The sequence below is a fragment of the Pan paniscus genome, chromosome 23, assembly GCF_029289425.2.
Source record: "Pan paniscus chromosome 23, NHGRI_mPanPan1-v2.0_pri, whole genome shotgun sequence".
Lineage (NCBI taxonomy): Eukaryota > Metazoa > Chordata > Mammalia > Primates > Hominidae > Pan > Pan paniscus.
The window spans coordinates 60,540,308-60,669,221 of record NC_085927.1 but is presented as its reverse complement, the minus strand read 5'-3'; the positions used below and the strand labels follow the sequence as shown (position 1 = coordinate 60,669,221).

General features: G+C 53.2%; 5 protein-coding genes and 1 non-coding gene across 15 annotated transcripts; 4 read left to right on the top strand and 2 right to left on the bottom strand.

The window, feature by feature from the left end:
* Nucleotides 1-7,493: 7,493 nt before the first annotated feature.
* ACR (acrosin) lies at nt 7,494-15,011 on the bottom strand. The gene is made up of 5 exons (XM_003804592.5): nt 14,853-15,011; nt 13,640-13,843; nt 13,137-13,420; nt 8,917-9,062; nt 7,494-8,470 (listed from the first exon to the last, which is right to left on the bottom strand). The coding sequence occupies exons 1-5, from the start codon at nt 14,927-14,929 to the stop codon at nt 7,922-7,924; spliced, it is 1,260 nt and encodes a 419-aa protein (XP_003804640.5). The 5' UTR covers nt 14,930-15,011; the 3' UTR covers nt 7,494-7,921.
* A 4,947-nt stretch (nt 15,012-19,958) lies between these two features.
* SHANK3 (SH3 and multiple ankyrin repeat domains 3) lies at nt 19,959-78,858 on the bottom strand. Of its 5 annotated transcripts, XM_055105968.2 has the most exons (23): nt 78,556-78,858; nt 78,009-78,212; nt 76,505-76,576; nt 74,538-74,646; nt 74,311-74,462; nt 74,045-74,212; nt 73,803-73,919; nt 71,381-71,458; nt 68,895-68,961; nt 59,907-60,180; nt 56,935-57,128; nt 55,856-55,969; nt 50,784-50,859; nt 50,471-50,553; nt 49,857-49,981; nt 49,623-49,755; nt 48,562-48,642; nt 41,565-41,588; nt 38,120-38,250; nt 37,432-37,516; nt 30,649-32,902; nt 22,374-22,455; nt 19,959-22,229 (listed from the first exon to the last, which is right to left on the bottom strand). In XM_055105968.2, the coding sequence occupies exons 1-23, from the start codon at nt 78,841-78,843 to the stop codon at nt 21,864-21,866; spliced, it is 5,277 nt and encodes a 1,758-aa protein (XP_054961943.1). In that variant the 5' UTR covers nt 78,844-78,858; the 3' UTR covers nt 19,959-21,863. The 5 variants fall into 5 exon arrangements, with proteins under 5 accessions (XP_054961943.1, XP_054961942.1, XP_054961944.2 ...); XM_055105967.3 differs by having other exon boundaries at nt 19,959-22,455; nt 78,556-78,849; XM_055105971.2 differs by lacking the exon at nt 22,374-22,455 and having other exon boundaries at nt 22,034-22,229.
* On the top strand, nt 42,740-48,455 carry LOC134730077 (histidine-rich protein PFHRP-II-like). Its single transcript, XM_063603065.1, has 2 exons — nt 42,740-43,482; nt 43,539-48,455. Exons 1-2 carry the CDS (start codon nt 42,769-42,771, stop codon nt 44,211-44,213), a joined length of 1,389 nt encoding a protein of 462 aa, XP_063459135.1. The 5' UTR covers nt 42,740-42,768; the 3' UTR covers nt 44,214-48,455.
* On the top strand, nt 63,598-63,701 carry LOC129395193 (U6 spliceosomal RNA). The gene has a single exon (XR_008622699.1). It is a non-coding gene; the product is annotated as a U6 spliceosomal RNA (small nuclear RNA).
* Nucleotides 78,859-79,202: 344 nt separating the features above from the next.
* On the top strand, nt 79,203-99,566 carry LOC117977409 (uncharacterized). 2 transcript variants are annotated; one of them, XM_055105972.3, is made up of 3 exons: nt 79,203-81,130; nt 82,494-82,657; nt 88,254-99,566. In XM_055105972.3, the coding sequence occupies exons 1-3, from the start codon at nt 80,321-80,323 to the stop codon at nt 88,354-88,356; spliced, it is 1,077 nt and encodes a 358-aa protein (XP_054961947.2). In that variant the 5' UTR covers nt 79,203-80,320; the 3' UTR covers nt 88,357-99,566. The 2 variants fall into 2 exon arrangements, with proteins under 2 accessions (XP_054961947.2, XP_034804505.2); XM_034948614.4 differs by lacking the exon at nt 88,254-99,566 and having other exon boundaries at nt 82,494-88,240.
* Nucleotides 99,567-123,437: 23,871 nt separating this feature from the next.
* ARSA (arylsulfatase A) lies at nt 123,438-126,609 on the top strand. Of its 5 annotated transcripts, none has more exons than XM_008961542.4 (9): nt 123,438-123,690; nt 123,844-124,080; nt 124,230-124,470; nt 124,584-124,802; nt 124,876-125,045; nt 125,359-125,483; nt 125,574-125,701; nt 125,956-126,058; nt 126,173-126,609. In XM_008961542.4, the coding sequence occupies exons 2-9, from the start codon at nt 123,857-123,859 to the stop codon at nt 126,490-126,492; spliced, it is 1,530 nt and encodes a 509-aa protein (XP_008959790.2). In that variant the 5' UTR covers nt 123,438-123,690; nt 123,844-123,856; the 3' UTR covers nt 126,493-126,609. The 5 variants fall into 5 exon arrangements, with proteins under 5 accessions (XP_008959790.2, XP_063459444.1, XP_034804454.2 ...); XM_034948563.3 differs by having other exon boundaries at nt 123,458-123,738; XM_063603374.1 differs by lacking the exon at nt 124,584-124,802 and having other exon boundaries at nt 123,457-123,738.
* Nucleotides 126,610-128,914: the final 2,305 nt, after the last annotated feature.

Sequence of the window (128,914 nt, the reverse complement as noted above, 5' to 3'; positions counted from 1 at the left end):
TTTTTGAAAAGATCAACAAAATTGATAGACTGCTAGCAAGACTAATAAAGAAGAAAAGAGAGAAGAATCAGACCCAATAAAAAATGATAAAGGGGATATCACCACCGATCCCACAGAAATTCAAACTACCATCAGAGAATACTACAAACACCTCTATGCAAATAAACTAGAAAATCTAGAAGAAATGGATAAATTCCTCTACACATACACCCTCCCAAGACTAAACCAGGAAGAAGTTGAATCTCTGAATAGACCAATAACAGGCTCTGAAATTGTGGCAATAATCAATAGCTTACCAACCAAAAAAAGTCCAGGACCAGATGGATTCACAGCTGAATTCTGCCAGAGGTACAAGGAGGAGCTGGTACCCTTCCTTCTGAAACTATTCCAATAAATAGAAAAAGAGAGAATCCTCCCTAACTCATTTTATGAGGCCAGCATCATCCTGATACCAAAGCCTGGCAGAGACACAACCAAAAAAGAGAATTTTAGACCAATATCCTTGATGAATATTGATGCAAAAATCCTCAATAAAATACTGGCAAACCAAATCCAGCAGCACAACAAAAAGCTTATCCACCATGATCAAGTGGGCTTCATCCCTGGGATGCAAGGCTAGTTCAACATACGCAAATCAATAAATGTAATCCAGTATATAAACAGAACCAAAGACAAAAACCACATGATTATCTCAATAGATGCAGAAAAGGCCTTTGACAAAATTCAACAATGCTTTATACTAAAAACTCTCAATAAATTAGGTATTGATGGGACGTATCTCAAAATAATAAGAGCTATCTATGAAAAACCCACAGCCAATATCATACTGAATGTGCAAAAACTGGAAGCATTCCCTTTGAAAACGGGCACAAGACAGGGATGCCCACTCTCACCACTCCTATTCAACATAGTGTTGGAAGTTCTGGCCAGGGCAATTAGCAGGAGAAGGAAATAAAGGGTATTCAATTAGGAAAAGAGGAAGTCAAATTGTCCCTGTTTGCAGATGACATGATTGTATATCTAGAAAACCCCATTGTCTTAGCCCAAAATCTCCTTAAGCTGATAAGCAACTTCAGCAGTCTCAGGATACAAAATCAATGTACAAAAATCACAAGCATTCTTATACACCAATAACAGACAAACAGAGAGCCAAATCATAAGTGAACTCCCATTCACAATTGCTTCAAAGAGAATAAAATACCTAGGAATCCAACTTACAAGGGATGTGAAGGACCTCTTCAAGGAGAACTACAAACCACTGCTCAATGAAATAAAAGAGGATGCAAACAAATGGAAGAACATTCCATGCTTATGGGTAGGAAGAATCAATATCATGAAAATGGCCATACTGCCCAAGGTAATTTATAGATTCAATGCCATCCCCATCAAGCTACCAATGACTTTCTTCACAAGATTGGAAAAAACTACTTTAAAGTTCATATGGAACCAAAAAAGAGTCCGCATTGCCAAGTCAATCCTAAGCCAAAAGAACAAAGCTGGAGACATCATGCTACCTGACTTCAAACTATACTACAAGGCTACAGTAACCAAAACAGCATGGTACTGGTACCAAAACAGAAATATAGATCAATGGAACAGAACAGAGCCCTCAGAAATAATGCCACATATCTACAACCATCTGATCTTTGACAAACCTGACAAAAACAAGAAAGGGGGAAAGGATTCCCTATTTAATAAATGGTGCTGGGAAAACTGGCTAGCCATATATAGAAAGCTGAAACTGGATCGCTTCCTTACACCTTATATAAAAATTAATTCAAGATGGATTAAAAACTTAAATGTTAGACCTAAAACCATAAAAACCCTAGAAGAAAACCTAGGCATTACCATTCAGTACATAGGCATGGGCAAGGACTTCATGTCTAAAACACCAAAAGCAATGGCAACAAAAGCCAAAATTGACAAATGGGATCTAATTAAACAAAAGAGCTTCTGCACAGCAAAAGAAACTACCATCAGAGTGAACAGGCAACCTACAAAATGGGAGAACATTTTCGCAACCTACTCGTCTGACGAAGGGCTAATATCCAGAATCTACAATGAACTCAAACAAATTTACAAGAAAAAACAACCCCATCAAAAAGTGGGCAAAGGATATGAACAGACACTTCTCAAAAGAAGACATTTATGCAGCCAAAAAACACATGAAAAAATGCTCATCATCACTGGCCATCAGAGAAATGCAAATAAAAACCACAGTGAGATACCATCTCACACCAGTTAGAATGGTGATCATTAAAAAGTCAGGAAACAACAGGTGCTGGAGAGGTTGTGGAGAAATAGGAACACTTTTACACTGTTGGTGGGACTGTAAACTAGTTCAACCATTGTGGAAGTCAGTGTGGCGATTCCTCAGGGATCTAAAACTAGAAATATCATTTGACCCAGACACCCCATTACTGGGTATATACCCAAATGACTATAAATCATGCTGCTATAAAGACACATGCACACATATGTTTATTGTGGCACTATTCACAATAGCAAAGACTTGGAACCAACCCAAATGTACAACAACGATAGACTGGAGTAAGAAAATGTGGCACATATACACCATGGAATACTATGCAGCCATAAAAAATGAAGAGTTCATGTCTTTGTAGGGACATGGATGAAACTGGAAACCATCATTCTCAGTGAACTATCGCAAGGACAGAAAACCAAACACCACATGTTCTCACTCATAGGTGGGAACTGAACAATGAGAACACATGGACACAGGAAGGGGAACATCACACTCCGGAGACTGTTGTGGGATACGGGGAGTGGGGAGGGATAGCATTAGGAGATATACCTAATGCTAAATGACGAGTTAACGGGTGCAGCACACCAGCATGGCACATGTATACATATGTAACAAACCTGCACATTGTGCACATGTACCCTAAAACTTAAAGTATAGGCCGGGCGCAGTGGCTCACGCCTGTAATCCCAGCACTCTGGGAGGCCGAGGCGGGCAGATCACGAGGTCAGGAGATCGAGACCATCCTGGCTAACACGGTGAAACCCCGTCTCTACTAAAAATACAAAAAATTAGCCGGGCGTGGTAGCGGGCGCCTGTAGTCCCAGCTACTCGGGAGGCTGAGGCAGGAGAATGGCGTGAACCCGGGAGGCGGAGCTTGCAGTGAGCCGAGATCGCGCCACTGCACTCCAGCCTGGGCGACAGAGCGAGACTCCGTCTCAAAAAAAAAAAAAAAAAAAAAAAAACTTAAAGTATAATAATAATAAAAGAAAATAAAAAAGGCTGACCATACCAAATCTTGTCAAGGATGTGGAAGAGTTGGGACTCTCATATACTGCTGATGGGACTGTGAAATGTTGCAATCACTTTGAAAAAACACTCAATGTTTTTCAAAAAGTGCTTTTTAACATATACCTACCAGCCATTCCTCACACACATGGTTAGCCAAGAGATATGAACATGTATGCCCATACAAATCCTTGTATTTGAGTGCGCATAGCTGCTTCATTTGGAATAGCGCAGACTGGAAACAACCCAATGTCCATCAATAGGTAGATAGGAAAACAAACTGTGGTATAGCCATGTGATGAAATACTCAGCAATGGAAAGAAATACATCACCAATACACAAAATGAATCTCAAAATGATTATGCTGAGTGAAAGAAGATTGATTTTAAAAAGGGCTTGCTATAGGGTTTCATTTATATAAAATTATGAGAAAAGCAAATTGATATGAGACAAAGCAGACCAGACATTGCCTGGGGCAGGAGAGGGGACAGGCTGGAGGGATTGCAAAGTGCCACAAGGAAACTTTAGGGAGTGACGGACGTGTTCACTCTCTGGGTTGTGGTGATTGCTTCGGGGATGCATTTGTATGTCAAAACTTATACCCACCGTATGATCCAGCCATTCCACCCCTAAGTATTTACCCGAGAGACATGAAAGCACATGCCCATGCAAAAACCCATGTGTAGTGTCCAGAATTAGATCACTGATGATTCTTTACCAAGAATAGAGTTTCTGGAGTAAACTCCATTAAGCTAACTTCTGTTTCTTGGTCAGTTTTCTACGTATTAAAGATGAAGCGTTTTCATTTTTTCACATTTCCATTGTAAATTTGCTAAGATTGGATTCACCAGAACATTTTCCCTTGCAAATATTGTAAGATTTCCTATATTGATGAGAGGCACAGCGAGGACCTCTGCCTCTGTGAGTGTCAATATTGTGCATGATCCCTGCCGCGCCCACTGTTCTGGCATCAGAGTCTTGCCCTGTACAGTTTAGCCACTGTCAAACCATTTTCTTTTATTGTTCCTATCAGTAAGCTTCATTATGAATTCAGTTTTTACAAATATTTTTCATTTGCTTAGCCGTCCCATGAGAAAACAGTGAGCACATCCCTCAGATATCTAAGTGTGCACACCCCTCGGATTGTCTAGGTGGGCACACCCCTCGGATTGTCTAGGTGAGCACACCCCTCGGTTGTCTAGGTGGGCACACCCCTCAGATGTCTAGGTGGGCACACCCCTCGGTTGTCTAGGTGGGCACACCCCTCGGTTGTCTAGGTGGGCACACCCCTCGGATGTCTAGGTGGGCACACCCCTCGGTTGTCTAGGTGGGCACACCCCTCAGATTGTCTAGGTGGGCACACCCCTCGGATGTCTAGCTGGGCACACCCCTTGGTTGTCTGGGTGGGCACACCCCTCGGATGTCTAGGTGGGCACACCCCTCGGATGTCTAGGTGGGCACACCCCTCAGTTGTCTGGGTGGGCACACCCCTCGGATGTCTAGGTGGGCACACCCCTCGGATGTCTAGGTGGGCACACCCCTCAGTTGTCTGGGTGGGCACACCCCTTGGCTGTCTAGGTGGGCACACCCCTCGGATGTCTAGGTGGGCACACCCCTTAGATGTCTAGGTCCCTGGAGTTTTGGTTTGTCACACAGCTGGTCATTCTTCCATTTCTCCTGTCACTATGAGCAGGAGACACCTGCTTCACGATCTGAAAGTTTAACCTTTTCAGGGTTAAACTATCCATAGGAACATGAAGGCAGATCAAAGAGCGTCAATTTTAAAAATGAAAATTGGAACATCTATTACATTGGTAAAGATAGACACATTTGGTAAGAACAGTGTCGGCTTAGATGTAGGGAAATGGGCACTCTCATGCATGGAAGGCTAAACATTCCTTCCTAGGAAAGAACTGTGCCACTTTGTCTTATAAGTATCCCTATTGTGGAAGATCAATTTAGAGACATAAGATGGGCCTGTACACACTAACATAGAAATACCTCTATATTTGCTAAATGGAAAAGCAAGTCATAGAGTAGTGTGAATGGTGAAAGATCAGGAGATTATGTGACATGTCACCATATTAATGTGCATGTGAAGTTTCCAGGAATCACGGCTTGAATTCTCCACCCAGTCTATGGCCTCTCACAGGGTGTTCCTTGAGAGTAGGCCCTGTCTCTCCAAGGAGGCCCAGATGTCAGCTATAGATGATAGGCCCAGGGTAAGATTTTCTCCATCACTGGGGAGAGAAGAAACTAAGGACAAGGAGTATTTATGGGGAAAGAGAACCAAGAAAATCAACTCTGGATCACAGAAAGCTCAGAAGAGAAGCAGTGAAGTCTCTGGGGTAGAAAAAAGCTGCTGCTGCTGTAGCTCCACCCCAACTTGTCCAAAACCGCTTTGTGACTGCAGCACACCTTGCCCCATACTTCTATGTGCTAGCCCACCTGGCTCTGTGTCTGGCTCAGGGTCATTGAGGGTGAATCCCAAGCTGCCGCTGTTACGGCTTCCGCACGGGGCCTTGCATTTTGTATGCTTAGTATTTAGAGAATGTCAAGTGTCTGGCACCAGGGTACAAAGGGAGATTAAGAAACTGGCTTTAGTAGAGAGAGCCTAAAAGTCAATAAAATGAATTACCAACTCCAACTTCAGCAGCACCAGCTCTTAGCCAAGGCAGATAGAATGTTTTAAGTGTGATCAACTGTTACTATCCTACAGAGGCATGGGCCATTCGACTCAATATGCAAGCCCTCCTATGTGGCCAAAGCATTTCAGGGGTCATAAGAGGAAAACGGCAGGCACCGAAGTGCCCCTGCAGATAAGCGTAAGATTATGCACCAGCAGTCACCACCAGCTGGCCCATGAATGACAGCCCATGTTCATGGGCATTTCTGGTGTGTCAAGACCTGCTTTAATGCTCTGCATCTGTCCTTATTTCATGGTCACACAGCCCTCTGGCACATCTTCCCCAGAGCACGGAGCTTATGCGGGGTAGAGCAGGGTATTTGCTTGAAACCCCAGGTAGACCAATAAATTTTGAAGATGAAGATTCACAGCTGCTCCATCAGTCCAGGTTCCAGCTCCAGCAGGAAAATGACTGGTCCTTTGAGCTTTCTCAGCCAGGGTTCCTCCCACCTGCCATGGCACCTTCTCTCTGCCACCTGTCTTGGTAACCGGGGCATAGGACCACCTTGCACTTGACTCACACAAGCAGCTAGGTGGACACACATATGAGTGAAAGCTTGTTGCAATGACTGCTCAGCCAAATGCCAAGGTTTTCTCTCTTTCTGAGACCTGCCATCTTCAGTCTCACAAGGGGTTAAACCAGCAGTCAAGTTTTGCATTTTTACTCCCTGATCAGAGTGGGCGGTTGGCCTGAACCTATCAGGATTTCCTTCTTTTTTTTTTTTTTTTTTTTTTTTTGAGATGGAGTCTCACTCTATCACCCAGGCTGGAGTGCAGTGGCGTGATCTCGCCATACTGCAACCTCTGCCTCCCGGGTTCAAGTGATTCTCCTGCCTCAGCCTCCCAAGTAGCTGGGATTACAGGCACCGCCACCTCACCTGGCTAATTTTTCTGTGTTTTTAGTAGAGATGGAGTTTCACCATATTGGTCAGGCTGGAGGATTTATTCCCCAGGATTTTGCAAATAGATGTAAACAGCTCCAGGTGACAGCTGCCCCCAGCATGGGGCAGTGTGGGGCAGGTACTCTATGCAGACCATGGTCATGCCTTGCCTGGGTTCCTCACCATTCTTGGTGTCTGCTTCTGGCCTTTCCTATTGGTTCTGTGTGACATCTTTGCATCCTTATCACTTAAATGGCTCTAACTGGTTTCTGTTCCTTGCAATGGAAGGTCTTAAAATAAATAACCCCAAATCCTAAGGAAGCCATTCAAAGCTCACTCGAGGGCATCCAAAAAGTATTCCCCATTGCAATTCCTAGAAAGCTCTAGCAAAGAATACATTTTTTAATTTGCTCAAATCCAGGAACTAATAAGATTTAACTACAGGCAAGTAATGAACAGGCTTGTTGGTGTCGACTGGATACTAACAAGCCACAAGCAAAACTGTGTTTGGTAGTAGACACTTGTTCTGGTGGCCTGGTGGCCTCCTTAGCCTTTGTGTTCTGGGGAGCTCAACCTTCATGCAGAAGCTTCTCTGTGGGTGTCAACACCACCAGCCTCCTGATAGAAGACTTGGACCCACACCCCCTCTTTCCCAGGCAGCTCACTCACAGCTGCTGCTTTGGGGGTCCACCCCCTTTGACTTGCACATGCAGAGACGGCTCTTTTATTTTCACCATTTGTCGTTTTTCCCTAAGTGTGAAATAAAGACCATCCCTGGTCTACAGCCCCAGGTCACCTTATTCCAGCATTAAAAATCAAGATTTTTAAAAACACGATTGGCACTCACGTACAAGCAATTCCGCCTTATTGTAGGGTGAAGGAGAGCGGGTAGATTTTATAGGGGAAATGTGGGTTGGGAGGGGGGATAGGAAGAAGTCCAGAAAGCATCTCTTGATGTATATGCATGTATACATAGAGATATGTGTGTGTGTATATCTATAGATATATGTTTATTTATTTATTTCATCTTTCCTTTTTCTCAGGAGTGAAGGGCTCCCTGGGTCTGTTGAGAACCAGGTCAGATCAGGAGGTCGAGGTCAGTTCTGGGAGTTCTGTGGTCTCCATGTCATCATGGTTCTTTCCGTCGGGATAGGATTTCCCCTTCAAGACCTCTACGAGCTGCTGTAGGCGCTTGGCAAAAGAAAGTCCTTGGGGAAGTTTTGTGGTAGATGAGGGTGTAGGTGGGGGTGGGGGTGGGGGTAAAGGTGAGGGTGGAGGTGGGGGTGGGGGCAGGGGTGAAGGTGGGGGTCGGGGCTGGGCTGCAGGTGGTCGGGGTGGAAGTGGTCGAGGGGGCGGTTGGAAATACCAAGGAAGGTGAGCGGAGATAGGGTGGGAGAAGGGGGGTCGAATCGGGGGCGGTCGAGTGGTGGGAGGTGGACGGGTGGCCGATTGAATCATATGCAAAGCGTTGGAACCAATCTTGGAGGCGATCCAGTTCAGATAGGGCCAGGTGGCCGTGTAGATTCCGGGGCGCTTGGCACGGGCACAGCCTACCCCCCAGCTTGTGATTCCCACGACCACATAGGCGCTTTCCTTGCTGTCTTTGCACATGAGAGGCCCGCCGCTGTCCCCCTGTCCAGAAGGACACAGAGGTCACTATCTGCCTGAGCCACTCTTCCCCTGCCCAGAGGGGTCAGAAGGCTCTGGGAGGACAATTTCCACAGTCACATGGTCTCCTGCTGCCATAAACACAAGTGGTTGTAGTAAAGTTTGAGGGGGTGTCAGGGGCTTCATTTGGGATGTGAGGAGGGTGTGAATTGTCAGGGCTTTCCTTGCAGTGACATGAGCAAACCCAGGTGTCCACAGGGGCACACGGCAGGGGCAGCCGGTGGCTGTCACCACTCATCCCCACTGTGAGAGTAGGTGCTAGAAAAGGGACCGGGGAAGCAGTCACTAGAGAAGGGCCCTGGGCAGAGCAGTGGAGATAGTGGAGCTTGGGGATCCAAAAGGAGGATGTTCTCAGGGGCCGGGAGAGTCCTGGAGGGACCCAGGGGCCCAGAAGCCAGAAGGAAGGTTACCTGGCAGGTGTCGATCTTGCCTACAGGATACCCCGCGCACACATTGGTTGGCTGAACACGCCCATTGTACCACTGGGTCGAGTTACACAAGTCCAGGTCGATGAGATCCACACGTGCCTCCATCAGCATAGATGATGGCCTGGGGGCTACAGTCAGACCACTCGGTGGTCAGTGATCATGGGAGACACGGACAAAAGCCCTGCCTCCTTGCCCCACCCAACCCCATCCTCTGTGATGCTCCAGTTAAACCTCAGACCCATCCGGTCCATGCCCCGACCCCTCCTTAGACACCAGAAACAGCAGACGAGAGGTGGTGGGAGGAGGTGGGGAAATGTTATCCAAATCAAGGCCAGAGGAGAGAGGAAGAGAGGAAGGAAGGGTGGAGGCCCATGGACAGGTGGATGGAGGGTGGGTGTGCCTATTAACGATGGATTATGGAGGTTAGTTGCAGTATTACCAATAACACCTAGTGCGCACTAAGCACTCCCTGAGTCACATGGTCCCGTTATTCCCATTTTGGATCAGAAGGCTGGAGCACCGCCCACCCAGGTCACAGGAGAGACGTGGAGGGGCTGGAGCCTGGCCTCAGGACTGCTCCTCTCCAGACTCCAGTCTGAGACACACTGTCCACTCCCACAGTCTGGCTGTAAGCCACTCCCCCTGCTTCTTGTCCCTCTTCAGAACTCCTCGGCTCAGCTGCGGACGGGATCTGCTGGAGCTGGGTCAATAAGTCCCTCCCCATATGCTGCGTATCTGTTCCGAGGAGACTGCAGGGGAAGCTCGGGGCAGCGCCTCCACACACGGGCAGACCTGGCAGGGGCAGGGGCGGTTGAAACAACCCCGATGCGGACTTCCTTGAAAGCCCCGGACTTGGCCGGGCGCGGTGGCTCACGCCTGTAATCCCAGCACTTTGGGAGGCCGAGGCGGGCAGATCATGAGGTCAGGAGATCGAGACCATCCTGGTTAACACGGTGAAACCCCGTCTCTACTAAAAAAAAATACAAAAAATTAGCTGGGCATGGTGGCGGGCACCTGTAGTCTCAGCTACTCGGGAGGCTGAGGCAGGAGAATGGCGTGAACCTGGGAGGCAGAGGTTGCAGTGAGCCGAGACGGTGCCACTGCACTCCAGCCTGGGTGACAGAGCCAGACTCCGTCTCAAACAAAAAAAAGAAAGAAAGCGCTGGACTCTCTACCGTGACCTTTGGGTTAGAAAGACCCGATGCTACGGCGCATGCAGCCAGTGTTGCTCCTTTTCAAGGGGTCCCACAGACAGAAGGGTCCCCAACAGCAGCAGCCACTCTGGCCCCCACCGCAGCAGCACCTACAACCCTGGGGGTGGATCTGGACGTCACCTGCAGAGCAGATGGGAGCAGACTGAGGTAGGGGCAGACCCAGAACATACCTGCACAGGCCAAGGCGGGAGACAGGGGACACACGAGTGACGTGCATAGGGCTCGGCACACAGCAGGCGTCTGGTAAGCGGCTGCTGAACGAGTGTTCGCTGGCTTTATGTTTTTTAATCCCCTTAGCCCCTACCTTTTCTTACCATCCAAGCAGCAGTGAGAGTTTTGTACATGCACTGCCCTTGGGGTAGGGGTGACATTGAAACAACAATGACAACAATCCTGGCTTATTAGCCATTAAGACGATTTTTTTTTTTTTTTTTGAGACAGAGTCTTGCTCTGTCGCCCAGGCTGGAGTGCAGTGGTGCCATCTCGGCTCACTGCAAGCTCCGCCTCCCGGGTTCATGCCATTCTCCTGCCTCAGCCTCCCGAGTAGCTGAGACTACAGGCGCCCGCCACCATGCCCGGCTAATTTTCTGTATTTTTAGTAGAAATGAGGTTTCACCGTGTTAGCCAGGATGGTCTCGATCTCACGACCTTGTGATCCACCCTCCTTGGCCTCCCAAAGTGCTGGGATTACAGGAGTGAGCCACCGCGCCTGGCCAAGATGACTTTTTAAGTCTAGGGCAGAGCCCATAGTCTTGAAAGCCATGGGTTTTATTGTGAAGAGCCAGGTGTCTGAAACAGAAAAGGGTTTTCTAAATCCCAACACCTTGGCAGGTTTTTTTTGAGATGAAGTTTCGCTCTTGTTACCCAGGCTGGAATGCAGTGGCGTGATCTTGGCTCACTGCAACCTTCACCTCCCGGGTTCAAGTGATTCTCCTGCCTCAGCCTCCCGAGTAGCTGGGACAACAGGCATCCACCACCACACCCTGCTAATGTTTTATATTTTTAGTAGAGATTGGGTTTCACCATGTTGGCCAGGCTGGTCTCAAACTCCTGACCTCAGGTGATCCACCTGCCTCGGCCTCCCAAAGTGCTGGGTAAATTACAGGAATGAGCAACTGCACACAGCCGACACCTGGGCTTTAAATAACAAATGCTTAAAAGTCTGCAGGGACTCAAAATCCAATGGGAAAGAAGCAATACCCTTCCAGCCCCAAAGCAGATGAGTTGAAGGAGGTGGTAAGACATGGAAGGTTTGAAGGGATCACAGGAGTTGGAGCCTGGGGGTTTCTTTAAGACTTGGGCTTATGGGTACAGGATGTGTTTGCAAAAATGAAAAACAAAAAAACCCCAAACAGAAACAGAGTGATCCTATTAGGTTTATGGGAATTCCAGAACAAAAAAGGTTTTGCATGGCATCCAAGATATAGCTAGGAGACTACTATCCGTCTGAGTAATAGAATAGGACAGCAACGGTTGGCAGTGGGGACCCTAAGATCAGCCTCCCAGGAACATAGGGACCCCCAAGAGCTGTGGACATCATCAGACAGGGGACAGAGCATGGCAGGCTAGGGGGCTGGACAGAGGCCAGGGCAGAGCCATGGGTATCGGCAGCTGGAATACAGGCTGTCACTCCAGGCCAGAAGGGGATGGCCACATGTCAAGTGAGGCCAGTGAGAACAAGGACAGCTGGGATGAGACTCCCTTCCCTGAGGGACAGGAGAGGTGACAAACCTGTCAGAAACTTAGACCACGCCCTCAGAGAAAGAAATAAGAGTTAAAGGAAGAATCCTCAAATTATTGACTTTTTGTTGTTGTTACCCAAAAAAGGCTGCGTTTTAGACTCATATGACTGAATCGCCTTGAATTAAGAAGCCTCATTATCCATTATCAAGAAAAAAAGAGATTGAGATGCACCACTTTTGGAAAGCTGGAAATATAGGTCACATGCAGAGATCAAGTCCTACTGGGTCTTGTCCTGCTGGCAAAACCTTGCTGCTCACTGCTGCCATTTAATGGGGTCGCCTGTTGCTTCTGGGATAAATGGTATCTCTAGTGTGCCTAAGTATGTAGGGAGAGGTGTCTGGGCCTCTCTGACCACGGAGTCAGTAATGACAATTTGTTCTAGGTCACACCTGGGGCCCTCTGTGAGCCTGGTCTGGTACGGAAGAAATTCCCCCTACTGTTCTGGAACTCATGTGGTGTCGAGTGTGTCAGATAGTGTTGGATGGGCAAGAGATCTTCTGGGAGCCAGGGGAGAGAGAGACAGCTTGGTTATGGACAGAGCTCTAGAGCGACAGCTACACCCGTCTTGAATGGAGAGGTACCTGCCGGACACTTCAGGAAGCCTGAAATACAGGGATGCCTATGACCCACAGAAAGCCACACCAACCACCTGTCCCCTTCCCAGTCTACAAAGCAAATGTCAAGTAACTCGGATGGAGAGGGTAGATTTGGTGCTATGACTACACCGGAGGTGGCTGCTGATGGTGACAAAGACAGCCTGGAAGCAGGAACGCTGCGCCCTGGAATCACAGGTGTTAGGAAATGGTCAGCTTGGAGACCATCTGATCCAGCCCCTCCATTTACAGATGAGGAAACCAAGGCCCAGAGAGTGGAAGGCACTGTCATACGGCCACATAACCTTATCTGGAGCTCTTCTCCAAAGGCTGTTTCAGGGTTGCTGCTTGTTTCCAGGATCCAGCAGCTTGGGCCCCAGGTGCCAAATACAGACACAGCCTCAACCCCATTCTAAGCAACGATGCGCTCTGCCTGCACCTGCCGTCAGCCCCCCCGTAGACAGCCAGACGAGTCACCCATCACGTGACCTGGCACAGGGGACTGTGGAAGGCCACGGTGATGGCTCTACGTGTAGCTCCCTGAGGAGGATGAAAGCAGCCTGGCTGGGTGTCAACAAGTGACCGCTGCACCTCAAAGACCACCAGGAGAATGGCCAGCAGCGTCCCCCCTTGGAGGTGCTCCCATACTCACCTTTCTCTTCTATATATCCCCAGCCAGCCACCCAGCAGCTCTGGGAGCCTCTGGGGAGGCCTGCCTTAAAGTGGGGCAGGCAGCCCGGCCCAATGAAGCGCCCACACGAAATGGGAGGGGTGATCTTCACGAGGGCAATGTCATTTCCCTCTGTCGCAGAGTTGTATTTTTCATGAATGATGATTTTCTCCACGTATCTCTCTTGCAGAGGCGCCTTTACTGGTTTATTGTTCCCATATGTAATTTCCTTTGCTCCGAAAACCAGTCTCCAGTCATGCACATTACTGTGGGCACAAAGGTAAGCCAGGTCACAACTGGCTGGACAAAAGCCTGGTGACAGCGACCCTCAGGGCCTTCCCCTAGCAAAGGTCTGGACCAGCCCCCGGAGTCTTGCAGCCACTTGACCCAGAGCCCCAGGGAGACGCTGCACAGCATCCCTGGGGAACACCCCTCTCTGAGAAAAGCCGTTCTGAAGACCTCCCTCAGTGCATCCCTACACGTACTTTTTGCCAGTGAAGCAGTGAGCAGCAGTGAGCACCCATCGTGAATTCAGCAAGCTGCCTCCACATGTGTGGTACCTGTGGCCGTTGTACGTGAAGATCTGGAGGCTGACCATCCAGGGCCAGGCCCCATGCTGTGCAGCCTTCCCGCCAACGATGCGGACACCACCCTGTGGGTTTTGCCTGAACCGTAACCCACAGGGGCCACTGGGGAGAGACCAGAGCACAGTTCAAACCTAGCATGAGCACAGCCTGTCCTTGTAACTCCATAACTGAGGGGAGGCAGGGACATGGGGTTGGGAAAAGTGGGGAAGAGCTTCCGGGTTCTGGGAAAGCAGGGGCAGCCTGCGCTATGTAGGAAGCCGCAGGCTCTAGGAAATGGTTCTGGGGCCACGACTTCTCAGCTCTTGTGGGTGCAGTCACAGATGGAGAAAGAGGAGGCCATAGGAAGCCAGGACAGGCTGTATGGGCCCTGAGGGATGGCCCGTCCCTGGGCAGAACAGGAGGGTAGAGGTGGGGATGCGGGGCCTGGGGACAGAGGGGTGTAATGGCCTGAGGTCTTTATAACCAATCTTGGGTGGGAGACTCAGGGAAGTCAGGTGATGAAGGGGGTCGTTGACAGTGATGGGAGGAGGGATAGCAGCCAGGGGCAGATACTGTGGCCCACAGGTGTAGGGGGCACACTGAGAGCAGTGGAGGTCTAGAGTTGGAGGCTCTGGGAACTGTGTCACGGGTGGGAGGCCACATATAGCTTGGGAGGTGTTGGTATTTCGGGGTACCTTGGAGTGAGAGAGCCTACCGGGGGGTAGGAGTGCAAGCGGTGTGAAGCGATGATATCCTGGGGCTGTTGGGGGCAACCACGGGTTGGGACATCTCAGCTGTCTGTGGGGGGATAAGGGCTCCCAAAATCAGGACTTCATGTCTTCAAGACAGTGGGGTCAGTCCCTGGGGGAGTGGGAGAGGCACAAGGAGCCTGAGGTGCTGAGGGGTCCATCTCTGGAGGAAACCACGAAAGCTGAGGGTCTGGGGGATCCAGGCTGCTGATTCTGGGAGCAGGGGGGGTCCAGGTTAGGGATGTGGGTCACAGGAGCTGTGAGACCCAGGGACTGCTAAGGCCCAAGCCCAGCCTCCTTTTCCCTAGCCCTGGACAGAGGGAGTCGGGGTGGTACCTGCTCCTCAGAAGATCCTTCCCCCACCAAGGTGCCCCGACACTTACTCACACGTGGCGTTATCTTTAGCAACCACGGACACTGCCAAGACCAGCAGAATGGCAGTTGGTAGCATCTCAACCATACTCCCGGCACTGCCTGGCCTGCAAGCCTAGTGACCTCACAAAGTTCCGTGGCTGCCTGGCCAATCAGCAGGGGTGACCCCCACCCCACCCCCAGCAGTCAGGCCAGGTAAGAGCCCCTCGCCTTAACTGGTTTGTGCTGAAGAGACTTCCTGACTTCCTGCATAGGCTCCCCCACCACCAGGATGATGGGGGACTCCTGTGCAGCCCCACTCCCTCTGTCCCAAGGCCAGGATCTCCATTCCCAGTAACTCTTGCGAGGTCCCCACATCACCCAAGGCTCTGGCTTTGTGCAGGTTCAGAGTCTGCCTCTCATGCATGCTGTAACCACTGCAGACTCACAGACTGAGGAGCGGCTCAGCCCTTCAGTGATGAGACAGTGCAACATGTTTGTGGATCAGAGGAGTCAGGGTCAGCAGATTAACTGATCCTTAATTGTTGTTGGGGAAGTTTTCTTTTCCTCTTCCAAGTGAATGCTATCAACACACTTTTCCAAGAGTCATTTTGAATTTTCCTAATTTACAACTGCAAAGCCCACCTTCCTGTCCGTTGCTGAATATCACAAGGTCTCCTATTATCCTGAATGTCTCCAGATCGGCTTTCTGTGACTGAGGTGGAGCAAGGTGTTTTCTCCTATACTTGAATGTCAAGAGTTTTCATACAGCTACCTGAATATCATGAAGCATCATTTTTCCCATCTGATCGTCAGGAACTAGCATCTCACCTACCAGAGTGTGACAAATGCTTATTGCAAACACCTGAATGTTAAAACATTTCCCATCGCCTGCAAGTGTCAGGAGGTCACACTCTTACCTACCTGCATGAGGGCAGCCTTACCTCTTCTACCTGAATGTAAGATCTCAACCAGCCCGAGGGTCAATAGGTTGCACATCATCTAAGTGGGTGTCAGAAGGTCCCATGCCTCCAACCTGAGTGTCAGGACATCTCATCTCCTATTCCTGAGTGTTGAGTTTTCAGATTATCAGATGATCTTGATTTATCTATTTTCTCTAACTGAATGTCGTACTTATGACATCCTCAAATGAATGTTCAATAGGTCTCGTATATCTTACCCAGTATCAGGGAGTGATCACCTCCTTCTTTGAAAGAAATAACAACTCTGTTTTTCCACTTCAATGCCAGAGGTCCTCATTGCCTCCACCTACAGGTTAAGAATTCTCACCTCCACCACCCAAGTGTCACCCTGTCGCACTTTCTCTACCTGAAAATCAAGAGGTCTTACATCTTCTAGCTGAATGTCAAGAGGTTGTATTTTACCTATATGAATGTTCTGAAGTCTCCACCGGTATACCAGAGTGTTGGGAGATCTCATTGCCCCCATCTGGGTGCCAGGACATGTCCTACCCTCTACTTGAATACAGTCTCATATCCCTGTCAAAATGGCATGGAGCTTTCATCTCCTCTGCTAGAGTATCATGAGATCTCCTCTATTCTGGGTGTCCAAAGTTCTCATCTCAACCCCCTGAGGTCTGGAGGTATTCTCACCTCTTCCTGGTTGTCTGGAGGTCTCATCTCCCTTACCTGAGAGTCACGAAACCTCCTATCTCCTATATGCTCTATCTAAGTCATGACACTTTATCTCCTCCGAGTGTCAGGAGATTTTTCTACCTTTATGTCAGGTAGCCCCACTTCCTCTAGCTGAAGGGCATACAAGTTCTATTTCGTGACTTGAATGTGAATAGGTTTCAGCTGCACTACTGAGTGTCAGCAGACCTCACTTATTTTAACTGAGCATCAAGTTGTGTCTCATAAATAACCAGGAAAAGACTTTGGAAATATAGTTCAAGAAATGGCAAGAAGAATTGAAGAAGTGGGCCCAAGTGCAGAGGCTCATGCCTGTAAATCCAGCACTTTGAGAGGGTGAGGCAGGCAGATCACTTGAGCTCAGGAGTCCCAGACCAGCCTGGGCAACACGGCAAAACCCCGTCTCTACAAAAAATACAAAAATTAGCCAGGTGCAGTGGCACCTGCATCCCAGCTACTCAGGAAGCTGAGGCAGGAGAATCATTTGAACCCGGAAGGCAGAAGTTGCAGTGAGCCGAGATCGCACCATTGCACTCAAGCTTGGGCAATGGGAGTGAAACCCTGTCTCAAAAAAAAAAGAAGAAGATTAAAGTTCTGACTGTTAAAGAAAATATTATTCAGGTGTTTTTAATAGATAGCACCTATTTCTTTACAAATATTTAGGAGGTATCAATAAAAAAGTCTGAAGACCCAATGTCAGTGTCTAGATTCCAGAAGACCATTATGGTTTGACTCTGCAAAGCTTACCCACTTCTGATTCTAGAAGGGGCTGCCAGTCATCGTGCCTGCCCCTGGCTATAGTGATGGTTGCAGGAAAAGTACCTGGCCCGGCCCATTTAATTTTGTCATTTAATCTAATGGAAGCAACAAACATCTCAACTCAGAGTGACTTTGTCTGACCTTCTTCATGCTGTTCCAAGAGCGAAGGAGAAATGGGTGACAGGTCTGGGGCCAGAGGGTGGGGTCCCATCCGAGGGCATGGCTCAGGCTGAGGCAGAGTGCTCAGCACAGGGGGCAGGATGGGGGCTCCCCATCTCCCCCTCAAACTCCTCCCTGTTCTCTGCTTCCACCCTGACCCCCAGGCACCCCTCCAGCTCATCCCAGCCATTCTCGCTGCTCCTGCTCACCCCAACCACCCGCTGCCTTCGCCAGCCGTGCCCACTTCTGTCCCCATGCCTTATTTACCTGGGCAATCCACCTCCCACCCTAGTTTTTCTCACCCTGAGCTCCAATCCCTTCCAGCCCCCAATCCCCTACTTTTCCATTCCTGTCCCCACCACCCTCTGTGAGGAGCAGAAAACTTATCCATCCATCCTCAATGTCCAGCCAGCCAGGAAGGCAAGAAGATCCCAGAGGGAGTAAGAATGGTTGACGCAGTGAAACCTTGAGGGCCGAAAAGGGGTAGGTTTCAGGTCTTCACCCAGGGGAAGCAGGTGCCTCAGGGGTGGTTTAAGCAAACAGGTGAGGGTCTGGGTGGTGCCATGGAGAAGGACGAAGGCCCTTTGAGGCTATGGATGATGACAGCTTGAAAACCAGCCTCAGGCTGGGCAAGGTGGCCCACACCTGTCATCGAAGCACTTTGGAAGGCTAAGGAGGGTGGAGTTCTAGACCAGCCTGGGCAGCAAAATGAGGCCCCCATCTCATAAAAAATTTAAAAAAAAAATTAGTCAGGTGTGATGGCCCACGCTTGTAGTCCCAGCTACTTGGGAGGCTGAGGCAGGAGGATCGCTCAATTCCAGGAGGTTGAGGCTACAGTGAGCCACGATCATGCCCCTGCACTCCAGCCTGGGTGACAGGGTGAGACCTTGTCTCAAAACAAAACAAAAGCAGCCTCCATGTCCTGGCCCTGCCCCAAAGTTGTCCACAGGTCTTGGGAGTGGCTGGGGGGTGCCAGCCCACAGGAAGAGCAGAGGCCACACAATTTCAAATTTTCAACATTTCCTAATCCTCATCTTATTTTCAGATTAGAAACTGAGGCCATCATAAGGAAAGGGCTGCACGGGAAGTCAAGGAGGGGGGCCCTGCAAGGGTCTGAGTGTGGGAGCAGGGGGCCCCTGACTCGCTCTGGGCCTGAGTGTGTGGCATCGGGAGGGTGGGTCTCCCTGGGCTGCACATGGAGCCCTGGGCCTCCGTGGGGACTCGGAGTCTGGGGCTAGTGGCACTTCTCCACGGTGCCACCGGCCCCACCCCTGGCTAGGGTTAACCACAGAGCCAAGGTATGCGATTGTCATTCTGTCATATTCACACGCCTCCTCAACCCAGTGTGTCCAGGCTCTGAAACCACTGCCCCTCCTGTAAGCAACCCTCCCCACCGGGGATGTCACATCTCTGCAGCCCCTGGCCTCAGTGCTGGGTCCTGTGCCCTCTACTTTCTCACGGCTCCCTCTTGATTGCCTTTGCCCACTTGCCTTACTGTTTGCCCTTCAAGACATAGCTCACCACCTCCTTCCACTCAGCGAGGGGTCTCTGTCCCTCCTGTTGGCTGGCCACCCCCACCAGGTGCCACCCAGGACGTGTCTTTTTTGCCACATTATCGGCTGCTCACATGACTGCCTGTGCGCTCCTGAAGGACAATGTCTTGTCTCTGGTGCTCAGGGTGGGAGCAAAAAGGAAACCTCACGTCCAACTGGGCAGACAACCCAAGGTGAGAAGCACCAACTTGCTCTAATTTGAGATAGCACCAGGGCCGTGCAGATGCACAGCCTAACACCTAACTGGGACTCCAGGGAGGGTGGGTCAGAGAAAACGTCCTGGAAGACAGGATCCAGAGATCAGCCTCCAGGCTATGTATGCTTGATGCAGGCAAACGATGGGTGATCCAGGCAGAAGGAGGAGGGCATGTGTGAGACAGAGCCCTGAAGCGTCATAGCGGCTCAGGGATTGCAGGAGGTGGAGGGAGACTGGCGAGCAGCATGTGTGCATGGGGAGGGAGCAGGGGATGCTGGCAGGGCCACGGCAGCACTGGCTGGGCTGGACTGGCTCACGGGGTCCATCCATCAGCTGCATTTACAGACAGGCTGGTGTTTGTGAGCAGAGGGCAGAAATGGAAACAGAAAACCAGTGAATCAGCAGGGAAGGAGTGAGGGCTAAATCTGGTCTGCAGCCGTGGGGTGGGACAGTTGCAAGAGATGTGAGCGGGTTCCAAGACAGGAGCAGCAGAATTTAAAAGCAACCGGACGCTGGCGGGAGCAAGTCTTAAACCCTAGGCTTAAAACCTGGCAGGGGTCATGGAGGACAAGTGGCCTCCAGCTTAGGAGGTGCTACTCAGTGGGTTGGTGAACAGAGAAAAGCCTTCGGTGCAGAAGGCATGGGCTGAGTTCCAGCAGACTCGGAGAAGATGCTGGAAGATGCCAGGTGCCTAGGCATGGAGGTCAAAGATAGGGATCTAGGAGTCACCCGTGCATGTGGTCCAGGCTGAGGAGGTTTGTGTGGCTGGTATGAGGGACAGACACAAATATCCCCTCAAGCAGGCAACTGAGCCATGGCTTCATTTCTTATAAATTTATTACATAATAATATTATAATAATTATTATCAATAATAATAATATAAGAAACATAGATCTCTGTGGGGCGTATCACAACGTCAGGGTCAGGAGGCCTCAGGACTGGAGCAGGGGGTGAAAACCCCCGGATGGAACTCCATACAAAAGGAGGTGAAGCGGAACTGACCCTGTAAAGTTAAAAACCCAAATTGAACGGAACCAAAACCCACAGGTGAGTGTGAGACCGAGTGTGTATGTGGCAGTCTGTTACAGTGACTGCTGCTGTGTGACCTGGACTGTTGGCGGAAGGGTGAGTGGGTGTGACTCTGTGCCCAGGGAGTGGGGCCGGTGGGCCAGGGCGGGGCGGGCAGGCACAGACCGGCGTGCCAGGCCCCTGGGTTGTGAAAACTTCTGTTTTCTTTTTTTTTTTATTTTATTAAAAAAAGCTAGAAATATAAACAGAAACTTGTGAGTGACGTGGATGGAGCTTAGTCCAGACTCCAAACCCTAGGTTTAAAAATGTCCCAGGGCCCCCCACCCCACAGGCCATCGCTGAGTGTGAGGAGTCACAGTGTGGGGGGCTGGGCACCCTCGGGGGTCTTTGACTCTCCCCAGGGCCTGTGGTGAACTGACTCTAGGGGTCCCCCTATGATGCCCTCAGAAGCCCAAGGTGGGGGCGCTGCCTCCAAGGGGCCCTTGGGGCCTCCCCAAGCAGCAGGGATTCACCAGGGAACCCCGCTCAGGCTGGGTGAGGCTCTGGAAGGACAGGCTGGGCAAACAGCTGGACCCAGGGTGCAGGATGGCCTCTGACTTTCTTTGGAAGAGGAGACAGGGTGCTCTCACAGGCACACCCCATGCATGCACACTGTGCACGCCTCCACGGCCCCGCGCTAGTCCAGAGCGGCCCCTGGTGGCCACTCAGTAATCAGGCACACACATGGCTCCCACGTGCTCAGACGCACCCAGTTTCACCCACACACATAAAGGGCAGGACAGGAGACTTTGGGGTCCAAGGCAGGGAGGCTTCTCTGCTGTAGTTGCCCAAGAGCATGGGGACCAAGCTAGCCCCCTCCTTGGGGAGAGACCCTGTGAGGAAGATGGCTGCGGTGGAGCGGCAGGGCCCTGCCCTCATCCCCCACCCCCGGCCGATGGTCTCCCAGGCCGGCTGGTCCCGCGGGTGCACAGCAGGACCCGCGGCCTGCCGCCCCTCCCACCACGAGCAGCACCTGAAGGGTCGGTGGGGCACACTAGAGCTCAGCGAGGGGAGGGGCCGAGCTGGGGCCCCAGGGCGGGGCCACTAGGGCCCTGGCCAACCCCAGACCAGCTGGAGCGTCCCCTGCCCCGTTGTGGGGTGGCAGTGGCAGTGAGGGGCCGGAGATGGAAGACTGGGCAGCTGCAGTGGGACCAGTGGAAGTAGAAGGGAGGGGAGAGGAAACTATTACGGACAGAGATATTTGTTCCTTTTCTCGTTCCAAATATAGAGTGGATTAAAATATGCAAAATAGGGGGGCTCCTTGGCCCCCATCGAGAATCCCAATGTCTCCCCCCTCCCCCCGAGTCACCAAGGCGGGTCCTGACCTCGCATGCTGGACTAGGTTCCCCCTCTGGGAGAATGGCCACCAGGAGCTGCGAAGGAGGTGGTCACGCTAGAGCACCCCACCCCCGGCACCTCCCGCCCCAGCCTCCCTGGTCCACGCCCTTCCTGACTGTGTGCTGGGTGGGCTGGGCGGCCGGTGAGGGCACTAAGCAATGTACAGGGCGAGTCTCCGAGCAACAGCAAACAGGACGATTCATGCAACATTCCTGGCCCGGGCGCCGTCGTAAGGGGCAGGCCGAGCCCGCGGCCCGGGGTGGGGGTGGGGGGCCCTGCCGGCAGGGCACGGCCGGGGCGGGAGTGGGGGTGGGGCGTCAGCTGCCGTCCAGCTGCCTGAGCGCGCGCTCGATGTTCATGCGGTGGCCCACGCGCGTGACGCCCAGCTCCACGAAGTCGTCCTTGGTAAGCGCGGGTAGGTGCGCGCCTTCTATCTCATGGTCCTCGAAGCGGTCGCGGTGCTCGCCTAGGTGGATGCTCTCCAGCCAGTCGCCCACGTCGAACTTGCTCCAGAGCTGCAGCGGCTTCTGCTGGAAGGGTCGGCGTGGGCCGGGGGCGCCAGGGCCAGGGCCGGACGCGGGCGAGGGCAGCGGCGACGGCGAGGGGGAGCGACTGCGCGCGCTCACGCTGCGCACCACGAAGCGCACCTCCTTGGGCTCGTGCGGGATGGAGAGGCTGGACGACTTGAGGATGGTGGGGGGCGTGAGGCCGAAGGGCCGCCCTGCGCCCCCCGCGCCCGCCCCCAGCCCCTCCACCCGCTCCAGCGACGCGGGCTTCACCGGGCTCGGGGCGCGTCTCGCCACGGGGTAGCGGCCACTGGGCCTCACCGAGTACGAGGCCCCGCCGCCCGGGCCCCCGGGGCTGCGCTGCGCTGAAATGGAGCTCAGCTCACCGAGGCTGCTGAAGAGCCTGCGGAGGGAGAGGGGTCAGCGCCAGGTGAGGGGCGCACAGCCAAGGGGGGACGGGCGGAGGGGAGCGGGCAGGGTCCAGGAGGAAACGGGCTGGGGCTGGGGCTGGCGGGAGTAGCCCGGCCAGAGGAAGAAATAAAGGGTGGGATCCTACGGTTACCCTGGCCCTTTTCTTTGGCCCCTGGGACCAGAGCCAGCGACTGGCTGGAATATGAGGAATGACTGGTGGCCCCCTCCACTCCATCCAGGCTCCAAGTGCAGCCCAACCAAAGAAAAGACAGCCTCTCATGGCAAAGGGCTGGCTTCTCCCTCCTGCCAGCCTCCGACACCGGCTCTGGGCATGGCGGGATCCACAGATACTCGGGACGGTGAGACTTGGGCAGTACCCTTCACCGCCCACCCCCCACACAGCTCTGCTCTCATGAGAAGACCCAGGGGATCCTGGGCAGGTTCCAGGGACAGCTGAGTCGTGATAAAGGCTGGCAGCAGCACGAGGTTGAACAGGTCCATGACACAGGAGACAGACACTAGGCAGGGCTCGTACCCCTATGGAGCAGCAGCACATGCAGGGCAGGTATGAGGCCGTGCACACCCACAACACAAAGGCAGCCTCCTGCACAGACAGCACACAACAGCAGCAACGGTGCCCAAACGCATTACAGACATGCTGCAGTGGCAGCAGCACACACACGCAGACACGCAACACGCACACATGCACGCACGCACACACACAAGAACCGATGGCAGCTCACTTCCCAGCCTCACCTGACAGGACCCTAGAGCTCTAGCCCCTCCTTGGCTCTGCCGTGGTGGGAGGCCTACCTGGGGTGATAGCTCCAGAGAAAAACCCACTCCCATGTCCTCCCATTCCCATCCCTATCCCCACTGTGTCAGGGGAAGCCTCAAGGGGCTGTCAGTGGCACCAGAGCCTCTCACAGCCACGCAGAGCAGAGACCCAGGCAGACAGGCACAGCGTGTGGACGGCAAGAGGCATGGGATGGGCATGCTCACTTACACAGCCGGCGCTCGGGACCACGGCGCAGCTCGACAGAGCAGCCACATGCAGATGGGCAGGAGAGAGCAATGAGAGAGAGAGTTAGCCGGCCAGGCCCACGCGACCCACAGCTGCAACCACACAATGGGCAGCCAGGTGTGGAGGGAGGAACTCAGGTGCAGAGGGCCCAGCTGCTGTGGGAGGGACAAAGCTGGAGCTGCTGGTGGAGGAGAGGCGCCTGTGCGAGAGTCTCCAAGTGCAGGTGAACCACAAGCGGGTGCCTGGCCGCCTGGGGGTGCTGAGCCCCTGACATCCTCTTTGGCCGGGCCCCTCTCCAGTGGCCCTCCCACCCCCTCTCCCTGCCCCTGCCCAGGCTGAGTCCCCCCACCCCAACCTCTGTGCTGTCCTCACCACACAGCATCACCAGTGCCTGCCCCACACACGCATGGGGCTCCCCTTAAAGCAGGTTTCGTCTTTTGTCTCCCGCCTGTGAGAGGTCAGCCCTCTGTGGAGATCTGAGCTGTCTCTCCCATGGGACCTCATTTCTGTCCTCTCCTCAGCCTCTGTCCCTACTGCCTCCTCCCAGCTGCTCAGATCCAGAGCAGAACTTCCTGAAGAGGCCCCACTGTGCCCCCAAACAGAAAGGGGCTTCAAGAACACCTGAGGTGGGCCTCAGCACAGGCACCAACCACCAGAATAAGCTGTCTTTGCTCCCACTGGACCTGGCCTCCATGGATCCACCTGCACGGTGGGGCAAAGTGGGGAGGCAGCCAGGGTTGAGGGGACTCCCAAGGGGAGGTGCCAGGTGGTGTTGGGTCGGGGGGTCCCCTCGGGGTGGGTGCCCAGGTGGTGGTGACTGCTGGAGGGGCTTGCCAGAGGAGACTCCCAGAGAATCACTCAGAGGGACCTGACTGTGGACACCCAGAGAGGAGCAGGACCAGGAATATGCACCTGGCCTCCACCCACCAGCCCCAACAAAGTGGCCCTGGCCTGGGGACCTGTATCACAGGATGGACACCTACCCTGGCCCTGCCCCTGCCCCAAGGCTTAGCTTTCAGTGGAATTGTGATGGCAGGTGTACCTGGAGTCTCAGGTGTGACTGAAGCACACTGATGAGTTGCAGGACCACAGCAGTGAAGGCAGAGGCACAGGGCAGGCGCGGGCAGCGCAGCCAGGAGGCTCGGCCGGAGCCCAGAGCAGGGTCTGGGCTCCAGGAGGTCCGAGCTGGGCAGAGCAGAGTTGTGCCTGTCTGGGTAGTACTGGCAGGGGCTGAGCTGGAGACCTGGGCAGAGGGCAGGCTGGCTCCAGAGGCACCCACGGAGCCAGGGGCCCGAGGGCAAGAGATGTGAGGAGAGCCATTCACATTGCTCCCGCCTCCCAGAGCATGCTGGAGATGTCAGGAGGCCAAGAGAAAATGCCCAAGGAAGGCTGTGCCTGCCAAAGGCCCCAGGGCACAGGAGGGAGGGGCCTGGGGTCACCCATGGCCCAGGTGTCTGCTTCTCCTCTTTCTCTCGGGGAAGAGGGTACTGCCCACACCATCCCCAGGGCACAAACCCGAGCAGTGTCCATGTCTGACTTCCATGTTTCCATGGCCTCTCTGCACACCCACTGTCACTCTCAGCCGTCTGGCCACCTCCCTGGCCAGGCTCTGGCCGCCAAATAGCCACATCACAGCACCTGCCAGCCTCCCAAAGAGCTTCTGGGCCACCCACCCTCTAACACATGATACTTCACCAGGCACCATCACCCACGAACACCTCCAGCAGCCACCCTGAAGAGGCTGAGTCCAGATCACGCTGAGGCCCCCACGGCCCCACGTCTTTCCACCTACATTTGAATCCTGCACCGTCTCACTGTTTCCCAGTGACTCTCAGCCAGTGAGAGAGGTCTGGCCTTGCCACACCCTCCCCACTCCGCCCTCTGCCCCACAGTTGCCCAGGCAGTCAGCAAGACCCCGCTGCTGACCTGTTCATGTTTCCCTTCGAGACATTCTTTCCCAGGCCTCTTCCTTCCTAGATGGATTTTCGGAGAGCTCCCCTCTTAGTTTGCAGTTTCTCCTGGGCAACATTATCCACTCACACCCTTTGCTATGGCCAGTGTGCCCAGGAATGCTACGTGTGAGACCCAGACAGCCTCTGATGAGTCCAACACCTCTACTGGGGTATCCACACATGTCCCTCCATCCCCAACTCAGTGAACGGCACCCTGTCATTGCCACACACAGAGCCTGGGAGCCACCATCAGCTCCTCTTTTTACCCTACAGCCAATGGCTAACTCCTAATATCAACCCAGACCTTCTCTTTACCCCTTGCCATTTCTGGATCCAGACCGTTCATGGTCTCAGGCCCTTCACCCCACTTCTTACCGGTTCTCCTTGCCTCCTGGTACCTAGCACAAAGCCAGGAATACGAGATGCACTAACAAAATGCAAAAATAGTATGTATGACATGTCCCTGCCAGGCGTGCCCAACTCAGTCAGCCCACTGGGGCCAACAGGCAGGAAAATGTCCACACTCGGGCCCTGGATACTGCCTTGGGCCTTCTGCCACTGCACTCACGTGGGGCCGGTCTAGGCCTGTGGCCTTTTGCAAACTAGGGGCCTCATTAAGGGAACTAATTCTCAGAGGAGCACAAAACCAGACATGGGCTCGGAAGCTTCCAGTGCATCCTCTGCGGTAACACGTCTTGCTCCTCAGCACCCCGCCTGTTCCCAGCTCCAGCTCTGATGGGCCCCAGTGTCCTATGACCCCTCCTCTGTACCTCCTTCCTACTCCCCGAACAGGGTTCAGGGATCCTGGGAACACACCTGCCCCAGCTGCATGTGGCCTGCAGGGGCCCCCACTGGCAGGTATGTGACACAGTCTGGGTTTCAAAAGAGCAGGCCCTGCTGGCCTTGGCCCTGCTTACCAGTGTGATCCACCAAGCACAGAGTGCTTTGTCCAGAGCCCTGACAAATATATTAGCAGGCAGGGTCTGCAGCAGGCCACCAGGGCAGGGCTTCTTGACCATTTTGAGGAACGTGGGTCTCCTGGGAGATCTAGGAACTGACTCTAACAGGTCTGGAGACCATGGCACACAGTGCCCTCCTCCACCCAAGCTTGTCAAAGGCACCAGAAGTACTGCAGCAAAGAACCTCTTTTTGTGTTTCCAAAGCTACTTTGCCATGAACTTTACCTACAAAACCAGATGTGAGAGTCCCATGTAAAGCTAAGTGCCAAGGCAGATGTGAGCCTTACTATGGACCTCAGACCCCACATGGGATTCAGATCCGAGCACGAGGCCTGGAAGACAAATGGAGTTTAGAGCCAGGTGTGAAGCCAGGGTCTCAGAGACAAGTGAGAGCCTCAGACAGACGGGGTGCCTGTGGCCAGTTGTGGGGCTCGGAGTCAGGTCTGAATCATGCCCAAATGCAGCCTCAGAGTCAGGTGTGGGGCCCAGAGACCGAGGAGGGGCTCTGGGCAGATGGTCTGTCCGGCAGAGCTAGACTTGGAGCTGGGAGCACAGAGCAGGTGGACAATCTGGGATCGAGGATTCAAAAGGCCGAAGGTCCTGGACCTTCCAGAGGCAGCATGAGAGTGCCACATCCTCCAGGTTCCCCTGAAAATCAAAGGTGGCCCCAGAGCTCATCATTTTTCCACAGGTTACCGAGCTTTGGTTCCATGACATACAAGACAGCTTAACTCGTCCAGAAAGCTCTCAGGCCACAGAACACCTTGTGGCTAAAGCACATCAGGAATGAGCCATCTCTGGAGAAGGTGGGTAGGCATTCCCTTCCTCATGGTGTCAGTCAGGGAGGAGAAGGATGGGCCTGGGAGACAAACACTGTGGAACACAAGGGGCTGGAGACACAGCTCAGGGTATGGCCCTGAGGGTGACCTAGCGCCTCTGCCAGGACTGGCCCTGGGAAGGAAGCAGCCATACCTGGATGTCAGAACCTCCCACACTTTAGACAGTTCCACCAGCAGTTTTATCCCTAAGTGAGCAGTGAGTACCGGACTCCAGCCATTAGGGGCTGCAGGACAAGAGCTGACAACAGCCACGGTGGGCACACAAAGGACCAGATCTCAAACAGGACTGGACTCAGACATCACCAAGTGTCCTGTGCTCCGCTCCGCTGCCTGCAGCCAGAAGCACTGGAAGTTAAGGGCCCAGGGTGGGCAGGGGCCCCTCCAGATGGCTGTAGTTCAGCCCAGGTCTGAGGGCGAGAAGGAGCGCAAGAGGGTGAAAGGAAGAGTGAGCTGGAACAGAAGGTAACACAGAGGCAAACTGAGAAGGAAAAGCAGGCCCGGGTAGGCCACTCAGGTGGCACCAGGTGCTACTTATGACAAACATGACCAGTAAACAGAGGGGGTGAGTCTGTGCCATGCACACACCTGCCACTTCTGTGGAGGGGCGTTACTGCGCAAAAGCCCATTGTGTGTCATCAGAAGGGGCTTAACAACAGCGGCCCTCGATTACGGCAGCCAGAGAGCAGGGCTCGTGGTCAGGCAGACCACCGTTTTCTGTCGGCAAGGAAACTCTCTGGTACCTCAGTTTCATTGTCTGGAACATGAGGATTCTGTTAGGGTCCGTCTAACAGAACGGTGTGAAGACAAACTGATACGGCAGGACCGTCTCCAGTGCTGCATCCAACAGGCTTGTTTTCCCACAAAGGACTCTAAGACCTCACCTAGGTGTCGTCAGTGACAGCAAAGACAATGGCAGCCCACACCAGTGAGGGGTCCACAGGCCCCAGCCCTGGGCCTACCGGGTGCTTCACAGGTGATGCCGTGTGCAGCCTCGCGATAGCCTGTGCAGTTGGCTCGCTGAAATACACTTCACAGGGGAGGGATACAGCACTAAGCTGTGACCTCCTGAGCACCGACATCAGGGCCCTCTGATGGCTCCAAGCCAATGACCGGCAAGGAAGTGAGTTGCTGATGCCAGTGGGGGCCGTGTCACAGAACATTGGTTGCTACAGGCTGTCCAGCATCTACTTACTCAAGGGACAGCACTGGACTTCCATCTGGAGAGCGCCCTCCCCTCACTCTCAGCACCTGCTTGCTAGGTGGGCGGACCCATCCCCCTGGCTCCTGGGAGAACAGAGGACTCAAGCTTGGCCGATGACAGCCCTATGTCCCCAGACCCCAGTGATCAGTCAGGGAAAAGCAGAGGACCCACATGAACCCAATCAGAGATCAGAATTTTGCAGGAACTACTGAGTAAAAGAACAGACATCACGTAAGGGTCAGGGCTGCTGGTCTTGTCCTTCCCCATCCCACATCTGAGAAAGAAAAACAAACAGGGTCCTGGTGAAAGCCAGAGCCAAGGGCTAAGAGAACCGTACCCTGATCAAGACAGAATGCTAAAGAGCACTGTGGAGGATGAACTCAGAGAAGGGGAAGTGCCAGAGGTTCCGGCTGAGGAATCCCCTGACCCTGCCCTGCAACTGCTGCAGCTGCCTCACAGGAGAGGACAGAGCCAATGACGAGACCTGGGCCCACCTGAGCCCGACCATGGGGGATCCACATCTGATGAGTCTGAACGCTGAGTAAGTCCTTCTGTGGGTTTTTGTCCTAAGCCACCTCCCTAGATCTCAAATCACAAAACACAGCATTTGCATTTTGCTTTGTTCTTTCATCCATTTAAGAAATGTTTATTGAGGGCCCGAACCAGGCCAGGCACTGTGCTATGCACTTTTTTAAATGGCTTTGATTTTCATCAAGACCAAGAGGCAGAGAGGAGCGGAGGGAGAAGCAGAGAGGGAAGATGGGGGCTGGTCAGGTGTGGGTCAGGAGACCCCAGCCTCAGGGGTCTGGTCCTGTACAGAGCCCTAGGACCAGGCTGCTCACTCTGATTATAACACCCATTCTACGGGCACCTTCAACACTGCACTGCTGGGAATAGGGCTTTCCAGTTTGGCTGAGAGTTGGAAAAGGCTAAAAGGGGAGAGGACCCCAGAGCAATTCCCCAGGATGACAGGAGCTGGAGGCAGCATCCCGGGACCTTAGGAGAGGCCTCATGAGCTTCCCAAGCTCCTACCTGTCTTTTGAATCCTGAACTAAAGAAGGTAGAATGGCCAGGCCTTTGTAAGACCTGCAAAGTCCTTAAGTTCTGAACACGTTGCTACGCTGTGAACTCTGTCCTCCAAGGCTGACAGTACGGGGCCCACTAGATTGGTCTTCCAGGCAGCAAGAAGGAGGAGTCAAGAGGTGGCATCCACATACCACCCCCCCAGACCCAAAGAGGAGAGGGGAGGCCTAGGGGCACAGAAGGCAAAAGCAACTTTAAAAAGGCAGACAAGGGGGTGGGTGGGGGATGACCAGCTCTGCCGCCAGCATCCATGCAGCCCACGGGCCTGAAGGGCTCCTCTTTGGAAGGAGCCTTGGGAGTCGGGTCCTCAAGGAAAGACCTATGGGATCAGCCCAGGGCTCTGGCAGCTGTGACAGCCTCAGCAGCAAGCCAGGCCCCTGCTCAGATCCTTCTGGGCAGGGGCAGGACAGACGGGGAAGTGGTGGGGAGAAGGCAAGAGGGCAGATGGAGTGCAGGGAGATGGCGTGACTTCCATCTACCTTCTTACTGCACTTTAGAAATGACACACGGGAATCCATGTTTAAGGGATTCTAAGGTGGTGCCAAGAGACAAATGTTTCTGGGATGGGAAATAGGAAGTTAGTGGCAGATCCCCCAAAAGAAAAGGAGTCAGTGTGCTCCAAGCCGCCAGAGGAAGCAAGGCAGGAGGCAGCTGTAAGGCAGAGGGTATCAGCCACACTGGGCAGCCACATGGCCACAGAGAGGATGGGAGGAGGGAGGCGTACCTCCAAAGTAAAACACAAAACAACCCTTAATGGTAAAGACAGCCTGTGTCGGGAGGGAGAGAGAGAACCCACAGGAATCCCTGGGGCCAAGAGCCTCCAGGAGGGCCATGGAGGCGCCTCATGCCCAACCTGAGTCTCTGAGGGGAGCCCAGCTCCCACTTCTGGCACCAACAGGGACACAGTGAGCAGCAACCCTGATGTGTCAGACACCCAGAAGAACCTCCTCTCTCGGGCAGGCCAAGCAAGACCGGATTCAGAGGTGGATGGCGGGGGCGGGTTGGGGGTTGCCACAGAAGGAATGGAACAGAACAAGGAGGAACAGGAGAGCCAGAGAACAGACAAGAGGAATGACAGACGGGGCCACGGACAAGGCACGGATCCCTCCCCGCACCGCCCTGCTCACCGAGCTGCTGCGATGGGCGACTTCTTGGCAGGGTCCAGCAGGCTGCCCAGGCCACCAACTGGTTCCTCCCCCAGGGAACGCGTGTCCTTGTTCAGCTGCTGCAGGCGGGAGCTGAGCTCACTGATCACAGTTGGTTTGTCGTCTTCAGGCCCAGGGAGCCCCCGGCTCTCCACGGGGTCCCCCCATAGCTTGGACCTTCTCTGGAAGAGGTAGCGAGGGCGGGCAGGCCCGGCGGCAGAGGCCAGCCCGGCAGAGGCGGCGTGGTGCTGCTGGGCCATGAGCTCGCTGTCCGAGGACTGCTTCAGCAGCGGGTCCCTGAAGGTCACCGGCCCCTTCCCCAGCGGGGACTTGAGCTTGGGCTTGGGAGGCACTGGTGGCTTCTCGAGTAGAAAAGTGTGTCCGTCAGCGAAGGAGGTGTGGGTGTCAGTGAGTTCCCCGCTCTCCGAGCTCAAGGTGGACATGCTGGACACCGTGGAGATGGTGCTTGTGGTCTCCAGGTGGGGGTCGCTGGAGCTGCGTGTGTCAGCCTCCTCCACCCCAGAGTCGGCTGCAGACTCAGGGGCAGGGGGTGGCTCACTGCTGGGCTTCCCTGAGGCCGGGCTGGGCACCGTGGTGGGCGAGGGGCCCGGGCCAGCGAGTGGGGTGGCCAGCAGGACCCCGTTGGCAAACTCTTCAGGGGGTGGCACCAACCCAATTCGGGCCAGCTCCTCCCTGGTCTCCTCATCGCTGGACGACAGCTGGGCAGGTGGCAGGTTCACAGCAAACACCAGCTCTGGCTCTTCCTCTGAGCTGCCCTGGCCTGGCCCGGCGTCTGCCGGGGTGCCACCAGGGGGCTGGGCCCGGGGGCTGGGCAGGGGCTCTGCCACAGCCGCTGACTGCATGGGGGCCGGGGCCAACTCCGGGGTGCCCGGGCGCTCCTCTTCGGCCCCCCCCAGCCTGCTGGGCTCCTGCCCGTTGCTGGTGGCGTGCACAACAATGAGGCCAGCTGGCCGCTGCAGGGATGTGTCCAGGACGCTGAGGATCATGGACTTCTTGTCCTCGGGTGACTTCCGCTCCTCCCGGGGGACCTTCTCTGCCTCCCTGCGAGCAGGCACAGGAATCCAGGCTGGGCTCCGTGGGGAGAAAGCTGGGGAAGCCAGGGACCCTCGCTCTGGGTCCCGGGCCTGTACATCCACAAACAGGGGTCCGGGGCGGTCGGCGTCGGGACTGTGCACGGGTGTGGGGGACCGGGAGGGCGCCTGGGAGGCCAGAGCTCGCTCTCGGGCAGCCAGGGCAAGGGCCAGGGGTGAGCTGGGGTCCAGGGGTTTGCCGGTGAGTGGGTGGATGAAGGTGGAACCCGAGGGCCCAAGGCTCGGGCCGCTGACCAATGGCTTCAGAGCAGACACCGGGGAGGGCAGCAGCAGGTCGCGGCCGGCGGTGGGGCCGGTCCCCAGGAGGCGCTCGTCGATGGAGCGGGAGGGCTGTAGGGATGGCAGATCCGCGCTGGGGGCGCTGCCCTCGATGGCACCCACGGACAGAAACACAGTGGAGCGGCGCCGCTCCTCCAGCCGCCGGTCCTTGGCCGGGCCCGGGCCGCCGAACGCGAGCCCCGGGCCATCGCCCGCGCCGTAGTCGAGGCCACCCGGGCGCGGACCGCGGTGGGTCGGGGAGGGCTCGCGGGCGAAGCTGCCGCCGCCGGGACCGGGGCTGCCCACGGCCAGGGCCGCGCGCTCCTGCGCGTCCTCCACCTGCAGCTGCTTCACCAGGGGGCTCTTGCGGCGCTGCGGCTTGGACGGAGCGAAGAGGCTGGCGCTGAAGGCGCCCAGGTTGGCGTAGGGGCTGTCGGGGCCGGGCGGCCGCGGCCGGCGCTTGGGTCGCTCGGGCGGGGTGGCCGCGGGCGGGGGTCGAGGGGCGTCGCCCGACTCGGGCGCCGAGTCCTGCAGGATGATCATGGAGCGCGCGCGCTTCTGCCGCTCGGGATACGGCAGCGGGCCGAGGGCCGCGCCCGGCTCGTACAGGCCGGCAGCGCCCGCGCCCAGGCGCGCCTCCAGGCCGGGCTTGAAGCTGGAGCGCACCGTGTCGTAGGCGCGGCCCGGCGGGGGCGGCGGCGAAAAGGCCGGGGGCGGCCCCGAGTCGAAGTAGTAGGGCGCGGGCGGGGGAGGCGGCGCGGTCTGCGGCGGGGGCGGGATGCCGCGACCCTCGCGCACCGGGTCTTGCATCGAGGTGCTCCGCGGGAAGCGCCCTTCCAGCAGGGACGCCAGCTTCTCGTCCTCCCCTGCGGACGGAAGGGCCGGTGAGACCAGCCAGGGCGCGGGGCGGGGGGTGGTGCTGCCTTCGGAGAGGTTCCTGGGGACCCCGGCAACCCCCTCCCACAGAGGCCAGCCTTGCCCCGACTCCACCCCGGGGAAGCCACCGTCCGGACACAATGGACGCCCGCGGCAGAGAGGAGCTAGAATGCTCGGGAAGACGGGGTTGGGACCAGTGGTGGGCGGGGAATGGAGGGCAGGGGAGAAACAGGGAGCCCAGAGCACGGGCTCCGAGCAAGACCCTGGTCTGGGCTGGTCCCTGGATGCCCAAGCTCTGTGCCCCAGGCCCAGGGCTGCACGGGGAGGGCTCTTGTGAAGAGGACAGGAGAGAGGTGTGAGTTCAGTTACGGATGGAGGAGGGCCCCACCAGGGACCCCTGAGAAAGGACACAAACTCTGACGACCTGGGTTGGGGCCAAGACCTGCCCAAACCCAGGGTCATCAAGCAGGCCCTGAGAAGATATCCCAGAAAGGCAGGGACAGCCCCGCAAGACATGGGGACAGAACTGCTGAGGGGCTTGGAGGGGCCAGTACAGGGCTCCCCACCCCAGAATGAACAAGGCCGATGCAGAAGTACCAGCCCTGGAGGCAACCAGAGGTGAGAGGAAGATAGTCGGAAATGAGCAGGAGTGACACACTGGCAGGGTGAGGGGCAGCAGGGCTGTGGCCACTGGAGCCAGGCCTCCAGCAGAGAAAGACCTAATGCCCACCCAGGTAAGGAGGTGCCCTGTGGAGGAAGCCTTGAGAGGCTCCTCCCAGAGACCCGCATGGGTGAGTGGGTGAAGGGAAGAACGGATGGATGAATCAAACTGGAACTGCAGGCTGAGCACCCAGCACGTTTCATTTTAACCCCTACTGGCAGCGTCACCCCAGGCCAGGCCCTGAGCCCCTTTGAGCTTCAGTAACCCCCCTCTGCATGCCTTGCTCAGACATCATTGTTAGGGTCTTGTGCAGGGGCTGGAGTGCTCAGGGCCCTCATGCTCCTGCTGTCCAGCAGAACCTGACACAACCTCCTGAACACCCCTGTGGACATCATGATGTGGACACACGTGCTGCAGGTGTGTTCAGTGAGGCTGCAGGGGGCGGATGGCCCCACACCCACACACCCAGGTCTCGTGGTGCTCCTGTTCCCAGCCTCACTCTGAGATTGGTCAACATTTTTATGAACTCGCTAAAATACAGACTGCCTGTTCCTGATCGCATCCTCCTCCAGCCACCGCAGTGCTAATGAGGCCTCCAATACTACACTGCTTCTTGCTGGGCATAATCTCTCTTTGTAGCCAAGGTACCAAGGGTGGGCTTTTGTGTACAAACCTAGGCTTGAATTTTAGATCTGCCAGGAACTTCAGAAGCCTCTAGGAACTTCCTCATGTCAAGAGGACAGCCTGCAACTACTGTGGGGTGATTTCACCTTTACAGTGCAGGGCTGAACTGCAGCAGTATCCTGGGAATGGGGGAAGGGGGCCGAGGTCATCATCATCGTGATTTTTAGGTCTGCCTTCCCCCCCTCCCCAACCGCTGGACAGAGAAATTGTGCCCAGTTCGTCCTGGGTCTCCTGCTGCATTCCCTGCACTGTGTATGAACACGCAGTGAACACCCACAGCCTATGTGTTAGATGGAGCGACGCAGAATGAGCGCACCTTGAGGATGCAGAAGGCGGGAGTGACGTGCAAAGATGAAATAAGGGGAAATTTAATGCTAATAGCATGCCAAGTTCTGACTTAGGGTAAAGAAAAGTCACTTGCCTCAGCAGGGAATGGGGAATCTGTTCTGATACCATCTGGGGCGGGGGTGGGACCCCTTGGGGGCAGAGGCAGACCCTCTTTGTCTGCCTAGGTCATAGCAGAGAGCATTTCTCGAGCACCCACTGCGTGCCAACCTCAAGAGGCAGCATCTACGTCTACTAACACTGGCAGCTGCTGAGCACTCCCAGCATGCCACGCGGTCTGTGAGTGCCGCCTACCGGGGGAGACTCAGAGTGGTCCTTGGAGGCGGGTAATAGGTGGTCTCCATGTTTATGGATCAAAATCCTGATGTTTCAAGGGCTGCATCGTGTGCCCACAGCAACAGAGCCAGAGCATGGGGCAGGGGCCTGGGGAGTCTGACAACCCAACCAACGTGCATGCTGGCAGCTGAGGCCCAGCAGGCCAAGAGGAGCCAAAAAGGAGCACCTGTCCACCCATCCATCAACCGAGTGCAAGAGGGTGCCTGAGGGACCAGTGCAGAACTGGCAGTCCTAGGAGAGTGGCTCAAGGCCTGCAGGGCAGGTGCATGGACCTAGACCTGCAGGGTCGGGCCCAGGAACAGCAAGAGTCAGAAGACCCAGGTCAAGGGAGGCAGAGACAAATGTTTCCAGATGAAGCAGGAGAGCACTGGGGCCGATCTCCAGGGCCCTGAGGCAATGAGGAGTGCACAGAGGGTCAAGCTGGACGGATATGGGGTGATAGCAGCTCTGCGGAAAGCCTGATTTGGCCAGAGGGATGGACTAGAGGGCAGAGCCAGGGCAGGCAGTCATGAGAACAAAGCCATGGTCCAGCTGCAAGGTGATGAGACCTGTGCAGGGCAGGGCTGTGAGGCCACCTACCCCGACACATCAGGTGAGGCAGAGGGTAAGAAAGAAACCACGGAAGACACTCAGGGTTTAGGCCAGGGAGAGCAGGGGAGAGCGCTTCTCAGCTCCAAAGTAGCTGCAGCCTCACCAGCCTTCTTCCCCACAATCCCACCTACAGAAATAACTCTTGGCAGTCTCTGAGGGACCAGGTCACACACCCATATGCCTTTTCCACACTGCTCTGTCAGTTCACCCCATTATCGCCCAGAAACTCCCACTTATCTTGCACATCTTAGCTCAAAAGTACCCCCACCCCGACACACACAGCCTTCTGTGACACCAGGTGTGCTCGGAGCCCCCCAGTGGGCTCCATCGGTCCGTGAGCCCCGGCACCCACAATGTGCCCGCTGAGCTCTCTGCACACGTCACATTCCCTAACCAAGCCCCAGACTTGGCCCAGGATCGGCCTTGTGTGAACACAAATTGGCAGGGTCCTGAGGCAGGTGAGGAATCCGAGTTTGGGCAGCTGTGTGATCTTGGGCAGGTCATTTACCCTCCTTGCTTCAGTTTTCTCATCTGTAAAATGGAGGTACCAGTGGTCTCAACCTCAATATGGTTATTCTAAGTATTAAATGCTCAGTGTCCAGCCTGTGGTAAGTGCTGAAAGGTTTACTCCTATGTGTAACAGATGGGACGTGTGCTGGGGTTTGTATGGACAACGGACGGTCAAGTGGGCAGGTGTGTGGGTGGACAGATGTACAGGTGGGCAGGGGACGGGAGAGTGGATGTCTGGAGGGATGCACAGTGGGCAGGGCTTGTTAGGTGTCCCCATCTGGGTCAGGAAAGGAGACGGTGAGTGTGGGGTGTGACGGTGGCTGGGGAGTGGTGAGGCACAGAGGGGAAGGAGGCTGAAGACACAGCCTTGAAAAGGTCCCATATTTGGGAGGCTGGGGCGGCAGGGTTGAAATAGGTGCCACCTGAGAAAGGAGGGGAAAACCAGTAAGTGTTGTCCTAAAGCTTTGGGGAGGAGCGTTTCACGGAAGAAGGAGCAAAGAAACCAAATGCCAGCTGAGGTCAGCAGGAGTGCTGGCCATGCGTCCATGGGGAGGAAGGCCCTGGAGGCCGCCGGTGACCCTGGTGGGAGCAGTTTCAATTTGGGTATGGAGAGAGAAAGTCTGCCGCAGGCTGAGGAGCCGGTGGGGTACGGGAGACAAGACGGCCAGTAGAGGTGACTTTTTGGGGGAAAACTGGCTGTGAAGGGGGGAGACAGCAATACATGGAGAAGTAGGGGAGAGACAAGTTCAGGGGGTTTGAGGGTCAGAAACTTCACATGCACTTGGGCTGCAGGGGAGCAACCGCGATGGAGGCAGCTGAGCTGGGGACAGGGATGAGGCTGCCCATGGGAAGGATGAGAGGTGATGGGGAGGTGGGGGTGCCCAGTGGACAGGAAGTGGCAGCTGGGGACAGGGGTGAGACTGTCCATGGGAGGGATGAGGCGATGGGGGGCGGTGCCCACTGGACAGGGAGTGTCGGCTGCCAGGGGAAAGCTCTGGGTTGGGGAAGGCCTAATCCCCACACATCCATCAACATATGAGATCCTTTAGCTGGGACCAGGAAGAGACAGGACTGAGAGGGAAACTGGAAACCCCAGTTACGGGCAGGGAGAGGCAGTGTCCTTCAAACCCAAGTCCGCCCTGCCGGCCCCAGCCCCGTTCCTCCCCACCCCATGCAGCCCCACAGCCCAGCCATACCCCAGCCCCGTTCCTCCCCACCCCATGCAGCCCCACAGCCCAGCCATACCCCAGCCCCGTTCCTCCCCACCCCATGCAGCACCACAGCCCAGCCATACCCCAGCCCCGTTCCTCCCCACCCCATGCAGCACCACAGCCCAGCCATACCCCAGCCCCGTTCCTCCCCACCCCATGCAGCCCCACAGCCCAGCCATACCTACAGACTTGGTCCGTGGAATCCCCTTCCGCAAGGAGCCTGGCAGCTTCTCTGGGCCTGGGAGGCCCTGGCGTTCAAACAATGACTGTGGGGGTCAGGGAGGGGAATATGGAGGTTCCAGTCCTCCTCCTAAGCCAGAGGTGAGACACCCCACACTCTCACTCCAATGGCACTAGTGCCTGTGTGTGCCTGGACCCAGGAATGATGTCTGGACTCTGCCCTCTGGGAGCAGAGGATGCAGCCCATTGGAGCCTGGGCTGTGTGGGCAGTGCAGATGGTGGTACAGTGTAGACGGTGTTGGGCAGGGTGGGTGCAGACCCTGGCCGACCCTGGGTGAGGGTGGGGGAGGAGCCTAGAAGGCGCCGGGTTGGCAAGTGGGCAGGGCACAGAGACATGCTTTGTCGTGTTCTCAGCGGAGCTGGGGTACCTTGGTGGTCTCAGGCGTGAGACAGGGACTGCCTGAAGGCAGAGGCACCAAAAGCTATAAGAGCAAACCCAGCAGGTGCTGAGCTGTGGCCATTTAGGGGGCAGAGACAGCCCCAAGAGTCTCTGAGAGAGGCCATGGGGTGCACACACCCCTCTGGAGAGGGGTCCACATGATAGTCTCTCACCTCCGTCAAGAGGGCCCAGGACAGTCTGACCCCCATGCCTGCCCGACCCAGTGCTCCCAGCCGCCCGTGGCCCTTACGCTAATCTCGGCGGGTGTGATCCTCCGACTGGTGGGTCTCTGTTTGACGGTGGCGGCTCTGGAGTCTGCGTCTGCGATGTCTGGCCTCAGCGTTGGCTCTGCGGCGGCTGCCAGCATCTCGTCCAGCTTCTCTGCACAGCAAGGAGGCTCCATCTCAGCTGCCTGGGCCACCTCCTGCCCCACTGCCATGTCCTCCCCAACCCGGCCACCCGTGATGCTGACAGAGGCCACTGCTCCCCTCCCTCCTTAAGCTCCCACCCCAGGCCCCCAAGACAAAGCCCTCACCCCAGAACTCAGACCCCACCCCAGGCAGCCCAGGCCCCCAAGACAAGGCCCTCACCCCAGGACTCAGACCCCACCCCAGGCAGCCTCTCTAGCCTCAAGGAGACTCCAGGTGACCCTGTGGACCTCACTTAAGGAAAGGCCACTCTGACCATGAGGGAGAAGACCAGGGCACGGGACAGACAAACAATTCAGAGACCACAGTCTCCCTGGATTTCCCTCCATTTCCCTTCATCCTGTCACTGTTCTCAGCACATACAGGCCACTCTTGGCTATCTGTACCGCACTGGAAGGGAAGCTGTTCACAGCGGGTCACAGCCCGAGGACAGACCCTGATGTACAAGCAGGTTTCCACAAAAGATCAAAGTGACTTGGAAACTGTTAAACTAATACGTGTATCTCAGGACCATCAGAGCTCTGGTTGGATGGCTCCCCCAGGACATCAGTAGCTCTCGCCCCCTGTGGGTCCACTGAGGACCAGTGCGTGGAGCATGCAGCAAGGGCTGGGGCAGCACTCATGTCCACCTGGCTGCTGCACCAGCCCTCTAGTTCAGCAGCCCCACTGCACCCCACCCATCACTCGGGCTGCACCCAACCCCACGCCCTTCTCCACTCTTTGGGGCTATGCCAACCCTAGAGGGACCACTGTCTGGCCACACTTGTCTTGGCACCTTTCACTCTTGTCTTGGCCCCTTGTTGGAGAATTTCAATGGTCAGACTGGACACCTCCTACTCCTTCCAACTCCAATCTGCGGCTGTTCACAGCCCCTGCTGGTTCTATCTCTGCAATCTGCTTAGCATTGCTGGAAGGAAGGAAGGAACTCCCCAAGACTGTCCTGTACCCAACCCAGACCAGACCCACCCTGTACACTGACTCTGTCCTGACATAACCTCTTTCTGACCCCTGTGTCCTCATTGATAAAACAGGCATAAAAACAGCGCTCGCTCACGTGTCTCTAGTGAGAATTAGCACAGAAGAAAGGCTTACAACTGTGCTGGCACTGGACACAATTCAGTACAATTCATGTCTGTGTGCCCCATCTCCCCAGACAGCTTGCGGGTCTGCAGAAGAGAGCAAATACTGTTCTCTGTGTTCCATCAGCGCCCAGCCTGTGTCCTGAACGATACAAGAGTTTACCAGCAAAACAGGCTCCAACTGCAGATATCTGGGCCTGTGCACAGCTCCCAGTGCCACCAGGTGACAGGGGCCCAGGTTACAGACCAGGGGTTGCTGGTTTGAGGGGACTTCTCATTTGCTTTTGTCATGAAGTGAATGATTTCTTTTTGGGAGTTGAAGTCACCATTGCCACCATTTGTTAAGTTCTTGGTGATTTCTAGAGTATGCGGGACTTTATGCAAACCACTCCTCTCATCCCACAACTACACGAGGATTTTATCATCACCCTTATCCAACCCAGGAGCAAACTGAAGTGAAGTTGCCACAAATCTCTGACTAGGAAGTAAGACATGAGACTTAAGCACCATACTCCCCAGAAACTGCAGAAGTAAAGATATGAATGGAGAGAAAACTCCGTGAGGCACACACGGCTCAGCATCATGGGAGACACGTTGCCGCCTGAGCCACGGGCTAGGAGAGGCTGTCTCTCTAGGTCTGGAAGACCCATCCCAGAGACCCACAGCGGGACGCACATAAGGTTTAGTGAGCAGCTGTTTCTGGTCATCCGGCGATGGTGCTGGAGCCGGGTGAGAAGTGTTTTCAAAAGGGAAAGGGTTCATCAAGAATTCTGCAAATTACAAACTGATGAGGTTGACATAAATCTCCCCCCAATATTAGAGAATATATTCTTAAATAAATTATTTTAGATAATTAAGGGAAACAAAGCCCATCAGGAACCAAGAGGACCGGCTCACTCCCAGGGCCCTCTGGGTGCAGGACACACCTGGGTTTGCAGCTGTTTGATCAACAGGGCCTGCGGGATGATCAACCAGCCATCACTTCTTCCACAACTGGAGCAGCACCTGGGCTGCAACACAGCACCCTGGGAGCCCCACTAACGAGCTAGAGGGCAGAGCCAGAAGATTCCAGAAATAGCTTGTATGTCTGCCCCAAAGGCATGCAGAAAAGGTCACTGGAGGAGACCTTGTCACCTGCTTTTAATACCTGGGAAGACACTGGGGAAGCCCTTCACCTGGGCTGGGGCAAGAGGCAGCAAGGGGACCTCAAGAGGGCCGGGCCAAGGGCCTGGCAGATGTGTCCTCACCCAGGGAAAGCCCAGTGGGTCGAGAGAGAGGGAGGGAAGTGGGTCAAGAGAGAGGGAGGGATGGGCATCAGGTACACGGACGTGGAGCAAATATACAGGCCTGGGTGGAGAAAGCCACCTCAAGCCTCTGTCTGGGCCCTGATTCCCATCCACCCGAGAGGCAGAGGAGGCTGCCGGAAGCCGGGTCCCAGGACTTCACCAGACAGTGGACCTCAGTACCCAGGCCCAGGTGACTGTCCCCACCTGAATGCGCCCTCCCCTGCAGCCAGGCTGAACATACAGGACATACAGGGAGCAGCCCCAAAGGGTAGAGGGAAGCCTGAACGGGGGTTCAGGAGGGTAGTCAACAGCCTGGGGTCTTTGGCCAGGGGAGCTCCAAGCTCCTTCCCCAGTGCTGTGGGACTCAGACCCCTGCTCTGAAGGGACCATCAGCTCTGGGCTTGGCCCTACAACCAACCAGCACGGGAGTAGGTCCCACAACCCAAGCACAGGCCCCGAGAGGACCAGCAGAAAGAAGCAATGTGCACGCCAACACGGCCCAGTCTCCCTGCTCCCTAGAGCTCCCCCTCTGGGACCCTCGGAGCCCTTTCCCTCCTGCTGTCTGGGCCATGGTGCATGCAGTGGCCTCCACGGGGCTCTCCCAGCTCCTCCCCACGGGCTGCCTCCATCAGGCTATCTGCACAGCTCACAGGCCCCAGGCTCACCTGAGCCCCCAAGGCCATCACAGTCTCAGAGGGTCACACCCCTGGGAACTCCCCATCCATCCTTGCAGGCCCTTCTCTCATGCCCCTACCAGATGCCCAGGGAGAAGGCCAACAGGAGGGTGCAGCCCAGGCTTCCAGACCACCCTGACTTGCGCTGGAACCTCCTCACACACCAGCACTCCCCCAGACAGGGGTCAGGCAAAGCCAAGGCCCTGGGGACACAGGCAGATGACTCACCCCCTTTTCTTCTCCGAATGGAGGCTTGGAATCAAGAAACAGAGTAAAGGGCATAAGAGGCAGGCTTGGCACCCGGGCCCCATTATCCACACTCATTTCCCCACCCCATTGTTCTCACCACCACCTCCCCCAAAAACCATGACCTCCCAAATCTGCCCCCAGCCTACACCTCTTTATCAGACCGTGAATAGCAAATCTGCCCAACTCTGGAATCAGTTGGTACATGCCTTGAAAGCCAAGGAGGAGACAACCACAAGCAGGGACTTGTGTGTGTGTGCCACATGCATGCAGGTGCACACAGCGCGTGTCCACTCACCCACGCACAGACATGCGTGCCACACGCATGCAGGTGCACACAGCGCGTGTCCGCTCACCCATGCACACACGTGTGCCACACGCATGCAGGTGCACACAGCGCGTGTCCACTCACCCACGCACAGACGTGTGCCACACGCATGCAGGCGCACACAGCGCGTCCGCTCACCCACGCACACACGTGTGCCACACGCATGCAGGTGCACACAGCGCGTCCGCTCACCCACGCACAGACATGTGTGCCACACGCATGCAGGTGCACACAGCGCGTCCGCTCACCCACGCACAGACATGTGTGCCACACGCATGCAGGTGCACACAGCACATATCCGCTCACCCACGCACAGACGTGTGCCAAATGCATGCAGGTGCACACAGCGCGTGTCCACTCACCCACGCACAGACGTGTGCCACACGCATGCAGGCGCACACAGCGCGTGTCCCCTCACCCACGCACACACGTGTGCCACACGCATGCAGGCGCACACAGCGCGTCCGCTCACCCACGCACACACGTGTGCCACACGCATGCAGGTGCACACAGCGCGTCCGCTCACCCACGCACACACGTGTGCCACACGCATGCAGGCGCACACAGCGCGTCCGCTCACCCACGCACAGACATGTGTGCCACACGCATGCAGGCGCACACAGCGCGTGTCCCCTCACCCACGCACACACGTGTGCCACACGCATGCAGGCGCACACAGCGCGTGTCCCCTCACCCACGCACACACGTGTGCCACACGCATGCAGGCGCACACAGCGCGTGTCCCCTCACCCACGCACACACGTGTGCCACACGCATGCAGGCGCACACACGTGTGCCACACGCATGCAGGCGCACACAGCGCGTCCGCTCACCCACGCACACACGTGTGCCACACGCATGCAGGCGCACACAGCGCGTCCGCTCACCCACGCACAGACGTGTGCCACACGCATGCAGGCGCACACAGCGCGTCCGCTCACCCACGCACAGACGTGTGCCACACGCATGCAGGCGCACACAGCGCGTCCGCTCACCCACGCACAGACGTGTGCCACACGCATGCAAGCGCACACAGCGCGTCCGCTCACCCACGCACAGACGTGTGCCACACGCATGCAGGCGCACACAGCGCGTCCGCTCACCCACGCACAGACGTGTGCCACACGCATGCAGGCGCACACAGCGCGTCCGCTCACCCACGCACAGACGTGTGCCACACGCATGCAGGCGCACACAGCGCGTCCGCTCACCCACGCACAGACGTGTGCCACACGCATGCAGGCGCACACAGCGCGTGTCCACTCACCCACGCACAGACATGTGTGCCACACGCATGCAGGCGCACACAGCGCGTCCGCTCACCCACGCACAGACGTGTGCCAAACGCATGCAGGTGCACACAGCGCGTCCGCTCACCCACGCACAGACGTGTGCCACACGCACGCAGGTGCACAGCGTATCCGCTCACCCACGCACACACGTGTGCCACACGCATGCAGGTGCACACAGCGCATGTCCGCTCACCCACACACACACGTGTGCCACACGCATGCAGGTGCACACAGCGCGTCCGCTCACCCACGCACAGACATGTGTGCCACACGCATGCAGGTGCACACAGCACATATCCGCTCACCCACGCACAGACGTGTGCCAAACGCATGCAGGTGCACACAGCACATATCCGCTCACCCACGCACAGACGTGTGTGCCACACGCATGCAGGTGCACACAGCACGTGTCCGCTCACCCATGCACAGACGTGTGCCACACGCATGCAGGCGCACACAGCGTGTCCACTCACCCACACAGAGACATGTGTGCCGCATGCACGCAGGTGCACACAGCGCGTATCCGCTCACCCACGCACACACGTGTGCCACACGCATGCAGGTGCACACAGCGCGTCCACTCACCCACGCACACACGTGTGCCACATGCATGCAGGTGCACACAGCGCGTCCGCTCACCCACGCACAGACACGCACACACACAGAGATATGCACAACTCCATCACGCTTGGCTCAGTCAAACGTTTGTTCAGAAAAAAGGCAAAACCCCATAGAAAACAAGTTCAGGTGTCGCTGAAAATTAAGGTGATCACCTCTGTGTTCTGTTCAAAGTCGGTCTTAAAAGGCAGGGCAAGTGTGTTTGGCACAGAAACCTTTTCCAGGACAAGGCCACTCACACAGATGCTGGGTGTGGCACCTACCCTGATGTTCTCATCACAAAAGAAAAAGGGGCCCAGAAATTACAGGGAAGTCCAGAGTTCTCCCGGGAACGTGAATACACAGGAAGGGCTTGGACCCGCCAGGGCGTTCCCTGGCCTGGGTCTCCACTGACCTGTGACCCCAGCATATTCCTGGTACAAACCGAGCAGACATGCATGTGGCGACCATGAGGAGCCCCCAGTGCTGAGGGGAGGAGGGGTGTTCTGCCCTCTTCTCTCTCTCACCACCTATCTCAGGAAGGTCCCCACCCAGCCCCTTCCTCTCACTCCCAGCTCTGCAACCCTTCATTTTCCAGGCACCAGCCTTTGCTCACCCCATTCCCCCACAGGATACCCCTTCCCTCCCCTTCCTCCAACAGGGCCATGCCTCTCCCACATCCTCTGAGCAGCAAACAGCCACCTGGACAGGAGCCTCCGCCTTGCACCTGCTTTCTCTGACACCTCACTTTCTTCTTTTTAGGTGTCCAGGCACCTTCTCGATAGACTATGGATCCTAAAGGGCTCTAATAGCTCTTGACACTGTGAGGCAGTTCTGATGTGTTCATGCCAGCAGTGACCAACAGGCCTCATTTCTATCTTCTGAAAGCAAAAACACTGGGTTGTGGGATGGTCCCTTAGGTACCTGGGGAAACCCTGATGCTGGCATGGCTTCCTCACATCAGGCATTTCCAGAGGGGACTTCCAGAAGCCCTGCTGGCTTCCCAGGACAGCTGTCTTCTGGGGACAGGGTGGCTTCCTGAGCTCCAGAAGTGTGGGTAGAAGAGGCTCTGCGCTAAGCTGTCCCTTCATCCTCCCCCAGACTCTGCTCAGAAAAAAGCCTGGAAAATTATGGTGGCCTGAAGCTGTGAGCAACTCCTCTGGAAGACCGGGGTCTGCAAAGTGACTCCAGCAACCTGTCCTGAGGCTTGTTGCAGAAGAGGGAACACCCAGCCCAGAGGGGAGGGAAAGGAGCGTCTTCATTCACCAGTTTCTTCAGGCAGAAAAGCCCAGAGAGCAAAGCACAGTCCTTTCGTTTCCACAGGGCAGAGTCCCTGGGTCCCAGGATTACGGATCTCAGGCTGCCCAAAAGCCTCGTGGTGCTGAATAGAAGAGTCCCTTCTGAGCACGCAGCTGACTGTGGCTATGTGACAGCCTCTGGCAGGAGAATCCTGGGACCCAGCTGCCTACTGGTGCTGGCTTATTGATCAGTTTGGATCTTCAATTGACAGGTCAGCTCCCCGTGACTGACCTTGGACCCTTATGACCCGAGTGCCAGAAGTCTAGGATTAGCCTCTCTGCCTCACTCCTGAATGAGCAGGATTAGCGGGGTATAGAATTCTAGGTGGAAAAGAATTTTGACTCCACACTTTGAAGCTCTTCTTCCATCATCTACTGTCATCTGCCATTGCTGATGAGAAGTCTGTTGTCAGTTGGACCACTGCTCCCGTCTAAGACATCCAGCAGCCCATCTCTCTCTCTCTCTCTCATCATTTTTTGCTTTGTTTTGTTTTGAGACAGGGTCTCGCTCTGTTGCCCAGGCTGGAGTGCACTGGCATAATCTTGGCTCACTGCAACCTCCACGTCCCAGGCTTAAGCAATCCTCCCACCTCAGCCTCCTGAGTAGCTGGGACCACAGGCACACACCACCATGCCAGGATAATTTTTGTATTTTTAGTAGAGATAGGGTTTCGCCATGTTCCCCAGGCTGGTCTCAAACTCCTAGACTCAAGTGATCCACCTGTCTTGGCCTCCCAAAGTGCTGAGAGTACAGGCATGAGCCACCGCACCCAGCCTCTCTCATTGTTTTAAAGATTTCTGCTTGTTCACAGCATTCTACAGTTTTACTATGAAAGATGTGGATACAGATTTGTTTTTATTTCCTTGCTGAGACTTATATTTCTGTAAACTGAAGACTCATGTCTTTGTTCAACTTTCAGAAATTCTTAAGCCATCTCATCTCCAAATATTGCCTCCAGGCAACATTTTATTTTTGCTTCCACGCCTTGCATTAGGTAAATGCTGGGATTTTCCCAATAGTCCCATTGAATTATCTATGCGATTTTTTTGTGTGTGTCTCCTAACTGCTCTTTGATATTTTCTATCTCCTTATATTTCTGTGCTATATTCTGGGTAACCTCAGATTTATCTTCTAACTTGCTGTTTCTTTCTTCACCTGGGTCTAGTGTACTGCTTATCCCAGGCATGGCTTTCTTTTTTATCTCAGTGACTATACTTTTTGTTTCAATAACAGTTCTTTAAGAATCCTTCTGGCTGGGCGCAGTGGCTCACGCCTGTAATCCCAGCACTTTGGGAGGCTGAGGTGGGTGAATCACAAGGTCAGCAGTTCGAGACCAGCCTGGCCAACATGGTGAAACCCCATCTCTACTAAAAATACAAAAAATTAGCTGGGTGTGGTGTTGTGTGCCTGTAATCCCAGCTACTCAGGAGGCTGAGCCAAGAGAATCGCTTGAACCCGGGAGGCGGAGGATGCAGTGAGCCGAGATCGCGCCACTGCACTCCAAGCTGGTAATAGAACGAGACTCAGTCTAAAAAAAAAAAAAAAAAAAAAAAGAATCATTCTAAAATGTGCTTATTCTTTTTTTGCTTGTTTGTTCTGTCCTATTCTCTCATTAGTTCTGTTAGTTCTTCTAATCTTTGTGACAATTTACTTTATTTTAATGTTTTTCATATTCTTCTCTGATTTCCAGTTCTTTCGAAGCTAATTCCAGTGGTTGGGCTTGGTTTTTAACCTTCCCGCTTCTCACAGGTCCAGCCACGTCTCCCAGCCTTGTGGGGGCCTCAGGACCCCAACCCCTTGCCCCTGGGTACTAGATAACAAGCTATGGAAGCCTCTGGCTTTGGTTTCTCTCCTTTTCATTCTGAATTATCTATATGGGGTTTTTTGTTTTTTTCTTTGGGTTTTATTTTATTTGGAATAGCTATGGTGAAAATTCTGACCACGTCAGCCCAATGGACGTTGGTAGCTGTTCTCCACACTGAACTAAACTGCAGTTAAGACCACCTGCTTGGCATTGGGCAGCTCAGCCTTGCGGCCAGGACAGGGTCAGGGCTTGGTTCATGAGTGAGGTCAGGGATAATTCTGGGGACCAGGAAAAGGGTTCCTTCTATGGCTGGGGTAGAACCAAGACTGAAGCCAGGGATGGGGCTCAGCCTAGAATCAGAATGGGGTCCCTTCCTGTGGCCAGGACTTCAGGGTTCAGTTTAGGACCAGAGTTGGGGTTCCTTCTATGACCAGAGGCAGAGTTAAGTCTGGGAACAGAACTGGGCTCAGATCACAGAAAGAAAGAGCCTCACGCCTGCAATCCCAGCACTTTGGGAGGCCGAGGCAGGCAGATTACCTGAGGTCAGGAGTTTGAGACCAGCCTGGCCAACATGGTGACACCCCGCCTCTACTAAAAATACAAAAAAAAAAAAAAAATTAGCCATGCATGGTGGTGGGTGCCTGTAATCCCAGCTACTTGGGAGGCTGAGGCAGGAGAATCACTTGAACCCAAGAAGTGGAGGTTGCAGTGAGCCGAGAACGTGTCATTGCACTCCAGCCTGGGCAACAAGAGTGAAACTGTCTCAAAAAAAAAAAAAAAGAAAAAAAAGAAAGAAAGAGCCTGTCAACTGTCACGTACAGTGGGACATGCCCATGACGAGGCTGTTGATGGCCACATGTATAGCACATACCCACAGTGAGGACAATGGTCACACGTAATGGGACAGTCCCATGAAGAGGCTACTGACTGTCACATGTCAGGACATGATCAAGTATATCTGGACGTGCACATGACAAGGCTGTTAATGGACACATATATAAGACCTGCCCATGAAGAGGCTGTTGATGGTCAACCAGGGCTTGTGCCCAGAACACGCCCCATCAAACCCCAACACACTCCTGCTCCCCTCCTGCCGCGCTCGAGGCCCTGCCCCATCATCCCACCGACAGTACTCCTGTGGCCTGTGGGGTCAGCAGGGCCACCTGTCAATGAGTGCACAGTCACCAAGAGGGTAAAATAAACACAGAGCTGACACAGCCAGTGCCTGGCAGAGCCAGCAGCAGACCCTGGTCACCTCACTACCGCTCTCTCCTCACTTGGATGAAATGCAGGAGTAAAGTCAAAGTGGAGACGTGGAAAACCAGAGGCAGCACACGCACACACATGCACACACATGCAAACATACTGGTGGGCCAGGCCCTGCTCCCCGTCATCTGTCCTGGACACCCCACTGTCCATCCCCAGCCCCTCACATCTCACCCCTTCCACATGCCACCCTCTCCTCACCCCACAAGCACCAAATTTCCCCGTCGCGCCAGCACCCACCCATTCACCTCTGACCTGCTCTTCTATCCACCTGTCCTTCCTCCCCTCTGGCTTGACCCCCTGCCCTCCCATACTACCTGTGTCTCCCGGCCCTGTCTGCCCATCATGGACCGTCCACCTGCGTCCACCTCCACTGCCACCCCCGCCACTCACCAAGTTCCTCGAGCTCAGCTGTCATGGACTTGGAGCGCAGGGTCAGTGTGGTGCTGGGGGCCCTCTTGGGGGGCGGTGGGGCTGCAAAGAAGAGGGAGGCCTTGGACCTCCTGTCCAGCAGCAGGCGGCGCGGTGTGGCCAGGTGCAGGTGCCACTTGCGCTCCACTGCCTGGATCTCCTCGTACTCCCGCGAGGATGAGTCGCACTGTGCCAGGATCTTGTTCAGGCTACGGCTGGACGCAAACTTCTTCATGGCTCAAGGAGCTCAGGGAGTGCGGGGCGGGGGGGGAGGCCCGGGCGGTCAGGGCCTCAGGGGCCCTGGGAACCCCCAGAATCAGGGCCTCAGGAGACGATCAAGGGTGCTGGTGGGGGTCACGGTGCCGGCTGGCTCTGGCCTGAGCACCCACCCTGCAGGCTCCGAGGGTTAAGCAAGGGGGCACCAGAGCCATGAGGTGGGGGCTGGGAGGGGTCTCCTTGCAGGCGGGGCTCCTGCTGCTCCAGGGCTCCCCCCAGGCCCGGGTGGCCACTGCCCCTCGTGGGGCCAGGGTGTGGTCAGCCAAGCCACAGGCCTGGGCTGGGCCTGGCCGGCAAAGCCTCCTGGGCCCAGGCTGTGCCGCGTCGTCGCGGGGAGAAGACGCTTTTCCTCTTCCCTCAGGTGCCGCCTCCCCCTTCCCTCCGACAATAAGCAGCGCGGCAGCGTCAACCTCACAGTTGCTATGGCAACCCCGGCCTCCAGGCAGCTGCTGGCGGTGTAGGGAAGGAGGGCTCTGCCACGCCAGGGGCTGGGGGAACGCCGGGAAGGAGGGGGCAGGGATCTGAGGAGGGGCAGCCTGAGGTCAGGGGTCAGGGGTCAAAGGCCTCAGGCCAGGGGACAGGACTGGCAGTCTAGCACCAGGGATCGGGAGGGGTCCCAGCCCACACGTGTGGGTGGTTCATTGAGGTTCAGGAATCTGATGTCAGCAGTTGGGGGTCAGGGATGGGAAGGGGAATGTGGGCCTGAAGTCAAAGGTCTAAGGTCAGGGGAAAGTTTGGGCACAGAGGCCTGAAGCGTGACCCCTCACCTCTGCGCCGAGCCCCGTCCTCTTCTGGCTTCCTTGTCACAGACACAACCTTCATGACGAGGCGGTTGCCACCCTGGCGAATCAGAGCCACCACCTGCTTGTGTCCGACCTTCACCACGTTCACCCCGTTCACCTGGGATAGACAGGCAGCTGGGTGGGGACGCCCCAGGCACGTCCACCACAGGGCTCAGGGGTCAGCATCCCACTGGGCAGCACCGGCCAGAACGACCTCACCTCGATGAGGAAGTCTCCCGTGCGCAGCCCGGCCCTCCAGGCCACACCCTCCACGTCCACCGACTCGAGATACTGCAGCGCCGGGAAGGCTGGCGTGGGCGTGAACTCCTCGATGGGGGTCTCTGCTGCGGGGGGCAATTAGGAAGGCGCTTCACCAGCTAGGTTCGGGTGGGGGCGGCTGCCACACAGCAACCTCCGAGTGGCTCAGCACAGGAAAGAGATGACTGCGGGGGGCAGTGACCCGGGGCTGGGGGAGGGCCACGGGGAGCCACAGCGCAGGGACGAGCCGGCCCAGGGATCCCAGACATGACCCTCTGCAAAACTCCCTTTGCCCATGCCAGAAAAGCCCCCACTCGGTTACACTCTAGAGCAAAGACAGTGGAAAACAGTGAAGGGAAGGAATTGCCGCCTGGGCCGGGACGTTGCAAACCACGACGGTCGCGACCGAGCAGAGGAACCAGGAAAGCCGGGGCCAAAAGCGGGAGCCGCAAGGGCAAGGCAGGGAGGGAGTGTGGGGCAGAGCAGAGTGGGGGGCAGAAGCAAGAAGCTGAAGACATCCCTGAGCGGTGTGCAGCCCCTGCCTGCCTGACCCCCGGGCACCCACTCCCCATTACCTTTGGCTCCCCGGAGCACAAAACCAAAGCCCTCGTGGTCCCGTTTCTGCAGGACAGCCACTTTGTCATCAATGACATAATCGCTGATGAAGGAAAGCAGGGAGGAGTGAGGTAAGCCCTGCCTCGAGGTTGGCCGGCCACAGTCCACCCTGCAGTCACCCCGGGACTGACAGGCCGGGCAGCAGAAGAGAGGTCGGCCAGGCCCGTTCCCTTGCCCTCCTCTGACCTCTTCATACCTGGCCTCCCTCTACACTGCAGGTCCTGCCCCATGTCCCACATGCATGCTCCCGCCAGCCAGGGTCCCTGCACGTACCTGTGTGAGGTGAGGCTGTCGTAGGAGCCCACTGTGTAGTGCCGAAAGAGCCGCTTCGTCCGGTCCTCCCGCGTTTCTGAAGGGAGTATCGGGAGCTGATGGACGGTCGTGGCCTCCAGCTGGCCTGCCTCAACTGCCCTCACCCATGCTGGTCACCAGTCTCTGCCCACACACACCCCCTCGGCCTGGTTGTGTCCAGATGGAAGTAGGGGGCCCCAAATCCTGGAGTCCTGGGTCCAGAGGTAAGAAGGCTGAGGGGTGATGTAGGGAATTCTGACCTCCGTGGGTCAGGGTCCAGGAGGGGGCAGCAGCTCATCTCTTTCCTAAGTAGCTGCTGAACCAGGAGTCCAAACAAGGCCAGAGCCGTCCACAGAGCGTAAGTGAGCCCCAAGGCTGCGAGCAAAGAGGGGGGTGTGCACATACGTGTGTGTGTGAGAGATCCGTGGTCACGTGTAGATGCTGTGCTCATGCACGTGTCTCTATATGAGCCCACTGTGTGCAAGTGCCGTGCTCATGTGTCCGTGTGACCTGCCGTCATGTGCGTGAGGTGTGTTCATGCGTGTGTGTGCACATCTGAATCTGCATTACCCACACTCATGTACAAATGCCGTGCTATAAGCCTATAGGCGCTGGCATGGAAGCAGCATTCTGTCTTCAACTTCTTCACAATAGCTCCTTGATGCTCAACCTCATGGGGTCCCTTGCTTCAGACTAACTGAGTGGGGCAGGGGATCTAGGTGTGGGGGCTGGGTCCCCTGCCCTGACCTCGATGCATCCCACAGAGCTTGGTCCCCAACTGTCCTCTTGATCTCAAGTCCCACATGGCCAGCACCAAGCTAGCCAGCTGTCTGCCCACCACTCCACCCTCACTGACCTGAAGGTTCGAGCCACACCTCCAGCCATGACCTCTCTGCTCCCACGAGCTCCTCCAGCTGCCTGCGAGCCCCACCCGCCAGCCTTCCCAGCCCCGCAGCTCCACTCTCCAGGACCACAAAGGCCCCACGGGCAGCACCACCACTGCCTCGCTTTCATCCCTCAGCACCTTCCTCATTTCCTCTCTTGGTAGCATTTCTCAAGATCCATGTTTTCCTTCAGCAAGTATTTATTGAGCTCCTACTGTGTACCAGCTCTGTAAATACAGCAGAGAAGAGAACAAAGTCTCTGCACTCGTGGGGTTTATAATCTGTTCAGGGAGACAGGATAAACAGAGGATAAAGACATAGCTCGTGAATGCTGGCAAGTGCTCAGGAGACCAGCGAACAGATCAGGGAGGGCAGAGAAAGGCAGGCAAAGGCCTCACCCCCACGGGAGGGCTGAGCAGAGGCTGAGGATGGGGAGCAGCCTGTGGATATGTGGGCAAAGGGCTTCCCAGGAGCGGGGGTGGTCAGGGGAAGCCCACGGCAGGCATCAGCCTGCAGCATTTGAGAGAGTTCAGAGCCTGTGCAGCTGGAGCAGAGGGAGCTAGAGAGAGTGGCAGGAAATGAGATCAGAAAGATAACCTGCAGCTTTCGATGACCTGTTTCCCCCACTAATTGTGAGCTCCTTGAGGGTAAGGGCCACATGTTCTTTATCTCTGTGATCCTAGCACCCAGCACAGCACCTGGCATGTCACAGGCATTCTGCATGCTGACTAGGAGCGTAAATGGTGGACAGGTGCATCTGAGACAGACGGACAGAAGGGTGGATTGAAAGGCACTGGACCAGTGGATGGAGGGAGGGAAGGAGAGGGCAATGGGTAGATAGGTCAAAGAGCAGACAGATACATGGCTAGATGGATGGATGGACTGGGTGTGTAGACAGGTAGGTGGAGAGGTGGATGGATGGAGGAAGGGAGGGGTGGTGGATTGAGTTGGCTGGTGAGTCAACGGATAAGAAGATGATGGTGGGATGGGTGGGTGAGTCAAAGGATAGATGGCTGTAAACATAGGTGGAGCAGTGGCCGGACGGAAAGAGGAAAGAGTGCCTATTCCTATCAGAAGACACAGATATCAAAAAAATATCGGGCTGGATTCCAGGTCCCAGCTACTACGTTGTGTGACTCTCAGTAAGTCAACAGTCCCCTCTAAGCCTGCCCATATAGAATAGAAAAATCCAACTTGGAGGATCCCCTTGGTTCTGATGACCTATATCTTATCCTGGCATTCCCCAACCACACCTGCACCCCTCATCCCGCTGAACCTAAGGCCAGCTCAGGCCAAGCCTCATCACCACTCAGGTGGGGCATCAGACCCTCCTTTCCTCCATCACACCCTTCTCCACGTCGACAGAGGCACGGAAGTGTCATGGTGCTGCCTGCTGAAGAACCCGCCACACTTGCACTTGACCAGCCTCCTGTTTTCAGATGTTGTCAACCAAACAAATTGTACGGATTACATAACACAAACTCATTTTTCCAGTTTTGTTAATAAGACACATAAAAGCCAGCTGAAGAGAAAATGCCCAACACAGCCATCTCCCACTACCCACCCAAGTACTGACCTTACTGCAAAGAAAGGGAAGGAGAGAGGGGAGGGAAGGCACAGGGCCTGCTCCTGCTGGGCCTCCAGAACACACCTGACCTCGCTTCTCCATTCCCTCCCTCACAGCTCCACCCTCTGCCTGCCAGGAGGTGCCGTGGGAGACTGTTCTCTGCTCGGTAAGTGACCAGGACTCGCCTCCCGATCCCACAGCAGGCACCGGCTCTGGGCACCAGCCCCTGCACGCACAGGGACTATATCCCCTCCCTGACCTTTAAGTCCTTTTCTGTCCCCACTCCAGTCCAGGAAATGGATTTTTTTGGGGGGTGGGGGGAGCAGATCTGGGCCTGTTGGAAGCAGGTTCCTGTTCCTGGGTTGCACTCTGGCCTCTGGGAGAACTCGGCCCCGGGATCCCAGAGCAGAGGCTCTGCGCAGTGTGGCCAGCAGGGCCTGCAGCCGAGGTCAGAGGGCACTGTCACTGCTCCCACTCCCTGCCCTTCGCAGGCAGCCTCCGCAGGTCCCTCTCCCGCTGCCCACTCATGAAATACTCCCGTCTACCCCGGGACCTCTGACACTCACTCCCCAGGTCACACACACCATGGCTGCTGGCTGGAGCCCAGACCTGAACCCTCCTCTCCATTGCTCTGCTCTGCCCAGCCCGGGCTTTGATCCTACACAACCTGCACAATCAGACACTGCAGCTGGGTTCCCTCCGCCATGATGCCACACTGTCACTTGACTCCATGCCACCTGACCACCCTCGTGGTCCCCACGCCAGCCTCGCCCCTCACCCCATGCAGGCGTTTCACTCACATAGAACTTGCTGCCTATGTTGCAAACAAGACTTTGCCCCTCAGGGCCATGTGACCCCCTAGAAATGGAATAACAACAAGTGGCCCCACCTCTTGGGACTGCTGGGATGAGTCAACGACTTATACGTGTAAAAGTGCTAAAACTGTGCCAGGCACTCAGAGCAGGCCGTGCTGACACACAGCTGTAGAGCGCCACACGGACCCGGCACACACGGCTGTCCCCTCAGCCCCAGCCGCTGACCACCTAGAGGACTCAGCTCAGACAATGCCTCTGCTTTGAGGCCCTCTCTGACTCCTTCAGGCCAGCCCAGGGAGTTCCCACGCTCACACGGCCCCCGTCACAGCCACTGCTCCCACAAGGCTTCCAGCTGAGCCTCCGTGATCCCGGCTCCCAGCACAGGGCCCAGCACATGACAAACACCTAAAAAACATTTGCTGCTCTCCAATTCTGACTCCAGCCTAAACCCCCCTCCCTCCCCGTCAGCTTCAGACTTAGGTCCAAATGCCCCTCACTCCACACAGTCCTCAAACCAGAACCTTCCTCACCACCACGTGGGGGAGCTCAAGACCCGCTCCCGCCACAGGTGTGGATCCCCCTACCTCTCCTTCCCCTCCCCTCTCCCATACTGTCTGAACCAGGGCCCAAATCTCTGAAACCATTTCCCATCTGGACCCTGCCCTATCCACCCTCCGCGGGCTGAGAACAGGGGGCCAAGTCCCTTCCACACTCTAAGCCACCAGTAGAGCTGTCAGAGCAAGGCAGAACAAGGCCAAGGAAGGAGGAAAGGGCACCGGCCCAGGAAAAGGTCAGTGGCGAAGCTCCTGCCTCCCTGGGCCTCTGCTGAGCTCAGCACAGGGCAGGGGTCCAGGCCGTACAGGGGTGGAGTCGCTGGGAAACTCTCAGAGTTGGGGACACAGAGACGGGGACACAGTAACCCCAGGCCTGAGCCCTTCACATGCAGAGGGAGGGTGCATGCACCCTTGATCCAGACACACCACCGATGGCCCCCAGTGACCATCACTCAGAAGAGGTTTGCTTGGCCCACCAGCTCTCCAGGACAGAAGCACATGCATGGATCTGGGGGCCTCCCGGGACCCCTGAGGGTTCCTTGCAAGGGCACCCCCAAGACATGCACCCAGCTCCAGCCCGGGGGCCCCCAAAGGACCAGATGGTCAGCAGGGCTGGATAGCAGCCACTCACCAACCCAGGAGCTGCAGCCTTCACCTTCACATCCTCCCTGCAGGCTGAGGACCAGCCCACCCTCACCTGCTGCCCTCAGACCATCCCTGCCCCAGGGCACTCACCAGGGCACCTCCAGGCCCAACTGGCCTCATTTCCTCTTGGCTGCTCCAGGCCTCCCTGCTCTACCCACTTGGACAATCTGTCCACTTTGGAAAAACGCCTCTTTTCTCACACTGACCTCCTTACATGTCTGCCAGCTACGCAGGAATCATGCGTTCCACACACCTGGTGTTTCTGAAGGACTGTGCTGGTGGGGTGCAAGTCACTGGGAGTCAATGTGGGATCACACAGACAGAGGCCCCGTCACACACGTCCTATGTGTCTCCGCTGCACGTGAAGTGTCAGGTTACATACACACATGTTCCCAAGTATATGCAGAGTGTGTGCACACGTGTCTGTGTCATGTACACAAGTTTGCGTCTACTTTGAGTGTTTGTTTGAGTTTACCTCTAGTCTTTTCTCTATGAATATCCATGTGGATTTAGCACCAAGAGAGACCAAAGGGAAACTGGAAGGGGTGGTCCCCTTGGGAGCTGCCCGGGGGGCCGTGGGGTCACTCACCAGGCCGTGTGTCATGCTGCCTCATCTGCACTTCCTCCACGCAGTCGGCCGGGAACCAGCCCGTGCGGCCCTTCACGGTTCCCTCCCAGAAACCGCCCTCCCCAATGCTGAGCACTGGAGGAAGAAGCCAGACAGGCCGTCAGTGGGGAGCAGAGCTGGGCGCCTACCCCACCTCAGGAGCAGGTTCTGCCCACCCACCCCCTGCCCTTTCCCTCCTTCCCTTCCCACTTTCTCCCAGCTTTTTCCCTGGGAAGATTTTGGGATCCACGCAGAAGAGAGAAAGGAACAGATGGGCTCGGCACAGGGTGGGCATGTGGGGGACAGAGAGACACACAGATGGACACACTCGGGGAGGGGCGCAGGCAGGGGCAGGGGCCACACTCCTGCTGCTGCCCCCACCCCCAGCTGACCATGCTCCCCCAGCCCCTTCGACCGACCCCCATCCTGGCTCTGTCACCCACCCAGGGGTCACTGCCGAGAGCTTGGGGTCATCGTGCAGTGGCCAGTGGGTGAGGCCACGTGATGCACCAGCTGGGCTGTTTCCACCTCAGCCGGCCCTGAGGCTAGGAGCCCAGTGATGGCCCCGAGACCCCCAGAATGAGAGGGGTTTGTCATGGCACGCGATCCCCCCAGAACACAGGAAGCCCCAGCGACAGAAGCCTGCATAACACAAACACCCACATGACGGTCACAGACACCCCACGACGGCAAGGGTCCCCCACATCGCAGGGGCCTCCAATGGAGAAGCTGCAGAAGTGCCACGGGAACCCCGCAATGCAAGGAAGCTCTGTAATGGGACAGGGTCCTTCAGGCAGAGACCCCCGGGGACACAGAAACGCCCATGGCGAGAGAGGAGCCTCCGTGGTGACACAGGGAGCCCGGAACGACAGAGCACCGGAGGGACCCGCACGGCAGGAACCTTCCCCAGGCAGAGCCCTTCACTGTGACACCAGGGATCCCACAAGGGCCCAGGGCCGCCCCGGCAAAGGAGACCCCAGAGCCACTGCCCCGGCCCGGCCAGCACCGCGCGCGGCGCCGCCCCCTCCCCGCGCCGGGCCCGCCCCCCCGGCGCCCCTCACCCTTTACGGCCTCGCCGCGGTGCAGCGGGATCTCGCCTTCACCCTGCGGGCTGTGCGCCTTCACGGCGATGAACTTGCGGCCGGGGACGGCGCTGTAAAGTTTCCGCTTCGGGCCCCGGGGCGGCGGGGCGGGGGGCGCAGGGGGCGCGGGGCCGGGGCCGGGCGCGGGGCCGGGGCCGCCGGGCCCGCTCGGGCTGTAGACGAACACGTAGGTGACGGACGCGATGCCGGGGGGCAGCGGGCACGCGAAGCCGGCGCCCGGGGCCTCCATGGCGCGCGGCCCGGCCCCGCCGCCGGCCTCACCGCAGCCGCCGCCGCAGCGCCCGCCGCCCGCCGCCCGCCGCCCGCCTGCCCGCCGGGGGCCCGGCCCGGAGCCGCTCCATGGGCCGTGCCGCCGCGCCCGGCCCGCTCCCGCCAGCGCACGAGCCGCGCCCGCTCAGGGCTCCGGGGCCGCGGGGCTGCGCTCCTGGGCGCGCCAGGCTCGCTCCATGCCGCGGCCGCCCCGCGCCCCGCCTCCTCCATGGCCGGGCTCCTCCCTCTGCGGGCGGTGGTGGCGGCCCTCGCGCCCTCCCTCCCGCCCTCCCCTCGCCGCCGACCCCTGGGAGGGGGAGTTCGGACGCGGACGCGGGACGGTGGTCAGGGCAGCCTAGTGGGAGCGGGGGATGGGGCGGGGGCTTCGGGCACCAGCAAAGCCGCCTGGAGCCGGTGAACGGGAGGGAGCGGCGCCCCCCCACCCCTCCAGGTCCAGGGCCCGGATCGCTGGGTGCCCAGTCCCCCTCCAGGCCTGTGTCCCCTCGTCCTGGACACCGGCCCCTGCCCACGCCCACTGCGTGATGCCCACCTTCCCCAGACCACTCCCAGACTGGGGTAGAGCCTGAGCTCTCGCTCCTCCACTGGGGCTCTGCTCAGAAGCCTGCAGTGGCTCCCTAGTACCCAGGCAGGCCAGAGCCACACGCTTTTCCAAGAGCCAGGCTCCCTGGGGCTTGGCAATTTGCTACGCTCTAGTCACACAGGGGCACCTTTCCTTCCCCTCCTGTGGGCTGTCCATCACGCAGTTGCCAACACCTGAACTACTCTTAAAATGCTGACCCCTGGGCCAGCTGTTAAGTGACGGGCTCTCAGCCCAAACTCGCCCCGCCGTGCCCCGTGTGATACTGGGGGGCTGATGGGGGTCGGGTCCCGGCTCCGGCTCAGCCGACAGAGGGCGCCGCGGAGCCGCCGCCGCCTGAGACCCGCGCGGTGCAGGGCCCAGCCTCGCCTCCCCTAGAGGTGACTTCTCTCCTCGGGGCACCGAACTTCCTCAGCCCCTCCCGAGAGCTGCAGACCCTTGTCCACTCACCAGGGCAGCCCCATAAGGGGATCACTGCCCACCTAACTGCTGCTTAGCCCGGGCCCTCAGCTGTCAACCTCCTGAGACCCACCACCTCTGACGCACCAGGCACCCAATAAATGTTTGCGAGGAAGGAAAAAACAGAATTCTGCCATCCCCACAGAGCAGGTGAGCTGGAGCCCCTCACACAGCAGGTCTTAGTTTTGTGTCTGCTGAAAGGATGAACACATACAAAACATGAATGCAGGGAGGAGCCTGTGGCAACGCGTGCCTCCAACTCAGGAGCAGCCTTTCTGCGGGATGGAAACATCCGGAATGCAGAATGTGTTCTTTCAGCCACTGGGCCGCCCAGCCCTTAGAAAATCCGCGGGTCTACAAAAAAGCTTCAGGGGAGAATTGAGATTTGGGGCAGTACAGCCAGCCTTGCAAGTCCAACAAGTCCAGGCAAAGACAGACACGGAGACATCGCTGAGACCAGGCTGCAGAGCAGAGGCAGCAGCAGCACAGGAAGGGGCGCCTTCCATAGGCCCTGCTGCACCCTGAGCCCTCTGCTGAACACTCGGGCTTAGAAAGTTGGGGATTGGGTCTACCTGGGGCCCAGCGAAGCTGATCCGTAGCTCTGTGACCCTGGACCCGTCACAGGCCACCTGAGTACCAGGACGCTCATCTGTAACATGGTATTAATAGAGCACGAACATGTACGTTCGTCAAGGTTAAAGGAGCTAGTATACACATGCCATTCAGCCCAACAGCAGGCCTGGACTGACAGAGCCGTAAAGGCCGGCGGCCATCCTGACAACAACATACTGTTTATATAACTCTTCCACTCAACAATGTCTGCCAAACACCCTCCTCAGTGCCTGGCTCTGATGAAACTAGGAAACGACAAAGACGGTGCCTGCCTTCAAGGCACAGGGAGAGCAGGTGCTTTCACCGGCAGTTGCCAGACTCTGCCAGGTGATCCCTCACCTGCCCAGGGCATTCTGGAAGTCTTCCCAAAGACAATGACTTGGGTAGGACTATTCCCACTTACTGATGAGAAGTCCAGGCACAAAGTGGCTGAGAGCCAGTGCGCCCACCTCAGCACCCAGTGCACAGCCCAGAGAGGCCAGTGGGCTCCGGTCCAGGCATCCCTGCCTCAGGGACCCAGGCCTCAGGGTGAGGGTAAAGAGTAGAAGCCACAGAGTCCTGTAGGTGTGCCAGGGCTGGGGGAAACCATGAGTATACCCTGGGGGCAGGGCTGGGGCTTACCTGTAGGTTTTGGGCCCTACTGGAGTGGCAACTCCATCCCTGTCCCCCCTTACCACAGGCCACCAGCCCCGACTCTTCCCAGCCATGCCTGACACTGCAGTGTGTTTTCTAAATCACAGGTAGGAGCATACCCTCTCCACCTAACACACTCCCTCAACTGCCCACTGTCCTCATGGCAAGCCCAGCTCCAACCGGAAATCAGCGTGCATGTGCCTGTCCCCACCTCCAGAGATGCCTTCTTCCCTTCCCCAACCAGGAAGCCCTAGCCCATCACTACACAGGTGCTAGGCACCACCAGGCCTCTCTCTGCCTCCCGGTGCTGGCTCCTCCTGGCTCAGGTCCCGGCACCCCACCCTCCCAACCCCTCCAGGGCCTCCCAGCCCCCTCCTACCTGATCTTGCTTTGGCTGGCCCTGCCTGCTAAAGGGCCACTGATGTTGCTCTCCTGGTCGGCATCCCGGTCACGATCTTTCTCCTCTTGCAGCCGCTGGAGCAGCAGCTGGTGGGGGAGGCTTCTCAGCGAGGGTCCAGGAGAAGCTGCTGGCTGTGCCTCCCCCTTCAGGTTGATATCGCTGGCTGAGCGCTGCAGAGGCCGAGGGGATGCCAAGCCACTGGGGCCAGCCAGTCGCCGCCGCTTCGCATAGCTGGGGGTTTCCCTGAATGGTACTGGGGTAAGGGGGCATAGGTAAGACTCTGAACAGCCAGCTGGGTGACCAACTTGTCCAGTTTGCCCAGGCTTTCCAGATGTTAAAACTAAATCCTATGTTCCAGGAACTGCCTTGGTTCCAGGCCAACCAAAAGAGTTGGCCACCCTACAAATGAAGCTACCATTAAGGGGCCACATCCCAGTCAAACTGCCTCTCACCCTAGCTTCAGAGGTAGAAGCCTGCTTCTCCTCTCAGCCGAAAGAGGCCTTGAGGATGCTCAGATATGCTCTAAGAACTGCATTTCACAAGCTTCAGGAGAGACAAAACAGGCTACATGTGACGAATCTCACCAGACTACTGCTGAACAGGACCATTTGCAGTTAACTATAACCAGGGAAACTATAAAAGACATTCTAGACCAGAGATCAGCAAACCTTTTCTGGAAAGAATTGGACAGTAACTACTTAAGGCTTTGCAAGCTATATAGTCTGTGTTGCAATGACTCAACTCTGCCACCGCAGCATGAAAACCACCACAAACAACATACAAGCAGATAGGTGTGTTTGTGTTCCAATAGAATTTTACTTAAAAAGCAGATAGTGATTAAAAAGTATTATCCAACTATATGCTACTTACAAAATAATCACTTTAAATCCAAAGACACAAATAGGTTCAAAGTGAAAGGATAAAAAAAGCAATCTAATGTAAATGGTAACCAAAAGAGAGCTGGGTGGTTATATTAACATCATACAAAATAAACTTTAAGATAAAAACTGTAACAAGAGACAGAGAAGGACATTATATGTTGATTAACAATTACTAACATATACACACCGAACAACAGAACATCAAAATATGATACAAACAACACAATTTAAGACAGAAATAGACAGTTCCACAATAATAGTAAGAAACTTTAATACCTTACTTTCAATAATGGGTAGAACATCTGGAGAGATCAATAAGGACATAGAAGACTTAAACCAATTAGACTCAACGATACGTACAGAACATGCCACCCAACAAGAGCAGAATATATTCAAGAATTCTTCTCGAGTACACATGGAACATTCTCCCAGACAGACTGTATGTTTGGCCACAAAACAAGTCTCGATAAAGTTTTAAAAGACTGAAATCATACAAAGTATCTTTTTCAACCACAACGAAACAAAGCTAGAAATCGAGAAGTGAAAGAAAACTGGAAAATTCACAAATATGTGGAAATTAAACACCATACTCCTAAACAACCAATGTGTCAAAAAAGAAACCAGGCTCAAAAAAGAAATGGTGGCTCAAGCCTATAATCCCAGCACTTTGGGAGGTCAAGGCAGGAGGATCACTTGAAGTCAGGAGTTTGAGACCAGCCTGGACAACATAGTGACACCCCCATCTCTATAAAAAATAGAAAAAGCCAGGTGTGGTGCTGCACCCTGTAGTTACAGCTACTCAGGAAGCTGAGGTGGGAGGATGGCTTGAGACTAGGAGGTTGAGGCTGCAGTGAGCCAAAATCAAGCCAGGGCACTCCAGCCTGGGCCATAGAGTGAGATCCCATCTCTAAAAAAAAAAAAAAGAAAGAGAAAAAAGAAATCAATCTTAAGGAAAATTAGAAAACACTTTAAGACAAACAAGAACAAAAATACAACATATGGAGCAAAAGCAGTACTTAAAGGGAAACAACGCTGTAAACACTTACTTTTAAAAAGGAAAACAATCTCAAATCAATAACCTAATTATACATCTTAAGAAACAAGAGAAGGCCGGGTTCGGTGGCTCACGCCTGTAATCCTAACACTTTGGGAGGCTGAGGCAGGTAGATCACCTGAGGTCGGGAGTTCGAAACCAGCCTGACCAACATGGAGAAACCCCATCTCTACTAATAATACAAAAATTGGCTGGGTGTGGCGGTGCATGCCTGTAATCCCAGCTACTCAGGAGGCTGAGGCATGAGAATTGCTTGAACCCAGGAGGCGGAGGTGGTGGTGAGCCAAGATTGCACCATTGCACTACAGCCTGGGCACCAAGAGTGAAACTCCATCTCAAGAAAAAAAGAAACAAAAAAGAAACGAGAAGGCGAGGCTCAGTGGCTCATGCCTGTAATCCCAGCACTTTGGGAGGCCAAAGCGGGAGCATCACTTCAGCCCAGGAGCTCAAGACCAGCCTAGCAACATAGTGAGACCTTGTCTGTATGAATGAACCAATAAAAGAAAAGAAAAGAAAAGAGGCCGGGCACAGTGGCTCATGCCTGTAATCCCAGCACTTGGGAGGCCGAGGCAGGCAGATCACCTGAGGTTGGGAGTTCGAGAACAGCCTGACCAACATGAAGAAACTCTGCCTCTAAAAAATACAAAATTAGCCAGGCATGGTGGTGGGTCCCTGTAATCCCAGCTACTCGGGAGGCTGAGGCAGGAGAATTGCTTGAACCCAGTTGGCGGAGGTTGTGGTGAGCTGAGATCGCACCATTGCACTCCAGCCTGGGCAACAAGAGCGAAACTCCATCTCCAAAAAAAAAAAGAGAGAGAAGAAAAGAAGAAACTAGAGAAAGAAGAGCAAACAAAAGAAAGAGGAAGGAAGCAAGAGAGGGAGGGACGGAGGGACGGACAGACTAGAGAAAGAAGACCAAAAAGAAACAAACAAACAAACAAGAGAAAGAAGAGCAAACCAAACTAGCAAAAGAAAGAAAAGCTAGCAGAAGGAAGGAAACAGTAAGATTAGAGCAGAGATAAACAAAATAGAAAAACAGCAGAGAATCAAGGAAATAAAAGGTTGTTTCTTTGACAATATCAACATAATTGACAAACCTTTGGCTAGATTGACTAGTAAGGAGAGAAGATGGACAGAAATAACTAAAATCACAAATGAAATTTGGGGACTTACTATCAGTGTTACAGAAGTTAAAAAGGAATATAACACTATGAACAATTACATACCAACAAATAGAAAAGCTAGATGAGGTAGACAAATTTCTAGAAAAACACAAATTACCAAAACTGACTCAAGAAGAAACAGAAAATTTAAACAGACCTATAACAAGCAAAGAGATTGAATCCTTAACCACAAGCCTCCCAACGAAGAAAAGTCCACCACCAGATGGCATCACTGGTGCACTCTACTAGAAATTTAAAGAATTGACACAAATTCTCAAACTCTTCCAAAAAACAGAAGAGGAGGGAACACTCCCTCATTTCACGAGGCCAGTATTACCCTGATACCAAAGCCAGATAAGGGCATTGCAGGAAAAGAAATCTACAGACTAATGTAATCAATATAATACATCACATTAATAGAACAAAAGGGGAAATAAATGATCATTTCAATTGATGCAGAAAAAGCATCTGCCATAATCCAACACTCTTTCATTATAAAAACACTCAGGAAACTAGTAATAGAAGCTAGTAACTTCCTCAACATAATAAAGGAAATTTATTAAAAATCCGAAGTGCTTGCTTCTGCAGCACATATACTAAAATTAGAATGATTCAGAGATTAGCATGTCCCCTGCACAAGGATGACATGCAAATTAATGAAGCATTCCATATTTAAAAAACAAAAAACAAACAAACAAAAAAAACACACATAGATAGCACCATACACAATGGTGAAAGATTGAATGCTTTTCCCCTAAGATCAGGAACAAGGCAAAGATGCCTGCTTTTACTACTGGTATTCAACACCGTACTGAAAGTTCTAGACAGGCAAAAATAAAAATTAAAAAAAAGGCACCCAAATTGGGAAGGAAGAAGTAAAACTATCTCTATTTGCAGATGGCATGATCCTATATATAGAAAATCCCAAAGAATACACCAAAAGAGCTACTAGAGCTAATAAACAAATTCAGCAAAGTTGTAGGGCACAAGATCAGCACACAAAAATCACTTGTTTTTACACACCAGCAATGAACAATCCAAAAAGGAAATTAAGAAAATAATTCCATTTATAATAGCATCCAGAAGAAGAAAATAATCAAGAATAAATTTAACTAAGGAAGTAAAAAAATCTATATACTGAAAATGACAAAACACTGCTTAGAGATGACCTAAATAAATAAAAGGACATCCCATGTTCATTAATTGGAAGACAATGGTGTTAAAATGTTAATGTCACCCAGAGTGATGACAGATTCAATGCAAAATTCCAATGTCCCTTTTTGCACAAATAGAAAAGCAATGTTCAAGTCTATATGGAATTGCCAGGGGCCCCGATTAGCCAAAATGATAACAAATAAGAACAAGTTGAAGCACTCAAACCTCCTGATTTCAAAAGTTACTACACTCCGGGTGCAGTGGCTCATGCCTGTAATCCCAACACTTTGGGAGACAGAGGCGGGTGGATCACCTGAGGTCAAGAGTTCGAGACCAGCCTGCCCAACATGGTAAAACCCCATCTCTACTAATAATACAAAACTTAGCTGGGCATGGTGGCACACACCTGTAATCCCAGCTACTTTGGAGGCTGAGGCAGGAGAATTGCTTGAACCTGGGAGGCAGAGGTTGCAGTGAGCTGAGATTGCGCCATTGCACTCCAGCCTGGGTGACAAGAGCAAAACTCCATCTCCAAAAAAATAAAAATAAAAAGTTACTACAAAGCTGCAGTAATCAAACCATGTGGTCCTGGCATAAGAATATACATGTAGACCACTGGGATAGAATTGAGAGTCCAAATAAACCCACATATCTAGGATCAATTCATTTTCAACAAGGGTGCCAAGACCATTCAATGGGAAAAGAATAGTCTCTTCAACAAATGGTGCTGGACAATTGGATATTCATATGCAAAATAATGAAGATGGCTCCCTACCTCACACCATAAACAGAAGTTAAAACTTAAAATGGATGAGTGACCTAAGAGTGAAAACCGTAAAATTCTTAGAAGAAAACCTAGAGGATAAACCCTCGTGACCTATGACACCAAAAGCATGAACAACAAAAGAAAAAAATAGATACCTTGAACTTTATCAAAATTAAAAATTCTTGTACATCAAAGGACATTATCAAAAAAGTGACAAGGATCTCCTATTCTACAGAGAAAATATTTACAAATCACATATTCCACACAAGTTTAGTATTCAGAATATATAAAGAACCCTTACAACTCAACAACAAAAATAAATGACCCAATTTAAAAATGGACAAAGGACTTGACTTTTCTCCAAAGAAGATATACAAATGCCCAATAAGCACATGAAAAGATGCAAAACATCACTAGTCACTAGGGAAATACAAGTCAAAATCACAATGAAATACCATTTCACACTTACTAGGATGGCTACGGTCAAAAAAAAAAGATAGTAACAACTGTTGGTGAAGATGTGAAGAAACTGGAAGCCTCATACATCACTGGTGGGAATGCAAAATGGTGGAAAACAGTTTGGCAGTTCCTCAAGAAGTTAAACATAGAATTATCATATGATTCCAAAATTCCATTCTTAGGTATATACCTAAGAGATTGAAAATAGGTATTCAAACAAGTACATGTACACACATGTTGACAGCAGCAATATTCAAAACAGTCAAAAGGTAGAAACCCACGTATCCATTGACAGATGAATGCATAAACAAAATGTCATTTATACCAACAGTGAAATATTATTCAGCCATAAGAAGGAATGAAGCAGTGATATATCCTACAAGGTGAAGCTCAAAAACATGTTGAGTAAAAGCAGCCAGACACTAAGTGTCACTTATTATATGATTCCATTGACATGAAATATCAAGAATAGGTAAATCTATAGTCCACAGAGACGAAAGTGTGTTAATGGCTGACAGAGTTGGAGGGAGAGGGTAATTGATGCAGAATTATTGCTTAATGTATCCAGGGTCTTCTTTTGTGGTGATGAAAATGTTTTGAATTCAATAGAATTGGCTGGACAACACCGTGAATATACAGAACGCTACTGAATCATTCTGGCCTAGAAGTGGTCACCTCTGCTTCCTTGCCTCTGTCATGTCAGGTCACTCTTTGGGTCCACATCGTCTCTTACCCTCTCTCAGGCACACACTCCCAGGCACAGGTGTGTTCTCATGGGCATGACAGCACCCTGGAGAAGCATTTCCCCAAGGTACTCATCAAAAGCACTGTGGGATGCCCATTCCACGCCCAGGCCAGGGACCCCACCCAAGGCCTGTCAGTCTAGAGGGGGCAAGCAGGGCTGTCAAGAGGCAGCAAGCTATCCTGTTGCCTGAAGGGTTACACAGGTCCCAGTCTACCAGATCCCACCAGGTGGCACCTGCCCACCAGAGAAGGCGGCACCTCCTTCCAGTTCCTCTTCTGTGTACAGGCCCCACTCTGGGACCCCAGTGGGGATAGGATGTAGCAAGTCATGACTGTCCTGTCCTTGGAGCAAATGTGTACGGAGGGCATGGGAGTGACAAAGGCAGACCCTGAATCAATCAGGTCTGAATTAACCCCCTCTGTGCCTCAGTTTCCTTCTCTGTAAAACAGTCTAATCACTCCTTGGGGGGTTGTTGAGAGGGCAAATTGAGATAAGGGGCTTGTATTAAATCCTGACAAATATGCTGCCTGTACTCAGGGAAATCTGGCGGTGTCACCCTAGTGTCTGTGTGTGGCACCTGATCAGGTAAGGGTGTTGTTGGCCCATGGAGCCGACGACCACATCAGGATGAACTGACACAGGTGCCTGCTCCTTACCACTGAGGGACGTGTGTCTAACTCCAACCAAGCAAGCACACCTAGGTTGGATAGCCAGTAAGTCGCAACCATGGTGACTCCAAGAGCCCTGGGGTATCTGTCCACAACGCACAGATGAGGGGCAGATGGGGCCTTCCCGCCCTCCCTCCAAGCAACTAGACCAAGGCCACCGGCAAGAGTCCAGCCCCACCTAGGATCAAATGCCACAGGAGGCCACAGGGGGAAGGGGATGCAAATGACCATAAGAGACCATGTTTCACTTAAGAGAAACTGAGGCGCAGAGGTCCCGGACAGCTTTCCCACGGTTAGACAATTATAGGCAGAAGAGGAGGCTCTGGCCGGGCGCGGTGGCTCACGCCTGTAATCCCAGCACTCTGGGAGGCCGAGGCGGGCGGATCACGAGGTCAGGAGATCAAGACCATCCTGGCTAACACGGTGAAACCCCGTCTCTACTAAAAATACAGAAAATTAGCCAGGCATGATGGTGGGCACCTGTAATCCCAGCTACTCGGGAGGCTGAGGCAGGAGAACGGTGAGAACCCAGGAGGCAGAGCTTGCAGTGAGCCGAGATCGCGCCACTGCACTCCTGCCTGGGCTACACAGGCAGACTCCATCTCAAAAAAAAAAAAAAAAAAGAGGAAGAGGCCCCACACATGCACAAACCAGGGCCCTCCAACACTAAGGGCCACCTCCAAAACACCAGCCCAAACCAGAAGTAACTATCTGCTGCCCCTTATGCAAACCCAAACCTTACCACAGTTCTCCCCTGACCTGACCCTGGACTCCGATCCTACCCATCCCACTGGCCCAGTTACTTCCTCAACACACACTTCCCTGCAGTGGCCTTGAGAGCAGCTGTGGCATTCACCGAGGGTCTGCCACAGCCTCAGATGGTTCAACTGACACAGCCTGGGGTGGAGGGGCTCATAACCAAGCCTTACAGGGGGATGTTCAGGGGGAACTCTACAGAAGAAGGGCCCTTAAACATGAAACCGACCTTAATCTTAACCCCAGTCCAAAATTCAACTCCAGCCCTGACCATGACCTCACATTAGAACCAAGTGAGAGTCCAACCCTAACATCTGCTCCAGACGTTTGCTGCCCGCTGTCACTTCAAATTAAAACAAAAACAAAAAATGGGGACACCCACGAGTAAACACTCATGGCAGGAAGGGGGTCCTGGGAGTCCATATTCCAGAGAGAGGCACAGGCACCGGAGGGGACTCCGGCAGCTACAACAGGACGGTCCCAGCCTGGCCAGCAGCAACTCTCCCAGAGGGGACTCCGGCAGCTACAACTCTCCCAGAGGGGACTCCGGCAGCTACAACAGGACGGTCCCAGCCTGGCCAGCAGCAACTCTCCCAGAGGGGACTCCGGCAGCTACAACTCTCCCAGAGGGGACTCCGGCAGCTACAACAGGACGGTCCCAGCCTGGCACCACACCCACCAGAGACCTCCAAGAGGCTCGGGTATCCTGGCTGAGGCCACGTGTGTGTCTCCTGGTTTTCCTTCCAGGACCGTGAGTCACACACACACCAGGCTTTCCTCTACTCGCAGGCAGCAGGGGGCTCAGAGCTCCTTGCCCTGAGGATGGCTATGGCACTATTCCCAGCCCCATTCTGCTTTCCCATCACTGTTGTTTTCCTTATGTGTCATTTATATGATCTTTCCATGCTGAGAGCTTGCTACGGACCACCGAGACTCATGCTTGCTCCAGGGTGAAGTGAGGTCCACCACCCCCATGTCTCCTGCTGGCTCTTCCTAGGATTTAACGGGAAACAGGGACTCTGACCCTAACTTCAACCCCACTCTCAACCTATGCTGCCCCCTAAGCTGAATGCTAGCCCCGGCCCACAGCCCAAACCTCACCATGCTCTTCTCCCAGACCAAAAACAACGTTCACTCAACACAGGCCCTGTGGCCCGTTCCTCATGCCCGCAGTGGCCACTCAGAGACCACTGGCCACACAGTGTAGATGTGGGGTGTGGGGCCCCTTTGTTATGTCACCACTGACCCCCACATCTGCTGGGCCCCAGAAAACCACACGAATCTACATTCAGCAGGGTCGCCCAGGTGGGCAGAACTCACCAACATCCGAGTCTTTGTGGGTCTTGATAACCTCTGCAAGCTCAAAGTTCCCTGCGATGATGGCCACCTGAGGGAAAGGGGAGTTCAAGGCCTTGAGGAGCAGGGAGGGGCTGAGCAGCACCAGCTTTGCCTCCCCAGCCAGCCCCAGCTGCTCCTTCTCCAGTTCCTGTGTGGAGTCTTCCTTGGTTGGGGGCCCCGGAGACCCCAGCCCATTCCTCTTCTCTACTGACACACACTCTTGTCTGTAACTGGGATGCCACAGGCACACCCTATAACTGGAGTGACCCACCCTCTGTCTGCCTGGGACTGAGGGGCTACCTGGACAGAAGTTCAGAGCTAAAACCAGCAGTCCCAAGCAAACGGGCACACTGGTCTGTCCCAACATGCAGCCATGTTTCCCATCTCAGCCAAGGCCCCGCCGCTGCCCAAGCTGCCAAGCTCATCCTCCCCTTCCTGTGACCCTGCACCCAGTCATCCAACAGGCCCTGGCGTATCTGCTTCCCAGTGTGCCCAAACCCATCTGGCAGCCCACTGCTGCCTCCACCTTCTATGACCACACAACCTCAGCAGCCTGACCACTCTTCCCACATCTCACTCCTACTGAAAATAGGGGAGTTCTGGCTCCGTTCCTGGTCCGCAAACCCCCACAATATTCCCGACTCCCCAACAAACTCCAAGTCAGAGACCACGTCCACCTGGTCATCAGTGCCAACCAACCTGGCCAGAGAAAGGGCCCGGAAACCTCCCCTGAATTACATCAGCGGCTGGGATCACACCCCTCTCCACCACCCCTCTCTCCACCACCCCCTCTCCACTACCACCCTCTCCACCAACCCCCTCTCCACCCCCCTTCCACCACCCCCCTCTCCACCACACCCCCCTCCACCACCCCCTCTCCACTACACCCCTCTCCACTACACCCCTCTCCACCACCCTCTCTCCACCCCCCTCTCCACCACCCCCTCTCTACCACCCCCTCTACCACCCCCCTCTCCACCACCCCCCTCCACCACCCCCCTCTCCACCACACCCCCCTCCACCACCCCTTCTCCGCCACCCCCCTCTCCACCACCCTCTCTCCACCCCCCTCTCCACCACCCCCTCTCCATCCCCCTTCCACCACCCCCCTCCACCACCCCCCTCTCCACCACACCCCTCTCTACCCCACCCCCTCTCCACCACCCCCCTCTCCACCACCCCCCTCCACCACCCCCTCTCTACCACCCCCCTCTCCACCCCTTCTCCACCACCCCCCTCTCCACCACCCCCTCTCCACCACCCCCTCTCCACCACACCCCTCTCCACCCCACCCCCTCTCCACCACCCCCCTCTCCACCACCTCCCTCCACCACCCCCTGTCTACCACCCCCCTCTCCACCCCTTCTCCACCACCCCCCTCTCCACCACCCCCTCTCCACCACCCCCCTCTCCACCACACCCCTCTCCACCCCACCCCCTCTCCACCACCCCCCTCTCCACCACCCCCCTCCACCACCCCCCTCCCCACCACCCCCCACCACCCCCCTCTCCACCACCCCCTCTCCACCACCCCCTCTCTACCACCCCCCTCTCTACCACCCCCCTCTCCACCACCCCCCTCTCCACCACCCCTTCTCCACCACCCCCCTCTCCACCACCCCCTCTCCACCACCCCCTCTCCACCACCCCCCTCTCCACCACCCCCTCTCCACCACCCCCCTCTCCACCACACCCCTCTCCACCCCACCCCCTCTCCACCACCCCCCTCTACACCACCCCCCTCCACCACCCCCCTCCCCACCACCCCCCACCACCCCCCTCTCCACCACCCCCTCTCCACCACCCCCTCTCTACCACCCCCCTCTCCACCACCCCTTCTCTACCACCCCCCTCCACCACCCCCCTCTCCACCACCCCCCACCACCCCCTCTCCACCACCCCCTCTCCACCACCCCCTCCCCACCACCCCCCTCCACCACCCCCTCCCCACCACCCCCCTCCACCACCCCCCTCTCCACCACCCCCCACCACCCCCCTCTCCACCACCCCCTCTCCACCACCCCTTCTCCACCACCCCCCTCTCCACCACCCCCACCTCCACCACCCCCTCTCCACCCCCTCTCCACCCCACCCCCTCTCCAAAACTCCCCCTCCACCACCCCCCTCTCCACCCCCTCTGCAGTTTGGCTTCTGCACCCCTGCTGGTCTCTCGGGGTTGGGGGGTCAGACCCACACCTGTCACCCCAGTCTTCTCATTTTCCCCATACCCCTGCCCCAGAGCCCTGCTGACCCTCCTCTCTCCCTGGCGAGGGGACGAAGGGAACATCAACACCAAATACCCCTCGCGTGCTGGGCTCGTCCCCCAACACCTCCTGTGGGCAGTCCTGGGGGAGGTGCTCCCTTAGGGCCTTCCAGGGAAGAACCAAGGTTCAGAGAAGTCAAGTCACATGGACACAGAGACAGACACCTCTGGGGCAGCCTTGAGCTTCTGTAAACCACCGGTGTACCTGGAAGGCTGTCTGGCTGTTGTAGTTGCGGACATCCCTGTTAGCTCCACGGAAGAGCAGGACACGAGCACAGCTCTCCTGTTGCGGGGAAGAGGGAATCACAGCTGGGTGGCTGGAGAGACCATCCGAGCACAACAGCACATGCGCACACAGGAATGCACACATGGCGTGCGCAGGGCACAGGCTCGCACACACGGACTCACACCTATTTGTTCCATGTACACCTGAGTTGCACAGGGACAAGCCAGTAGGTATACACGCTCAGGTCTCACCTGGCCCAGAGGGCCTAGATGTACCCAATTCATACCTGGTTATTCAGAACACACGTGCACACATGTGAAGCCCCTGTGTGTTCAGAGAACAAATGTGCAAACATACGCCTATGAGGCTGTGCTGCAGCCACAACTCACTGCAGGACACAGAGCACATACATATACCATGGCACAGAGGCAGGGATGCACATACACAATCACTGTACAGGGTCATCTGTGTGCACACACACGTGTACACCCCCAGAACAGGCAAGTATTTCCACACTCCCTGGTGCACGCATGCCATCACTGTACAGGGTCACCTGTGTGCACACACATGTACACCCCCAGAACAGGCAAGTATATCCACACTCCCTGGTACATGCATACAATCACTGTACAGGGTCACCTGTGTGCACACACATGTGTACACCCCCAGAACAGGCAAGTATATCCACACTCCCTGGTACATGCATACAATTACTGTACAGGGTCATCTGTGTGCACACACACACATGTACAACCCCAGAACAGGCAAGTATATCCACACTCCCTGGTGCACGCATGCAATCACTGTACAGGGTCATCTGTGTGCACACAAACACACGTACACCCCCAGAACAGGCAAGTATATCCACACTCACTGGTGCACGCATACAATCACTGTACAGGGTCATCTGTGTGCAAACACACGTACAACCCCAGAACAGGCAAGTATATCCACACTACCTGGTACACGCATGCAATCACTGTACAGGGTCACCTGTGTGCACACACATGTACACCCCCAGAACAGGCAAGTATATCCACACTCCCTGGTGCACGCATACAATCACTATACAGGGTCATCTGTGTGCACACACATGTACACCCCCAGAACAGGCAAGTATATCCACACTCCCTGGTACACGCATACAATCACTATACAGGGTCATCTGTGTGCACACAAACACACGTACACCCCCAGAACAGGCAAGTATATCCACACTCCCTGGTGCACGCATGCAATCACTGTACAGGGTCATCTGTGTGCACACACACACAGGTACAACCCCAGAACAGGCAAGTATATCCACACTCCCTGGTACACGTGTACAATCACTGTACAGGGTCACCTGTGTGCACACACATGTACACCCCCAGAACAGGCAAGTATATCCACACTCCCTGGTACATGCATACAATCACTGTACAGGGTCACCTGTGTGCACACACACACGTACAACCCCAGAACAGGCAAGTATATCCACACTACCTGGTGCATGCATGCAATCACTGTACAGAGTCATCTGTGTGCACACACACACATGTACAACCCCAGAACAGGCAAGTATATCCACACTCCCTGGTACACGTGTACAATCACTGTACAGGGTCACCTGTGTGCACACACGTGTACACCCCCAGAACAGGCAAGTATATCCACACTCCCTGGTGCACGCATGCAATCATGGTACAAGGTCATCTGTGTGCAAACACACGTGTACACCCCCAGAACAGGCAAGTATATCCACACTACCTGGTGCACGCATACAATCACTGTACAGGGTCATCTGTGTGCACACACACACACGTACAACCCCAGAACAGGCAAGTATATCCACACTCCCTGGTGCACGCATGCAATAACTGTACAGGGTCATCTGTGTGCAAACACATGTGTACACCCCCAGAACAGGCAAGTATATCCACACTCCCTGGTGCACACGTGCAATCACTGTACAGGGTCACCTGTGTGCACACAAACACACGTACATGCCCTGAATAGGCAAGTATATCCACACTCCCTGGTACACGCATGCAATCACTGTACAGGGTCATCTGTGTGCACACACATGTACACCCCCAGAACAGGCAAGTATATCCACACTCCCTGGTGCACGCATGCAATCACTGTACAGGGTCATCTGTGTGCAAACACACGTGTACACCCCCAGAACAGGCAAGTATATCCACACTCCCTGGTGCACACATGCAATCACTGTACAGGGTCACCTGTGTGCACACACATGTACAACCCCAGAACAGGCAAGTATATCCACACTCCCTGGTGCATGCATGCAATCACTGTACAGGGTCACCTGTGTGCACACAAACACACGTACACCCCCAGAACAGGCAAGTATGTCCACACTCGCTGGTGCAGGCATGTGCAGCACACACAGTCGCACCTGGTTGTAGAGGGCACAGATGTGCAGGGCTGTGTTCCCCGAGGCGTTCTGGGCCCCCATGTCTGCCCCATAGAACAGCAGGTGCTCCAGATGCTGCACGTGCCCAAAGCGGCAGGCCTGGGGGAAGAGCAAGGTGCTGTAGGGTCCCTGGGCAGAGGCTAGGGCCCCCACCCCTACAGACAGAGCCAGGATCCCCCACCCAGCACACAGAGGCCGGGACCCCACCTCAGCTCCCTGCACACCTGGTGGATCTCCTGCCAGCCATTCTCGTCGGTGGTCCCCAGCTGAGCGTGGTCGTGGAGAAGCAGCTCACAGCAGAGGGCATCCCCACCCCCCAGGGCGCTGTGGTAGAGGGGTGTCAAGCCGCGGCTGTCCTTGTAGTCAGGTGAAGCCCCCAGGTCCAGCAGGGTCTGAGGGTGAGCAGCCTCAGTATCCACACCAGGCCCAGCTGCCCCCAGCCCCATCACCAGGCAAGAGCCCCTCCAGGCCAGGCCCCACCCTCACTGACCGTCAGTGCTGCCGCATTCCGCTGGCGTGTGGCACAGTGCACGGCAGTGAGCCCATCGCGAGTGCGGAAGTCCAGGTGGGCACCGCCATTCTTCAGCACCTTTAGCAGGTCCGTGGCGTTGTCCAGCTGGGCTGCGAGGCTCAGGGGGCACTCTGGGTTCACAGACAGATAAGGGTCAGGCTCCCAGCCGCGCAAAGGCCATGCCCCTCCCCGACTCCGCTCCTCACCTCCTGAGTCAGGGTCATGGAAGTTGGGGTCCAGCCCCTTGTCCAACAGGCGTGCCACCTTGTCCGTGCTATGCAGCTGGACGTAGTCCATGAACTTCTTCAGGTTCGCCTGGAACACCGGCCGTCAGTCAGCCTGGCACCAAGGCCTCCATCATCTGAACATCACCCGCCTTCCTCCGGCAAGCCTCAGGCCACCTTCAGGCAACCCCCGCCACATCCCTACCAGTCTGACCTGGCACCTGACATCGCAATTGTCACCCACGGTCCTGCACTCCCACCACGGCCCCAATTCCCACTCGGGTGGGCCCATGCACGGCTCAAAGCCCTTCCTTGCGCCCTGATAGCCAAACCACTCATGACTGTCAGCTTGTACCCAAGTAGCCCCTCACCAAGGCCAGGTCACCCTGGTGGGGCCCCAAGCAAGTCCCCCACTCCAGGCCCAGTCACTGCCCTGGCTCCGTCTCTCCAGCCCTGCTGCCCCGACCTGCCTGGCCTAGAAGAGCCCGAGGTCCACCCAGGCAGGAACCAGCCCCACAGCAGCCCTGAATCCTCAGCGCCCTGAGACAACCTGCTCCTTCTTCGGCCCATTTTCCTCTCCAGCTCACCCCACCGCAGATCCCCACCCCAGGGACCCATCCTGTGACATGACTTTGATGGCCTTGTACTCATTCACCCAGTTTATTCACTCACCCCACAAGACCTCACTTCCCCAGCCGGCACTACGGACACCACACACACAAGGCAAGGTGCCCTGGCCAAAGGCCGGGGCCCTTCCATAAACACCCAGTGTACCTCAGAAATAGGGGAGGGTGCCATAGGGACCCCTGCCTTGGGAGGCAACCTCCTCAGGCGGGCCAGGCAGTGAAAGAGGAGGAAGTGCTCACTACCAGGGGAGAGGGAAAGGCCAGCTGGAGCCCAGGCAAGCAGAAACACGGGCTATGTAAGAAGTTCAGGCTCATCCTAAAAACAAACGAGACCTACTTCAGAGTGAGTCACTCATGTCTTGTTGGTCACTGAAGAGAGATCCGGAGGGAGGGGTGGCCATGGGGGAGGAACCCAGGCTGACAAGGTCAAGTGAGGGCCAGTGGCAGGAGGGGGGACCTTTCCACAGTGGACTCTGCCCAGCCATAGTGCCAAGGCCGTTGACCACCGCCTGCCCTGGGGCAGCAGAAAAGCCTGGCACAGAAGCCTCAGGCTCCAAAGTCACTGATGGGACCATTAGGGCACAGGGCTGACAGTTCTGATTCCTCTCCTGGGCTCCAGAGACCGCCCATAAAGTATCCAGCAAACAAGTGCCTGCTGGACTGTGAGCTGGGGGTGGAAGCCCCTGGGGAGGGGCTGTGGCACCCACCCTGCCCCTCTGACATTCAGTGGGAAATAGTAAGGTGCCCCCCTCAAGAGCATTTGGGGTCAGGCCCAGTTGGGGGTGGCACCCAGCAGTAGACACCTCAAAGGCATGCCTGGGCACAGGGCCTGGAATCAGACAGATCTGGGTTCAGCCCCAGCTTCACTGTCTACACAGTCGGGCACTCTGTGTCCCCATCTGTGAAACAGGGTTATAACAGTCCCTCTGGAAGAGGATTAGTGAGAGGTCTAATCACAAATGCCCAGCACCGGTCGACCACTCGATGCTGGGTGCCTTGTCCCGACAGCCATCACATCAGATGCCTGTCCACTCCCTCTCCCACCCAGCTTCTCACAGGACACTCCAGCCCCTAAGCCAGGGGGGTCGGCAAGAGTCTGATCTAACTGGAACACATCACTGTAACACCTGACCCCAACCATGGGGCCAGGAATCTGTGCCCAGCCCTTCAGCCACACCCAGTACAGGCTCTGGGCCCCTGATGATGGGGAAATGGACTGAGCTAAAGCTGGGGGACTGTGGTCAGCCCCAAGCTGGGGTGGGGGACAGCAGCCACAGGGAGGCAGGAGGGAACCTCAGGAGCCCCCTCCCCGTGATCCTTTACCTTTGTGTGAAGCTTTGCAAACTGCTTATCATCGATGAGGTTCTGGGCATAAACTCGCCGCTTGTATCGAAACTGCTCAGATAAAGAAAAGGTAGAGAAAATGCCCCCACCCCAGCTGAGCAAGTGAGTCCATGCACAAACCCCGTCCCGCTCATGCTGGCCACACTGCACCCCTCACTGCCCTCCTGTACACACCATCAGTCATATTACCACAGTGGACAGAGCTAACAGCTGCCATGCACCCACCACACTCAGGCATGATGCAGCCCGATGGAAGGCACGTGCCTAGCTGCCCGCAGCCTGCACTGTCCCGTTGCCTTCCCATCCCCAGGATTCTGGGCAAAATCCCACTCCTCTCTGAAGGCCTGATTCCAGGCTTACCATCCTAGACATCCCCCTCCACTCTCCAGGTAGAACTGACCCCACTTTCCTGTGCCACCACGGAGGCCCGCCCAACTTTGAGCTCAGCTCACAAAATCTTTATTCAACGCCCACTGCAGTTGGGCACCCCCCTCCACCCTGCCAAACTCCAAGACCTTCCACAGGACTGACCCCGTCTACGTCCCCATGCCTAGCAAGGCACTCAATACATCTTCACACCATGCATGGGTGAGTAAAGGAGGGGACTTGGTTGGCCTTCACAAGACTTCACAGCTGGAGAAAGGAACAAACGTGCACACAGATAGCCCTGCTCACACCACACACCCCTCTGGCACTCACTCGTGCTCACACTCCTCCCTGGAGAACAATGCTCAGCGTCCACACCATCCATGCTGCTCAATGCACACACTGTTCAAACTACACACACCACACTGACTGTGTGGCACACAGCCCACACTGCACACACTGTGCACACTGTTCACTGTATACTGTGCATCCTGCTTACCACAATCACAACACTCACACTGTACTCACTGCCCCACACTGCAATGCTGTACACACTGCTCACTGCACACTACACACTGCACACCACTCACTGCACACACGGTACGTGCCCACTGCATACTTTGTGCACACTGACTGCACTGTGCCCACTCACTACACATGCTCACGGCACACAGCACACACCACTCACACTGTACATGCTGTGCACACTGCCCACTCACTGCACACACTGTGCCTGCTAACTGCACACACTGCCTGCTCACTACACATGCTCACTGCACACACTGCACACTGCCCACACTGTACATACTGCGCACACCCTGCCCGCTCACTGCACACACTGCACACTGCCCACACTGTACATCCTTACTGCTCACCCTGCCCACTTGCTGCACACACCGTGCCTACTCATTGCATACACTGTGTCCGCTCGCTGCACCCTGTACACGCTCACTGCACTCTGCACACAGCACCACACACACACACACACACACACAGCCTCCACCCCTCACCCCTCCCACTTGTGTTTCCCCACTGCCGTGCCCTTCACTGGTCCCGCCACGGGGCTTGGTGATCCACCCTGCGCGCTCCTCAGCTCACCCCCGCGCCGGCCACTTACCTCCAGGTAGGGCAGGGGCGTGTCCAGGTTGGGCGGGTACTCCTGCAGGAGCCGCTCCTCATCCAGGAACTTGCCGGCGCGGCCCCGGGAGGGCGGCTGGAAAAGCCCATAGTTGAGCGCGTCCTGGAGGCTGTGGTTGAGGGCGCAAAGCACGCGCTGCTTGGCGGCCCACACGGGCGCGGCCGGGTCCAGGCGCAGGCACTTCTGCAGCGGAGCGGGCTCGTAAGCTCAGGTCCCGGGAGCGCGGACCCGCCCCGCCGGCCCCATGCGGGGTGCCGAGCCCCGGGCCCCCGCCGAAGGAGTCCGGGGCTCGGGTGCCGGCGCCCGGGACCCCGCGCCTCCGCGAACCGCGGCCGAAGCCCCGCCCCAGGGGCCGGGCTTCCCGGGGCCCCGCCCTGGCGATGGGGAGGGTCCCGGCGGAGGCGGCGGGGGAGGGGTGAGTAGCCGTGGGCCGGGGGTCCCAGGCGCTGGGCGCGCCCGGCGTGGGTGGGGGAATCCCGGGCGGGGAGCGCAGGGGCACGGCCGGGCCCAGGGCGGCGGGGCTCACCGTCTGCTGCAGGTCCGGGATGCCGACGCGCACGACCACGGCGCTGGCCCCGGGGCCGTCCATCCCCGCGCCGGGGCCCGGGCCGGGGCCGCTCGCGCCGGGGAACGGAGCGCCCGGGGACTCCGCGCGGCGCCCCGGCCCCCCCTTCCCCCCCGCCGGAGCCCCGTCGGCCGCGCTGCGCGGGAGGGGGCCGGGGGGGGCCGGGGCCGGGGCCGGCGCGGGGGACAGCGGCTCCGGGGGCTCCGCAGGGGCGGCGGCGGCGGCGGCGGCGGCGCGGCTCAGCTGCATCGGCCCCGGCTCAGCTCGGCGCCTGCCTTCCCCGGGGGCGGGGGCGGCGGGGGGAGGGGGCCTGAGACGGGAGGGAAGCGGGGGTGGCGAGGGGGCTGCGCCGGAGGCGGGGGCCGGGAGGGCTCAGGGCCAGTGTTGGGGGGTTACTTGCGGGGTCCCGGGTGGGGGTGGGAGGTGTGTGCGGAGGGCGGGGGCCAAGCCACGGGGCGGGGGGCCTGGGGGGGCTGTGACGGGGTGGGGGGGGAGTCCTAGGCCTCGGTGGGGGGGGAGTGGCTGAGCAGCAAGGGCCGCGCCGCCCTTCCGCAGCGGGCGGGCATCCGCGGACCACCGGGGCGGGTGCGGCGGAGGAAGGGGTCCCGGAGCTGGGGTGGGGGCCGCGTTGGGGCACGAAGACCAAGGTAGGGCGAGAAGGGGAAAGAAAAACAATTAATTTCCGGAGGTGGCGGCTTCTCCCCCCCACTCCACCGACCCCCAGCTTCGGGCCTGGAGGAGATGGCGGGGATCCCCCCCTGCCCCAGGCCTGGGGGTCGGACCACGGGGACCTCCAGACCGGGGAGGGTCCGGGGCCCTTCCCACCGCCTTGGCGAGAGGCCCTCCGAATTAACCCTTTCGACCACGCCCTGGCGTGTTCGGCGCGGCTCCCCCACGCCAGCCTAGTTTGGGGAGTTTGCTCCGGACTTCCCCCCAAGGACCCCTGGCCGGTCCGGATCCAACGCCTGTCGCCCCCTCCCCGTCACCTTAGCGACGACGGGATGGGGGCGCGACCTACGGGGAAGGGCCTAGGGGAGGGGGCGCTACTAGTCTCCACCTGCGACTGGGAAGTGAATTTTAGTTTTACGCGTTGTCGTGGCAACGCGGGAGGGGGTGATGAGTGGGCGGAGGAGGGGGGAGCTCAGTAAAGAAACTAGCTCAGGCACCGCCGCCCCATCGGGGTGCATCAGGCCCCCCAGCCCTGAGCGGCCTCTCGGAACTGTCCAGCACTGCGAGCCCCTGTGCCCCCAAGAGCAGCCCCTAAGTCGAAATAGTTCCGCCTCCTGCAGAACTCTCCCAACCCGCTTTGCCTGGCGTTCCCCACCCCCCTCCTCCGCCCCCAAGCAGCCCCAGATCCTCCTAGAGGAGCCGCTGGCCCCCTGAGGGCAGGGCTTGAGAACGTTCACAGAAGAGCCCAGCCTGGGGAACCCCTCTGCCTAAGGAGGAAAACAGCCTCTAACCCCCAGCCTCCCCAAGAGCAGCTCCAGATCACCCACAAAACGGATTTTGCCTGAGCCTCCCAGGAATAACCTTGAACTGCTCCGGCCCCCATACACGCAGAAAAACCTCCCTACCCTCCCCGCCGTGACAACCTGGACCATCCTAAACACCCTGACCCACACAGAACAGAGCTTGGCACTCCCTCCAAGGACAGCCCCCACTCCCCAACAGATCCACCTCGACCACCACCTGCTCACCCCAGAGCACCCCTGACAGAGTGTTTCTGATGAGCCCTCTCCCCTCAAAACAGCCTCTGGTCAACCCCAGAGCAGGGCCTCTCTTCCCTGGGACCAGTCTGGCTTCCTCCTCCCGCCTCCCCAGGACGCCACTGACCGGGCAGAGCGGAGCCTCCAGTGCGGTGTGTGGGTCACGTCCTGCGTTCTCCCCACGCCTAGACGGTTGCTCCCTGCCCAGGAACTGTGGTCCCAGCATCACAGGCCCCTCCCAAGGCCACTGGCCTGGCCTGAGTGATGCAGCTGAGGGTCTCCCAGGGGAGGGGGCAGGATGGGAGGGGTGGGGGTCCCGGGAGCAGGGAGCAGGAAGGGGCCCTGGAGGCTCCCGTATCGGCAGGAAGCACCTTGGAAGGCACGAGGGCTGGATTTCCTGTGGCCCAGCCCTGGAGAGAGGAAACCAGTGCTTCCGGGCCCACCTCGTGTCTCCACCGTCTTCCTGCCCATGTCTCTCCCACCCCTGTCACCCAGGCCCCCAACTCCCTCCCAACCCCTCCTTCAGCCCTAACCCTAACCTTCCTTGCCGTCCCTCCCACCGCAACCTCCACCTGCCTTTGCTCCCAGGTGCCAGCCCTTCATCCCACTGTGGCCAGCAGAAGGTGGTGGATGGGGCCTCCCAGTCCACCAGTGATGGACTCTCCGCAGCCAGGTCTTCCACAGCCCTGGGCCTCCTCCCTCTCCCTTGGTGTCTCCCTGCAAGCCTGCCCTCGGCTGGGTGGACCCAGAGACCCTGGCCGGCACTCCTCCGACCCTTAGACTGGACCTCTGGGCCCCACCAGCTGCCTCCTGCCAACCCACCAGCCCAGGTGAATCCAGCCACCCCAGGCCAGCACTGGGGCTGTGGCCACTGAGCATTTTGAGAGAAAATCTCACATCTTCACCAACCAGCAGCCCACAGATTGATGGTCCCCAGACTCAGCTGGGTCAAAGACCCACTGCCAGGGGCAGCACCGTAGCCCCTGCCCAGTGCCGCCCTGAGCCTGGGTTCTGCACAGTGCCTGGCACGCATGATGCTCACATCGTGAAAAGAGTCCAAGCCTGAGTCACTCCCCAGCTCCACCGCCACCCCGGCAAACAGCAAAAATAACAATACCCACAAGCACTCACACACATGACGTCGTCCGGGCTCCGGGGGGGTTCCTGGAGAGGAAGCCAAGGGACACGGGATGTCTTTGTCCCTTACTTTGTTGAGAATAATCCCCAGGTTCCCCACGGCCTCCCCAAGCTTCCTGAGGACCCTCCCTCAGGCCCACCAGACCCCACCGGCCAGGCAGGGCCACCCTGGGCCCAGGTCTACCCCCTCTTCTCTCCCGTCTCTGACCTGGAAGGTGGGGATTTACAGGACACCATGGCCCCTAGGGTTTCCCTTCCTTCCAACAGGGCCAAAATTCTGGAAAGATCTGTCCTTCTCACCATCCCCACTTCTTCCCCACCTGCCCCCACACACATTTAGACACAAATAGGCCTCACAAGGTCTGGGAGAGCTCATGTGGGCAAAGCACCCAGAATAGTGCTGGGTGCAAACCAACCCCTGGATGGACCCCAGCCCACTGCCCCGCTGCCACCCCAGGCTGAGGCCACTGCAAGGGCCCTCCCTGCCTCAGCACTTCCTGTGACACCTCCCAAACCTCGGCCCTCCTATCTTAATATACTCTCCAGCAAGGGGGCTCACGCCCCCACCCACCTTCAGGACCTCAGGTGGGCCTGCATTTGCCCACTGCTGGCTTCTCTCTTATCAGAGCTGTTGGCCTCACTTCAGCTGCACTCAGAGCTGTCCCCTCCTGACTCCTCACTATCGTTCCCCCGGCCCCTCTCACTCACTCCCTACCCTCCCTCTGGCTCAGCCCACAAACCCTGGGTGACCACTTCCCTGGAAAAGATTCCCAAAGGTGACACCAGCACCTGTGCTGCTCACCCCGCAGGCACGTTTCTGTCCTGTCCCACCTGACTTCCCCAGAACCTTCACCTCCCTTGGTTTCCACACCTCAGGGGAGAGGACCCTCTGCTCCCAGGCCATCCCCTCCACCTTCCTCTCCCAGGTGGGCCTGCCTGGCCCCACACTGCTCCACTGCCTCACTCTGGTCCCCTGCCTTCCTCCTGAGGCCCTTCTAGCATACTCTGACTCACTTATTTGTGCTTTACTGTCTTTCTTTCCCTGCCAAAATGTAGGCACCCAGTGGAGAGAGACCTTTGCCGGTTTGGTCCACTGAAGTGTCCAAGCCCCTGGCACAGCCTGATGCGTGGCGGGTCAGCACACCAGCCTCCATCTGCAAGTCCACACCCAACTTCCCCTCTGCAGATCAGTCCCTCTCCCAGACTCCAGACCAGCTTGTGTAAGGCAGCCATCCTTGAATACACAGTATTTGCAGGGAGTAGAGTTTTTATTGCATCTAGTTATTGAATATCTATAGGTGTATTTAGGTTCCATTTTATCTTGAATCTTAAGTTTTATTTTTCTAGGAATACAAATCTATTTCTAAATAATTAGCTTTTCATTTTTTGATCATCTCTTTTCTATTTTATTCTGTTCTTATGTTTATTTCTTTACTTTTTTGAGTTTTTATGATTATTTTTCTTTTTCTTTTTTTTTTTTTTTTTTTTGAGACGGAGTCGCTCTGTCGTCCAGGCTGGAGTGCAGTGGTGCAATCTCGGCTCGCTGCAACCTCCACCTCCCGGGTTCAAGCGATTCACCTGCCTGAGCCTCCTGAGTAGCTGGGATTACAGGCACCCATGACCACACCCAGTTAATTTTTGTATTTTCAGTAGAGACGGGGATTTCACTATGTTGGTCAGGCTGGTCTCGAACTCCTGACCTCACGATCTGCCTGTCCTGGCCTCCCAAAGTGCTGGATTACAGGCGTGAGTCACCACGCCCAGCCTGATTCTTTTTCTAAATTGAGCTGGATGCTCATTAATTTTCAGTGTTTCTCTTTTGTCTTTTTTTCAGTGTTTCTTCATAAACCTATGAATTTCCAAGTACCACTTTCATTATGTCCCTTAAGCTTTCCTTTAAATTTTTTTTTTTTTTTACTTTTTAAAACTAGTCAAGTGAAACAGAGTGAAGAAGGAACAAGTAACTGGCTGGTTGTGATCAATTAGCTGTAAACGCCGCTGTACTCGGACCAGCCTTTTTTTTTTTTTTTTTTGGACACAGTATCACTCTGTTGCCTAGGCTGGTAGGATCATAGCTCACTGCAGCCTCCCACTCTCCCACTCCAGGGCTCAAGCCGTCCTCCTGCCTCAGCCTCCCAGGTAGTCGAGACTACAGTCATACACCTGTTCCCTTAATTCTTGATAAGTAGTATTTTCATTTAGTTTTGTTCTGAATTTTTTTTTTTTTTTTTTTTGAGATGGAGCCTCGTTCTGTCGCCCAGGCTGGAGTGCAGTGGTGCGATCTCGGCTTACTGCAACCTCTGCCTCCTGAGTTCAAACTAATTCTGTCTCAGCCTCCCGAGTAGCTGGGATTACAGGTGTCCACCACCATGCCCAGCTAATTTTTGTATTTTTTAGTAGAGACGGTTTCACCATGTTGGCCAGGCTGGTCCTGAACTCCTGACCTCAGGTAATCCACCCACCTCAGCATCCCAAACTGCTGGGATTACAGGCATGAGCCACTGCGCCTGGACATTTTGTTCTGATTTTCTAATACCAATTATCTATTTTGGCTTGGGAATTGCTGAAAATATGCTTATTTATATTTGCAAATGCATATTGTTTTTTGTTGGGAGAAGACTAACCCTTGGTTATTGATATTTTATTATATATGGTCAGAGAAGGATCTGGATAATACTGATATTTTGAGGGTCTATGAAGACCCTTTCTTTGTATCCTACATGGTCCATTTTTGTAAAAGTTTCCTATTTATTCAGTAGGAATTGTTGGATATAGGTATTTCTATTCTTACCATATATATTGATATCATCTATATCATATGTATTGATTCATATATATGAATCAATAATTCATATCTATGGTACATATTAATTCATATGTATTCATTATATTCACATATAACTCCATTAGATCAAGCTTGTTTATTTTATTCACATGTTCTGTGTACTTTCTAATATTTTGTCTGTTTGATTTATAAATTACTGAGACAGATGTGTTCACATCTCTGCTGTGACAGTGGCTTTGTCAGTCTCTTCTTGAAATTTTGCCAATTTTGGTTTCATATACTTTATGGCTTTGTCATTAAATGCTAACAAGTTTAAAATTATTACAGCTTCCTGATAAATTCATCTTTTTATCATTATGTGAGACCGTTCTTTATCTCTAATTGAGCTTTTTGTCTTAATTTTATTTTTTCCGACAGTTAATATAGCTACAGCACCCTTCTTCATGGCCTCATATCTCTTTCCATCATTTTCCTTTTATCCTTTCCGTCCTTATATTCAGTGTGCTTCCTAAATAGTATGTACAGCTAGATTTTTTTAAACCCAGTCTGACAATTTTTAATTTTTAAAAGTATGTATATTGTGATTAATGATATACTTTAACTGATTTTTACCATCTTATTTCATGCCATTTGTACTTTTTTTCTCTGCTTCTTTTTTCTCTTTCTGCCTCTATTGGATTGATCAAGTTTTCTTTATTCTCCTTTCCTCCAACTCCCATTGGTTTGGAAGTTATGCATTCTCTTTCTGTCATTTTTATAAATACACTTAAACTTTGCACGTGCGTAATTAACAAAGTCTAAAGTTAATTAGTATCTCTATCTTCCTTCTGTGTAATAAAAAGAATTTAGAATAATCTCCAATCGCTCCTCTCATCCTATAGGTTTTTGTCCATGTTGTTATCTCCAAATTAGTCATCTCTGTTATTACTAACCCTGTCGGAAAATAAATGCTTGTTTAGACTTAGTTACATGTTAACCAGTTTTGTTTTGTTTTGTTTTTGAGTCCCAGTTCCACTCTTGTTGCCCAGGCTGAAGTGCAATGGCTGGGTCTCAGCTCACTGCAACCTCTGCCTCCCAGGTTCAAGGAATTCTCCTGCCTCAGCCTCCCAAGTAACTGAGATTACAGGCACTCGCCACCACACCCTGCTAATTTTTGTATTTTTAGTAGAGATGGGGTTTCACCACATTGGCCGGTCTGGATTTGAACTCCTGACCCCAGGTGATCCACCCGCCTCAGCCTCCCAAAGTGCTGGTATTGCAGGTGTGAGCCACCGTGCCCGGCCTTCTTGCCTCTCATTCTTTCCTTCTAGGTTCAATTTTCTTTTTCCTAAGTACATCCTTTAGACTTTATTTATTTGTTTGTTATTGAGACAGGGTCTCGCTCTGTCACCCAGGCTAGGGTACAATGTTGCAATGTTGCAGTCTTGGCTCACTACAATCTTTGCCTCCTGGGTTTAAGCGATTCTCCTGCCTCAGCCTCCCAAGTACCTGGGATTACAGGCGTGCAACACCACGCCCAGCTAATTTTTAAAATTTTTTGTAAAGACAGGGTTTCCCCATGTTGCCCAGGCTGGTCTCGAACTCCTGACACTCAAGCAATCCACCTGCCTCAGCCTCCCAAAGTGCTGGGATTACAAGCATGAGCCACTGCGCCAAGCCTCTTCTTTGTTTTTAATCATTTCAGAAATATTTATTTTCAAGTTTCTAGTCATTAGTTCCATTATGTGAACTTTCTGATGGTCTGATTCTGCTTTTCGTGGCGTGGACTGATTCTTACACTTGGTGGATTGTTTCTGTGAGAATTTTATGACCAGGAGTTATGAGCTCATGTTGGGCCTGGATCTATGTAAGAACCTGAATAACCTGGATATGTCCCTTGTACCACTAGCCCAGCACTTCTTGTATGTCAATGCCTTGGCTTTGTGGCCAGGACCACAAAGGGCCATAGAATTCAAACTCCAAAGCTGGCAATAGTGACAGTTTCCCAGAAAAACTTTTTTTGCTTGGGACCACCACAAAGATTTATGAAAAATGTTTAAATGAAAAAGAAGTGTGCAGTGAGAATTATGAAAATGGATTGTTCCCTAAGGTTTTTGAGCACATACATGCCATTCTAAGTGTATTACACATATTAGCTCATTCGATCGTCACAGAGTCACTCAGGGAAGCACTGTCACTGTCCTCATTGAACAAGCGGTAACTTCACTTGTCTGGGGTCACTATGGTCAGTCAGTAGAGAGGCCGGTAGTCATGTTACCCAAGCGGGGCCAGTGTGAATCCTGTTCTGAGATAGTACGTGTCTTAAAATGAGGAGACTGGCCGGGCGCGGTGGCTCACGCCTGTAATCCCAGCACTCTGGGAGGCCGAGGCCGGTGGATCACGAGGTCGGGAGATTGAGACCATCCTGGTTAACACAGTGAATCCCCGTCTCTACTAAAAATACAAAAACGTAGCTGGGCGTGGTGGTGGATGCCTGTAGTCCCAGCTGCTTGGGAGGCTGAGGCAGGAGAATGTCGTGAACCTGGGAGGCGGGGGTTGCAGTGAGCCGAGATCGCACCACTGCGCTCCAGCCTGGGTGACAGAGCGAGACTCCGTCTCAAAAAAAAAAAAAAAAATGAGGAGACTGGTTCCACTCTTGGGATCTATAGGAGAACTGTGAACTCAGGAGCTGCTGGTGACCGAGTGGTAGCCTTGAGAAGAAAGCCACACTACCACACTACGGCCGGCGTCTGGGACCCTACCACCCTGAACGCACCTTACATCCAAAGCTAAGCAGGCTCGAGAAGAAAGTCATGCTGGAAGAAATAGAGATTGGGAGACAGGGAGGGTTCTGAAGGGGTTTGAGTTTCTAATTTTAGTCCCTGAAATCTGATAGCACTTCTGCAGTTTGGTTTCAAGGAACAATACATTTCCCAGAGAAGTTCAAGAGCTGGACTTGGAGCAAATGTCCAGCTCAGCCACCAAATACCCAGGTGGCCTAGGAAAGCTTCCTAGCCTTCCTATGTCTCCATGTGTGCTCAGCTAAGCTGGGGACTGTAGTACAAACTGTTTCATTTCCTCATTCATTCTGGCCAGATGGCAGGCCTGGTTGAGATGCGAGGTGTCTGCCTTCAGAGGCTCACAGGTCAGTTCTCAGCCTCCTGGGCCATTGTGTGGACTAGGTGAGGTACGTGTGTGTAAAATGCTTAGCACATGCCTAGTACCTGGTAAACACTCTACATTTTATCATCATCAAAAGCTAGTTCAGATTTTGGAGTGTATTCTGATGAGTGGGTTCTCCATATCTAGCAGCAAAACAGCAGCGTAAAGGGATGGCTGATCTTAGTTGTATATTCTTAGAAAGAGTGTTAAATTTAAAATACTGTTTTAACATTGAAATGTGGAATTAGCCGGCCAAGGTGGTTCACACCTGTAATCCCAGCACTTTAGGAAGCCAAGGTGAGCAGATCACTTGAGCTCAGAAGTTTAAGAACAACCTGAGCAACAAAGTGAGGCCCCTTCTCTACAAAATTACAGACATTTGCCAGACGTGGTGGCGCGTGCCTGTGGTCCCAGCTACTTGGGAGGCTGAGGCAGGAGGATCGCCTGAGCCTGGGTGGTCAAGGCTGCAGTGAGCTGTGATCACACCACCACACTCCAGCCTAGGAGACAGAGCGAGACCCTGTCTCAAAGGAAAAAAAAAAACGTGAAATTAAAAGTGAGAAATATTTGTCTAGTTAATTTCATATTTAGGGTTCCGAGTATCTTTTCATTCAAGACGATGGGTTTTGCCTGTGTTTACCTCTCCACTCTCTCAAAGGCCACTGACAATTTAAGATCTATGTACCTATTTTTATTGTAGTGAAAAGCACATAACATGCCGTTCACCATCATAACCGTGTTTAAGGGTACAGCACAGGAGAGACAAAAAGAATGAATTCCTTGTTCTACTGTTTTCCCCTTATCAGTGCTGCGCTTGACTAGTCTTATAAAATTAAAGATTAAAAAATTTTATATATATATATATATATTTTTTTTTTTTTTTGATACAGAGTCTCATTCTGTCGCCCAGGCTGGAGTGCAATGGCACAATCTCGGCTCACTGCCACCTCTGCCTCCCAGGTTCAAGCAATTATCATACCTCAGCCTCCCTAGCAGCTGGGACTATAGGTGCGCACCACCATGCCTGGCTAATTTTTGTATTTTTAGTAGAGATGGGGTTTCACCATATTGGCCAGGCTGGTCTCGAACTCCTGGCCTCAAGTGATCCACCCACCTCGGCCTCCCAAATTGCTGGGATTACAGGCGTGAGTCACCACACCTGGCCCTAGAACTATGTATATTTTTAAATAATAAATCCATCCTCGTGTTAGAACCATCAAATGGGTTATGACTGGAATGACGCGGATGGGATCAGAGATGAAGAAGCCAACAAAAGCCAGAGAGTCGGCCATACCACAAGAAGGACGTTCGGGCTGCTGGGGAATGGCTTATTGGCCATTCACATAGCTTCTTTCGTGAAGTGTCTGTTCTAGTCTATTGCCATTTTTAAAAACTGAGTGGTTTGAGTTATTAAAATTTAGGAGCTCCTTATATAATCTGGATACAAGTTTTTTGTTGTTGTTGTTGTTGTTTTGAGACGGAGTCTCCCCCTGTCGCCCGGGCTGGAGTGCAGTGGCGCGATCTCAGGTCACTGCAAGCTCCGCCTCACAAGTTCACGCCATTCTCCTGCCTCAGCCTCCCGAGTAGTTGGGACTACAGTGGCCTGCCACCACACCCAGATAATTTTTTTGTATTTTTAGTAGAGATGGGGTTTCGCCGTGTTAGCCAGGATGGTCGTGATCTCCTGACCTCGTGATCTGCCCGCCTCGGCCTCCCAAAGTGCTGGGATTACAGGTGTGAGCTACCGCGCCTGGCCCTGGATACAAGTTTTTATAAGATATATGTATTGCAAAAGTTCTCTAATTTCTTGGCTTGCCATTTCATTTTTGTAATAGCCTCTTTCAAAGAACAAAAGTCTTGCATTATTATAGATTCAATTTATCTTTTTTGTTTAATCGTTCTCATATTCTTTGGGTTCACTCTAAAAAATCTTTGCCTACCACAAGATCACAAAAATATTTTCCTGTGTTTTATAGTTTTATTTCTTTTTTTTTAAGAGATGGGGGGCCAGGCATGGTGGCTCATACCTGTAATTCCTGGGAGGCCAAAGCGCATGGATCACCTGCAGTCAGGAGTTGGAGACCAGCCTGGCTAACATGGCAAAATCCCGTCTCCACTAAAAATACAAAAATTAGGTGGGCACGTTGGCGCATGCCTGTGTTACAGCAGGAGGATCACTTGAACCCAGGAGGCAGAGGTTGCAGTGAGCCGAGATCACGCCACTGTGCTTCAGCCTGGGCTACAGAGCGAGAATTCGTCTCAAAAAAACAGAGATGGGGGTCTCACCATGTTGCCCAGGCTGTGTAGTTTTAGCATTTACATTTAGGTCTGTAATTAATTTCAAGTTAATTTTTGTTTTTGGTGTCAAGAAAAGGTAGCTGTTCATATTTTGTTTGGGGGAGCATGTCCAGTTGTTTCAGAACCATTTTTAAGATTTTTAAATTTAGTTTTTATTGTGGTAAAATATACATAACAAAATTTACCATTTTAACAATTTTTAAGTGTACAATTCTGTGGCATTAAGTGAATTCGCCACCATCTCCAGGACATTTTCCTCACCCCGTATTAAACTATACTCACTGAACAATAAGTCCTCCAGTCTCCTTTCCACCCAGCTCTTAGAACCACCGTTCTGCTTTCTGTCTCCATGTATTTGACTATTCTAGGGACCTCTCAGCACCATTTTTAGAAAGACTTCGTTTTCCACTGAATTGCCTTTGCACTTTTGTTGAAAATCAGTTGTCCACATATGTGTGGGTCTATTTCTGGACTCTGTCTCTATTCTTTTCCTTTGATCTATATTTATAACTTTCTTCAATTCCATACTGTTTAATTTCTGTAACTTTATAGTAAGTCTTGAAAGCAGATAAGTCCTGTAACTTTGTTCTTTTTTAATTTGTTGGCTATTCTAGGTCATTTTTATTTCTATATAAATTTTAGGATCAACTTGTCAATTTCTAACTCCCCAAGAAAGCCTGCTGGGAATTTGACTGGTATTGCATTGAATCTGTAAATATATTGAGAGAATAGACATCTTAATAATACTGAGTTTTCTATTATATGAACATAGTATATTCCCTCATGTATTTATTTGTTTATTTATTTTGTAGGGGCAGGGTCTTGCTTTATTGCCAAGGCTGGTCTCAAACTCCTGGCTTCAAGCAATCCTCCTGCCTCAGCCTCCCACATATTTTGGTCCTCTTTAATTTATCTCAGCAATGTTTAGTAGCTTTCAGTGTAGCGTTCTTACACATTTTTGCTAAATCCATTCCTAAAAATTTTGTGTTATTTCATGTATTACAAATAAAATTTTTAATATAATTTTAATTTCATTTTCTAATTTTTTTTTTTTTTTTGAGACGGAGTTTCGCTCTTGTTGCCCAGGCGAGAGTACACTGGCATGATCTTGGCTCACTGCAACCTCTGCCCCCCGGGTTCAAGTGATTCTCCTGCCTCAGCCTCTCAAGTAGCTGGGATTACAGGCATCCGCCACCACACCAGCTAATTTTTTGTATTTTTAGTAGAGACAGGGTTTCAGCATGTTGGCCAGGCTGGTCATGAACTCTTGACAGGTGATCCACCTGCCTCGGCCTCCCAAAATGCTGGGATTACAGGCATGAGCCACCGTGCCCAGCCTCATTTTCTAATTGTTGATAGTATAGAAAATCACCTCTTTTTTTTTTTTTTTTTGAGACAGGGTCTCACTCTGTTGCCCAGGATGGAGTGCAGTGGCATGATCTTGGCTCACTGCAGCCTTAACTTCCCAGGCTCAAGCTATCCTCCCACCTCAGTCTCCTGAGTAGCTAGGACTACAGGCACACACCACCATGCCCAGCTAATGTTTGTATTTTTAGTAGAGAAACACAAAATACACAGGTTTTCACCATGTTGCCCAGGCTGGTCTCGAACTCCTGAGCTCGAGGAGTTCCACCCACCTCAACCTATCACACAACTATCTTTTGCATATAAACTTTGTAGTCTGTGACCTTGTTAAATTGCTTAGTTCTAGTAGCTTTTTTTTTTTTTTTGAGGCGGAGTTTCACACTGTCACCCAGGCTGGAGTGCAGTGGCGCGATCTCGGCTCACTGCAACCTCCACCTCCCGGGTTCAAGCGATTCTCCTGCCTCAGCCTCCTGAGTAGCTGGGATTAAAAATCTATTTAATAATGTAATCCAAGGTTTTTTTTTTTTTTTTAGAGACAAGGTCTTACCATGTTGCCCAGCCTGGTTTCAAACTCCTGAACTCAAGCAATCCACTCGGGTTAGTCTCCTATTTTTGACAACATGGATGAACTTGGAGGAGATTATGTTAAGTGAAATAAGCCAGGCACAGAAAGACAAACGCAGCATAATCTCACATATGTGTGGAACATAAAAAGAACTCAGAAATAGGGGTGGAATGGTGGTTATCAGGAGCAAGGGGGTTGTGGGGGAGATGTTGGTCAGGGAATTCAAAATTTTAATTAGAATAAGTTCGGCCTGGCACGGTGGCTCACGCCTGTAATCACAGCACTTTGGGAGGCCAAGGCGGGCAGATCACAAGTCAGGAGATCGAGACCATCCTGGCTAACATGGTGAAACCCCGTCTCTATTAAAAACACAAGAAATTAGCTGGGCGTGGTGGCAGGCACCTGTAGCCCCAGCTACTTGGGAGGCTGAGGCGGGAGAATGGCGTGAACCTGGGAGGCAGAGATTGCAGCGAGCCAAGATTGCGCCACTGCACTCCAGCCTGGGCAACAGAGCGAGACTCCATCTCAAAAGAACAAAACAAAACAAAAAAAAAGAAGGAATAAGTTCAAGAGCTCTACTGTACAACATGTTGGCTATAGTTAATAACAATGTATAGTGTACTTGAAAATTGTTAAGAAAGTATATTTTAAGTGTTGTCACCATAAAAAATGATGTGGGGTAATGCATATATTGATTAGCTCAATATGTTGCACATGGTAAATATATATAATTTTCATTTGTTAATTTAAAAAAAACAGTCAAAAGAAAAGATAAATATCTCCCAAAGGAATAATTAGACTGACAACAATAGTGAAGGTCAAGAAAGAGAGTTAAGAATAACCATTAACTCAGAATTATAGTTCTCATTCATTTAAGAATGAGATTGATGAAAAAAATATTTCCAGAAAAGGAAGAGAAAAAAATAAATTTCAATTATTTTTCTCATTGTAAAAGGCATATATTGTTCCTTTTCAAATCTACCAGGTGCTTTAGTTCCTATTCTTTCTGATAGTTTCCTCATTCCTTGTTCATGTTTTCAGTTGCATCTTTTATCTCTGTGACCATTTTAAGCATACTTACATGTTTTGTGATTTTTAGATGTGATGTCATGTTTGACCAATCTTAGTCTGTGGGAACCTGGAGGAGTTAAGTTGAAAGTGCTCTCCCTCAGAGGTGATTTACATTTGCTCCTGCCAAGTGCTTTAGTGCAGCCAACCTGCAACCACTTCAACTCAATTCCAAACCACCAAGATATTTTGTATTTAAACCCCATGCCCATTTGGAGGCAAGTTTATACCTATAAATTGTCACTGATTTCTTTTCTTTTTTTTTTTTTTTTGAGACGGAGTCTCGCTCTGTCCCCCAGGCTGGAGTGCAGTGGCGCCATCTCGGCTCACTGCAACCGCCGCCTCCCAGGTTCACACCATTATCCTGCCTCAGCCTCCCAAGTAGCTAGGACTACAGGCACCCGCCACCACACCTGGCTAATTTTTTGTATTTTTAGTAGAGATGGGGTTTCACCGTGTTAGCCAGGATGGTCTCGATGTCCTAACCATCTCATGATCCGCCCACCTCGGCCTCCCACAGTGCTGGGATTACAGGCGTGAGCCACCGCGCCTGGCCGTAAATTGTCACTGATTTCTATCTAGTGGTGAGGTCATTACAAAATATTTCATTTCTCAGCTGGGTGTGGTGGCTTACGCCTGTAATCCCAGCACTTTGGGAGGCTAAGGCAGCCAGATCGCTTGAGGCCAAGAGTTCAAGACTAGCCTGACCAACATGGTGAAACCCTATCTCTACTAAAAATAACAAAAATTAGCCAGGCAGGGTGGTGCACGCCTTAGTCCCAGCTACTCAGGAGGCTGCAGCACAAGAATCACTTGAACCTGGGAGGTAGAGGTTGCAGTAAGCCAAGATCCTACCACTGCACTCCAGCCTGGGCAATAGAGGGAGACTCCGTCTTAAAAAAAAAAAAAAAATTCAGCTGGGCGCGGTGGCTCCCGCCTGTAATCCCAGCACTTTGGGAGGCTGAGGCGGGTGGATCACCTGAGGTCGGGACTTTGAAACCAGCCCAACCAACATGGAGAAACCCCGTCTCTACTAAAAATAGAAAAAAATAGCTGGGTGTGGTGGCACATGCCTGTAATCCCAGCTACTTGGGAGGCTGAGGCAGGAGAATTGCTTGAACCTGGGAGGCGGAGGTTGCAGTGAGCTGAGATCGCGCCATCGCACTCCAGTCTGGGCGACAAGAGAGAAACTCCATCTCAAAAAAAAAAAAAATTAATTTTTCCTTCCTGGAAAGCAGATTTCTTTCCTAGTTTTTCTAGCCTCTTACTGAGACTGTGAGTCTTCAAAAGTCCTGATTTTATCTGAGCATCTTCTTATATTGCATGGGCCCAAGTCTCTGTCTTTTACCTCCTACGCAGCCTTAAAACCCGAGGCTTTAAGTTCCTAGTATTGAGAAGCCCCAGATTTCATACTCATTTACCCTGTTGGTTTCACTTTCCTCTTCATTTTGTGTCTCTTGGGATAGGCTTTGTTTTATTTTCAAGCTCAGCTATGTATATAAAAGAATGCTGGGCTGGGCGCAGTGGCTCACGCCTGTAATCCCAGCACTTTGGGAGGCCGAGTTGGGCAGATCATGAGGTCAGGAGTTCGAGACTAGCCTGGTCAACATGGTGAAACCCTGTCTCTACTAAAAATACAAAAAATTAGCCGGGCGTGGTGGCGGGTGCCTGTAATCCCAGCCACTCGGGAGGCTGAGGCAGGAGAATTGCTTGAACCAGGGAGGCAGAGGTTGTAACGAGCCGAGATCACGCCACTGCACTCCAGCTCGGGCGACATGCGAGACTCCATCTCAAAAAAAAAAAAGAAACAAAAGAATGCCTGTTATATTTTAATCAGCATCTATCGCAATAGATGGGTTTTAGATTATTGGAAATCTGCTTTTCTTATTCAGCCACAGCACTGAGCACACATAAATGCTAAATGATTGCATGCTGGATAGATCATCAATGAAAGCACAAATGAACAGAAGGAACATTTATCTCACATGCACACACCCCGAAGTTGAGGCACTGGGGATACAGCAGTCTTGGCCACGCACATCCTGTCATTCACTGAGGGTTCTGGCATCTGGGTCACGGGTTGCCTGCTCACTCCGAGTGCTGACATCATCCACACCCCTCCAAGTGACCCCTCACACCATGGCTTGCAGTTCCTCAATGTCTCACTGACTGTAACAGCCACAGTCCAGGTACAGATTACAGACCCATGTGTGGCCACTTTGAGTGGAAAGGGATTTAATACAGGGAGTTGGTGCCTACAGAATCATTGGGAAGTGTCTAGCACAAGCTTCTAGAAATACACCTCCCAGAAATAACACCGTACGGTGGGTGCCCCTGGAGGGTGGCTCTGCCATAGTTGACAAACTGAGGAGTTGGAAAGCTGATGTCCTAACTACTGGCTCAAGATAGAACACACTTCTCAGCCAAGGCCTCTATTTCCCAGTCCCTTTCGCAACTAGGTCATGTCACTGAGTTCTGGAATTGATTTGGGTAGAAATGATGTGTACCACTCCTAAGCCTGGTGCATAAAAACGCCCTGCCCCAACCTGCACACGTTCTCTTCACCCTCCTGCTGGCTGGCTATGGACTTCCACGAGGCCCTTAAATCCACATCAAAAATAGCAGTGGTTCGGCTCAGGCATGGCGGTTCAAGCCTGTGATCCCAGAACTTTGGAAGGCCGAGGAGGATTGCTTGAGGCCAGGAGTTCAAGACCAGCCTGGACAACAAAGAGACTCCCATCTCTACCAGAAATACAAAAATTAGCCAGGCATGGTGGTGAGTGCCTGTAGTCCCAGCTACTCGGGAGGCTGAAGTGGGAGGAATGCTTGAGCCCGGGAGGTAGAGGGTGCAGTGAACTGTGATTTTGCCACTGCACTCCAGCCTAGGTGATAAGAGTGTGACCCTATCTCAAAAAAAGAAAGAAAGAAACATCTTTATATTAAGCCACTGAGATTTTGAGTTTTACGTGGCAGAGTAGTTGGTGTTTCCTCAGCTGATAAAGGAGGGGAGCTCCAGGAGCCCGCCTTGGGCTTCCCACCTTGAGAGCCCTTCTCCGAGTCGGCAGAGCATGTGCATGCTGGCCAGCTGCTCAGAACTTCTACTCAAATAATATATTTGAGAACTGGGGAGATGGCCGGGCACAGTGGCTCACACCTGTAATCCCAGCACTTTGGGAGGCTAAGGTCGGCAGAGTGCTTGAGCTCAGGAGTATGAGACGAGCCTGAGCGACACGGGCTCTATAAAAAATTTAAAAATTAGCTGGGTGTGGTTTGTGCCTGTAGTCCCAGCTACTCAGGAGACTGAGGTGGGAGGATCACTTGAGGTCAAGGTCGAGGCTGCAGTGAGTCGTGTCTGTGTCACTGCATTCCCGTCTGGGTGACAGAGCGAGACTCTGTCTCAGAAAGGAAAGAAAAAAGACAACTGGGGAAATTAACACAAGATGGATTCACACCCCCCCACGGTGTCCATTGTGCGATGGACTGTGGCCCAAAAGCATGTCTCACTTGACTTCCAAAGCCCTCCTCTGACCAAGGGACTGTGGAGACATCATAGCGTCTGGGAAGTGGCATCAGCTCAGACCCAGTGCCCAACAATCCCTGAGAGCCTGGGCGTCCCTTCCTCCAGGGCACAGCCATCCTGCCAAGGGCTTTGCCTCCCTTCAGGGGAGCCTGGGGGAAGCCATCCACAGCCTTGGGTGTTTCCGTCAGATGTGTCCCTCTAGCAGAGGGTCTGGGAATGACTCACATCCAGGAATTGCAAGAGGAACTTCCACCCCCCTGCCCTGCAACCAAGCCCAGGCCTGACCCAGGGTTTTCCCACCACTGCTGCCCCTTCACCCCGTTCTGCCCTCTGCTTTTGTCCTGGAGGGCAACTCCTTGGCAAATGAGTCCAACGTCTGTGAGGCCACACCACTCTGCTTGCCCAGCACGGTGACCTCGCCTGCCCGGCCGGCCATGTGGCCTCAGCCGCCCCAGAATCTCCTCACTTGGTTTCCTGGCAGCATTGTCCCCTTCGTCCCCAGCAGCCTTCCGACAGTTTGCTAAGGGTGTTGTCACTCCCCTCCCCACTTCACAGTATGCCCCTTAACGTCTTGGTGAGGGTTGTCCCGTAGGCCATCTCACGGGACAGTTAGGGGACAGCAGAGCAGGTGAAGCACGATCCATTCTCGTCTCCTTCAGGCTTTGGATGCCTTTTCCCCAATAAACCGAGGATTTTCTAGTATGTTACCTTCCTTCCCCTGGGCTGCACGGCCTCGGTTTTAAGAACCAGAGCACAAGCAGTCCCCTCCCAGACAACCCACCAGCCCCTCCAATCCAGGACCCGTGGTGATTGCCTCCGTTCCACCTGATTTAGGATCATTTTCCTCCAATATCCGTTCCTCTGGACTTGGCTGAATGAGATTTACAAAATGGTGCAATTAGTTTGGTGTCTGTTGTCTCTTCCTGGGTTAAAGTTACCCTTGCCCTGCCCTGAAAGACTGGACTTTGACCTACTCATGCGTTCACCCCACAACCTTGCATTCCTTGAGCTCTTGGACCTGTGCAACGATGGCTGCCTCTCCTCTCATCACGGCCAGATCTGCCATGGGCTTTGCACTGGGGAGGTCTTGGCTGCCACAGACACAAGTTCTGGAGGCTGCTCTCTGCAGCCACTTCAGGGCGTAGATCTGCTTCAGAAGAGCTTCCTTCCAAGCTCCACCTAGTTCCTTGAAAGCACCGGAGAAGCCGCGTGCGGTGGCTCACGCCTGTAATCCCAGCACTTTGAGAGGCTGAGGTGGGCAGATCAAGAGGTCAGGAGTTCGAGACCAGCCTGACCAACGTGGCGAAACCCCATCTCCACTAAAAATACAAAAATTAGCCGGGCATGGTGGCACATGTCTGTAATCCCAGCTACTCGGGAGGCTGAGGCAGGAGAATCACTTGAACCCAGGAGGTGGAGGTTGTGCTGAGCTGAGATCGCGCCACTGCACTCCTGCCTGGGCAACAGAGTGAGACTCCATCTCAAAAAAAAGAAAAAAGAAAAAAAAAGAAAGAAAGAAAAGAAACCACTGGAAAAGAACATGATCAGTGCAGAACTTCCTTCTGAGAAGAAACTGACATTTCTGGGCTGGGCAAGGTGGCTCAAGCCTGTAGTCCAGCACCTTGGGAGGCCGAGGCAGGCAGATGGCTTGAGCCCAGGAGTTCAAGATCACCCTGGCCAACATGGTGAAAGCCCATCTCTACTAAAAATACAAAAAATTAACCGAGCTTGGTGGCCCACACCTGTGCAGTCCCAGCTATCTGGGAGGCTGACGTTGGAGGATCTCCTAAGCCCATGAAGTCGAGGCTACAGTGAGCTGAGACTGTGCCATTGCACTCCAGCCTGGGCAACACAGCAAGACCCTGTCTCAAAAAAAAGGAAAGCTGGGTGCAGTGGCTCACACCTGTAATTCCAGCACTTTGGGAAGCCACAGCAGGTGGATCACTTGAGGACAGGAGTTTGAGACCAGCCTGGCCAACATGGTGAGACCCCGTCTCTACTAAAAATGTAAAAATTAGCAGGACGTGGTGGCACATGCCTGTAGTCCCTGCTACTCGGGCAGCTGAGGCAGGAGAATCGCTTGAACCCAGGAGGCGGAGGTTGTAGCAAGCTGTGATCACACCACTGCACTCCAGCCTGAGTTACAGAGTGAGACTCTTTCTCAAAAAAGTAAAATATATACATGTTTTTTGAGATGGAGTTTCACTTGACTTGCCTCCCGCAGCCTCCCGAGTAGCTGGGATTATAGGCATGCGCCACCATATCCTGCTAATTTTGTATTTTTAGTAGAGACAGGGTTTCTCCATGTTGGTCAGGCTGATCTTGAACTCCCAACCTCAAGTGATCCGCCCATCTCGGCCTCCCAAAGTACTGGGATTCCATGCGTGAGCCACTGTGTCCAGCAAAAATAAAATTTAGAAAGAGAGAGAGAGAGAGAAATTAGCATTCCTGATAAAATGGTAATTTTGTGAACTGTTGGGCTTGCTTTTGGGTACCCACCCAGCGGATAACTGTCACTCACAGGTCAAGTGACCTGTAACCACAGGGTGTTTCTGTTACAAGGCCAATGGTAGTTCTTGTTCCTTCCCTGAGTGAATCTTCAAAGGGGTCTATCAGGGCCTTCACCTTGCACGTGAGACTGTAACAAAGCCTGACCCTTGGTCGTAACTCACCTGAAAAGTTGTCTTCAGCAGGCTTATAGCCTCCTCACTCAAATAATCCCTATCAGGCCTCAGGTCTCAGCTAAATGCCCCCTTCTCTGGCAGACCCTCTGTGTCTGGAGGTTCTCGTGGCCTGACCCAGTACCACCCATCACTGCAGAATGACAGTAATCATAACACCGGTGTGCCACATGCAACCCTCGCTGAGCATCTTGCTCATGTTGATGCCTTTACACCTCCCACCAACACAGTGAGGTGGGTACTGTCAGAGGCATTTGAACCACAGCAACCCCATCGTGAATAGGGGCTGGGTAAAATAAGGCTGAGACCTACTGGGCTGCATTCCCAGATGACAAGGCATTCTAAGTCACAAGATGAGACAGGAGATGACACAAGAATACAGGTCAGAAGGACCTGGCTGATAAAACAGCTTGCCCCAAAGAAGCCGGCCAAAATCCACCAAAACCAAGATGGCAATGAGAGTGGCCTCTGGCCATCCTCACGGCTGCACTCCCACCAGCTCCACGACAGTTTACAGATGCCATGGCAATGTCCGGAAGTTAGGCTGTATGGTCTAAAAAGGGAGGCATGAACAATCCACCCCTCGTTTAGCATATCATCAAGAAATAACCATAAAAATGGGCAGCCAGCAGCCCTCAGGGCTGCTGTCTATGGAGTAGCCATTCCTTTACTCCTTTACTTTCTTCATAAACTCGCTTTCGCTTTACGCTATGGATTTGTCTCAAATTCTTTCTTGCGCGAAATCCAAGAACCCTCTCTTGGGGTCTGGATCGGGACCCCTTTCCGATTACAGTACTATTGTAATACACTTGCAGGTGAGAAAGCATCCGTGGGAACTTGCCTAACTCAGGCCATCCAGGAGCTGAGGAGCAGCAGCTTGTGAACCCTGAATATCTGAGACAGGTCTCAGTTAATTTAGAAAGTTTATTTTGCCAAGGTTGACACGTGCTTGTGACATGGCCTCAGGAGGTCCTGATGACATGTGCCCAAGGTGTTCAGAGCACAGTTTCATTGTATACATTTTAGGGGGACATGAGACATCAGTCAACATATGTAAGATGAACATTGGTTGGGTCCAGAAAGGTGGGACAACTCAAAGCAAGGGCAGGACAACTGGAAGCGGGGAGGGGGCTTCCAGGTTATAGGTAGAGGAGAGACAAATGGTTGCATTCTTTTGAGTTTCTAACTAGCCTCTCCAAAGGAGGCAGATATGCATTGATCTCACTGAGCAGAGGGGTGACTTTGGATGCAATGGGAGGCAGGTTTGCCCTAAGCTGTTCCCAGCTTGACTCTTCCCTTTAGTTTAGTGATTTTGGGGCCCCAGGATTTATTTTCCTTTCACATTTCCTCTTTCTGTTTTTTAAAATCTTCCAGAGAAAGTGTTTCATAAGAAAATGAGTCTCTGGCCACAGGTGAGGGTTAGGATGGCTTATTCCTATATAGGTAGGTCTTGAGTTATTACAAAAGCTCATTTTTAACAGGTTGTGAAGTCTCTCATGTCCTATGAAGAGAAAATAGGGGAAGGAAGGGAGAAAAACAATAACAAACAAAAGAACAATCCTGGAAGATCAATATAGGCCACATTACTCTGAAGTCCATATATCAGTAGGCAGGTATGAAAGTGGCTTATGTATGTAAATAGGTTGGTGTTATTTTCTTCTGAAGTTTAAGCTGTATAGCTTCAGTTCGCAGTGCTTTAAGAAAGCATAGCTTAGTTTTCAGTGACTTCAAATTAAGAAAAATGGGAGAGACCAGGCTCAGTCGCTCACACCTGTAATCTCAGCACTTTGGGAGGCCAAGGTGAATGGATCACAAGGTCAAGAGATTGATACCATCCTGGCCAACATGGTGAAACCCCATCTCTACTAAAAATACAACAAAAATCAGCCAGGCATGTGGCGGGCGCCTGTAGTCCCAGCTACTTGGGAGGCTGAGGCAGGGGAATCGCTTGAACTTGGGAAGTGAGGTTGCAGTGAGCCAAGATCGTGCCACTGCACTCCAGCCTGGTGACAGAGTGAGACTCCATCTAAAAAAAAAAGAGAAAGAAAAAGGGGAAAAAAAGAAGAAAAAAATTGAAAACATTATTTTGAAGGCTTATAGCCAAGAAAAATTAGAATTCTGTCCAAACTGTAGAAAATAATAAAAATTGAAAAACATTAGGCAAGACTAGAATCTAACAACAGGTGTACTATAGGTTTTGAAACATAATTTTTCTCTCTCCAGTTTCCCTTTTTTTTTTTTTTTTGAGACGGAGTCTCGCTCTGTCGCCCAGGCTGGAGTGCAGTGGCGCCATCTCGGCTCACTGCAAGCTCCACCTCCCGGGTTCACACCATTCTCTTGCCTCAGCCTCCCGAATAGCTGGGACTACAGGCGTCCGCCACCGCGCCCAGCTAATTTTTTTGTATTTTTGGTAGAGACGGGGTTTCACTGTGGTCTCGATCTCCTGACCTCATGATCCGCCCACCTCGGCCTCCCAAAGTGCTGGGATTACAGGTGTGAGCCACCGTGCCCAGCCGTAAATTTTTTTTACATCAAGCCCAATCTCTAGAAAGACCATGTGATTTCCCTTTAATTATAGACAACTTGATCATATCAAAATTTTTGGGTTTTTTTTTACAAATCCTCTTATTGTGACTTACACAGACCATTTGTGACATGCTTGGACTTTCTGGTTTGTCTTGAACATCCCTCTTTCTTAAACAGTCATTGTACATAGGACTAAATTTACCATACAAGATTCTTTCTCATATTACATTATTTCTCTTTAAGCTTTCTTACGAAAAAAAAAAAACTCTTTATTTTTATAGCTTTCTTTACATCTCTCTTATTTCCTGGTTCCTTTTCCCTTGTTTTATATATAACCTTTAAATGTGCTTTCAATTAGACAAAAATTGTTCACCATTTTAAAAAGGACACACATTTTTTAGAAAGAATGATTTCCTACAACATATTTTTATTGGAAAATACCCAAATAATGAAATATCCATTATTTAATTTAATATAACTTTAGGCTGGGCACAATGGCTCATGCCTGTAACCCCAGCACTTTGGGAGGCCAAGGCGGGCAGATCACCTGAAGTCAGGAGTTCAAGACCAGCCTGGCCAACATGGTGAAACCCCATCTCTACTAAAAATACAAAAAATTAGATGGGCGTGGTGGTGCATGCCTGTAATCCCAGCTACTTGGGAGGCTGAGGTAGGAGAATTGCTTGAATCTGGGAGGTGGAGGTTGCAGTGAGCCGAGATCGTGCCACTGCACTCCAGCCTAGGTGACAGAGAGAGACTCCGTCTCAAAAAAAAAAATTAATATAACTTTAGATTCTAAATTATGATGAGTTTGTCTATAATTACTTATACCATTACATTTACCTAATTATTTTATTTTAATCATTTACCTAGATTATTTATGAAAACTGCAATAGACATCATTTAAAGTTATAGAACCACCATTTGCAAAATTATAACTGAGACAGTGAAAAGATTTGACCTAATTGACTCCATCTTGCTTCTAACCTCCAAGCTGTCTTTGTTCATTCCTGGGCATAGGCTGAACAAACTTTAGGAGGAACTTAGTTTATAGTTTAGCTTTGAAACAAAGACGATAACAATTCTCTCCCAAAACAAACCTTATGGCCTGTGGACTAGAACACCTAAAGCTACAAGATTAGAAGTTATGGTAATCTTACTAAATTCGAGATGTAGCTATTTTCATTAAACAAATATCAATGTCTTATTTATTAAAAATTACAAAAGCAATTACACAAGGGTTGGGTTTATAGTTAGGGTTAGGGTAACCTATGTAACCCCTATGCCAATTTTGACACCTTATAGTATTTGGCAGGGATAAGTATGAAATTGCTTGATCAATAAATGCAAACAAAAATGTATGCTGGCAATTCTTAAGACATTTCTAATATTACTTTACCAATAATTTGCTAGCTTATTAAAGATCGTACATAAGTTATGTAAACTTGAAAAAGCATTTGACTAGTCTTTTCTTTTTTCCTGATAAAGTATTTGATGCAAACGCTTTTCTTTTCTTTTCTTTTTTTGAGATGAAGTTTAGCTCTGTCACCCAGGCTGGAGTGTAGTGGCACGATCTTGGCTCACTGCAACCTCACCTCCTGGGTTCAAGTGATTCTTCTGTCTCAGCCTCCTGAGTAGCTGGGATTACAGGTGCGCACCACCACGCCAAGCTAATTTTCTGTATTTTTAGTAGAGATGGGGGTTCACCATGTTAACCAGGCTGGTCTCGAACTCCTGACCTCATGATCCGCCCACCTCGGCCTCCCAAAGTGCTGGGATTACAGGCGTGAGCCACTGTGCCTGGCTATTTTCTTAAATCAATTAATTAGAGCTCTTAATAAATTCAATAGTGAAACACTGTATACACATTAATTAAATCATTCATTAATTTTTTTTTTTTTAGACAGAGTCTTACTCTGTCAGCCAGGCTGGAGTGCAGTGCCTGAAATCGTGCCTCCCAAATTTAAGAATGAGAGAAGAAGGAGAACAACCCCCTTTTGAGCACTACTATGAAAACAACAGTTCAGTTCCTCACTCAAATACACATAGACAAGCAAAATCATGATTAATTTTGGGAGAAAAAGCAATAGAGAAGGCCCTTTAGAATGCATCTCCAAACTAGAATTAGGATCACTAAACAACTTTCTAGAAGAGAAAGAAAAACAGCCAAGACTACTCCCTGTAAACTATGCTCAGTCACCCCTAACTTTGTAGCTGTTGTCCACAATTACACATGCCAAGGTCAAATCCTCTCACAGTACAAGGTCATCTCTGGTACCCCAAAGCCAAAAACGTCAGGTCATGCAATACAGGAAAACAGCTTTAGACCGAAGAAGAATCTGCCTATGACTTGAAACTCCACAAAGAAAACAGGACACCCCAAAAGGGGCGAGTGATGCCTTTGTTCTGAATTCTTTTTTTTGAGACAGAGTCTGACTCTTGTTGCCCAGGCTGGAGTGCAGTGGCACAGTCTTGGCTCACTGCAAGCTCCGCCTCCTGGGTTCAAGCGATTCTCCTGCCTCAGCCTCCCAAGTAGCTGGGATTACAGGCACCCGCCACCACACCCAGCTAATGTTTTTGTATTTTTAGTAGAGATAGGGTTTTACCATGTTGGCCAGGCTGGTGTCAAAGTCCTGACCTCAGGTGATCCGCCTGCCTCGGCCTCCCAAAGTGCTGGGATTACAGGCGTGAGCCACCGTGCCCGGCCTGTTCTGAATTATTTAAAGGGATTCAAGTCATTAGAATCCTTCTCTAGATTATTTGCAAATGGCAAACGGGGGGAGGAGGTATAGGGTGAAAGAAAATAAATGAAAGAAGTTTTTTTAAAAAAAAACGAAGCAAACACAGAAACCAAGCGCATGGTTCTCTGGTTTTCTTTGTTTCGTTGTTTTTTCCACTTTTGCAGCTGCAAAGAATTTTAGCCAAATTAGACAGGCTTGTTATCCATAATTTGGAATTCTCACTCAGATTTGACCAAGTCAGGTACGGTTGGTCAAATCTGATGGGAGAAAGACCAGAATAAACAAGAAAAAACCCCAACAATATGATCACAGAAGGGTCTAATGGAGAAATTAAGACCAGCTGATGGTTAAACGTTAGCCAAGACAAAACCCCAATTCGGCTACTTACCTAGGGATGGGTCTCAGGCTGAAGATGGCTCTCTACCATCCTAGAAGCAGGAAAAAACTCGAGCTCGTCTTCCCTGCTGGGATTGAGCTCAAACTCCATAAAGGAGTTACCTGCCTTCCATCATCACGGAAGCATGAAAGCTTGCCTTCCTTGTTGGAAGGAAGACAAACTCCAAAAAGAAGGGAGTTGTACAGCAAATAAACTTTAGATCTTCACCAAATTTTGGAAGCTGAGGGATTCTCTGGAGGGGATGCTGCCAGATCTCAGCAAATTGTCCTGTTGGTTTGAGCCATAAAGTTAGCTCATGCTGGTACCAAGCACTGATAGGAGATTTGTCCAAATCAGGGGCATCTCCACTCAGAATCCCTCCGTGGTTACCAAAATGTGAACCCCGAATATCTGAGATGCTCTCAGTTAATTTAGAAAGTTTATTTTGCCAAGGTTGAGGACACAAGCTCGTGACACAGCCTCAGGGGGTCCTGACAACATGTCCCCAAGGTGATCAGAACACAGTTTCATTTTATACATTTCAGGGAGACACAAGACATCAATGAACATACGTAAGACGAACATTGCTTTGGTTCAGAAAGGCGGGACAACTGGAAGCAGGGAGGGGACTCCCAGGTCATAAGTAGATCAGATATACATCTATCTCAGTGAGCAGACGGGTGACTTTGGATACAATGGGAGGCAGGTTTGCCCTAAGCAGTTCCTAGCTTGACTCTTCCCTTTAGCTTAGTGATTCTGGGGCCCCAAGATTTATTTTCCTTTCACAAGCTCATGCCTGGGCATAGGAGTGGGAGAGAGAGCTTGGGGACCAGGCTGCCCTCCTGAGAGAATGCCACAGTGTGGGCATGAAGGAGTCCAGGGAGCAGTATTCCAGGTTGGGGAAACAGCAAGCTCAGTGGCCGGAGGCTGGAGGATGCTTGCAGCCAGCCTGGGCAGACAGCTTGAGGGCAGTATATCAGAGACAAAAGTGACTCAGTGACACTTGTTAAAGCACAGTCAGGCGCACTTCATTCAGGACCATCGCCAGAGATATAGAGACCACTGGAAGGGGATTTGGCAGCGGGGGAGAAAGACTGGACTCAAACCCAAATACAGCCTGGGTAACTGGGAATTTATAGCCAAGGAGCAGGGTGGGGGCAGGAGATGTTAATGTACTAAGGGAAAGCATCAGGTGTGAAGAGGATTCTTGCTGAGGACAGGCCAGAGTGACCAACATCACCTGCCAGGTGGTGGAGGGTGAGGAACCTGACCAGATATGATTGCAACTGCCTTTGCAAAACTGCGACTGAAGCAGTGAAGGAGATCTAACATCTAACATCTAATCAGCTCCATCCTGCTTCTAGCCTTTAAGCCATGCTTGTTCCTCTGTGGGCACAGGCTGAACTAACTTTGGGAGGAGCTTAGTTTATAGTTGGCAGTTTAAAACAAAGATGAACAGCCCTTTCCCCAAACAAACCTCCTTCTTCCCTGGGGACTAGTCTGCCTTTATAGGACTAACAAATTAGCCACAAGATTAGAAATTATGGTTTAGGAGTCATGCTGCTGGAGGCTGCAAGATTCTGATCCTCCCTAAACTGCTCCTAAGTAAGAACAGTGCTTGAGATATTTTTGCAGACCCTGCGCTTGATGGATCAGCTGGCACCACCCAGATCCATAAACTGGCTCATCTGATCTTGTGGCCTCAACCCAGGAGCTGACTCGGCACAAGAGGACAGCTTCAGCTCCCCATGATTTCGTCTCCGACCCAACCAATCGGCATTCTCAACTCACTGGCCTTCCCCCACTCACCAAATTACCCTCAAAAACTCTGCTCCCCGAATGCTCGGGGAGACTGATTTGAGTAATAATAAAACTCTGGTCTCCCATACAGCCGGCTCTGCGTGAATTACTCTTTCTCTATTGCAATTCCCCTGTCTTGATAAATCGGCTCTGTGCAGGCAGTGGGCAAAGTGAACTCACTGGGTGGTTACATAAAGGGTGATCAGGTCCTTACTAAAACTGGATTTTACAAGGAAGTGCACAGATGGGCTTCGGAGAAGGTTCAGGAGCTGCCGTCTGCCCAAGCAGAGGAGCTTTCAGTGCCACACAGCAGCTACCTCACACCTGCCACGGTTCTTGTGGGCAGTGGATTCCGTCCTCATCTGCTCAAGACTGTGCCCCCAAGCTGGGCGCGGTGGCTCACGCCTGTAATCCCAGCACTTTGGGAGGCCGAGGTGGGCGGATCACAAGGTCAGGAGATTGAGACCACCCCGGCTAACACAGTGAAACCCCATCTCTACTAAAAAAAAAATTAAAAAATTAGCCAGGCGTGGCGGCGGGCTCCCGTAGTCCCAGCTACTCAGGAGGCTGAGGCAGGAGAATGGCGTGAACCCGGGAGGCGGAGTTTGCAGTGAGCCGAGATCGCGCCACTGCACTCCAGCCTGGACGACGCAGCGAGACTCCGTCTCAAAAAAATAAAAAAATAAAAAATAAAGGGCTGCCCCTCTTTCTGGGAACCTCCTGCCTTCCTCTCCCTGCCAGCGGGTTCCACAAGAACCTCCCAGTCAGTACCTGCCACCCCCTTGGCCAGGTCATGTATCTGCCCAGCTGGGACCAGCAGAGCCCTTTCAGAGTTGGGACCAACCAGAGGGCCTCAAGGTGGTTATTGATGGGACGAGGATGGAGCAGGCCCACAGGGGTGGGGAAGATGAAGGCCACCAGGGGGCCTAAGGTGGACCCCCATGTCAGCTGGTCTCATGAACTGCTGCAGAATCCCTCCACTCGGGCCACGTGTTCCCGCTGAAGTGGCTCAACTCCCCACCCTCCCCATGCAGAGGCTTCTTCCATCCCTCGTCCAAGGTGCAAGAAGACAAGACCCATGCCCCTCATTTCACGGCCCTCTCCTGACTGTGGGCGTTAGTCCCAAATTAGCAATGCCCCAGGCGTCCGGAGCCACTTCCCGAACCCCAGCAGGCTGCCTCCAATTGGGGCTCTGTCAATGCAGAAAAAGAACTCACATCTCCAAAAGGCAGGATGGCCTGCAGAGCTTGGCTTTGAACAAACATAGCTGGCAGCACACACATCCCCTCCTCCAGGCCGGGAGGTCAGGGCTGGGCCGAGGCAGCTGTCACGTGGGCAACCCCTGAGCGACCTCCAGAGCCCAGGGGGAAGGGGCCACCATTTGCGTAACACTACAACCCTAAGCAAGCTCTTCTCGGGAAGAAGGGGCCGGTCCTGGGGTAGTTCCCAGCTTCCAGTTGAAAGAGAATAAAGTGCCTTTGATTGTCTCCTTTTAAACTCCAATTCACAGCGCCGACCAGCTGCGATAGCTCCAATTACAGGTTCAAAGATTTCTGGGCCACCGAGCAGCTTTCTGTTCTGGCTCCAGATGGAAGCACCAGCAGCGCACCCCTGCCCCCCAGCCCCGCCACGCACAGACGCAGACACCACACTGGAATGTAACATCAAGGGGCTCGCTGGCAGAGACTGGCCCCTCCTGCTCCCCACAAGGTCAGCAGCAGCCTCAAGCCCAGCCCCTTCCCACCCCATCTCTGGGAGTCCCTTCAAACTTTGCTCCCACATGGCCTCTATCTTGGAGCTTTCACGTTTCCTCAGGAAAATGCCAGCTCCCCACACACAGCTGGGCTTCAGTGGAAGTCGAGTCCTGAACCCTCACCCTGGTCCCCAGAGGCTCTTCCAGAGCCCTGTCTACCTTCCCACTGGCTGCAGGGTCAGTGACCAGGGAAAGCGCTTCCCATCAGGAGACCAAGTCCTGCTCCTCCCCAAGGGGCAACCTGAGCTTGTGGAGAAACGCAAGGTCAAGGAGTTGCCCTGGGGAGCCACCCTAGGAGGGGCCACCCTGAGGGAGCTGTCCTGGGGACACCTGCAGTGGAAACTGTGCAGGGCAGGGGCTATGGAGAGAGATACCCTGGCAGGGCCCAATTACTACAGCAACCTTGGGGCCCTCAGCCACACAGAATAAAATCCTCACCGAAGCCCCCTCTGGGGCTCTCTCTTACACTGATGAGAAAAAGAAGTAGCTCAGAGCAGAGTCGGAACTAGGCGGGGTGTGCGGGCAAGAGAGATGAGTGTGGGGCCTCAGTAATTCCGCACTTCTGCAAAAATGGCTGGGGACAATTGTTTCAGGACGCTTTGTTCCAGACCAGCTGCCTCACCATTATCTTCATGTTCTTGGAATTTGTGACACAACGAACAATGTAGGCCGGGTGTGATGGCTCACACCGGTAAATCCCAGCTACTCAGGAGGCTGAGGCACAAGAAATCACTTGAGCCCGGGAGGCAGAGGGTACAGTGAGCACTCCAGCCTGGGCAACACAGCGAGACTCTGTCTCAAAAAGAAAGAACAATGTATAGCCAATGTTATCTGTTTTTGTTTTTTCTGTTTTGTTTTTGAGACAGAGTCTCACTCTGGCACCCAGGCTGGAGTGCAATGGTACAATCTCGGCTCACTGCAACCTCCACTTCCCAGGTTCAAGCAATTCTCCTGCCTCAACCTCCCAAGTAGCTGAGATTACAGGTACACGCCACCACACCTGGCTAATTTTTGTATTTTTAGTAGAGACAGGGTTTCGCCATGTTGGCCCAGCTGGTCTCGAACTCCTGACCTCAAGTGATCCACCCGCCTTGGCCTCCCAAAGTGCTGGGATTACAAGCGTGAGCCACCGCGCCCAGCCACCTCTTTTCCTTCGAAAAACTACTGTAACTGTTGCCAATCAGAGTGTATATTCAGGGCAACTTGAATCTCTGCTCCCAGGTTGCAATCCTCAAGCTTGGCCCAAATACACCCTCCGCTCATGTTAATGTTGCTTCAGCTTCTTTCTTTTAGGTCAACGTTCAGTACGCGTCTGTCATTTCCATTTGACTGTTAAACAAACTGGAGACTATAGAGGCCAAGGGAAAACTTGCCCTCTGCCCTCAGGAGATTCACGGAAAATCAACTGACAAAGTAAGAGAAAAGGCATACAGATTTATTCATGCACACAGGGAGAACCAGAGTGACGACCCCAGCCTCCCAATGGGGTTCGGAAGCTTATATACCATCTTGAGGTTACAGAAAGAACATGGGCTAAAAGTATGGCCACAGTTTATGGTGGAAAATCAGGTGACAGTGGCAAGACCGGTTACGGGAGGGAGAGCAGAGGAGGCCTGGCTAGCAAAGGTGGCCTTGTTCTACAGATGAAACCTCACAGGTAGCAGCCCTGAGAGAGAACAGATGGTGAATGTTCCCTTCAGGCCTTTAAAGGCGTCAGACTGTTACTCTTCCCAGATCAGGCAAGGGAGGGCCTCAGAGGAGGCCTGGCCGCATCAGTGTAGATTCTCTCCACAGATGCAAATCTCCCCCACAAAAGACAGCTTTTCAGCTATTCTATTTCCAGTCCTTCTGAGTAACTGTCTGAACCATGTCAAGGAAATATTTTTGTTGTTGTTGTTTGTTTGTTTTGAGGCAGAGTCTCACACCGTCACCCAGGCTGGAGTGCAGTGGTGCAATCTCAGCTCACTGCAACCTCCACCTACTGGGTTCAAGTGATTCTCCTGCTTCAGCCTCCCTGGGATTACAGGCATGCACCACCACGCTGGCTAATTTTTGTATTTTTAGTAGAGACGGGGTCTCGCCATGTTGGCCAGCCTGGTCTCAAACTCCTGACCTCAGGTGATCTGCCCACCTCGGCCTCACGAAGTGCTGGGATTACAGGCGTGAGTCACCATGCCCAGCCATGGAAATACATTTTGGGGCGAAATATTTTGGTTTCCTTCGGTCCCCACTTTGAGACTTTCAGAAAGTTGCCCATATAAAAAGAAAGTTGATAGCTTTGAAGAGATTTGAGTTAGAGGTTGTTAGATAAGAGACAGGCAAAGGCGGGGAAAAAGAAATTGGGATAAGCAGAAAAAGACAAATTTAAATGTCATCCTGGTAGGGCACAGTGGCTCATGGCTGTAAATCTCAGCACTTTGGGAAGCTGAGGCAGGAGGAGCACTTGAGCCCAGGTGTTCAGACCAGCCCGGGCATCACAGGGAGACTCTATTGCTACAAAAAATAAAAAATTAGCCAGGCATGGTAGTTTGTGTCTGTGGTCCCAGCTACCTGGGAGGCTGATGCAGCAGGATGACCTGAGCCTGGGAAGTCAAGTCTGCAGAGAGCTGTGATCACACCACTTTCTGGGTGAGTGAGTGAGACCCTGTCTCTGAAAAATAGGTATGTATCATGCCATATTTTCTTGAATCCGTCTCTTAGTCCTGAGACTAGATCAGCTCAGTTAAACAGCTGTATCCTATTCCAAGAAGTGGCATTGCAGATGGGCTGGGACCTCGTATATAATTCACACAAACAGATCTTTAACAAGATACAATTCTATGGAGACAGAAGAAAAAAAACGGTGAATGTCTGGTGTCATCCATAGACTAGCTTTTCTAGCTCTCCTCAATCTGAGGCATCTGGAGCATCTTCAGATTGCAGTGGCAATTTGACAGATTTTTCTGGATTGTAGTTCTAATTGGGTGTTCAAGTGAACTTTCTGAATAGTCCATATATCAACTGGCACAAAGGCTATTTATACATAAGCCGCTGTGATGATTTCTCCTGAAGTTTATAAGTCATTTAGCTTCAGTTGCAGGGCTTCAAGAAAAGCCATTTTAATTTCCAGTGATTTTAAATCAGAAAAATGGGAGAAAAACTGGAAAGCATTAGTTTAGAGACTTGGAGCTAGGAAAGAATGCAGGATTCAGTTCAAACTATAGGCAAATGATAACAACTCAAAAACAAGTCAGTCCGGACTCTCGTAACAGGTGTCAACAGTCAGTCCGGACTCTCGTAACAGGTGTCAACAGTCAGTCCGGACTCTCGTAACAGGTGTCAACAGTCAGTCCGGACTCTCGTAACAGGTGTCAACAGTCAGTCCGGACTCTCGTAACAGGTGTCAACAGTCAGTCCGGACTCTCGTAACAGGTATACTATAGTTTTCTTCTAAAACATATTTTTTCTCTCTCCAGTCTCCCTTTTCCACAAAAGACAAATCAGAGTAAGAACAACTGATTTACAAAATAAGTTTTAGTCTTATTATAATTGGCCTGATTATTTGCATAAAGTACAGTAATAATAGTGACTGGCCATTCAACCTCATTTAAAGTTGGCTTTGCCAGAACTTTTTCATAAGGAATCTCAGATTAGACTTTTAAAAGCATCTTGAGACCGGGCGTGGTGGCTCATGCCTGTAATCCCAGCACTTCGGGAGGCCGAGGCGGGCGGATCATGGGCTCAGGAGATCAAGACTATCCTGGCTAACACGGTGAAACCCCATCTCTACTAAAAATACAAAGAAAATCAGCCAGGTGTGGTGGCGGGTGCCTGTAGTCCCAGCTACTCAGGAGGCTGAGGCAGGAGAAAGGTGTGAACCCGGGAGGTGGAGCTTGCAGAGAGCTGAGATCGCGCCACTGCACTCCAGCCTGGGAGACAGAATGAGACTCCGTCTCAAAAAAAAAAAAGCATCTTGAGTCTAGGAAGGCAACCCAAATATTTGCCATCAGACTATCCCTGAATACCAGTATGAATTGGGTGAATTCCTCTTTCAGGTTCCAACATATCTTGTGGTTCCTAGGCCTGTCATAAATGACATTTTTTTACTTATTGCAAGGGCAGGAACCTTGTAAGGGAACCGTGTATACAAGGTACCAGGCCAGTCTTTCCAACGAGCTTTTTATTGGCTCTATAAATCAACCTCAATTCTTCAAAGCAGTCTAATCACATCCAGTCAAAGCATTTGTAAAATAACCAGTGTCTCCAATTGTGTCCTGTTAAAGAAGAACATGGATTTCTTTTTTAATTTTAAAAAATACAGATGGGGTCTCACTATGTTGCCCAGGCTGGTCTTGAACTCCCATGCTCAAGAAATCCTCTCACCTCAGCCTCCCAAAGTGCTAGTATTACAGGCATGAACCCCCACATCCAGCCAGAAAACAGATTCTTTTTGAACTTATGAAAATAACTATATTGCCACAAAATAGAAAAACTCACAAATAGTTCCTGAATTTGGAGAAATCAGGTAAAGAGAAAGGTAAATGTTTCCATTTTGCTCACAAAAGTATACTTTACTCAATTGCTATAAGCTATAACAGCTTAAGAGAAAAAACGTTTTCTTGACTCTGGAAAGCAAAACATAAAAACAATCAACAGGCCAGCCAGGGAGAGTGGCTCACGCCTGTAATCCCAGCACTTTGGGAGGCCCAAGCGGGCGGATCACAAGGTCAGGAGTTCGAGACCAGCCTGGCCAACACAGTGAAACCCCGTCTCTACTAAAAATACAAAAATTAGCCGGGTGTGGTAGCGGGCGCCTGTAGTCCCAGCTACTCAGGAGGCTAAGGCAGGAGAATGGCGTGAACCCGGGAGACGGAGCTTGCAGTGAGCCAAGACCGCGCCACTACACTCCAGCCTGGGCGACAGAGCGAGATCGGTCTCAAAAAAAAAAACCAAAAACAAAAACAAAAAAAAAAAAAAAAAGTACTTGTCTGGGTACTTTACATGAGTTTCCTTGAGGAAGAAGCAAGTCTTGAACTGTAGCTAATTATAAGCTGCTTTTTAAAAAGAATCAAAGTAAAACAGTAATTGACTGTGGATGACAGATGACTTAGACTAAGGATGGTTACAGATGCAATTCACAAGGAGATTTTTTGTGTGTGTGACATACAACAATTTAACATAATAATTATAATTTTGAGCCAGGCATGGTGGCTCACACCTGTAATCCCTGCACTTTGGGAGACCAAGGCAGGAGGGCTGCTTGAGCTCAGGAGTTCAAGACGAGCCTGGGTGACACAGCAAGATCCTGTCTCCAAAATAATAAATAAATAAAGACAGCATGAGGCAAACTCTCTACTCCTCCTTTTTTTTGGTGAGACAGAGTCTCACTCTTGTTGCCCAGGCTGGAGTGCAGTGGCACAATCTCAGCTCACTGCAACCTCCGCCTCCCAGGTTCAAGCGATTCTCCTGCCTCGGCCTCCTGAGTAGCTGGGACTACAGGCACCCACCACCACGCCCTGCTAATTTTTGTATTTTTAGTAGAGACGGGGTTTCACCATCTTGGCCAGGCTAGTCTCAAACTCCTGACCTCAGGTGATCCATCCACCTCAGCCTCCCAAAGTGCTGGGATTACAGGCGTGAACCACCATACCCAGCCTACTGCTCCCTTTTCTTGTAGTTTACTCAAAAGGTAAACAAAAATCTTTTACTGTCTCTTATTAATACTACATGAAAATCTTACTCAAAAATGAAAACTAAGTTCTACCTTTACATTAGCATATTATTAATACTAAAGCTAATTTTAATAAAAACTTAAAAACAGATCCATTCAATCTCAATCAGCTTTGACCACATAAGATTTCCATAAACATTTAATAACCTCTTAAAATTTGTTCCATTCTGTTTCTCAAACTTTCTGTATATATTCAGTTTTATCTATCATTCTTTTTATTCCTTCAATTTAAAACAACCTTTAAAAACATCAAAACTAGACAAAATTACTTTTCCTTTAACAAAAACCTCATTCTCATGCCTTCTTTATAACCTTCCTTACCAAAAACACATCCTACTTTCTTATAAACTTTGCATACAGAAGTGTTTCTTATATCTAGTAGTTTTAAATACATATATTAATTACAATGTTAACTCTTAGGAAGCCTAATTTTCAGTGAAAAACATGGGAAGTAAGCAATTTTAATTGTTATTAAAGATGCAAAGCCCAGGACAAAGGACAGAGCTTTAAAGACTGATATGGTTTGGCTGTGTCCCCACCCAAATCTCATCTTGAACTGTAGTTCCCAAAATCCCCAGGTGTTGTGGGAGGGACCCAGTGGGAGGTGATTAGATGAAGGGGGCAGTTCCCCCACGTTGTTTTTGTGCTAATGAGTGAGTTCTCACGAGGTCTCATGGTTTCATGAGGGGCTTCCCCACTCTTCGCTCTGCACACCTCCTTCCTGACCTCATGTGAAGAACGTGTTTGCTTCCTCTTCCGCCATGATTGTAAGTTTCCTGAGGCTTCCCAGCCACGCTGAACTGTGAGTCAATTAAATCTCTTTCCTTTACAAATCACCCAGTCTCAGGTATGTCTTTATTAGCAGTGTGAGAATGGGCTACTACAAAGACAATGCCTGGAGGACTCAACCCCTCCCAGCATGACCGGGGGGCACAGCTGGGCCAGGGAGGACAATGCTCGGGCACTGCAGACACACAGCATGGCCGGGGGGCACAGCTGGGCCAGGGAGGACTGAGCTCGGGCACTGCAGACACACAGCATGGCCGGGGGGCACAGCTGGGCTAGGGAGGACAATGCTCGGGCACTGCAGACACACAGCATGGCCGGGGCGCACAGCTGGGCTAGGGAGGACAATGCTCGGGCACTGCAGACACACAGCATGGCCGGGGGGTACAGCTGGGCCAGGGAGGACTGAGCTCGGGCACTGCAGACACACAGCATGGCCGGGGGGCACAGCTGGGCTAGGGAGGACGGGGCTCAGGCACTGCAGACACACAGCATGGCCGGGGGGCACAGCTGGGCCAAGGAGGATGAGCCCCGGGCACTGCAGACACACAGCATGGCCGGGGGGCACAGCTGGGCTAGGGAGGACAATGCTCGGGCACTGCAGACACACAGCATGGCCGGGGGGCACAGCTGGGCCAGGGAGGATGGGGCTCAGGCACTGCAGACACACAGGATGGCCGGGGCGCACAGCTGGGCTAGGGAGGACAATGCTCGGGCACTGCAGACACACAGCATGGCCGGGGCACACAGCTGGGCTAGGGAGGACGGGGCTTGGGCACTGCAGACAAACAGCATGACCGGGGGGTACAGCTGGGCCAGGGAGGATGGGGCTTAGGTACTGCAGACACACAGATGTCTCCAGGCCACATCATGTCCACTTGTCTTGACCCCAGAATGTAGAGGCTCAAACCAAAGACCTAAGTTCACAGACAAATTAAACAAGTATCAGAAATATGACAGAAGCAAATTTTATGACCTTAAAGCATCTAACAGAGACTGTCTGAACCTGTCCGACCAATGGGCCCAGGCAAAGATGTCTCAATTATATTTAAGACTGACGACTTTGAAGATATTCTAATTTTAGCATCATTTTTTTTTTTGAGATGGAGTCTCACTCTGTCGCCCAGGCTAGAGTGCAGTAGTGCAGTCTCGGCTCACTGCAACCTCTACCTCCCAGGTTCAAGTGATTCTCCTGCCTCAGCCTCCTGAGTAGCTAGGACTACAGGCACACGCCACCACGCCTGGCTAATTTTTGTATTTTTAGTAGAGACGGGGTTTCACCATGTTGGCCAGGTTGGTCTCGATCTCTTGACCTCGTGATTTGCCCACCTCAGCCTCCCAAAGTGCTGGGATTACAGGTGTGAGCCACTGCGCCCAGCAGCAACAATTTAAAAACTAAGTTTATTTGCCAAAGATTACTAGTCACCTGAACTAGAAAAGCATCTGGGTTTAGTTACATCATTCATGAGCACTTATTTATTTATAAGTCAATTTGCTACTATGTATATAATATACAAACAGGCATGTACACATAAAAATACGGACACAAATCAAGATTTTATAGCTTTAGTTTTAAGATTTTAGCCACGAATCGGGTAAAAATCACTAGTTTAAAAGGATAGTTAAAATTGTGCCTCTGTAAATGGAACAAGGTAAAATTTATCTGTCTCACACGGCCAAAGCCCTTACCAAGTTTTAGAGAAAACAAGGCAACAAATTTACATCTTGAAGCACAGAGAAAAAAAAAATTATTTTTATTTACTGAATTTTTTCAAGATGGAGTCTTGCTCTGTCACCCAGGTTGGAGTGCAACGGCACGATCTTGACTCACTGCAACCTCTGCCTCCTTGGTTCAAGCAGTTCCACAGGGAGAAAGTTTAAGCTTTGATTTAGTATGTTAAAGGAAGATTTTAAATGGATGCCGAGGTAACAAAAAGTCATAGGAATTCACCACAGGATTTTATAAGGACAACAATGTTATTTAAATATGTGGCTATTAATTTATTCTCCATTTTTGAACTAGACCACTGGGCTCAGGACAGAGCTCATTAATGAACATGGCCAAAAAAGCATTTGCCGTTTGGAAGACCTAATATTTAAATATGTGAAAAACAGGTGCAGCTGGAAGGCAGAGCATCTAGATCTTTTAAAATCAAGGATCCCACATTTACACCGAATGCTGAGTTCCCTCTAAAAAGAGATATATATGAGACAAAGCCATACAGTGTTTCCACAGTGTACCTCACTACGAAGACATTCCCCTGAGGCTGGTGGGAGACCCACAGCAATCAGCCCATGGAGTCTCAGCCCTTGACGCCAAGTGCTTCCATAGTCTCCAAGTGTTCAGATTGTGCCTTTCTCATCTAAACATGCAGAGAAACAAGCAGCCACTGCAGGAACAACCATTCACTACAACTGCTTTCAGCCACCTCCAAAACTGTGAGGCAGCCCTCGCCAGTGACCTGCCGGCCATCACACACACTCAGGTCATGCACTGTCTCACAGTGCAACGTAATCCCTGGTACCCCCAAAGCCAAAGAGATCCAGTGACACAGTGCCAAAGACAGCCAAGCTTTAGACCCGAGAGGAAGCTACCCACGACTCCTCAGGCCCCATAAGGAAGACAAAAGCGGGGCGCGTGGCACCTTTCTTTGCGTTCCCCAAGGGGTCTCTAAGTCATCAGAAGTCCCTTGTAGATCCCTTCATTAGGTACCAAAGATGGCAAAGGGGATGGAGGAGCACGGAGGGGTAGAAGTAAATGGGACTGCAATCCTTAGAGGAGCCAATTTGGAAAAATTTTAAGGTTCTAAAAGGCCAATACAATTTTACATTTTTCTCATCAAAATTATACCAACAAAGGAACCAAACAGAAGGACCAAACATACAATTTAAAGGGGTTTCAGTCAACTGAAAAAAAAATTCCCAGAAACAGGGTCCAAAAGCAGAAAAGGCTGTAGATACATGGCTTGAAGATCAGCTCACCTGTTTTTAATTAAGCCAACTTCTGACCACAGAGCTCTTTTTAAAAATCCTTTCAAATATCTTATTATCAGATTTTAGCTGAGACCAACAGCTGATAGCCATGGCTTTGAGCCCTTTTTTTTTAAAACCAAAGGTACCTCCCAAGTGACTCACCAAAACCAATAAGCCTTAACCAAAGCTATGGACGTAACCAAGGACACACAAGCCATCTCCAAAGAGGCGCAAAGCAGTCCTGACGACATCCAGAGCCACCCCAAAGAGCTCAAAGAAAGGAAATCAAAAGCTGCCTGTGGAGGGGGAAAGGGTCAACAACAAATGAGTTCCGCACAAAGTCAAAAGTTGGCTGGGTGCATGGCTCACGCCGGTAATCCCAGCACTTTGGGAGGCCGAGGCAGCCGGATCACAAGGTCAGGAGTTCGAGACCAGCCTGGCCAACATGGTGAAACCTCCATCTCTACTAAAAATACAAAAAGAAAAGAAAAAAAAGAAAATCAGCCAGGCATGGTGGCTCACACCTGTAATCCCAGCTACTCCAGAGGCTGAGGCAGGAGAATTGCTTAAACCCAGGAGGCAGAGGGTGCAGTGAGCCAAGATCATGCCACTGCACTCCAGCCTGGGTGACAGAGCAAGACTCCGTCTCCAAAAAAAAAACAAAAGAAAGAATTCAAAAGTCACACAAATATCAAACCAAAAGGGACTGGTTCCTCTATTGGGAATTGAACCCAGGCCATGGCAGTGAAAGTACAGAATTTTAAGTAGTTTCCAAGATGCAGCAGTCTTCATTGTGAATCCTGCAGGGATCCAAAGCAATGGTTTGCGCGCACAAAGGATTTTAACTTGTTACAGGTCAGATTTTTGCTCTTTAATTTTGTGAAGAGGATTTCTAAGGCTAGCCACAACATTATTATGTGTCTTTCCTTTAATCTCCCCACAAATACAAATAAGGCAATTGTTTAGAATGAGAGACCTCTAAAATCTTTTTTTTTTTTTTAATTTAGGGATCTTTCTAATGTAAAGGATTCATCTTTTGGCTATTGACAATCAGAATTTCCAATGATGTATTTATTCCAACAGCAACTCAATCCAATAAGCCCCTTCATGGAAAGCCCAAAAGATTATTTTCCAGGTTTAGAGAGGGCATAGAAGAGGAGGTTCCAACAATGCCCCCAAAATTCACTCCCAGGAATAGGCAAAGACAGCAAAAGACTCTTGTTCCCAGAGACAGTTAAGGAAGGTGTTTGTACATACAGTGCCTCCAGTAACACACAAATCTGTCAGGGGCTGCCAGTCACAGACCCATTAACCTGTAACACAGGGTAGGCCTGTGTTGGGACTGGGCTTTCTGAGGACTGACCAGGCAGCAAGCATTGGGATGACAAAAGCCCCTTATGGATGGGCCTGAGGAGAGCAAAAACCACCTGGTGACCACTGAACAGGCCCCAGAGACAAAAGCTCCTTATCTGAGGAATTTAGAAGGGAGCAAAGGCCACCTGGCGACCATCAAACATCAAACAGGCCCTCCGAGGCAAAACTCCTTATCTGGGGAAAATTAGAACTAAACTTCCCTATTATCTAAAGCAGGCATCTGGTTCCAGATTTCTTCCCCCAAAAAATGTGTAAGTAACTAGGATTTCTATGTGTCTCCAGAATACCATGCCGAAACGCACTGTACAACCCTTGCTGACATTAAGGCACCAAAATTACTATAAATGTAATCATTTATCATGACCTACATGGCTAATATGGTCCAAATTACTGTTAAGCCCCCACTTTAAGGCCTATAAATGCCCTTAAGGAGAAATCCACCCGGCGTACTCACTCCTCTTGCTGAGGCACCTCATTGCCCTCTTCCGCAGCATTCTAATAAACTTCCTTTCTTTTCTTTTTTTTTTTTTTTTTTGAGATGGAGTTTCACTCTTGTTGCCCAGGCTGGAGTGCAGTGGTATGATCTCAGCTCACCACAACCTCCGTCTCCCAGGTTCAAGCGATTCTCCTGCCTCAGCCTCCCAAGTAGCTGGGAATACAGGCTCCCGACACCATGGCCGGCTAATTTTTTGTATTTTTAGTAGAGATGGGGTTTCGTCATGTTGGCCAGGCTGGTCTTGAACTCCTGCCCTCAGGTGATCCACCTGCCTCAGCATCCCAAAGTGCTGGGATTACAGGCGTGAGCCACTGCGCCCGGCAAACTTTCTTTTTTCTTTTTTTTTTTTGAGACAGAGTCTTGCTCTGTCTCAGCTCACTGCAACCTCCGCCTCCCAGGTTCAAGCAATTCTCCTGCCTCAGCCTTCCAAGTAGCTGGGATTACAGCCACGCACCACCACACCTGGCTAAGTTTTATACTTTCAGTAGAGACAGGGTTTCTCCATGTTGGCCAGGCTGGTCTCAAACTCCTGACCTCAGGTGATCCACCCACCTTGGACTTCCAAAGTGCTGAGAGTACAAGCATGAGCCACTATGCCCGGCCAAACTTTCCTTTTTCAAACCTATTGTGGGTAAACTCTTTTTACCAACCCGCAAGTTGACCACCACTCCCAGTGCCGGGGCTCTGACAGCTCGCCTGGCAGGGACTTCTTAAGACAAACTGAAAGCTTGACACATTCAGAACAAAAACGGTGCTGCTTAAAATATTAAATGTCATGGGTTCCCAACCATTTTCAGACTGACCACAAAATGTGACCTGCGAGTCACTACCTCGGATTGGCAGAGGCCAAGAGAGTGCTCCTGAGGTAGGAGGTGGGACTTAGTTGACCCGGTTGGGGATTGGCTAAAACAGGGTTGGGGCAATAGCAGCTTTCAGTCAGATATGCCCGCCACTGTGCCATGTCAGTTTACCATTGCCATGGCAACACCCAGGAGTTGCCACCCCTTTCCATGGCAATGACCCAATGATGACTACTCCTTCCCTAGAAACTTCTGCATAAACCATCCTTTAATCTGCATGCAATCAAAAGTGCGTATAAATGTGACTGCAAAACTGCCCTGAGCTGCTACTCTCAGCCTACGGGGTGGCCCTGCTCTGCAGGAGCAGTCACAGAGCTCTAACGCCACCTGTTCAATAAAGCTGTTTTCTTCTACCTCTGGCTTGTCTTTGAATTCTTTCCTGGAAAAAGCCAAAACCCTCACTGGCTAAGCTCCACTTTGGGGTCTGCCTGGCCTGCATCATTCCCACTCGCTCACAACTCAAGCTTTCAAGGACATCAAAAGAAAGGAGAATCTCATCCAGTTTCCATTTCACAGACCCACAGCAAAGTTTGTCTAACTAGATGCATCCGATCAGAGCTGCAAAACTGACTAGCCTGCAGGACGGCCCCAACACAGGGCTTACAGGGGTTTTAGGCCTGTGTTCTACCCCATGATACCCCTCTTTATGACAGAAAAACACAGAAAGACAAGAATGAAAGATGACTATTTCTGGGGGAAAAAAAGCAATCAAACAATATGAATACAAAACTAATCACATAAATACATTTCTCTCATTAAAACTTTGAAGAGGAAAACAAGGTAAACAGTGATTTTTACCGTTGGCTTGACAAGATTCCAGAGAGGCCGGGAGCCTGGCTGCTAAGACCTTCTCACCCTTCTTTCTGCCAGCTTGTCGGCTCCTGGGTTCCCCTGACGGAGGCTCCCAGGAGAGTGACTTTAGTTATCCTACCGACTGCACCAAAACTGTAGGAGCCTAGAGAAAAACTTTTCTGCACTCTGAGTTCACAGAAAATCAACTGACAAAAGCCAGGTTAGTAAGAAAAAAGGCATAGAGATTTATTCATGCACACAGGGAGAACCAGAGTGATGACCCCAGCCTCCCAATGGGGTTCGGAAGCTTATATACCATCTTGAGGTTACAGAAAGAACATGGGCTCAAAGTATGGCCACAGTTTATGGTGGAAAATCAGGTGACAGTGGCAAGACCGGTTACAGGAGGGAGAGCAGAGGAGGCCTGGCTAGCAAAGGTGGCCTTGTTCTACAGATGAAACCTCACAGGTAGCAGCCCTGAGAGAGAACAGATGGTGAATGTTCCCTTCAGGCCTTTAAAGGCGTCAGACTGTTACTCTTCCCAGATCAGGCAAGGGAGGGCCTCAGAGGAGGCCTGGCCGCATCAGTGTAGATTCTCTCCACAGATGCAAATCTCCCCCACAAAAGACAGCTTTTCAGCTATTCTTCTATTTCCAGTCCTTCTGAGTAACTGTCTTGAACCGTGTCAAGGAAATATATTTGGAGGTGACATATTTTGTTTTCCTTCAAGATCAAAAAGGTTAAGTCCAAGGCTGCCCAACGAGGGAGCGACAACCCAATCACGTTGTCCTCAGATGAGTTTTTCCCCAGCAGCGTAACCCTGCAACAGGCCAGACTGGACCCCAGACACACATTCCACACCACACCACGCCTCCACCACCACACGCACACAACAGACACACCCTAAACACCAGACACACACACACACCTCAACCACCGCAAACACACATACGCGACACCTCTAACACCACACACCCCTCAACACCACACACATACGTGCCTCAAACACCACACACCCCTCAAGCACCACACACACCCCTCAACCACACACACCCAACACCACACACATACGTGCCTCAAACACCACACACCCCTCAAACACCACACACACCCCTCAAACACCACACACAGCCCTCAACCACACACACCCCTCAAACACCACACACACCCCTCAAACACCACACACAGCCCTCAACCACACACACCCCTCAAACACCACACACACCCCTCAAACACCACACACAGCCCTCAACCACACACACCCCTCAAACACCACACACACCCTTCAACCACACACACACCTCAAACACCACACACAAACTTCAAACATCACACACACCTCAACCACATGCACACACATCCCTCAAACACCACACATAAACCTCAAACACACACACCTTAAACACCACACACACACACAACCTCTCAAACACTGCACACACCTCAACCACACACACACGTGAAACACCACACATACAGACCTCAAAGACCACACACATCCCCCACACCCCTCACACACACCCCTCAAACACCACACACACACCCCACACACCCCTCAAACACACGCACAACTCGAACGCCACACACACACCTCAACCACACACACACCCCTCAACCACCAAACACACCCCTCAACCACCCACACACACCCCTCAAACACCACACACACACCCCACACACCCCTCAAACACACGCACAACTCGAACGCCACACACACACCTCAACCACACACACACCCCTCAACCACCAAACACACCCCTCAACCACCCACACACACCCCTCAAACACCACACACACATATCCCTCAAACACTACAAAAAAACACACACACCACCTCAACCACACACACATGCACACACACCTGAAACACCACACACCTGCCTCAAACACTCCACACACTCCACACACAGACACGTACACAGCCGCCCGCACCCAGCCACAGCTTACACGCACACAGACACACGTACGCAGGAGAAAGGGTGTCAAAGCTTTTGCTAGTCGTGAAGGAAAAGCCCGCAGTCCATGGGGCTGCACGGTTTTCCCTGCGATTTGCTCATTCACCGGGTGCCCATAACGCTCCGTGCTCAGGTCTCTTACAGGAGGGCCCGAGTCTCCCAGTACCGGAGGTCTGGGGGCGCACGAGCCGCTCCTCCTCTGGAGAAGCTCCGGACCGAGAGGACACCGGACACTGCGCAGCGCCGAGCCCCGCGCGCAGCCCGGGACGCCTCAGCCGGGGCCGACCGCGCAGAGGAAGCTCCCAGAGCCCGTTTCAGGACCGCAGCCAACAGCCTCAGGCGCACACAGCGGCCTCGGAGCGAGCACGCGCAGCAACGCCCCTCGCCCCGGCCCGCCCCTGGCCCCGCCCCTCGCCCCGCCCCTCGCCCCGGCCCGCCCCTGGCCCCGCCTCGCAAGGGTCACAGGTCACGGGGCGGGGCCGAGGCGGAAGCGCCCGCAGCCCGGTACCGGCTCCTCCTGGGCTCCCTCTAGCGCCTTCCCCCCGGCCCGACTCCGCTGGTCAGCGCCAAGTGACTTACGCCCCCGACCCTGAGCCCGCACCGCTAGGCGAGGAGGATCAGATCTCCGCTCGAGAATCTGAAGGTGCCCTGGTCCTGGAGGAGTTGCGTCCCAGCCCACGGTCTCCCGGTACTGTCGGGCCCCGGTCCTCTGGAGCTTCAGGAGGCGGCCGTCAGGGTCGGGGAGTATTTGGGTCTGGGGTCTCAGGGAAGGGCGGCGCCTGGGTCTGTGGTATCGGAAGGAGCCTGCTGGAGCCAAGTAGCCCTCCCTCTCTTGGGACAGACCCCTCGGTCCCATGTCCATGGGGGCACCGCGGTCCCTCCTCCTGGCCCTGGCTGCTGGCCTGGCCGTTGCCCGTCCGCCCAACATGGTGCTGATCTTTGCTGACGACCTCGGCTATGGGGACCTGGGCTGCTATGGGCACCCCAGCTCTACCACTCCCAACCTGGACCAGCTGGCGGCAGGAGGGCTGCGGTTCACAGACTTCTACGTGCCTGTGTCTCTGTGCACACCCTCTAGGTAAAGAGGGGGCCGCGCCTCTTCCCCGCCCCGACCCTCCATCCCTTTCCTCCCAGTGGATTGCAGGAGGGCGGGAAAAACGTCTGTCTCTCTCTCTAGGGAAGGCCACATTTCTGTCTGTCTCAGGGACTCTGTGACTTGTCCCGCAGGGCCGCCCTCCTGACCGGCCGGCTCCCGGTTCGGATGGGCATGTACCCTGGCGTCCTGGTGCCCAGCTCCCGGGGGGGCCTGCCCCTGGAGGAGGTGACCGTGGCCGAAGTCCTGGCTGCCCGAGGCTACCTCACAGGAATGGCCGGCAAGTGGCACCTTGGGGTGGGGCCTGAGGGGGCCTTCCTGCCCCCCCATCAGGGCTTCCATCGATTTCTAGGCATCCCATACTCCCACGACCAGGTAGGAACCACCCGGGCCCTCAGCCACCCTCCCACCTCCCAAAGTCCCCCAGCCCTTGATGCTCCCGCAGCCCCACCTGCCAGCCCAGCCCTCACGGCAGCTGCCCGCCTCAGGGCCCCTGCCAGAACCTGACCTGCTTCCCGCCGGCCACTCCCTGCGACGGTGGCTGTGACCAGGGCCTGGTCCCCATCCCACTGTTGGCCAACCTGTCCGTGGAGGCGCAGCCTCCCTGGCTGCCCGGACTAGAGGCCCGCTACATGGCTTTTGCCCATGACCTCATGGCCGACGCCCAGCGCCAGGATCGCCCCTTCTTCCTGTACTATGCCTCTCACGTAAGTGATCTTGGCCCAACCCCCTGGCTGCCCATGACCCCTACCCAGTGCTAACTCCAGTCTCTGCCCCCAGCACACCCACTACCCTCAGTTCAGTGGGCAGAGCTTTGCAGAGCGTTCAGGCCGCGGGCCATTTGGGGACTCCCTGATGGAGCTGGATGCAGCTGTGGGGACCCTGATGACAGCCATTGGGGACCTGGGGCTGCTTGAAGAGACGCTGGTCATCTTCACTGCAGACAATGGGTATGCCAGCAGGGCAGCAGGGTGCTCTGGCCCTGTCATAGGCCAGGGCCCTGGGGGCCTTGCAGTTCAGCTGCTTGCCAAGAACATAGTGGGTGAGGGGGTGTCAGGAGATGCTGGCCACGTTGCAGGGGCCCAAGGTGTAGTCAGGAGACACAGGTGCACAGAGAGCTGGTCTTGGTAGGCCTGGGAGGTGCCGGGCTCATGCTGGGCACCTCCGGGCAAGCTTTGTGACTTAGAGGTGTGGGGCCACTGGTCACCCTCGGTGGCTCAGAGGCTGTGGCTCCATGGCTCATGAGCTCCTCCTGTGTCCCAGACCTGAGACCATGCGTATGTCCCGAGGCGGCTGCTCTGGTCTCTTGCGGTGTGGAAAGGGAACGACCTACGAGGGCGGTGTCCGAGAGCCTGCCTTGGCCTTCTGGCCAGGTCATATCGCTCCTGGTCAGTCCGCAGGCCCTCTCCTTGGAACCCTGGCCCCACCACCCCAACCTTGATGGCGAACTGAGTGACTGACCAGCCTCCTGCCCCCAGGCGTGACCCACGAGCTGGCCAGCTCCCTGGACCTGCTGCCTACCCTGGCAGCCCTGGCTGGGGCCCCACTGCCCAATGTCACCTTGGATGGCTTTGACCTCAGCCCCCTGCTGCTGGGCACAGGCAAGGTAGGGCCGGTGACCCCTGATCCCAGATCCTTGGCCCCTGTCCTGGCCTTCCCCTGGGGTGAGTGTGGGCAGTGCCTGAGAGTCTGTGCCTCAGTGCCTCCTGCACTGAGTGGCATCCAAGTGGCGCCACCTCTCAGGTTCCTGGGTGGGCAAGAAGCGGTGCACGTCCAGGGCCTCACACCAGGGCTGGCAGCCCCAGGTATGTGCAGTGCTTGGGGCCTGTCCCGCCCCGTGACCCCTGACTCTGCCCCTAGAGCCCTCGGCGGTCTCTCTTCTTCTACCCGTCCTACCCAGACGAGGTCCATGGGGTTTTTGCTGTGCGGAGTGGAAAGTACAAGGCTCACTTCTTCACCCAGGGTAACCCCTCCCCGTGGATCCCTCCCCCCGACCTGCTGACCCCTCCCCGGAGCCCTAGATCCCCGGCCCCTCCTCTCGCTCTTGCCCTGGGCACAGAATTGGCCCCCTCCCCAGGCTCTGCCCACAGTGATACCACTGCAGACCCTGCCTGCCACGCCTCCAGCTCTCTGACTGCTCATGAGCCCCCGCTGCTCTACGACCTGTCCAAGGACCCTGGTGAGAACTACAACCTGCTGGGGGGTGTGGCCGGGGCCACCCCAGAGGTGCTGCAAGCCCTGAAACAGCTTCAGCTGCTCAAGGCCCAGTTAGACGCAGCAGTGACCTTCGGCCCCAGCCAGGTGGCCCGGGGCGAGGACCCCGCCCTGCAGATCTGCTGTCATCCTGGCTGCACCCCCCGCCCAGCTTGCTGCCATTGCCCAGATCCCCATGCCTGAGGGCCCCTCGGCTGGCCTGGGCATGTGATGGCTCCTCACTGGGAGCCTGTGGGGGAGGCTCAGGTGTCTGGAGGGGGTTTGTGCCTGATAACGTAATAACACCAGTGGAGACTTGCACATGTGACAATTCGTCCAATCCTGGAGTAATGCTGTGTGCTGGTGCCGGTCCCCTGTGGTACGAATGAGGAAACTGAGGTGCAGAGAGGTTCAGGACTTGTACAAGATCACCCAGCCAGAAAGAGGTTAGGCTGGGATTTGAACCCTGGTGTCGTGGCTCTGGAAGCTGCCCTGGCGCCTTGGTGATCTGCGTGGGTCAGTGCACACAGGCACACGTCAGCCACAAGGACGTGGGCACATCTGTTCACAGGAGCAGCGCCACGTGCCTTTGAGTGCCAGGAACGGGGTGGGAGGGTGTGAGGGCCAGAAGACTCAGAAGATGCAAAGTGCCTGAGAGAGACGGGATTTTCCCCCAGAAGAAGCATTCTTAGAGACTCAGGCACTGGACCTCCTTGGTTCTTATAAGAAACCTGTCTGAAGCTGGGTGATGAGTTGCACACTCCAGGTGGGGATAAGGGGCCTGGAGCCCCTGCTGGCTCCTAGGAAGGCACAGCAGCAGACCCTGAGACAGCTCTTCTGGGGCCCCTCCACCCTCCCAGGCCTCTGCATTTCACCTGTGCCCACACTTCTGTCTCCTGCCTTCACCTTTTGACCCACTACTAACGATTCTCCACCCAGCAGACAAAGTGATCTCTTAAAAATATCTGTTGGCTGGGCACGGTGGCTCACGCCTGTAATCCCAGCACTTTAGGAAGCCGAGGCGGGTGGATCACCTGAGGTCGGGAGTTCGAGACCAGCCTGACCAACAGGGAGAAACCCCATCTCTACTAAAAATACAAAATTAGCCAGGTGTGGTGGTGCATGCCTGTAATCCCAGCTACGTGGGAGTCTGAGGCTGGAGAATCACTTGAACCTGGGAGGCGGTGGTTGCAGTGAGCCGAGATCGCACCATTGCACTCCAGCCTGGGCAACAAGAGAAAAACTCTGTCTCAAAAAACAAAAAATCTGTTAGGCTGCACACGGCGGTTCACTCCTGTAATCCCAGTGCTGTGGGAGGCTGAGGTGAGAGGATTGCCTGAGGCCAGGAATTCAGACCAGCCTGGGCAACATAGTGAGACCCCAGCTCTAAAGATTTGTTTTTGTTTTTTTTGAGACGGAGTCTCGCTCTGTCGCCCAGGCTAGAGTGCAGTGGTACCATCTCTGCTCACTGCGACCTCCGCCTCCCGGGTTCCAGGGATTCTCCTGCCTCAGCCTCCCTAGTAGCTGGAACTACAGGTGTGTGCTGCCATGCCCAGCTAATTTTTTTTTATTTAATAGAGACAAAATTTCACCATGTTGGCCAGGCTGGTCTCAAACTCCTGACCTCAGGTGATCCACCCGCCTCAGCCTCCCAAAGTGCTGGGATTACAGGCGTGAACCACCACGCCTGGCCAACAATATTTGTTTTAATTAGCCAGGCTTGGTAGCATTTGTCCTAGCAATTTGGGAGGTTGAGGTGGGAGGATCACTTCAGCCCACTAGGTCGAGGCTGTAGTGAGCTATAATTGTACCACTGCACTCCAGCCTTGGGGACAGAGTGAGACCCTGTCTGCAAATAAACAAATAAAACATCAGGCTGGGCTTGAGCATCTATTCCTGCTCAAAATTTCGCAGGCTTCTCAGAAGAAAATCCAAACCGCTTACAGTGACCCAGTTTGCCCTTGAGGCCTCCACGCACACCCCCTTCCCCCCAGTCTTAGGGGGTGGCCTGGCTGTTCCCTTCAACGGCAACGCTCTGCCTCCATTGTTGGCCTCCTCTGCACGGAGGGACCGTCTGAGCACCTGCCCGTGTCTGTGCAGCATGGCACACTGACGTCAGGCCCACGTGCATGCCCAGGTGGCCAGTCACATGCCAGGTGCTCCCTCAGTGTTGGCCAAGTGAGAGGAGCACACCTTCCGGGCGTTCAGACACCTCCCCGTGGCAGACACCGTTCGTTGCTACCAAACAGCCACCTCCTTCCTAATGGGCTCCCATTTTTCAGTGCTGGGCAAAGGTCCCTTGATCTTGGAGTTGCAGCCTCTTTCTCTCCAAGGAGGGCGGTGACCAGCCTGAGCCAGTCAATCCAGTGATTGGTTCAGGAGTAGCCTGTGACCAGGAGTCCTGGTAGTGAACGACAGGGGCAGCCCTGGGCGTGAGGACCTTGCGCAGCCGTCACAGGCCCTGATTGGACACTGGGCAGCTGCTAACCCAGTGTCTCCAGCTGCCTACCTGGAGAGCTCCAAGCGTAAGAAAACAAACCCTGCCTGTTGAAGCCACTGCTAGTGAGGGTTCTGTTATTCGCAGCCAAAAGCCTTGCTGGAATGTGGCCTGTGAATGGTTGTGTGG

What these genes read in the sequence shown, in the direction of transcription:
- ACR (XM_003804592.5), bottom strand. Translation starts at nt 14,929, where the DNA reads ATGGTTGAGATGCTACCAACTGCCATTCTGCTGGTCTTGGCAGTGTCC. An exon ending in AAAGATAACGCCACGTGTGA is followed by an intron (nt 13,844 to 14,852) that starts GTAAGTGTCGGG and finishes GTCTCTCCCCAG; the next exon opens with TGGCCCCTGTGGGTTACGGT. An exon ending in GGGATATATAGAAGAGAAAG is followed by an intron (nt 9,063 to 13,136) that starts GTGAGTATGGGA and finishes GTCTGACTGTAG; the next exon opens with CCCCCAGGCCATCATCTATG.
- LOC134730077 (XM_063603065.1), top strand. Translation starts at nt 42,769, where the DNA reads ATGCAGGCGCACACAGCGCGTCCGCTCACCCACGCACAGACGTGTGCC. An exon ending in TGTGTGCCACACGCATGCAG is followed by an intron (nt 43,483 to 43,538) that starts GTGCACACAGCA and finishes AAACGCATGCAG; the next exon opens with GTGCACACAGCACATATCCG.
- SHANK3 (XM_055105967.3), bottom strand. Translation starts at nt 78,843, where the DNA reads ATGCAGCTGAGCCGCGCCGCCGCCGCCGCCGCCGCCGCCCCTGCGGAG. An exon ending in CGCCCCTGCCCTACCTGGAG is followed by an intron (nt 76,577 to 78,008) that starts GTAAGTGGCCGG and finishes TTATCTGAGCAG; the next exon opens with TTTCGATACAAGCGGCGAGT. An exon ending in CATTCGGAGAAGAAAAGGGG is followed by an intron (nt 38,251 to 41,564) that starts GTGAGTCATCTG and finishes CTTGCTGTGCAG; the next exon opens with AGAAGCTGGACGAGATGCTG.
- LOC117977409 (XM_055105972.3), top strand. Translation starts at nt 80,321, where the DNA reads ATGAGCCCTCTCCCCTCAAAACAGCCTCTGGTCAACCCCAGAGCAGGG. An exon ending in CTGCCAACCCACCAGCCCAG is followed by an intron (nt 81,131 to 82,493) that starts GTGAATCCAGCC and finishes GCCAAAATGTAG; the next exon opens with GCACCCAGTGGAGAGAGACC. An exon ending in CAGACTCCAGACCAGCTTGT is followed by an intron (nt 82,658 to 88,253) that starts GTAAGGCAGCCA and finishes TTTTTGATACAG; the next exon opens with AGTCTCATTCTGTCGCCCAG.
- ARSA (XM_008961542.4), top strand. Translation starts at nt 123,857, where the DNA reads ATGTCCATGGGGGCACCGCGGTCCCTCCTCCTGGCCCTGGCTGCTGGC. An exon ending in TCCCATACTCCCACGACCAG is followed by an intron (nt 124,471 to 124,583) that starts GTAGGAACCACC and finishes TGCCCGCCTCAG; the next exon opens with GGCCCCTGCCAGAACCTGAC. An exon ending in TCCTGTACTATGCCTCTCAC is followed by an intron (nt 124,803 to 124,875) that starts GTAAGTGATCTT and finishes CTCTGCCCCCAG; the next exon opens with CACACCCACTACCCTCAGTT.